A 144,179-nucleotide genomic window follows, 5' to 3' on the forward strand; every position below is an offset into this window, starting at 1 on the left:
CACAACAGCGCCTCCAACATCAGGAGGCTGAAGAGATTTGACTTGGCACCTAAAACCCTCACAAACTTTTACAGATGCACAATTGAGAGCATCCTGTCAGGCTGTATCACAGCCTGGTATGGCAACTGCACTGCTCGCAACCACATGGCTCTCCAGAGGGTGGTGTGGTCTGCCCAACGCATCACCGGGGGCAAGCTACCTGCCCTCCAGGACACCTGCAGCATCCGATGTCGCAGGAAGGCAAAAAATATCATCAAGGACAACAACCACCCGAGCCACTGCCTGTTCACCCCGCTATCATCCACAAGGCGAGGTCAGTACAGGTGCATCAAAGCTGGGATCGAAAGACTGAAAAACAACTTCTATCTCAAGGCCATCAGACTGTTAAATAGCCATCATTAGCACATTAGAGGCTGCTGCCCTAAATACATAGATTGAAATCACAGGCCACTTTAATAATGGAACACTAGTCACTTTAATAATGTTTACATATTTTGCATTACTCATCTCATATGTATATACTGTATTCTATCCTATTCTACTGTATCTTAGTCTATGCTGCTCTGACATTGCTCGTCCAAATATTTATATATTCTTAATTCCATTCCTTTACTTTAGATTGTGTGTGTTGTTTGATATTACTTGTTAGATATTACTGCATTGTTGGCGATAGAAACATAAGCATTTCGCTACACCTGCAATAACATCTGCTAAACACGTGTATGTGTGAAATAAAATTTGATTTGATTGGAAGAAGAGCCCATGACAGATCCTTACTGTAACAGGTCTACATTCTTCTAATAATATACAATATACAAAACATTAGGAACACCTGCTCTTTCCATGACATAGAGTGACCAGGTGAATCCAGGTGAACACTAGGTTCCCCTATTGATGTCACTTGTTAAATCCACTTCAATCAGTGTAGATGAAGGAGACAGGTTAAATCATATTTTTTTTACCTTGAAACAATTGAGATATGGATCGTGTATGTGTGCCATTCAGAGGGTGAATGGGCAAGACAAAATATTTAAGTCCCTTTGAACGGGTATGGTAGTAGGTGCCAGGTGTACCGGTTTGAGTCTGTCAAGAACTGCAATGTTGTTGGGTTTTTCATGTTCTACAGTTTCCCGTGTTTATCAAGAATGGTCCATCACCCAAAGGACATCCAGCCAACTTGACACAACTGTGGGAATCATTGGAGTCAACATTGGAGTCAGCAACATCCCTGTGGAACGCTTGACACATTGTAGAGTACATGCCCCGACAAGGCTGTTCTGAGGGCACAAGGGAGTGCAACTCAATATTAGGAAGATGTTCCTAATGTTTTGTACACTCAGTGTATATTACAATAGGCAATACACAAACCTGCTTACTTGCCAAAAAAAGTATTCGGACCAATGGTGGCTTTGACGAGGCAGCACCCCACCGCAGGCAGGCCAATATCCTGTGTATGTATTTATATAATATCGCTTCCCAGGCTACATAGCTATGGTGTAGTATATACAATATTCAGAGACAGTCTCTGGTTCGGCGAGATTAGTATTTGTGTGTTTCTTTGTTTCAGAGTATCCCAGCAGCAGTTGTCAGCTTTGCCATTGCCAAAAACCATCATGTTGCAGTGAGTTCACAATAAATAATCTTCACTACTCAATGAGCATGTGTATTTTTTGTGTGAATTCTGTCCATGGGCTACTGATCTAGTGCTTGTCTCCTGCTGTCCATATGTCCCCTTAATACTGTAAACAAGTCCCCTTGATTTTAGAAGCATGTCCCTGATACAGCTGCTAATATATTGTACCTTTGTGATTGACAGGTGTCAGATTTCCAGGTGGTATTTGTGTCAACCTTTGCTGTGACGACTACCTGCCTGGTGTGGTTTGGCTGTAAGCTGGTGTTGAGTCCCTCTGCTGTCAATGTGAGTCTACAGCCAATCATTTTTTTTCTCAATTGTGTGTACACTTTATGTGGTTACCGTAATGCAAAGCTTTGAGGGTCTTCAATTGTTTGTTTGCATGATATGCCACACACACACACACACACACACACACACACACACACACACACACACACACACACACACACACACACACACACACACACACACACACACACACACACACACACACACACACACACATCGTAGTATACAGATGTTAAATGCATCTCTCTCCCTGTCTCTGACCCTGCTTCCCTCCTCTGTCTCTCTCTCCCATGGCCCTATCCCCTGTTCAGATCAACTTTAACATCATCCTGCTTGTTCTGCTGGAGGTGCTGATTGCCAGTACAGTCATTCTGTCAGCACGCTCCGCAGAGGACTGCTGCAGCCACAGGAAGGTGTGTGTGTGTGTGTGTGTTTTTGTGATTGTTATTGCTACAAAGTGATTGTTATTGCTACAAACACAGTTTGTGCATTTGTTAGCTGCACAGTAATTTGTGCTGTATTGTGTGGTGTGTAAGATTGTTTGCCTGCATGCCATTTTAAGATACCGCCCTCTCTCTCTCTCTGTCTCCCTCCCGCTGCATGTTATCTCTTCCACTCTCCATTTCTCCCTCTCCCTCTCCCTCTACCCCACTTTGTCTCCCCTCCCTCTCTCCCTCAGCCAGTTACGTATGATGGTCCTCTGGTTCTGACCCCTGCCGTCTTTCCCACTTGACTTCTAAAGGCCTACTCTGTGAGCACATAGACACGGAGTTTGTGTGTGTGTGAATGAGATACATTAGACAGTCTACTATGTACTGTACTCCTAACAGCGAATGTAATGTTTGTGCATTGAAACACCACATATACTGTACAGTACACTGGCTACATGTTTGTTCTTCATTTGCACCAATAGTCACTGCTGTGTATTCCCAATAGTCACTGCTTTGTATTCCCAATAGTCACTGCCGTGTATTCCCAATAGTCACTGCCGTGTATTCCCAATAGTCACTGCTGTGTATTCCCAATAGTCACTGCTGTGTATTCCCAATAGTCACTGCCGTGTATTGCCAATAGTTACTGCCGTGTATTGCCAATAGTCACTGCCGTGTATTCCCAATAGTCACTGCCGTGTATTCCCAATAGTCACTGCCGTGTATTCCCAATAGTCACTGCCGTGTATTCCCAATAGTCACTGCCGTGTATTCCCAAAAGTCACTGCCGTGTATTCCCAATAGTCACTGCCGTGTATTCCCAATAGTTACTGCCGTGTATTCCCAATAGTCACTGCTGTGTATTCCTAATAGTTACTGCCGTGTATTCCCAAAAGTAACTGCTGTGTATTCCCAATAGTCACTGCAGTGTCTTCTCAAGTCACTACTGTGTATTCCCAATAGTCACTGCCATATATTCCCAATAGTCACTGCCATATATTCCCAATAGTAACTGCCGTGTATTCCCAATAGTTACTGCAGTGTCTTCTCAAGTCACTGCCGTGTATTCCCAATAATAACTTCTGTGTATTCCCTATAGTCACTACTGTGTATTCCCTATAGTCACTACTGTGTATTCCCAATAGTAACTGCCGTGTATTCCCAATAGTTACTGCAGTGTCTTCTCAAGTCACTGACGTGTATTCCCAATAATAACTTCTGTGTATTCCCTATAGTCACTACTGTGTATTCCCAATAGTAACTGCCGTGTATTCCCAATAGTTACTGCAGTGTCTTCTCAAGTCACTGCCGTGTATTCCCAATAATAACTTCTGTGTATTCCCTATAGTCACTACCGTGTATTCCCTATAGTCACTACCGTGTATTCCCAATAGTCACTGCTGTGTATTCCCAATAGTCACTGCCGTGTATTCCCAATAGTCACTGCTGTGTATTCCCAATAGTCACTGCCGTGTATTCCCAATAGTCACTGCCATGTATTCCCAATAGTCACTGCCGTGTATTCCCAATAGTCACTGCTGTGTATTCCCAATAGTCACTGCTGTGTATTCCCAATAGTAACTGCCGTGTATTCCCAATAGTCACTGCTGTGTATTCCCAATAGTCACTGCTGTGTATTCCCAATAGTCACTGCCGTGTATTCCCAATAGTCACTGCTGTGTATTCCCAATAGTCACTGCCGTGTATTCCCAATAGTTACTGCCGTGTATTCCCAATAGTCACTGCTGTGTATTCCCAATAGTTACTGCCGTGTATTCCCAAAAGTAACTGCTGTGTATTCCCAATAGTCACTGCAGTGTCTTCTCAAGTCACTACTGTGTATTCCCAATAGTCACTGCCATATATTCCCAATAGTCACTGCCATATATTCCCAATAGTAACTGCCGTGTATTCCCAATAGTTACTGCAGTGTCTTCTCAAGTCACTGCCGTGTATTCCCAATAATAACTTCTGTGTATTCCCTATAGTCACTACTGTGTATTCCCTATAGTCACTACTGTGTATTCCCAATAGTAACTGCCGTGTATTCCCAATAGTTACTGCAGTGTCTTCTCAAGTCACTGACGTGTATTCCCAATAATAACTTCTGTGTATTCCCTATAGTCACTACTGTGTATTCCCAATAGTAACTGCCGTGTATTCCCAATAGTTACTGCAGTGTCTTCTCAAGTCACTGCCGTGTATTCCCGATAATAACTTCTGTGTATTCCCTATAGTCACTACCGTGTATTCCCTATAGTCACTACCGTGTATTCCCAATAGTCACTGCTGTGTATTCCCAATAGTCACTGCCGTGTATTCCCAATAGTCACTGCTGTGTATTCCCAATAGTCACTGCCGTGTATTCCCAATAGTCACTGCCGTGTATTCCCAATAGTCACTGCCGTGTATTCCCAATAGTCACTGCTGTGTATTCCCAATAGTCACTGCTGTGTATTCCCAATAGTAACTGCCGTGTATTCCCAATAGTTACTGCTGTGTATTCCCAATAGTCACTGCCGTGTATTCCCAACAGGTGATTGAGGTGATAGCAGAAATCTCGGCTGTGTTTGGCGGTGTCATCGCTCTCAACATGGACGCCTTGCTCCTGGGTCCATACCTGTCTGTCACCTTCTTCTGGATCTTAGTGGCTGTAAGGCTGCGTGTGTTACAATGGGTCTACACCATTGGTTCACAAATATTTTGTACCCCACCACAGACACAAAACTGCTTCCAGACATATCCAGTCATTATTCATGATCCAATAGAGTCTGGCTGTGACTCAACAATGGGTGAAAGACTGAAACACCTCTATTTTGTTCCCTGTCTCTGCAGTATTTCCCCAGTGCCATTGCCAGCGATGTCGTAGTAGAATACCCCAACAAGTGTCTGGTGAGTTTTTAAAGGTTATGTATTCTGGACAGGTGTCATGCTCAACCATTACCTCACTGAATGATCCCCCTCTACCCCTAAGGTGGATATGTTGATTGCCATCAGCAGTGTGACCTCCCCCCTGCTCTTCTCAGCCTCAGGCTTCCTCTCCTGCAGTGTGCTTAATTTCATTGACATCTTCTTGTATGAGGTGCCTACAGCTAAGGTGAGCTGCCTAGTGTTCTGTGATAGATAGAGTCTCTGTACATGGGATGAGTTCATTAGGACTGCCTCAGGTCAGCCTCCAGCTCAAAGTCATTGTCACTTGTGAATCCAATGTTTTGAGAATCATGGTCAAGGTATAACTAACAACTCTGCAGAAATTGTACAAACATACAGAGCTTTTCATGTTTTTTTATTTTTAAATGTAACCTTTATTTAACAAGGCAAGTCAGTTAAGAACAAATTCTCATTTACAATGACGGCCTACATCGGCCAACCGCGGATGACACTGGGCCGATTGCGCGCCTCCCTATGGGACTCCCAATCACGGCTGGTTGTGATACAGCCTGGATTCGAACCAGGTTGTCTGTAGTGACGCCTCTGGCACTGAGATGCAGTGTATTAGACCGCTGCACAACTAGGGAGCCCATGTGATGGTATTAACTCAGATATTGAGTGAATCCAACGTTTTGAGAAAGGGACAATCAACATGTTCAAAATGTATATACTTAAAGACGTCCTCTAGCGATTGTTGAACTTTTACTGTTGAAAAGTGATATCCCAAGTTTGAGCAAATTAGTGTTTTTTTTAGACACAACTGCAAACTTCAAAGAGTAGGACATTCAATGAGTTAGTCTGATGGGAATTTGTGACGTCATCGGCCTCCCCTTTGTCAGAGGAAATATAGAGGAGCAATAGACTTGTGTAATGCCATGACTTACCTGGACCACCTATTGAGATGTGCCTTTTGTTATGTAAATCAGGTGTTAAGTGAGGTGAAAATGAGACTGGAGTGACACTTTAATGACTCTGTGGTTACAACTCAGATGGCGTACAAAAACAATATGTATGTGAGTCCCCTAGCAATCATATGACATCCTGCTGCTGATTCTGATGGTGTTGCTGCTGGTGCAGGCAGTTCTGACTCTGGCCACCGTGGTGCACTGTGCCTCCTACAAGAGTCAGCTCCTCATGGGGGCTCCAGAGTGGGATGACAGCCAGCAGCTCCCAGCTCTACACTTAGAGGTACATTACAAACACATTCTGTACCTACTGTTTACACAGTCATGCAGATTCACATAGACATGAACTAGGACTGCTGCACACATCAGGCTCTCTCCTCTCTCTCAAACACATGCACGTACACCACACACACACACACACACACACATGTACACACACACACACACACACACACACACACACACACACACACACACACACACACACACACACAAACATAGAGTTTTGGCAGATGTGATGTTGTGCTCTATGACTAACTGATGTAGAGTCACTGATGCTTAGATAGCTGGTACATCTCACATCAGTCTCTCTGGAAATGTCACTGACGTGTGAGGAGGACTGACACTTATGTAGCACATGAAGATGTGGGAAACTTACTCCTCAGCATTGTATCCATGTTTACGTCGCTCAAGAACTAGCTTTTGAGTGGCACGACGAGTATAGATGCTTGAGGGAGGATGGTGTTTGTAAAGCAAAGGTCCCGGGTTTGAAACAAGTACAGTGCATTTGGAAAGTATTCAGACCCATTGACTTTTTCCACATTTTGTTAAGTTACAGCCTTGTTCTAAAATTGATTGAATAAATGTTTTTCCTCATCAAATCTACATGGAATAATCCATAAAGACAAAGCGAAAACAGGTTTTTAGAAATGTTTGCAAATGTATTAAAAATAAAAACAGAAATACCTTATTTACATAAGTATTCAGGCCCTTTGCTATGAGACTTTGAGTTTGACTTTGAAACTGAGCTCAGATGCATGCTGTTTCCATTGATCATCCATGAGATGTTTCAACAACTTGATTGAAGTCTACCTGTGATAAATTCAATTGATTGAACATGATTTGGAAAGGCACACACCTGTCTATATAAGGTCCCACAATTGACAGTGCATGTCAGAGCAAAATCCAAGCCATGAGGTTGAAGGACTTGTCCATAGACTTCCGAGACAGGATTGTGTCGAGGCACAGATCTGGGAAAGGGTACCAAAAAATGTCTGCAGCATTGAAGGTCCCCAAGAACACGGTGGCCTCCATCATTCTTAAATGGAAGAAGTTTGGAACCACCAAGACTCTTCCTAGAGCTGGCCGCCTAGCCAAACTGAGCAATCAGGGGAGAAGGGCCTTCGTCAGGGAGGTGACCAAGAACCCGATGGTTACTCTGACAGAGCTCTAGAGTTCCTCTGTGGAGAAGGGAGAACCTTCCAGAAGGACAACCATCTCTGCAGCACTCCACCAATCAGGCCTTTATGGTAGAGTGGCCAGACGGAAGCCACTTCTCAGTAAAAAAGGCACATGACAGCCGTCTTGAAGTTTGTTAAAAGGCACCTAAAGGACTCAGACCATGAGAAACAAGATTCTCTGGTCTGATGAAACCAAGATTGAGCTCTTTGACCAGAATGCCATGCGTCATGTCTGGAGGAAACTTGGCACCATCTCTACAGTGAAACATGGTGGTGGCAGCATCATGCTGTGGGGATGTTTTTCAGCGGCAGGGACTGGGAAACTAGTTAGGATCGAGGGAAAGATGAATGGAACAAAGTAAAGAGAGATGATGAAATCATTGATGAAATCCTGCTCCATAGCGCTCAGGACCTCAGAAGGTAAACCTTCGCCCCAGTCTAACAGCACAACAACCCTAAGCACACAGCCAAGACAATGCTGGAGTGGCTTCGGGACAAGTCTCTAAATGTCCTTGAGTGACCTAGCCAGAGCCTGGACTTGAACCTGATCGAATATCTCTGGAGAGATCTGAAAATAGCTGTGCAGCAACGCTCCCCATCAAACCTGACAGAGCTTGAGAGGATCTGCAGAGAATGGGAGAAACTCCCCATATTCAGGTGTGCCAAGCTTGTAGTGTCATAGTCAAGAAGACTCGAGGCTGTAATTGCTACCAAAGGTGCTTCAACAAAGTACTGAATAAAGGGGTCTGAATACTTATGTATATGTAATATTTCAGTTTGTAATTTTTAATACCTTTGCAAAAATTTCTAAAAACCTATTTTTGCTTTGTCATTACAGGGTATTGTAACCGTTTAATCAATTTTAGAATAAGGCTGTAACGTAACAAAATGTGGAAAAAGTCAAGGGGTCTGAATACTTTCCGAATACACTGTATGTGCTGAATCGAGAGGAAGTGGTACTCGCTAAGCAAGCAGCGTGATGTCCTTTACACTTATGTCTAAGCCGGTCATTCATGGAGTAACAGTATGTTGTGCAGTGACGACATGCAGACTGCAGTGACAAAAGTCTCTCTATTTTCTATTCCAACCTCTCTCCTATCTATCCCCTCTTCCCTTTCCCTTCTTCCCTCCCTCCAGCTTGCTCTCTCAGCAACAAGCATCCAACAAAACACTGCGGGACTTTGACAAAGACAAGGCCTGGAAGGCGGTCGTGATCGTGACACACTGAACAGAGGAGGAGGAGAAAGGGGACAAAACAGAAAAGACAGACAGGGGAGAGGAAAGAAAAATAAATCATAAATATCAGTAGTCAGTTTCACTGCGAGATAGAAGACAAGGAGGAAAAGAGATAGTAAGATGAGAAAGTTGGAGCAAAGAGGAGGATGACAAAAGAGTGAGGAATCGAGAGGAGGGATACAGGATGAATTGTGTGATGTTATAAGCATTCAAGTCTCTCAGATATAAAATGTTTATACTTGCTAAAACAATCTGCTTACTGTGTACAATCTGTAGACCATTGGGTACTCTCATTCCTCTTTGTGTTGTATTTGCAGCTCAGTATAATTTTGGTCTTTGTCTATATGTAGTGAACTTTACGCATAGGACTTTAGGTCTAATTGATATTGACATGAAGATGTGTAGAGTGCATTCAGAAAGTATTCAGACCCCTTGACTTTTTCCACATTTTGTTAAATTATATACTTTTTCTAAAATGGATTAAAAAACAAATTCCCCCCTCATCAATCTACACACAATACACCACAATGACAAAGCAAAAACAGGTTTTTAGACATTTTTGCAACAAAAAAAATACATTTCACATTTACATAAGTATTCATACCCTTTACTCAGTAGTTTGTTGAAGGACCTTTGGCAGCAATTACAGCCTCGAGTCTTCTTGAGTATGACGCTACAAGCTTGGCACACCTGTATTTGGGGAGTTTCTCCCATTCTTCTCTGCAGATCCTCTCAAACTCTGTCAGGTTGGATGGGGAGCGTCATTGCACAGCTATTTTCAGGTCTCTCCAGAGATGTTCGATCGGGTTCATGTCTGGGCTCTGGCTGGGCCACTCAAGGACATTCTGAGAATTGTCCCGAAGCAACTCCTGTGTTGTCTTGGCTGTGTGCTTATGGTTGTTGTCCTGTTGGAAGGTGAACCTTCGCCCCAGCCTGAGGTCCTGAGCGCTCTGGAGCAGGTTTTCATCAAGGATCTGTTCATCATTCCCTCGATCCTGACTAGTCTCCCAGTCCCTGCCGCTGAAAAACATCCCCACAGCATGATGCTGCCACCACGTTTCACTCTAGAGATGGTGCCAAGTTTCCTCCAGACGTGACGCTTGGCATTCAGGCTAAAGAGTTCAAGCTTGGTTTCATCAGACCAGAGAATCTTGTTTCTTATGGTCTGAGAGTCTTGCTCAGTTTGGCCGGGCGGCCAGCTCTAGGAAGAGTCTTGGTGGTTCCAAACTTCTTCCATTTAAGAATGATGGTAGCCACTGTGTTCTTGGGGACCCTCAATGCTTCAGACATTTTTTGGTACCCTTCCCCAGGTCTCTGAGTGCTACGGACAATTCCTTCAACCTCATGGCCTGGTTTTTGCTGTCAACTGTGGGACCTTGTATAGACAGGCGTGTGCCTTTCCAAAACATGTCCAATCAATTGAATTTACCACAGGTGGACTTCAGTCAAGTTGTAGAAACATCTCAAGGATGATCAATGGAAACAGGATGCACCTGAGCTCAATTTCGAGTCTCATAGCAAAGGGTCTGAATACTTAAGTAAATAAGGTATTTCTGTTTTTCTTTTTAATACGTTTGCAAAAATTTCGAAAAACCTTTTTTCGCTTTGTCATTATGGGGTATCATGTGTAGATTGATGAGGGAAAAAAATAATTGAATACCTTTTAGAATAAGGCTGTAATGTAACAAAATGTTGAAAAAGTCAAAGGGTCTGAATACTTTCCGAATGCACACAGTACCTTCGGAAAGTATTTAGACGCCTTCGGAAAGTATTTAGACCCCTTGACAGTCAAACGGAAATACAAAAAAAAATCTGTTTGACTGTGATCCTGACTCAGTTGACATGCCAGTAAGTGAAATCAAACAGGTGATCAATCTGTCATGTGACCGAATGCTGCAGACAACACATTCATGGGTCACTATGGAGGATTTTGGTTCCTCACTCAAAGGGAATAGTGTGCCGTCTCCCTCCGAGCATTACAACTCATGGTATGCTGATTCAGTGCTGTCATCCGCAATAAAAAAACAAATATCGATTCAGGTTAGATGTGACAGCACTGTTGACCACGCCCCCTGACTTTGAGACCTCGGTGGCGACTTGCATCAAGCACACCCATCTCCTTAGCCTCACAGTAAAAGTGTATGATGGTGAGTTGAGAATAACATCAGAAATACTGTTGGAATGTTTTACAATTGACTGTAATAGCCCCAATTAAAAAAGTTAACATTGGCTGTTAATTACATCATTCTTTTTCACATGATTAGGGTCTTGAGAATTTTCAGATATCAAAATTAGGTTGTGGGCCCAAAAAAGTTTGGGAACCACTGCCTTAACTCTTTTAGCTAAACCTTCCCCTAACCTTAATCCTTTAACCTAACTCCTAACCTTAACCCTAACCCCTGGCTTAGCTAACGTTAGCCAGCTAGCTAATGTTAACGTTAGCCACCTAGCCACTTAGCTAACATTAGCAACAACAAATTTGGAATTCGTAACATATTGTACGTTTTGCAATTTATTTCGCAAATTTGTAACTTATTATACGAATCGCAATGCATAGCATATTGCACGAATTGCAATTCGTAACATATCATACGAATTGTAATTCATAATTTATCATCCGAAATGAATGATGAACATCCACAAATTAATACATTCCATACAAAACGTAATATATAAAACTAAATGGAGTGTCTCCGGTTGCAGCCACAACACATTCAATTGCTTGCTTGATCACCATTGCGATGCAGTAGTGGTGGAGAGGAAATCCTATATTTGGAAGCAGTTATGAGGAGCGGCACCTAACCGGTGAAAACCGGCTAGGAACCTGACCGGAGTCTGAAGCGCGCGCCTTGGCTTGCTTGCTCGCTTGCTATCGATCTGACCTGTACGGGAGTCTTGCCAGAAACAGCCAACCTAAACAGCCTAGCTATAGCCAATCGTGAATAACCAGAGGCACCACATCACTGAGCAAAAACACAGCTGCTGCGGGTGGCGTGATTGGGGGTGTGCGAGTTAAGACAGAGTGTTTGTTCCCTGTTTATCTGCTGGCTGTTCTCCCACTGGGACTTCATGAGTGTGTGTGTGTGTTTGAGGGAGTGGGGGGTTATAATGCCTACATCACATGGAAAGATTGATTGACTCACTGTTCCTCTCCTCCTGAAACGCAAGATAGCGACAGCTTCGTAGGCTAGCCTAGACTACATGAGGAAATCCTCAGAAGCTTGCATCAGTGTGCCCAATTTATTTTTACTGGTAATGTGAGACCTTTTATAAACTACATCCAAAGTGTCGAGTTTGTTCCTCCATCTAAAGATCACAACCCATTGTCTGGGTTTTCACAACACAGTCAAATGGACATTTACATCAGGATTTGTCATTTCAATTTGTGCAAGGAGAGAGGAAGTAATGATTTGTTGAATCCTAATGCGTTACCTATCTCATCTTTGGTTCTGGGGAGAGGAGAGAGACAAAACCGGGAAGGGAGGGTGAGGACTGAGGAGGGGTAAAGGCGGAACAAACCGGTGTGCCCGGATACACGCTGTAGCGGCTCGCCCGCACTGCAGTAACTCTTAGCACGCCGAGGATGCACAAGACCTGTGAGTACATTATATTTCCTCCTCGTGTTAAATGGGTGAATTTGAACCCACAGTGGATTCTCGGGCTTGATCTATTTTCCTTATGGATGGATCGTGAATTTTCTGTGCCTGTCACTGATATGGACAGGTGGACTGCAGCTAATACATGTAGCGTATTGAATCTCAAAGAGCTGAAAGTCTAATAAGAGTCGTTACTAAACCCGTTTTAGACTAATACACTTAGATTTTCAGCACCCCGTCTACATTTCGGGAGCTGTCCACCTGTCCAAGTGCTGAATTGGCGTGTACATTAGTTGACTTGAAGCGAGTGTTTTGTTTTGTGCACCGCTCCTGTGATGTAAGTAGCCAATAGCATGTGGATGACTAGACAACCAACAGTGCGGCATGTTTGAGAATGACTCTTGGACAATTTCACAAGATTAGTAGAGGAAACTCTATCATATCATATGATAGCCTGTATGTAGCATAACCACAATAGATTTGTTGCTTTGTTATTGTAGCATTTTGTTTAGCAATGGACTTGCATTTGGTGTAACAGTAGCCTAAAGTTATTGTTTGCACGTTTAACAGTATTTTTTAATTTTGCTTAACCTGTCATTTGTGCACTTGAAAAAGGCAGAGTGAATAGGCGTTATATCGGGGACAGTGCATTCTTCAGGTGAAATTCCACTATTTGCCATGCTCACTTTACAACAGGATTAGCTAGTTTGGAAGTTTTTGGACGGAGTCCAATCTATAAACTCATGATCACACTCGGAATGGATGCTCACTAATGAGGAGGACCGGTGAGAGTACTTGAAAGATCACACAGTTCCACTCACAATCCTTTAAACATGTAGCCTACAGTGAATTGTGTTCACCTCTTCAGCAAAAGTGAGTCTGATTACACCAAGAGTGTCTATCTGTGTAACAGGGACAGCCTTAACCAAACGTGGCATACTCTAGTACTGGCAACTGAATGTGGGCATCCCCTTTAAACACGTGTAGCAGGTCCAACTGTGGTAATCTGTTGTTGGACTGGTGCCAAGGGCTCACCACTGCCAGAAGCTGAGTTTCTGAAATGAGATATTGTCTCCTACAAGACAAAATCGATTTAAAATTGGCAACTGTAGGTTGTAAACCAGATTTTTGTAACTGTTGGACAGACAATTACAAGAATCATCAGGTCATAAATATTAGGATATTGTTTTATGTTAAAGACATTTTCATGCCCAAGTAAAACATGTTCAATAATGAAGGAACACAAATAATACATGTGCTACACAGAAGGGCCTTTCCCAGAATCAAGTAGCCTGAAATGTAAATTAATTGAACAGGCCCTTTCACCTACAGTATGTCTCAGGGCTTTCTCATTGTCTGATCCAAGGATCCCTCAAAGATCTTCAGAGTAGGAGAGGGTGTTATCGATTGCTCCAGGCGTGCTCGATGATGTGTCCCGTAGGTACAGATCTGGGACCAGCTTCCCATCCTCCAATCCTATCCTTAACCATTAGTGGGGAAAATGCAAAACTTACCCAAGAACAGCATCTAGGGGAAACTTCACCCTACACTGTTATCTATTCACATATGGTCAGTATTCACTACCTATGACTAATGTTTCACGACTGGTGGCTTGACAAGTTTATATTTTATCTCACAATGATTTATTTATTCAAGATCATTTTACTGCAGATGAACTTCAGCCTATTCTATATGTCACATCACGTTATGCTCAGATACACTCCATTTGTCATCATAAAGGAGCCTAATGCGCTCAAAAATAATATGAATGATTGGTCTTTGCCAGATGCAATTTATTGAGTAGGTCATGATGCTAACAGTTCAGTTGGTAGGCAGGATTTCCGTCCCTCTATCCATGCACAATGTAATCCACTCTACCTGCAGACAGTATGGGCCTGCTTCTGTGTGGTTCAAGGACTATGGATATTTATGCCAGATTGAGAGAGAATGAGAAGAAGCAAGAAAGAGATGGAGAGAAAAAGAGATGGAAAGAGAGGGAGAGAGAGCATAAGATGGAGAGAAAGAAAGATGGGAGGGGTGTGTGTGGTGGGGTGAGCGGGGACAATGTGATCACACTCCTCTCGAAGGACATTCACGTAACCTTCCTGGAGTGTGCATGCAGCAGCAACCCCCTCCTCACTTGCAGAGTGCAGCAGTGGCAATGAGACACACACACACACACACACACACACCATAAAGCAGCATCCCCCTGACAGGTGTCCTGGATTCTGACATTCAAAATCCCCAGGTTTGACAGTGTTCATTAAAGATAATGATGTCTCACTGCTCCATGGGAAATGGTTTCACTGTAACGCTGAATGAACAGAACATGAGCATAATGTCATATGACTAATGATTACATCACTGATATGAATCGGAATCTAATAATATCGATTGACTCAGCCAGGAATCAAATCCTTTTTTGGTACCATGTTTGGGAAAAAAAGGCATGTCCTTGTACTCAGTGGTGCATAAAAGTTTTTTAAAGGCTTTTCAAAGTCATCATTCTCATCAGAGCGGGCGACTTCGCCCTTCACAGTCCTTGTGTAATCAAAGGCAAATTTTCCCCACAGATGTGACCACACTGACACACTCACTGGAAACTGAGCCACCACTGCTAATACTGACCCAGTAAGCAAAATTACATAGAGAATATGTCTTTTAGACGTCTTTTTCTGACGTTGAAATCAGGTGCATTTTAGGTGCTGAATGAAAGGTGAAAATACGTATTTTCCGGATGTCAAAAAGATTTACAGACATTGAAAATCCGTATTTTTCAGTCATTGATTCTATGTCCAAATTTCTGCAAATACATTATTTCAAGCCTCTTAATATACTGTAGGAAAGAGGAACCAACTGAAGATTGTGACAGAATATGTATTATTGCTCCCATCTGTCACATACATTTAAGCTAGCTTTTCAAAGCATTCCAACCTACAGAATAAACCAACAGACCACTTCAACTACAATAGCATTCTTAGTAGCAGTAAAAACAAAATAAATCTTGCTTTGACTGTGATATGTTTATCTACCTTAGTTAGCTCCGTTTCTGCTGAATTACCAAAATGTAAATGTTAAAAAAACACTTGAAAAGCATGCTGGGTATTATTCTAATGAGCTCCTCTCCCAAACAAGTACATATTTGATCTGAACAAATCATAGACATCTAAGCTATGTTTTCACAAGTTTAACATCACAGTACGACACAGTTTAGTACAGTAGAGCACAGTAGAGTACAGTGCGCTACAGTACGGTATAGGATAGCGGAGTTTTTCAGTAGAGTAGACTACAGTAGAGTATGGTACAGTACAGTTTAGTTCAGTAGAGTACATTAGAGTAAAGTAGGGTATAATACAGTACACTTTACTTTTCCTTACTGTACTCTGTGCTCTACTGTATGTTTATTTACTGTGCACTGTACTCTGCTGTGCTCTATTGTACTGTACCGTGCTGTCCAAACTTGTCAAACATAGATATCTATGATTGAATCTGACCAAATCTGAACCAATTATAGACGTTTATGTTTGGGCCAAATATAGGCCGATCCGGACGTCTGTGGACATTGAAATCAAGGCCGGTCCAGACCGGACAAAATCTGAACCAAACACGGATGTCTATGTTTGGTTCAGATTTGGTCCGGTCCGGACTGCATCAAAAAAAGACAAAAAAAGACCAATCCAGACAGTACTAAAAAAAAAAAATACATCCAAAAGACATTGCCGTCTGTAAATGCTTAGCGGGGAGTGGGTACAACAGGAATTTAGCTGCATACGGTGATGCAGAACACTGCATCAAGTACCTTTTGAGATGGTGTACCTGAGTGGTGTACCTGAGTATGGTGTTGTTAGAGAGATAATTTCAACCAGATGATTTACTTGAACTAAACTGTTGGATTTATTTTCAGTGTTTACTGAGCTAGTGTTTTGTTATTGCTCTCTCTTTTAGAAGAAAAGGCCAACATTTTGCAAGTATAGATATAGTATGTTTCTTGACTAGTTCTTGACAATCCAACCTGGTCTCAGAGCATTTCGTATTATTCTTATTGTAAATCTGAGACACTCCATTTAGTATGATATGTTACATTTGGTATGGTTACATAAAACAGATGGGTAGTTAAGGCAAAAAAATGTAAGTAGTATAATTGGTTGGGGTGGATGGAAGGGTGTATAACACAAATGTCTAGCAACCTAAAGGTTGCGAGTTCAGATCTAATCACGGACAAATTAAAATGTTTTGCTAATTAGCAACTTTAACTACTTACCACTTTTTAGCTACTTTGCAACTACTTAGCATGTTAGCTAACCCTTCCCCTAACACTAACCTTAAACCTTTTAGCTAACCCTTCCCCTGACCCTAACATTAACCCTTTAACCTAACTCCTAAACTTAAGCCTAAATCCTAGCCTAGCAAACGTTAGCATGCTAGCTAATGTTAGCAACCTAGCCACCTAGCTAGAATTCATAACATAAATGTTTTGCAAATTCGTAACATATAGTACATTTTACAAATTCGTAATATATTGTACATTTTGCAAATTCATAACATTAATACGAATTGTAATTCGTAACAGATCATATGAAATGGGTGTGAATTGTAAATCACAATATCACACAAATTAATACATACCATACAAAACTTAATATTACATACTAAATGGAGTGTTTCGGATTTACATACAGAATAATACGAAATGATCTGAGACCAGGTTGGATAATCTGTCTTTTGCAGGAAGATGGAATCGGAGTAGGTATCCCTATTGATCTGGGTATACTATAAATCCATACAAACTCATCCACCGGAGACCACACTCTTTGAGAACCGAGAGAAAGATCATCTATCCTTCCTTTTACCTGACACACTGTGTGTGGACCAAAGCCAGTTAAAGGTGAGAGAGAACAAAAGCACAGAATGTACACAGCACAACTGGAACCCACAGTAAACCACTGACTGAACACAATGTCCTTCCTCGGTGAGGGAAGAGACAGTCAGAGAGCATCAATCTGTCTGACTCACCGTCAGTGAACATATCCAAGACTGTCCATCAAAACCCAGTCGTACCTGCCGCACCACATGACCAGCTCTGGCATTGAGACCGCCAGTCCTGTGTGAGTTGGTGTGTAACCGTGTGAGTGGACGTAGCTAGGAGGAGGGAGGTCCCACTTAGTCAGTGAAGATCCCAATACACCCAAGAGACTGTCCATCACATCAAGACCCAGCCATTACTGACTTTACATAACCACATAACCAGGTCTGGCCTGGAGACAGCCAGTCCTGTGTGTGTGTGTGGAAGTAGCCCAGTGTGTGTGAGTGGGTGGAGGTATCTAGGAGGAGGGGGTGGCCGTTGTCTTCTCAGGCCGGATGCAGAACATCCTCGAGCAGAACTTAGACATGGCCACGGCTCTGCTGGCGGGAGAGAAGCTGAAGGAGCTGATCCTGCCTGGCTCTTCCCAGGATGAGAAGGGAGGAATGCTGGCCGGCCTTATGGTCCAGCTTAAACTGGAGCTACCATTTGACCGCGTCGTCACCATCGGCACCGTCATCATACCCATCCTGCTCGTCACTCTTGTCTTCACAAGGAACTTTGCAGGTCAGTGGGTCAGCAAGACGGCAGACCTGGCTTTAACTATTATTTGAAATAATATACTTTATTTGTGCTTGTCTGGGGCAATTGAACCAGTAGAATAGTTGCAAAAGTGCAAACACCGCCCCTTTTGGCACTCCAGGCAGACAAGAGCAAACACTCAAAATATTGAAAATATTTTGAATAGTATTTGAATCCAGGTCTGGCAGACAGCCACTAGCGGGGCCTGTGACAGTGCCATGCTGCTGTTGTAAACACCAAACACACACAGCCGGTTGGGAAGGGAACTGTATGTCCTAACGTGTTGTTGTTAACTCACATCACATCAGCCTCTCACTTTACACTGAACCAGAACACAGATACTAGTAGACAGCTGTAGTAGCTTTATGTTATTCATACTATGGCATTGGTATATTTAAAAAACAACAACAAAGGTTTCTCTCACAGACCATGCCCCAACAACATTGGCATTCATAATGTCTAACAGTAGGAGGACATTATCCTGAAGAGTTTAGTTGTGCTCTATTGGTGCTTTTCCAGAGAGTCTTACCCCCACACCAGGTTGTCACCAGTGTTTTATGTTAATGTGAGCTCTAAAGTTATCGTGTTTCCATCAGGAGTATGACACTAAAGATTTGTGGTGAGCTGAATCAACAACCTCTGCATCATTTCATGTTGTGTTGCTGCCATGCTGTGTTGTCGTCTAAGGTCTCTCTTTATGTAGTGTTGTGGTCTCTCTCTTGTCGTGATGTGTGATGCGCGTTTTAATCCCGTCCCAGGGGCTGAAAAAAAAGACAAAACACACATCACGACAAGAGACACCACAACACTACATAAAGAGAGACCTAAGACAACATAGCATGGCAGCAACATGTGACAACACAGCATGGTAGCAACACAACATGGAGGCAGGAGGCCTTTTTGTAGGCTGTCATTGGAAATAAGAATGTATTCTTAACTGACTTGCCTAGTTAAATAAAGGTAAATAAATGTAAAAAATCATGACTGTTGGTTTGTAAGAAGGTGTTAAAGTTCACAGTTAGCCATTGTTATGTAAATTAAACCTTAAAAGTGCCTAGGGCCTTGCCTTGGCTCCAAGTCTGAGCAGGGCCGCTGGAGCCATGGCCCAGTGAGACACGGGTGCCGGCACGCGTCGATGGAAACAGAAAAGTCTGAACCTTTTGGGTAAAACACTCAGGTAAATCCTCAGACGAAATGCACCATATCATTTTTTTTATCAGAATGATAGATCTGGGAAATGTAGGGTTAAGTATGCAGTGATTTTGGTTTTTGGTGTGAGAGATCAGTTCAGAGATTAGACTGGGCTACTGTAGTGAACAGAGAGGAGAGGAGAGAAAGGAAAGCTCAATGCTGAGTCAGGCTGTCTGCATAGCAGCACCAACCAGCTGTGACTGAGCATTTCTCTTAGTACCGGCCGGGAAGTACTGGTCCGACAGAGGATGGGATTGGGTGGGAGCCCATGTCTGCATTCTCTGCACTGCTCCTCTTCAAAACATGGGTTGCCAACGTGACCCATTTGATAGGCCCCACAAACCTCAAGTGCCATGGCAACAACCGAAGACAGCAGTGCAATGTGGACTATATTTAATTTATGTACAATACTTATTGTATTGATGTCATTGGTTGCTACCCTTAAATTGAACAAATTATGTTGGATTTAAATCTCAGGCAAAGTACAATACCAAATGAAGGAGCCTACAGGCCAAATATGAACGTGTGCAAATTTGAAGAGCAATCACAAACTTTCTCAAGCCTGAAAAACAGCCCTTTCCCAGACACCGTACCCACCCCAGCCCTCAGACACCTGGCTCAGCACTTTGCAGTCAGTGTGTAATATTCTCATGCTCAGTTCAACAATCATTAAATGAAAGTCACAAATGCACCTCAGGGCCAGATGCACCCTGAACCTACCAGACCTTGTCAGTCGGCCGTCGAATGGCCTTGCTGCTACCATACTCAAGCATAACAGGGAAAGAATGGATGGAATACAAGTGTGGCTTGAAGTGCTGCCTCCTTCTCAGTCTCCTCTGCAGATGGTTTTATACCATGAATCAGCACTTCCAGAGAGTAATGAAATCTGAGAAGTCTTCTGACACAAATGGATGAAATGAATCAATGGTATTTCCCTCACATAGGAAACATCTATAAAATCAACATAATATCAAGGACTGGCTGTTAGAGGAAAGTTTGACAACTAATTTTTTATTCATTTGATTCACTTACTGTAAATAGATTACAAACATCCATTACCCTCAGTCATGTTGTAATGTCAGATTATGAGGCTAACTCTCTCCTTCTTTTCCCCTCTCAGAGGAGTCGATCTACTGCTACACGCCTCACAACTTCACCCGTGACCAGGCCCTGTACGCACGAGGCTACTGCTGGACAGAGCTGCGTGACACTGTTCCCGGGGTGGAGCCTGACCTTCGACCTTCGCTGTTTGAGCACAAGTTCCTACCCTACGCCCTGCTGGCCTTCGCCGGCATCATGTACATCCCTGCTTTGGGCTGGGAGTTCATGGCCTCCACAAGACTTACCTCCGAGCTCAACTTCCTGCTTCACGAGATAGACAACTGCTACCACCGGGCTGCCGAGGGCCGGGCCCCTAAGATCGAGAAGCAGATCCAGTCCAAAGGACCAGGCATCACGGAGAAAGAGAGACGAGAGATCATCGAGAACGCGGAGAAGGAGAAAAGCCCCGAGCAGAACCTGTTTGAGAAGTACCTGGAGAGGCGAGGCCAGAGCAACTTCCTGGCCAAGCTGTACCTTGCGCGCCACCTGGCCATCATGTGCCTCAGCTCCATCCCCATCACCTACCTGAGCGCCTACTGGCACCGCCAGCGCCAGAATGAGTTCAGCTGTGCCCTGGGGGAGCCTCCAGACTCCAGCAGCATCCCTGAGCTGAGGCTCAGCGTCAACTGCAAACTGCCAGCCGTGCAGCTGCAGCGCATTATGGCCGCCGTAGACATCGCCCTGCTGAGCACCATGAACCTTGTCATCCTGGTCAACCTACTGCACCTGTTCGTGGTGCGGAAGTCCAACTTCGTGTTCGACAAACTGCACAAGGTGGGCATCAAGACGCGGCGGCGCTGGCAGAAGTCTCAGTTCTGTGACATCAACATCTTGGCCATGTTCTGTAACGAGAACCGCGACCACATCAAGTCACTCAACCGCCTTGACTTCATCACCAATGAGAGCGACCTCATGTATGACAATGTGGTGAGGCAGCTGCTGGCCGCCCTGGCCCAGTCTAACCATGACGCTACACCCTCTGTGAGGGACTCAGGCATCCAGACCCTAGACCCCAACATGGACCCCTCTCTCTTGGGAGTGGGGGAGCTGGGAGGGGAGCCGCTGGTCATCAAACGACCACGCAAGAAGATGAAGTGGATCCCCAGCTCCAACCCCCTCCCCCAGCCTTTTAAGGTAGGTCCCCATGCATAGGCGGCCTAAATGCTGCCTGCCACAGGTTTGCCTAAACATCAGACTGTTACCATGGTTATCCCATGGATATTCAGTCTGAAAGTTGTCTGTCTAAAAAATACGCAAGTCTACAAGTCAAGATGTTGAATAAAATGACATTTCCACTTACTTTAGCGGTTGTCCGTGCTGTTGGTGCTTTTGACGGTAGGAGGTGGAGATAGGGTATCCACAGGAAAGTGTTGTTTACCTGACTTTTTGTGGTTCTGTCACTTGCATTTTCAATCTCCTGATGCATTTTGCACGATGTGCAACATGTAAACAATAGCCAAATTTACCGAACATAGTCAATCGAACCACGTTTCCTCGCAATCAGATGGAAGCGTTTGTGAAATTTGACAGCTGATTGTGTGGGACAACATTCACTCTGTGGTTCGGTTAGACTTGGCCATATTGTGCAAATGTTTGTCGCATACAAAAAAAATGATATACAGACCAGTGTACTGAAGGTCGGGTTGATAACACTTCCCTGTGGATATTTTGTCTCAGATTACCTCCGACATAGGGAAAAACTCAGCGGACAAGAGGTAAAGTAAGTTGAAATGAAGTTTGTTCAACCTTCTGACTTGTAATGGGACTGTTTGTGAATGCTGAGCCTACATGTTAGAGACGAGACTAAGTATTTCACTCTCTGATTCTAAAAGAGGGTAACCACAGGTCTGCATATTCTGGCCAATTATCATGGGCTGGAAATGCGATCTGTTTGTCTAAAGCTGAATTACACATAGTAGGCTAAGTCTATTGTTGTTATGACTAATTACCGCCAATAAAAAAAGGATATTCCTGATTTCCAACCCAAATGAACTGATATTGATTCATCTTCTCACACTAAGAAACCAACCTGTGGATTTCCTTCCGATTAATGCCTTAGGATATTCATCTAAATTAATATGCAATAAAATAGTCTTCACCCACTGTGCTGAACAACCAAAGCACCTGTCACGTGTGCTCCCTCTCCGGCCTCTAGGTCACCAGGCTGCTCGTTATGGCGTACACCTGTCACCATCGTTACTCGCACCTGCGTGTCATCAGACTCACCTGGACTCCATCACTTCCCTGATTACCTTCCCTATAAATGTCACTCCCTTTGGTTCCTTCCCCAGGTGTTATTGTTTCTGTTTCAGTTTCCTGTCTGTGTGTTCGTGTTTTGTTAATTTGTTTATTAAATTATGCACTCCCTGAACTTGCTTTCCAACTTCCAGTGCACATGTTACAGCACCACTTACTGTAGAGTGGGTTTGTTCAGTGTACTAGAACAATATCTGAGATATTCGTATCAGCATTTATTGAGAAGACTTGACATGATGTTTCCGATTGAAAAGGCCCTTAGAGAAATGAGGCCCTCACCAAGAGATGGTACCAAACTCTCTAAAGGAAGAGAACCTACTCGGTTTTAAAGGATCTGTCATGGATTCCCCCTTAGTATGTGTATATATGTGCGCTCTGTTCCCCATTGTCCTTGTTGATTATTGTTCCATGTCCGTTGGTCTTGTGAGTACCTGTGCTCTGTTGTGTCGGCTTGCATGTTACTGTGTTAATGTGCAATTGTTATTACTGGTCTCGTCCCGTGTCTTGTTATTATGGGTCTTGTCCAGTGTCTTGTTATTACGGGTCTCGTCCAGTGTATTTATTAGAGGATTACACCTCACTCTTTGTTTGGGTTACAGCCCTGTGTTATATATATACGTGTTTGTTTTGGGCTTCGTCCCCGTCATGTTCATGATGAACGCTATTTTGGGTAGAGAAATAAAAAAAAAGATTTCGTATTCCTGCGCCTGTCTCCTATCATTATACAACCTAACAGGATCGTTCACTTTTTAAGTTTGAGCTTTTTTGCAAATTATCTAGTGTTGTTTCATCCCAACTATTTTAAAGTTTGTTAAAACCAGAGGTAACCCTTAGTAAGTCGGAAAAAACCCTTGGTAAAAATAAGCTAAAACTTCACAAAAGTGAACTATCCCTTTAATAATCTAATTCTACTTGGGATAATTGTACTAACTGTCCATGTCTGTCCATGGTGAAGGAACCTCTGACAATGACACGTTTGGAGAACAGCACTAAGACTGAGAAGCCCAAACCGGTGAGGAGGAAACCAGTGGCAGAGAACTATATTGCTCCATTAAGCAAGAGCACACAGTACCCGCCCTCTGCCAAAGGTACTGTACTGAGAGCAGTGACATTACTGTAGAAATTATGGTAATAGAAAGTTACTCAGAATTTTGCTATATTTCTCTATTTTAGATATTTGACTAAAACTGCTTTTGAATAGAAAAGTGCTTCAGGAATGCCACATACTGTAAATAAAGTTGTACAACTCATGCACAATTTGATCCTGCTATTGTGTTCTATCCCCTTACCATATCTGTTGAATGCCCGACTGTAGATATGAGCGCAATGGAGAAAAAGAACAGTCGCAACTTTACCCTGGATGTCCACCCATACATGCTGACCATCCGTAAGCCCACCAAGGTAGAGGCAGTCAGCACAGAGCCTCTGCCCCCTGACCACACCCTGGACTCTGTGTTCATTGAGGGCACACACACCATCGTCCATGTCTCTGCTTCTATCACAGGTAAGGTTGCCATGCCTCATCTCAGGAGGAATCTGTCACCAAGGCAACCAAACCTTATTCTATATATTCCTGTCTCCCCTGATTCTTTTTGGCATTTTAGAGAATGGAAAGAAAGGAGAGAACTGAGAAAAAGCCAACTCTAACAGAATGCTTAACCTAATGCAATGGTGACCCAGAGTTTTGCATGACCACTTTGTCTTTATAGACGACAAGTAGGCTATAACTAGGGTCTAAAAATGTTCCTGGTTAGGTCATGTGGTCAGGAAAAATCTGTGGGCCTGTGTACAATACCATTGTTTTCTCTCTCTCCCTCTTCAGAAAAGAAAGATTGCACCCCAGAGTCCACCAACACGGTCGTCTCTACAATGACCGTCCCCACCAGCATCTATCTGAACGGTGCCACTCCCAGCCCCAACCCACCCTCCCTTGCTGACTGCCACCCTACAGATTCCCTGATCGAACAAGAGGAGCCCGAAGCCCAGCCTGCAGTCTTTACTCGGATCCCTTCCCACCAGCTTCTAAGTATGCACCAGATACTCAGTATGGAGGAAGATGGGGCTGGAGGCCAGGGGGCCAGACTGGCTGAGAGACCCGTGGGGGAACTAATCGCTGCTGGGGAGTGCTGAGGAGACACACACGTCCCCCCTCAAAATATGTCCCCAAACACAGCAACATGTACTCACCACTTCCATGCCAATCACTGTCTGCCTATAGAAAAAAAAACCTTGTCCTCCTGACCACACAGTTGTGCTGTGCTCACAACGCACCTCTTCTCTGGTGAAGGGACTGAGTGAGGGTGCCGATGGTGCTGAACCATCATTTTTTGATGAAGATTTAACAAGATGCAGCAAAAGAGAGGATACTGGTTCAATATGTGCTGATCAACCCTGTCATCTGCTGTAACTCTCTCAGCACTTGATTTGTCCAGGATGGGAAGCAAGGAGACTTTGTTGAAATGCAGACAGCATTTGTTGCTCATATCCTTGACTTGGAGAGGAAGCAGCTCATATTACAAGAGCTAGGAAAGAGAAAAGGGAAGGTGGAATGCTTTTTACACACATTTTAGTGAAGCATACCATGTAAAAGACTGCTTTACCAACAGTTAAATTCTGAAAACATGTTTATAAAAACATTACTATCAATGCTTATTGTCCCTCTATCCAAGTATACTGAAAGCCCATGCAATACGTTTAAAAATCTGCACTGCAATATATGCAAAAGAATATGCAATAATGTATACACTTTCAACTTACAAGACATTTTACATACTGTAAATCATCTATAGACTCTGTAGCCCTATGTCGGTTGTTGTGGTGTGCTTCACACATACATGGTCAATTAGTTAATCAGTGTCATTTGACCACACAGAGGACAGAGGAGGCGAACTGAGAATGCACCTACCTTACTGAAGATTGGGCTCAGAAGTTGCAATCTGTAACTTTAATTTTCCCAGTGGCACACACCTATCCAAGAAGTGAAACAAAAACAAATGGTTACATTCGTTTTAGTTCCCCTTTAGTTTACAAACAAGTGTAGGGGCAGTACTTTTGAGTGGGAATGAAAGTTACAGATGGCAACTTTAATGGGTTCCTCTCACACCACTAGTGCACTTATTATGTGAGGTTGATTGATCCATCCAATAAGGAAGTCATATAATAGATTTTCTTGTGTAAAATACATGTCAGATTCAGAAACACTTTCACTTTAATGAATATAGGCAAGAATATGCATAATAATTTTTTGCCAACATTTTGCATTGAAGTTACAACCTTCTTGCTATGAATCTACAAATGTGTTCCAACCTTGCCACCTCTCAATGTCAGTGTTTGTCCCTATATGTGCCCTAATGACTGTGATAGTTACTCTGAACTGTTGAGCTGTCAAAGTACAGTCGACTTTACACCAGCACTGCATTTCAACTGAAACCTGGACTCATTTGGGGACATTACAGTCACCCCCAGCTGGACATTGCAGTCACTCCCAGCTCTTCTTGTGAAAGTTTTGAAGAATAAGTGAAGTGATACGTAGATAAAGAAAACATTGTACACAATGAAATATACAGCATCTGAATGCTTTGCTTTTGACTGTCCTACCATTTCACCATAGCCATAGGCCTGCCTTGCCACGTGCCACCACATTGAGAGCAACAACAGCACCCCATCTCAGTAACACTTTCTCATCGTGCTGTCTCATTACTCACCAAAGACAATGAAATGAACGAATGAAAAGTACAGTACTGTAGTTAGTAGAATTGTTATCAGGATATAAAAGCACCTTTCACCAGGTATGATGCCGTAGACAAGGGGATATGTGTAGCAAACAACCACCATCAACCGTATGTCTGAGCAATTGGTAGCCAAAACTGAACAGTGATGGCAGACCAATCTACAACAAGCAGGTATTTTTCATGAACACGCTATGAGGATTCCGCTATGCTGTGAATCTGTCATCTTGGGCAATAAAACATGTATAAAAGGGCATGTAAAAAGGTGCATGTAAAAAGGATTAGAAACCCTATAATATTACTTAACCTACCAGTGAGATATAGGGTAAGTGTATGTGGCAATGTAAAGTTGACCTTCCAATTAGATTGATGGTTGTGATGTTCACAGTCTAAAATCCACTAAATGCATGGTTTGGGAAACTACCTGCCTGGGTAGGCTACCTTAGACGTATTATTCAACAGATGCAATCTGAAGGGTGCTTGTCTGGCAATTTTTTAGATGACAAAAAAGACATTAATTTCATGATCTGTGGTTGGCACACTATCCCCTTGATGTACTCAGCACACTAATGCATCCAAAGGCACTTTAAATATGACATGTAGCACAAGTTTATGAGTGTGAGCATGTTGATAGAGCAGCGCTCCTCCTCATGCTTTCTTCGGGGTTGGGGACCTCAGATTGGGGAAAGAAACAGTTTTGTTCCTGAAGGCTCTGTCAGGTAGATTGCCTACATTCCCTGCCTGGGTACAGCTCTAGGAACAGTTGATCCACCCCAAATCCTAGTCCGAGTAAAACAGAGGAAAGACAGTGTAACTTGATCCTGCTCCTTCTTAAGTGGGTGGTGTTTGGTGAAATAAGAGTTGTGGGGGGTTGTAAGATGTAGTCATGAGTAATACACTTTCAAAAAATAAAAGTTGAACATGAGTTATTTCTATACATGTTTCTGTAATTAATAGCATATGCATGAAAATATATATATAAAATACACAATAATAAGAACTACAAGCATATTTCCACCACGAACTACAAGTACCAGAAGGCAACGGCAACAGACGAGTCACAGTCTGACTGAGTACAGGTGAGAGCACACAGGTTGGCTAGCCTGTAAGTTTGCATTCCTATTTATTATATTAATGTAGCTTTAATATTGTAAACTGATATACACCTGATATACACCTGTTTACCAAGGAGCACAAGTAATAGCAAATTTCAATGGAGGCTGCTAGCTCCAAATATGCTAAATATGCTAATGTGAGCCTATATATGCCATTTATCAGATTAAAATAAATGAAGAACGAAAATAAATGAATTGCAAAGACAGGCAATCCAGCTCGTAAAGTTATACATATATAGATAGGAGCTACCAAATGTCATTTTTGGTGAGTTTGGACATTTACAAGCGAATGTAAACGATATACATTGTGCAAATGAATAATGTTTTTATGCATGCTTGTCTGAAGGAAGAACAGTACTGGCTTTGGAGCAGCATGTGTAGGATACATGGTCTGTGGAGTCTGGAGCCGCTAGGGCAACGGGCCTACATGCTCTGCTTGGAGAAGAGGGGAGAGGAGAACGGAGAGGAGAAAAAACGCAAGGAAATCAAGATAGTGGCAGCTCTACAAATAACTTATCCAATGGGCTTTGACCTTCCAAACCCGGCAGAAGGCTAACATAAAGCCCCTCCTCTCCCCTGTACCTATTCCCCAGGTCGTTGCTGTAAATGAGAATGTGTTCACAGTCAACTTACCTGGTAAAATAAGGGTAAAATAAAAATATATATTTAAAAAATGATGCTGTGCCACCTTATTAATTCAGCCACTCACTTAGATTCACTAGCAAGTTAAACTTAGGGGTTGCGGAAAAAAAGGAAAAATAGATCAAATGCATAACAAATATCTTGCTGCGTTTTGAAAAACACAGATGTAAAATACTTCTTATTGTGATTTCTGCTCGGCATCAGACTAATTTCGTGCTTCAGTTGCACTTCTCTAATCAGATGAGAATTCACAAAAGAGCATTGTATCAGCAGACCATGCTTGACTGACATGTAGCTACTTTTCTCCGGTACTTTTACAGCCTCCTTTTCTTGGAAAATGCAAGATTAACTTAAGCAAAACATTAGGAAATGTAGCTGGCTACATTCTTTCTATGGTAAACATTAGAAATATGATGGCAATGCATCGTTTTTCCAAAACATACCTTTTTCAGTGTTAGCTTATTTACTTGAGTGGTTGCCAAAAAGCTTTGCACATAAGCTATTTTCTGACTAATATGTTGCATTAATGTATACTGCTCAAAAAAATAAAGGGAACACTTAAACAACACATCCTAGATCTGAATGAAATAAATAATCTTATTAAATACTTTTTTCTTTACATAGTTGAATGTGCTGACAACAAATTCACACAAAAATAATCAATGGAAATCCAATTTATCAACCCATGGAGGTCTGGATTTGGAGTCACACTCAAAATTAAAGTGGAAAACCACACTACAGGCTGATCCAACTTTGATGTAATGTCCTTAAAACAAGTCAAAATGAGGCTCAGTAGTGTGTGTGGCCTCCACGTGCCTGTATGACCTCCCTACAACGCCTGGGCATGCTCCTGATGAGGTGGCGGATGGTCTCCTGAGGGATCTCCTCCCAGACCTGGACTAAAGCATCCGCCAACTCCTGGACAGTCTGTGGTGCAATGTGGCGTTCGTGGATGGAGCGAGACATGATGTCCCAGATGTGCTCAATTGGATTCAGGTCTGGGGAACGAGCGGGCCAGTCCATAGCATCAATGCCTTCCTCTTGCAGGAACTGCTGACACACTCCAGCCACATGAGGTCTAGCATTGTCTTGCATTAGGAGGAACCCAGGGCCAACCGCACCAGCATATGGTCTCACAAGGGGTCTGAGGATCTCATCTCGGTACCTAATGGCAGTCAGGCTACCTCTGGCGAGCACATGGAGGGCTGTGCGGCCCCCCAAAGAAATGCCACCCCACACCATGACTGACCCACCGCCAAACCGGTCATGCTGGAGGATGTTGCAGGCAGCAGAACGTTCTCCACGGCGTCTCCAGACTCTGTCACGTCTGTCACGTGCTCAGTGTGAACCTGCTTTCATCTGTGAAGAGCACAGGGCGCCGGTGGCGAATTTGCCAATCTTGGTGTTCTCTGGCAAATGCCAAACGTCCTGCACGGTGTTGGGCTGTAAGCACAACCCCCACCTGTGGACGTCGGGCCCTCATACCACCCTCATGGAGTCTGTTTCTGACCGTTTGAGCAGACACATGCACATTTGTGGCCTGCTGGAGGTCATTTTGCAGGGCTCTGGCAGTGCTCCTCCTGCTCCTCCTTGCACAAAGGCGTAGGTAACGGTCCTGCTGCTGGGTTGTTGCCCTCCTACAGCCTCCTCCACGTCTCCTGATATACTGGCCTGTCTCCTGGTAGCGCCTCCATGCTCTGGACACTACGCTGACAGACACAGCAAACATTCTTGCCACAGCTCGCATTGATGTGCCATACTGGATGAGCTGCACTACCTGAGCCACTTGTGTGGGTTGTAGACTCCGTCTCATGCTACCACTAGAGTGAAAGCACCGCCAGCATTCAAAAGTGACCAAAACATCAGCCAGGAAGCATAGGAACTGAGAAGTGGTCTGTGGTCCCCACCTGCAGAACCACTCCTTTATTGGGGGTGTCTTGCTAATTGCCTATAATTTCCACCTGTTGTCTATTCCATTTGCACAACAGCATGTGAAATTTATTGTCAATCAGTGTTGCTTCCTAAGTGGACAGTTTGATTTCACAAAAGTGTGATTGACTTGGAGATACATTGTGTTGTTTGTGTTCCCTTTATTTTTTTGAGCAGTGTATTTTCTGTGAAGGAAAACTATAGTTGCACGTCGCTGATCACTCTATTTAAGCAAAAAAAAAACACTTGACTTTCAATATAAAACTCGATCCCTGTCCATACACAGCTGCACTCACCTGCTCCTCCCACTTTCTCACGTTGCTGTTTACAAACAAACATTGTTACTGGGTCAACTGTTCTGGGGAACTACAATATGCTTCATAATGTAAAATAATGTGACAGGTGAAATGAAGAACATGGACTGCTTTATCTCCTAACTTATTGCACAAGTTGGCCGAAGGTATTTACTTAAAAAGTATCTACAAATATTAAAATATATTTTCAGACCGCAGAGTGAAGAAAAAGCAGCCAACAAGTGCTCAGCATATGTGGGAACTCCTTCAAGACTGTTGGAAAAAGCATTTCAGGTGAAGCTGGTTGAGAGAATGCCAAGAGTGTGCAAAAGGGTGGCTATTTGAAGAATCACACTTTTTTGGTTACTACATGATTCCATGTGTGTTATTTCATAGTATTGATGTCTTGACTATTATTCTACAATGTAGAAAAAAGTAAAAATAAAGAAAAACCCTTGAATGAGTAGGTGTTCTAAAGCTTTAGACCGGTAGTATATATTCGGAACGTATTCGGACCCCTTCACTTTTTCCACATTTTATTACGTTACAGCATTATTCTAAAATTGATTAAATAGTTTTTCCCCTCATCAATCTACACACAATACCCCATGATGAAAAAGCAAAAACAGTTTTTTTGAAATGTTTGCAAATGTATAAAAAATTAAATTATGAAATATGACATTTACATAAGACCATTTACTCAGCACTTTGTTGAAACACCTTTGGCAGTGATTACAGCCTCGAGTCTTCTTGGGTATGACGATACAAGCTTGGCACACCTGTATTTGGGGTGGCAGGTAGCCTAGTGGTTAGAGCGTTGGGCTAGTAACCGAAAGGTTGCTGGATTGAATCCCTGACCTGACAAGGTAAAAATCTGTTGTTCTGCCCTTGAACAAGATAGTTAACCCACTGTTCTCCGGTAGGCCGTCATTGTAAATAAGAATTTGTTCTTAACTTGCCTAGTTAAGTAAAAAATATTTTAAAAAATTGGCTAGTTCTCCCATTCTTCTCTGCAGATCCTCTCAAACTCTGTCAGGTTGGATGGGGAGCGTCGCTGCACAGCTATTTTCAGGTCTCTTCAGAGATGTTTGATTGGATTCAAGTCTGGGCTCTGGCTGGGCCACTCAAGGACATTCAGCGACTTGTCCCAAAGCCACTCCTGCGTTGTCTTGGCTGTGTGCTTAGGGTCATTGTCCTGTTGGAAGGTGAACCTTCGCCCCAGTTTGAGGTCCTGAGCGCTCTGGAGCAGGTTTTCGTCAAGGATCTCTCTGTACTTTACTTTATTCATCTTTCTCTTCGATCCTGACTAGTCTCCCAGTCCCTGCCACTGAAAAACATCCCCACAGCATGATGCTGCCACCACGATGCTTCTCCGTAGGGATTTTATTACATTTACATTTACATTTAAGTCATTTAGCAGACGCTCTTATCCAGAGCGACTTACAAATTGGTGCATTCACCTTATGATATCCAGTAGAACAACCACTTTACAATAGTGCATCTAAATCTTTTAAGGGGGGGGGGGGTGAGAAGGATTACTTTATTCTATCCTAGGTATTCCTTAAAGAGGTGGGGTTTCAGGTGTCTCCGGAAGGTGGTGATTGACTCCGCTGTCCTGGCGTCGTGAGGGAGCTTGTTCCACCATTGGGGTGCCAGAGCAGCGAACAGTTTTGACTGGGCTGAGCGGGAACTGTGCTTCCTCAGAGGTAGGGGGGCCAGCAGGCCAGAGGTGGATGAATGCAGGGCCCTTGTTTGGGTGTAGGGCCTGATCAGAGCCTGAAGGTATGGAGGTGCCGTTCCCTTCACAGCTCCGTAGGCAATCACCATGGTCTTGTAGCGGATGCGAGCTTCAACTGGAAGCCAGTGGAGAGAGCGGAGGAGCGGGGTGACGTGAGAGAACTTGGGAAGGTTGAACACCAGATGGGCTGCGGCGTTCTGGATGAGTTGTAGGGGTTTAATGGCACAGGCAGGGAGCCCAGCCAACAGCGAGTTGCAGTAATCTAGACGGGAGATGACAAGTGCCTGGATTAGGACCTGCGCCGCTTCCTGTGTGAGGCAGGGTCGTACTCTGCGAATGTTGTAGAGCATGAACCTACAGGATCGGGTCACCGCCTTGATGTTAGTGGAGAACGACAGGGTGTTGTCCAGGATCACGCCAAGGTTCTTAGCACTCGGGAGGAGGACACAAGGGAGTTGTCAACCGTGATGGCGAGATCATGGAACGGGCAGTCCTTCCCCGGGAGGAAGAGCAGCTCCGTCTTGCCGAGGTTCAGCTTGAGGTGGTGATCCGTCATCCACACTGATATGTCTGACAGACATGCAGAGATGCGATTCGCCGCCTGGTTATCAGAAGGGGGAAAGGAGAAGATTAATTGTGTGTCATCTGCATAGCAATGATAGGAGAGACCATGTGAGGATATGACAGAGCCAAGTGACTTGGTGTATAGCGAGAATAGGAGAGGGCCTAGAACAGAGCCCTGGGGGACACCAGTGGTGAGAGCGCATGGTGCGGAGACAGATTCTCGCCACGCCACCTGGTAGGAGCGACCTGTCAGGTAGGACGCAATCCAAGCGTGGGCCGCGCCTGAGATGCCCAACTCGGAGAGGGTGGAGAGGAGGATCTGATGGTTCACAGTATCAAAGGCAGCAGATAGGTCTAGAAGGATGAGAGCAGAGGAGAGAGAGTTAGCTTTAGCAGTGCGGAGAGCCTCCGTGACACAGAGAAGAGCAGTCTCAGTTGAATGCCCAGTCTTGAAACCTGACTGATTAGGATCAAGAAGGTCATTCTGAGAGAGATAGCAGGAGAGCTGGCCAAGGACGGCATGGTCAACAGTTTTGGAGAGAAAAGAAAGAAGGGATACTGGTCTGTAGTTGTTGACATCGGAGGGATCGAGTGTAGGTTTTTTCAGAAGGGGTGCAACTCTCGCTCTCTTGAAGACAGAAGGGACTTAGCCAGCGGTCAAGGATGAGTTGATGAGCGAGGTGAGGTAGGGGAGAAGGTCTCCGGAAATGGTCTGGAGAAGAGAGGAGGGGATAGGGTCAAGTGGGCAGGTTGTTGGGCGGCCGGCCGTCACAAGACGCGAGATTTCATCTGGAGAGAGAGGGGAGAAAGAGGTCAAAGCACAGGGTAGGGCAGTGTGAGCAGGACCAGCGGTGTCGTTTGACTTAGCAAACGAGGATCGGATATCGTCAACCTTCTTTTCAAAATGGTTGACGAAGTCATCCGCAGAGAGGGAGGGGGGGGGGGGGAGGATTCAGGAGGGAGGAGAAGGTAGCAAAGAGCTTCCTAGGGTTAGAGGCAGATGCTTGGAATTTAGAGTGGTAGAAAGTGGCTTTAGAAGCAGAGACAGAAGAGGAGAATGTAGAGAGGAGGGAGTGAAAGGATGCCAGGTCCGCAGGGAGGCGAGTTTTCCTCCATTTCCGCTCGGCTGCCCGGAGCCCTGTTCTGTGAGCTCGTAGTGAGTCGTCGAGCCACGGAGCAGGAGGGGAGGACCGAGCCGGCCTGGAGGATAGGGGACAGAGAAAATCAAAGGATGCAGAAAGGGAGGAGAGGAGGGTTGAGGAGGCAGAATCAGGAGATAGGTTGGAGAAGGTTTGAGCAGAGGGAAGAGATGATAGGATGGAAGAGGAGAGAGTAGCGGGAGAGAGAGAGCGAAGGTTGGGACGGCGCAATACCATCCGAGTAGGGGCAGAGTGAGAAGTGTTGGATGAGAGCAAGAGGGAAAAGGATACAAGGTAGTGGTCGGAGATTTGGAGGGGAGTTGCAATGAGATTAGTGGAAGAACAGCATCTAGTAAAGATGAGGTCAAGCGTATTGCCTGCCTTGTGAGTAGGGGGGGAAGGTGAGAGGGTGAGGTCAAAAGAGGAGAGGAGTGGAAAGAAGGAGGCAGAGAGGAATGAGTGAAAGGTAGACGTGGGGAGGTTAAAGTCACCCAGAACTGTGAGAGGTGAGCCATCCTCAGGAAAGGAACTTATCAAGGCGTCAAGCTCATTGATGAACTCTCCAAGGGAACCTGGAGGGCGATAAATGATAAGGATGTTAAGCTTGAAAGGGCTGGTAACTGTGACAGCATGGAATTCAAATGAGGAGATAGACAGATGGGTCAGGGGAGAAAGAGAGAATGTCCACTTGGGAGAGATGAGGATTCCAGTGCCACCACCCCGCTGGCTCGATGCTCTAGGGGTATGCGAGAACACGTGGGCAGACGAAGAGAGAGCAGTAGGAGTAGCAGTGTTATCTGTGGTAATCCATGTTTCCGTCAGCGCCAGAAAGTCTAGGGACTGGAGGGTAGCATAGGCTGAGATGAACTCAGCCTTGTTGGCTGCAGACCGGCAGTTCCAGAGGCTGCCGGAGACCTGGAACTCCACGTGGGTCGTGCGCGCTGGGACCACCAGGTTAGAGTGGCAGCGGCCACGCGGTGTGAAGCGTTTGTATGGCCTGTGCAGAGGGGAGAGAACAGGGATAGACAGACACATAGTTGACAAGTTACAGAAGTGTTGTTTCTTGTATTATTGTCTCTTGTGTCTTTAGAGAACTGTTTCACTTTGATATCCTTTTTCTTCTGTCCTGATTTTCTCTTTCTTTTCTTCTGTTAACTAGATATTCTTTGTTGTTCTTCGTTAGCTAGCTAGCTTCTTCCAAAAGAGTCCCTAGCAACTGCTTAGCAACTGGTAAACAATTCAGCTAGCTAAGATAACTACAATTTTATGAAAAACAGTTATTTTTCAAAAGCCTATCTTCTTTGTTTGTTGCTTGTTTTTTCTCCTATTCAGTCTTGCAGTTTTCTTTTGCTTTTTTCCGATGTACTTCACTCTAAAAACCATGTAAATTTCAATATTTGTAGGAGCTCATTTTTCAGCTGCTGCTGCTCAAATTGGAGTTCCGGAATTAGCCAGGTGATGAGCGTTGCCTGACTTACTCCAGACGTGACACTTGGCATTCAGGCCAAAGAGTTAAATCTTGGTTTCATCAGACCATAGAATCTTGTTTCTCATGGTCTGAGAGTCCTTTAGGTGCCTTTTGGCAAACCATTAGCGGGCTGTCATGTGCCTTTTAACAAGGAGTGGCTTCCGTCTGGCCACTCTACCATAAAGTTCTGATTGGTGGAGTGCTGCAGAGATGGTTGTCCTTCTGGAAGGTTCTCCAATCTCCACAGAGGAACTCTGGAGCTCTGTCAGAGTGACCATCTGGTTCTTGGTCACCTCCCTGACCAAGGCCCTTCTCCCCCGATTGCTTAGTTTGGCTGGGCGGCCAGCTCTAGGAAGTGTCTTGGTGGTTCCAAATTTCTTCGATTTAAGAATAATGGAAGCCATTGTGTTCTTGGGAACTTTCAATGCTGCAGATATTTTTTTGGTACCCTTCCCCAGATCTGTACCTCGACCCAAACCTGTCTCGGAGCTCTACGGACAATTCCTTCAACCTCATGGCTTGGTTTTTGCTCTGACATGCACTGTCAACTGTGGGACCTTATATAGACAGGTGTGTGCCTTTCCAAATCATGTCCAATCAATTGAATTTACCACAGGTGGACTCCAATCAAGTTGTTGAAACATCTCAAGGATGATCAATGGAAACAGTATGCTCCTGAGCTCAATTTAGTCTCATAGCAAAGGGTCTGAGTACTTATGTAAATAAGGCATTTCTGTTTTTCAGATTTAATACATTTGCAAACATTTCTAAAAACCTATTTTTGCATTGTCATTATGGGGTATTGTGTGTAGATTGCTGAGTTTTTAAAATTTATTTAATCCATTTTAGAATAAGACTGTAACATAACAAAATGTTGAAAAAGTGAAGGGATCTGAATACTTTCCGAATTTATGTAAGTATGCTACATGACCGAAAGTATGTGGACAGCTGCTCGTCGAACATCGCATTCCAAAATCATGGGCATGAATATTGAGTTGGTCCCCCGTTTGCTGCTATAACAACCTCCACTCTTCTGGGAAGGCTTTCCACTAGATGTTGGAACATTGCTGCTGGAACTTGCTTCCATTCAGCCACAAGAGCATTAGTGAGGTCGGGCACTGATGTTGAGCGATTAGGCCTGGCTCGCAGCATTCCAATTCATCCCAAATGTGTTCAATGGGGTTGAGGTCAGGACTTTGTGCAGGCCAGTCAAGATCTTCCACACGAATATCTACAAACCATTTCTGTATCGACCTCGCTTTGTGTATGCCTACCACTTAGCGGCTGTGCCGTTGTTGCTCCACTTCACAATAACAGCACTTACAGTTGAACGAGGCAGCTCTAGCAGGGCAGAAATTTGACAAACTGACATGTTGGAAAGGTGACATCCTATGACGGTGCCATGCTAAAAGTCATTGAGCTCCTCAGTAAGGCAATTATACAGCCAATGTTTGTCTATGGAGATTGCATGGCGGTGTGCTCAATTTTATACACCTGTCAGCAACGGGTGTGGCTGAAATAGCCGAATCAACTAATTTGAAGTTGTGTCCACATACTTTTGTATATATAGTATAGTGTATGTAACTGACTACACTTTAGTTTCCCACTGTTGTGGTAAAGTTCTCTCCCCAGCCAAGAGACGAGATTTTAGTAACTAGTTTTAGTGGCGCTATGCCTACACAGACAGTCAAGTGCCTCCTTTACTGTGTAAAAGGCTCATAGTAAGTTTGAGGACAGTAAACCCAGGGAATAGGCGATTCCAGTTGTTATAGTGACTACATCTCTCTTCTGAGCACACAATTTACTGTTCCTGGCATAAACTGATCTGTTCTGGTTGGCGTTACACACAACCAGCCATACTGGTGGATACAGACAGAACAACCTAATGCTTAGACGTGTGTTATAAATACCTGTACTGTCGAAGGCAATGCCCAGCTCAAATTTGTACTGGTATTTTAAGTGAACTCTCATAATTTAATTTTTTCAAAGAACGCTGCATGTCAGCAGGTCAGTTGTGTGTGATGTATTGGTTGGACTTGGAAGGGTAAAATACCATAACACCAACACGTATTAAATACTTCATTTAAAAGGGCTAATGTTTGATATTTTTTTCATGATGGAGATGCCGAAGCAAGCAATCCATTTTAAATGGGAACATTTTGTATATTTGATTGTACTTGCAATGAGGCACCTTCAACATCTTAAACATAACTGTGGCTTCCGGAGTGATGGGTCACACTGGACATGATGAGAAAATATGCAATTTGTACAATAAGCCATCAATGAACTCTCTTTGTACAGGAACATCTGACATCCAGATTACATTTCTCTAATCTAAAACGTACATGATTCTATAACCCTAATCCCTAGGAATTAATGGGTTAATTTTGGGGATTCTGTTGGACTGGATTGAGAGATGTGGTTTGTTCATCTCTATCTGTCCTCCATTGTTTTCCTGTCTCTGTCTGAATGTCTCTGTTCGTACATACTGCATGTATGTGTGTGCTGTATACATATCGGGTAAGACCCTCAGACAACAGGTTGTGGATTCTGTGTGTGTGAATAACATTTTGTCTCAGATGGTCTGTATGCCCACCCTCACTGTAGTACTATCACTGTAAACAAGCCAAATATTGAAGCCTGAATTATGTATTGAACTATAAAAAGTTTAAAATAAAATATATGTTTTACTTTAAAAAAAAGTGTTTTTATTCTATTTGTACTTATTCTGTCATTTTATCTAACATCTCTCATTAATTTAGACATTCAAAGATTCCATGGCCAATGCACAAGTCTTAGTTCCGTCTCGTATCGTTTCCGGTAGGACCAATAATAGAGTGGCAAACCATTTCTGACAAACATCCGTAGTGCAGACCTGTGATAGCGTCGTATCTTGGAGGTGTGAATGAGGTCTCTGCTGAGTTTAAACAGACCTACCGGCTTTAGTTGGATGACTTCTTTAAAACTTCGTCTGGCACGGTCAAATTTTCTTCGCTCTGGTATTGTCGTCGTGGTTAGATACTTCTCCGCTGTTGTTATGGACGACATGGGTCTGGCGGTCAGTCGTTCTCCGCTCGAGCGCCTCGAATTTGACAATGTCGCACTCAAGAAACTTCCACTGGATACATCAGAAGAACCTGGGCCGCGAAGGGTGACAGGAGCCTGTTTCTCTCGAGTAAAACCACAGCCAGTGGTCAAGCCCAGATTTGTGGCCGTCTCGAATGATGCTTTAGCTTTGCTTGGGCTGAACGCCATGGAGGTTCTGAACGACCCACTGGGTCCAGAGTACCTGAGCGGCTCCAAAGTAATGCCAGGGTCCGAGCCTGCAGCGCACTGCTACTGCGGTCACCAGTTCGGGTCATTCGCCGGACAGCTGGGGGACGGGGCGGCCTGCTATCTGGGTGAACTAAAAGCTCCAGCAGACCAGTGCCCCGAGCTGCTGCGAGAGAACCCCAGTGGCCGGTGGGAGATTCAGGTCAAAGGAGCTGGACTGACGCCCTACTCCAGGTTGGACAGTATTGCATAAGCATGACTAGACAGTTCTAAAAATTCTTTAGCTAGTGAATCTGTTTCCTCAGTCAAATTCATCAGTTTAAATACAGTTGACTATCATTGTAACTTAGCCTATGAAAATGTGCTAATGTTGTTGAATACATTACTATCATACTTTCTCTTCCATTCTCAGACAAGCGGATGGGCGTAAGGTGCTGCGCTCCAGCATCAGGGAGTTTCTGTGCAGCGAAGCGGTGTTTGCTCTGGGCGTGCCCACCACGAGGGCAGGGTCGCTGGTGACCTCTGACAGCATGGTGGTACGGGATGTGTATTACAGCGGGAACCCCCGCAAAGAGAGGTGCTCTGTGGTCCTCCGCATCGCACCCACCTTCATCAGGTGCATAGCCTATCACATGTTCTCAGTCTCACAGTTATGGCAAATTACTTTAAGGAACAATACTAAAACGTGTCACTCTGATCATTGTGTTTGCGTGCATGCAGGTTTGGGTCCTTTGAGATCTTCAAGGCGACTGATGAGAACACAGGCCGCCAGGGCCCCAGCTACGGCCATGATGCGATCAGAGGTCAGATGATGGATTATGTCATAGAGACCTTCTACCCAGAGATCCAGCAGAACCACACTGACAGAGTGGAGAGGAATGTGGCATTTTTCAAAGAGGTATAGTATAAACACCACTAGATTCAGTGAAGGATTCATTATGTTAAAGTGAACAGTAATGCTCTTAGGCTTTATGAACTTGAAGGATATCCTTTTATGTCCTTCATGAAAGTAAAACTAATTTGACTCAAAGCAGACTGTAGGCCTACATTTGAGCGCTCTCTATCCTTGACCTTTTTGTCATGGATCCAAGAACACTGTTATCCTCTTATCCTGTTAATCTGCTGTCGATAGAGTGGGACGCTGTCTTAGCACACACTGTGCTATTAATGAATTTTATAATGAAAAATATTATTTGACCACCACAGCACAGTATATAATCCCTAAATATGTATTGCCTAACCCAGCACCTAATAAAGAGGTACATTTAAAGTTTAAACTACTAGACCCAAGTAATCTTTTCCTTCTGTTCTGACACTGGTGCGTGTTTGTGTGCATGTCCCTGACTGGTAGGTGATGCTACGTACAGCTCGGCTGGTGGCCCAGTGGCAGTGTGTGGGTTTCTGCCATGGAGTCCTCAACACAGACAACATGAGCATTCTGGGACTCACAATAGACTATGGCCCCTATGGCTTCATGGACAGGTACATCATACAGTACTCAGCAGCAGTCCATCTCTTCCACAGCAGTAGCATTGACTAGCATGGATGGCTGACCTGCTTTATTTTATTTTTATTATGGCCATCTTCTAACTTCAACTTCACTTTTAATGTACTTGTTACTGAATCCAAACAAGAGTCTGTCTTAACACTGCCTAATTCCCCCTCTATCTTGTCTGCAGGTTTGATCCTGACTTCATCTGCAATGCCTCAGACAACTCAGGCCGCTACTCCTATCAGGCCCAACCGGCTATCTGCCGCTGGAACCTGGCTCGCCTGGCCGAAGCCCTGGACCCAGAGCTCCCCCCAGGCCGGGCAGAGGCTGTTCTGGACGAGTACCTGCCCCTCTACAACACCTTCTACCTGGGCAACATGAGGAAGAAGCTGGGCCTGCTGAGGAGGGAAGAACCGGAGGACGAGATGCTCATCACTGAGCTGCTGCAGACCATGCATAACACAGGTAGGGAGAGAGAGACATACTCACTGGACAGTTTATTAGGTACATCCATCTACACTGAACAAAAATACATTGCCTGTTTCTTGAGCTGAAACAAAATGTCCTAGAAGTGTTCCATATGCACAAAAAGCTTATTTCTCTCCAACTTTGTGCACAAATTTGTTTACATCCCTGTTGGTGAGCATTTCTCCTTTGTCAAGATAATCCATCCACCTGACAGGTGTGGCATAGGAGAAGCTGATTAAACAGTATGATCATTACACGGGTGCTCCTTGTGCTGGGGACAATAAAAGTCCACTCTAAAATGTGCAGTTTTGTCACACAGCACAATGCTACAGGTGTCTCATGTTTTGAGGGAGCATGCAATTGGCATGCTGACTGCAGGAATGTTCACCAGAGCTGTTGCCAGATAATTTAAATGTTAATTTCTCTATCATAAGCCACCTCCAACGTTGTTTAACTAGTATGGGCTATGTGGGACACTAGCGTCCCACCTGCGGGACACAGCCAGTGAAATAGCAGGGCGGCAAATTCAAAACAGCAAAAATCTCATAATTCAAATTTCTCAAACATATAACTATTTTACACCATTTTAAAGATACACGTCTCCTTAACACAACCACATTGTCCAATTTCAAAAAGGCTTTACGGCGAAAGCAAAACATTAGATTATGTTAGGACCGTGCCGAAAAAATAAAGCCACACAGCCATTTTCCAAGCAAGGACAGGCGTCACAAAAACCAGAAATACAGCTAAAATTAAGCACTAACCTTTGATGATCTTCATCAGATGGTACTCATAGGACTTCATGTTATACAATACATGTATGTTTTGCTCGATAAAGTTCATATTTATATCCAAAAAACCCATTTTACATTGGCCCGTGATGTTCAGAAATGCTTTTCCTCCGAAAACTTCCGGTGAATGAGCACATCAATTTACAGAAATACTCATCATAAACGTTGATAAAATATTAAACTGTTATTCAAAGAATTATAGATAAACATCTCCTTAATGCAACCGCTGTGACAGATTTAAAAAAAAGCTTCACGGGGAAAGCACACTTTGCAATAATCTGAGTACATCGTTCAGAAAACAACAGCAGGCAATATAGATACCCGCCATTTTGGATTCATCTTAAATCATAAATATCATTATAAATATTCACTTACCTTTGATGATCTTCATCAGAATGCGCTCCTAGGAATCCCAGGTCCACAATAAATGTTGGTTTGTTCGATAAAGTCCATTTATGTCCTTTTTGTTTGCGCGTTCAGTAAGCTACTCCACATGTAGGAAGCGCGCAGAAAATTTCACGTCAAAAAAGTTATATTTACGTTCGTAGAAACATGTCAAACGATGTATAGCATCAATCTTTAGGGCCTTTTCAACATAAAACTTCAATAATATTTCAACCGGACGATTCCAATGTCTTGAAAAACGTAATGGAACACAGCTAACTCTCACGTGAATGCGCGCCAATGAACTCATGTCCACTCCTGAGTCTACAACTTCCAACTTTCTTTGTTCGCTCTCTGTTCACCATAGAAGCCTCAAACAACTTTCTAAAGACTCTTGACATCTAGTGGAAGGCTTAGGAAGTGCAAAATGAACCCTAAGTCACTGTATACTGAATAGGCCCAATCTTGAAAAACTACAAACCACTTCCTGGTTGGATTTTTTTCTCAGGTTTTTGCCTGCCATATGAGTTCTGTTATACTCACAGACATCATTCAAACAGTTTTAGAAACTTCAGTGTTTTCTATCCAAATCTACTAATAATATGCATATCCTACGTTCTGAGCCCGAGTAGTTAGCTGTTTAATTTGGGCACGTCATTCATCCGAATTTCCGAACACTGCCCCCTGTCACTAAAAAGTTAAAGAGAATTTGTCAGTACGTCCAACCGGCCTCATATCCGCAGACCACGTTTAACCATGCCAGACCAGGACCTCCACATCCGGCTTCTTAACCTGCGTAATCGTCTGAGACCAGTCACTGGACAGGTGATGAACCTGTGGGTTTGCACAACCAAAGAATTTCTGTACGAATTGTCAGAAACCATCTCAGGGAAGCTCATCTGCGTGCTCGTCGTCCTCACTAGGGTAAATGCTCACCTTCGATGGCCACTGGCACGCTGGAGAAGTGTGCTCTTCACGGATTAATCCCGGTTTCAACTGTACTGGGCAGATGGCAGACAGCGTCATGTGGGCAAGCAGTTTGCTGATGTCAATTTTGTGAACAGTGTCCCATGGTGGTGGGGTTATGGTATGGGCAGGCATAAGCTACTGACAACAAACACAATTGCATTTTATCGATGGCAATTTGACTGCACATAAATACCGTGACGAGATCCTGAGGCCCGTTGTTGTGCCATTCATCCGCCGCCATCACCTCATGTTTCAGCATGATAATGCACGTCCCCATGTTGCGAAGATCTGTACACAATTCCTGGAAGCTGAAAATGTCCCAGTTCTTCCATGGCCTGGATACTCACCAGACATGTCACCTGTTGAGCATGTTTGGGATGCTCTGGATCTACGTGTACAGCAGTGTGTTCCGGTTCCCGCCAATATCCAGCAACTTCCCACAGCCATTGAAGAGGAGTGGAACAATATTCCACAGGCCACAATCAACTCTATGCGAAGGAGATTTCACGCTGCATGAGGCTAATGGTGATCACACCAGATACTGACTGGTTTTCTGATCCACACCCCTACTTTTTTTTTTTAAGGTATCTGTGCCCAACAGATTAATATCTTTATTCTCAGTCATGTGAAATCCACAGATGAGGGCCCAATGAATGTATTTCAATTAACTGATGTACAGTAACTCAGTAAAATCTTACAACATGTAACAATTTCTGTTTTATTATTGTTCAGTGTAGTACCAGGTCAGACCCTCCTTTGCCTCCAGAACAGTTTTTTTGTTTGTAACACCATTCTTGTTAAACCCTAGACACTTGTGCGTGAAAAGCCCAGGACGGTGGCCGTTTCTGAAATACTAGGTCTGGCGCGCTTGGCACCGACGATCGTACCACGCTCAAAGTTGCTTAGGTCACTCGTTTTGCCCATTCTAAAGCTCAATCGAACTGTAACAGAATGCCTGTCTGCCTGTTTTCTATAACAAGCCACGGCCACATGTCTGTAGGAGCGATCCATTTTCGTGAACGGGGTGGTGTACCTAATAAACTGGCTGGTGAGTGTACATAAAGCTATGGGGAATGATGAGGGACAAACAACTGAGGGGTGTGCCGCAGAACACTCAGCACTGATGCATAGAAAGATGACTCACGGTCACATCATTCACACAGAACACATGTTGCCAGTAGAAGACAGCTATGACACTGACCAAGCATGACTGATTTAATCTCTGATCCTTCTCTTCCTGGACACTAGGAGCAGACTTCACCAACACATTCCGCTGTCTGAGCCAGATCCCCTGCCCCACTGCGGGAGATGGGGAAGCAGAGGAAGGAGTCATCAAAATGGCCAAAGACCTCCTCCTGGAGCAGTGTGCCTCTCTGGAGGAGCTGAAGGCTGCCAACAAGCCCAGCATGGACCCACGGTGAGAGAATATATTGACATGAGCAATGAGAACACAGGTAATGGTTTGTTGGAGCTTCTTGTTCTTGGGTCATTGAAGCTGTAGTAGAGCTTTAGAATTTGGTCAATAATACAGTAGTGGACATAGTTCATTGGATGGACATGATCCTCTGACCCAAGTTTGTCTATTATAGTCCTTCATCTCTTTCCTCTGCCTCTCCCTTCTATTATTATATTTTTTTTTAGATCACATTTTTGACATTTTGCATTAAGATACCACTCTCCCTTCACCCTTCAGTGAGTTGGCCATGCTGCTGCAGTTGGCCCAGAGCAACCCGTCCCTGTTCCAGATGATATCAGACCGGAGGACGGTGGCCATGCAGCTGGAGAAGCTGGGCAGGCTGAAGGAGCTGCTTGAGGCTGATGAGGTAGAGGTCAAGGCCAAGCACAGGGAGGACTGGGCCACCTGGATCACCTCATACAGGCAAGTGCTTGTATTTTTAAAGCATCTCAGAAAAAGTCCTAGGAATCCTGTTAACCTGTTTTAAGACAACACAAACTCCCAGCTCAGGGTAGGTTTTAGGATCTTGCTAAGACACTGCTCAGACAAACTCTGAGCCAGGAGTAAAAATAAACTCACAAAAGTTTCTCCGCTAGTAATCGCAACAGTTTGAGGTACCGCAAAGGAAAGGTAGTGATGACACTCATTGACATTGTTACAAATGATTGGAAATAACCAATCGCGATGAGGCATGCCAGCTGTGAACGCTATAGCACGCTTCAGACAACCACTGTGAATGTGACTGTACATCAAATGTTGCCATGGTAAAATGTTTGATATAATTTTTGCCTGACATGATCACTTTGCCTACTCTTAATTGTTGCCGATGTGATTGCACTGAATCATACAGTATGATGGTTTTTAAAAGCGGAATTTTGATAATATTACTGCTATATCAACACACTCGTCACTCCCGTTCAACAACTTTAAATCGCTTTGGCACAGTAGGCATCAAGTTACTTGACAATAATGTTGCAGAAAATGTTTGAAAGGTTTAGAATTTTCACCGAACACAATCAAAGTTAAAATAGGACCTAGATGCTTTCAATTGCCCAAGTTATAGGCATTTAGGAATATATTTTTAGCAATGTGATATTGCTCTCCAAAGGGATAACTTTAAATAACATAATATAGGTTGATTTAAATCATGTATTAGTCTAGTGGTTCTAAGTATTTAGGCATATGATGTGAATTAGGCCTCATGTCAAATCATTCTCAAAAGATACTGTTGCATGTAGGCCTAGATTGTTTATAGGCTGAGCATATCGAATTATCAAAACATTATTTTAACAACTCCGAAGCAATTGCCTGTCTATGGTGCAGGAACCACTGACTCGCTGCCCTTTTCTATTATCAAAACACCTGCTGTTAACTCCTTAACAGGTTAGGATGCTTCATGAGGTCTCCTTAATATCTGTGACTAGGTGGGACTCTTATGACTAAAGAGGCTTCATGCATATCTTTTATTTTTACCCATAAGATTAGGGGTAAAATGTCTCTTCTCAATAGTTAGAACTAATTCTCTACTCTGAGATGCTTTGTGGATACAGCCCCAGGTCTTCCTGTCATAATCATTATGATCCAAAAGGCAAAACTGATCCTAGATCAGCACTCCTATTCCACGCAGTGAATACAGGCCCTGAATTGAACTTGCCTTTTTCTCCAACTCAGTGTTTGACACTATATGAAGGTAACTCTACCACCAGATATATTGCTTTAGAAATGTAGCATTGGGAGAAGGAGAGGATGAGAAGGGAAGGGAATAAAAGCTTAGAAAAAAGCAGGTTGGTCTAATGTTTGCAGTAGAGGTGGTGTTAGTCGCAGTTATTTGACTATGCCAGCCCATCCTCTCTGAACACAGTGGGGGGTTTCATTAGGCACCAAATGGAAGAAACCTGACATCGGGAGGGACTAACTGCATGCTTGTTTTTGTTCTCCGTTGCAAAGCGTTTTTCTCAGGTGTGCCCTAATGAATCTAATTCTGTGTTGTGACTGGTGCAGGGAGCGTCTGGCTAGGGAGGTTGAGGGCCAGAGTGACGTCCAGGCTCTGCAGGAGGAGAGAGTGAAGGTGATGGATGGCACCAACCCACAATACGTACTCAGGAACTACATTGCCCAGAATGCAATAGAGGCAGCAGAGAACGGAGACTTCAGTGAGGTCAGTCTCCGATCAAGCAATGATGTCACCAGAACAGTAGGATTCTCAAAAGGAAGGAAAAAACATGCTGTCTCTGCCTTTACTTGCTTCTCTGGATTTCTCTCTCATGGTTTGATCTTTCTCACATCTCTCTGTGTCATAGGTCCAGAGGGTGTTGAAGGTTCTGGAAAAGCCTTTCTCTACCCAGCTGGGTCTGGATCAGCCGAGCTGGCTGGGCCGGGGGGGGGCGGAGGGGCAGAGGAATGAGGAGGAGGAGGCACAGCAGGGGGCAGAAGCAGCATCATCCCGAATGCGTGTTCCCTATGACAGCAAGCCCCCGGTTTGGGCCAATGAAATCTGTGTCACCTGATCTTCGTAGTACCTTCCCTGACAGTCAACCCACCTAAAGTTACAAGCGAGTCACTCAGTATTTTCTTCACCTCTGTTTACCTTTACCTCTCCACTCTCTCGCTTTACTTGGGTGGGTAATGTCAAGGAAAGTACATTTATGAGTTAAGATGCTACTATGTCAATCAGTCAGTCAATAGAGGAGAGGATGTGTTAAGAGTTTTAGCAAATTTCAGAGTACAACCCCAGAAATTTGAAATCACACCTTTGATCCAAGTGATAATTACATTTATGGAAATATCACGTCTTTAGTAGAGCTATACTCTTAATACAGATACATATCCCGCTCTGTAGATCTGCGTAGCCTATTGGCTGTCTGGTTATGAATGACGGCCCAGACATCCAGTCCTACAGTGACCCGTCTGAGTCTGAGAGACTAGGAGTATCACCTTAATATACCAAATATCATGTGTGTGTAATGTGTCTGTATGCGTGTGAAAGGGAATGATTGTATATGGAGATTTACATATCCTCTGAATCGTACAGAATGGTTCACATATGTCTATGTGACTGACTGAGCCGCAAATGACTTAGCACACAAGTATAACATAATTGGCTAAATTTACACTACCGGTCCAAAGTTTAGAACACCGACTTATTCTCATTTGCATATTAAATCATAAAATATATGTGTATTTCCCATGGTTTTCTTGGTTGACAATAGCAGTTTTGAAGCTTCCTGGAAAATGTAGGCAATACATAGAATGTTATCATGACCTACAACAATGTTGTGGTGTTCTATTTGTGCAATGAAGCACTAAGTGGTCAGTGTTATGGCTGCTATGACATATATACACTACTGGTAAAATGTCTTAGAACACCTTCTCATTCAAGGGTTTTTATTTATTTTGACTTTTCTACATTGTAGAATAATAGTATAGACATCAAAACTGAAATAACACATATGGAATCGTGTAGTAACCAAATAATTCTTGAACAAATCAAAATATACTTTATATTTGAGATTCTTCAAATAGCCACCCTTTGCTTTGATGATAGCTTTGCACACTCTTGGCATTCTCTCAACCAGCTTCACCTGGAATGCTTTTCCAACAGTCTTGAAGGATTTCCCACATATGCTGAGCACTTGTTGGTCGCTTTTCCTTCACTCTGCAGTCTGACTCATCCCAAACATATCAATTTGGTTGAGGTCGGGGGATTGTGGAGGCCAGGTCATCTGACGCAGCACTCCATCACTCTCCTTCTTGGTAAGATAGTCCATACACAGCCTGGAGGTGTGTTGGGTCATTGTCCTGTTGAAAAACAAATGATAGTCCCACTAAGCCTGAACGAGATGCGATGGTGTATCGCTGCAGAATGCTGTGGTAGGCATGCTGGTTAAGTGTGCCTTGAATTCTAAATAAATCAGACAGTGTCACCAGCAAAGTACCTTCACACCATAACACCTCCATGCTGTACGGTGGGAAATGCATATGTGGAGATCATCTGTTCATTTACACCGCATCTCACAAAGACACAGCGGTTGGAACCAAAAATCTCCAATTTGGACTCCAGACCAAAGGACAAATTTGCACCAGTCTAATGTCCATTGCTTGTGTTTCTTGGCCCAAGCAAGTCTCTTCTTATTGTTGTCCTTTTAGTAGTGGTTTCTTTGCAGCATTTCAACCATGAAGGCCTGATTCACACAGTCTCTGAACAGTTGATGTTGAGATGTGTCTTTTACTTGAACTCTGTGAAGCATTTATTTGGGCTGCAATTTCTGAGGCTGGTAACTCTAATGAACTTATCCTCTGCAGCAGAGCTAACTCTGGGTCTTCAATTCCTGTGGTGGTCCTCATGAGAGCCAGTTTCATCATAGAGCTTGATGGTTTTTGCGACTGCACTTGAAGAAACTTTCAATGTTCTTGACATTTTCCGTATTGACTGACCTTCATTTCTTAAAGTAATGATGGACTGTTGTTTCTCTTTGCTTATTTGAGCTGTTCTTGCCAAAATAAGGCTATGTTCTGTATACCCCCCTTGTCACAACAACTGATTGGCTCAAACGCATTAAGAAGGAAAGAAATTCCACTATTTAACTTTTAACAAGGCACACCTGTTAATTGAAATGCATTCCAGGTGACTACCTCATGAAGCTGGTTGAGAGAATGCCAAGAGTGCAAAGCTGTCAAGGCAAAGGGTGGCTATTTGAAGAATCTCAAATATAAAGTATATTTTGATTTGTATAACACTTTTTTGGTTACTACATGATTCCATATGTGTTATTTCATAGTTTTGATGTCTTCACTATTATTCTACAATGTAGAAAATAGTAAAAATAAAAACCCTTGAATGAGAAGGTGTTCTAAGACATTTTACCAGTAGTGTATATATGTCATAGCAGCCATAACACTGACCACTTAGTGCTTCATTGCACAAATAGAACACCACAACATTGTTGTAGGTCATGATACCATTCTATGTATTGCCTACATTTTCCAGGAAGCTTCAACTGCTATTGTCAACCAAGAAAACCATGGGAAATATACATATATTTTATGATTTGATATACAAATGGGGAATTTGCTTTTGTGGCTTGTTCCTTTGTCACTTGAATTTCTTTAACTTTTGATATGTTATGGCTCAAAGTTTAGCTGTTCATAATATTGAAAAAGCCATTCCATTAAAATTATATTTTTGGAAGGTTTTACTCAGAGGTAAAAAGGAAAACTGTGTGCACTACTCAAACGGCTTGTCTTCTCTTGGGCAGGGCTCAAGTCTGTTAATATTGATCAGTTGGAGCTTTTCTCTCAAAAGAAAGGATGAAGGAAAAAAAGGAAACCGCACACTGTTCTTGATAGTATCACTGATATTTAATAAGCTTACGTATCGGCCTTCGTCAGAGCTCTGAGCCGATACGTAAGCTTATTAAATATCAGTGATACTATCAAGAACAGTGTGCGGTTTCCTTTTTTTCCTTCATCCTGTTTCAACTGTTGCCATGCACCTGCAACAAGATTGCTCAGATGTGCGAGTGCCTTTTGAATCTCTCAAAAGAAAGGAAAAAACATTGATTATAATAGAACGGACTATCCTAAAGTTATAATCCCTCACAAAACCCAATGAGATTCTTACATGATCGTTTTTATTTCTTTGTTATTAAAGTAGATATGATATTCAATATATTATCTTCTGAGAGCTTCCTCTATATGTGAATTGTAGTCAGTAAACTTCAACAAAAATATATTTTGGCTGTTGTCACTTTATGCACACCCATGCATAGGTCTACATATGCACAACAGTATAGTCTACATTGATTTATATTCCTGCTTGTCTCTTCATGTCTAGATTATTAACATTGCATGTGAAGTATTGATGTTGCTCATGTTAAACAGTAAATACTAGAGCCTGCCACACCTACCATAAAATATATTTTCTTTGTTTCTTTGCAGAAATGTTCAGAAAAGACTTGAAGCAATTTTATTTAACTGTTTCAAGATATGCTGTTTCTTTCTCCCAAACATGTTGGACAACTTTGTGCAGTGTATCCTGGTATTGTGTAACTTATGTCTGTTCCTCAGGCCTACACACAACTTTGCGAGTCTCTCCAACCAACCTTGGCACTGTGGGAGGAATGTCTGTACCCTTGTGGACTCCTCAATGCACATGTTCCAGCAAGCACTGAATACACTACACTGTAGGCTACACCTCAACATGGCCAATGCAGAAAGACATTTAAGGAGCAGCAACATCAAACAGGCCTGTAAAGATTTAACTTACACACAGTCATACTTGTATTCTATCCTGGGTTTGACTTGTATACCATTGATATTCTGATCTTCCAGGTTATATAGTTATCTAATAATAGGGTGCTTTCTTGAAACTATATTCTACTCTGCAGACATGTGAAAATGACAAACTTGTCACAGTTTATTTGTCCAAACAGAACTCATACAACATTAATCAGCAGTTATATTGTGCACACAGCAGTGGAAGTGCTGTCACTACGCTTCATAAGACGCTGGAGTGGCTGTGCTGTGGTTGACCCTACAGGCGGCGCCTAGTTGCGCGTTAGACGCGCTGCGTATACGGTGACGAGAATTTCAAGAACGCATAGGTAGGACAATGGGTGTGTAAACGAAACTGGGAAATCACCTCTTGGGACACAGTGAATTTGTTAAAAAGTGGTAAAATAAGATGTCGAGCAGGACCAGACCTGGCTACTGTCGCCAGGACGTGAACAAAACCACCTGGGAGGTACCGGAGCAGTACCGGGAACTGAAACAGGTGGGGACGGGGGCTTACGGTACAGTCTGGTAAGTGTCGTGGCAACTGGGGTCGGAAGAGATGTAACAACTATGTATGTTTTGGTGCACTTTGACATAGTTTAGGCTATTCTAAATGTTGTAGACATAAAGCGGTGTTGTTAAATTTCGCATGTGACTAGGTTTTGTTTGTTCTCAGTTCGAGAGAAAACAGCACCTCTTGAGTTTCACGCCAAAGCGAGGGGCACTTCCTTATTTGAGGGCAGATTTCTCTTCATCACCTCAAACCATTTTGACATTTCAGACTTTTTGCGTTCTAATCTCACTGGTCTTTGGAAGTGCCCATCTTGAATAGGGTACTCATTCTGATAATGTAGGCTAAACTAGAGCCTAGAATAGAATGACAATATGTATGAAACTCAAATTAAACTAAGTGTGTATTATTCCTACATCACTAAAGTTAAACGCTCAGAGACAGATCTTTCAATAATTTGCGCATTGCCATTGCACTCTAGTCACATTACCTTTGTGTGACTGGCAGCATATGTCCTTACATTGAGTACAACAGTATGAGTCATAATGCATATAAAATGTAGTTGTCAAACAGGGAAATGGTTCCAATCGTTTTTGCACCATTCATTAAAAAAAAAAAATATATGTTATACTGCTCAAAAAAATAAAGGGAACACTTAAACAACACAATTTAACTCCAAGTCAATCACACTTCTGTGAAATCAAACTGTCCAGTTAGGAAGCAACACTGACAATAAATGTCACATGCTGTTGTGCAAATGGAATAGACAACAGGTGGAAATTATAGGCAATTAGCAAGACACCCCCAATAAAGGAGTGGTTCTGCAGGTGGTAACCACAGACCACTTCTCAGTTCCTATGCTTCCTGGCTGATGTTTTGGTCACTTTTGAATGCTGGCGGTGCTTTCACTCTAGTGGTAACATGAGACGGAGTCTACAACCCACACAAGTGGCTCAGGTAGTGCAGCTCATCCAGGATGGCACATCAATGCGAGCTGTGGCAAGAAGGTTTGCTGTGTCTGTCAGCGTAGTGTCGAGAGCATGGAGGCGCTACCAGGAGACAGGCCAGTACATCAGGAGACGTGGAGGAGGCCGTAGGAGGGCAACAACCCAGCAGCAGGACCGCTACCTCCGCCTTTGTGCAAGGAGGAGCACTGCCAGAGCCCTGCAAAATGACCTCCAGCAGGCCACAAATGTGCATGTGTCTGCTCAAACGGTCAGAAACAGACTCCATGAGGGTGGTATGAGGGCCCGACGTCCACAGGTGGGGGTTGTGCTTACAGCCCAACACCGTGCAGGACGTTTGGCATTTGCCAGAGAACACCAAGATTGGCAAATTCGCCACTGGCGCCCTGTGCTCTTCACGGATGAAAGCAGGTTCACACTGAGCACGTGACAGACGTGACAGAGTCTGGAGACGCCGTGGAGAACGTTCTGCTGCCTGCAACATCCTCCAGCATGACCGGTTTGGCGGTGGGTCAGTCATGGTGTGGGGTGGCATTTCTTTGGGGGGCCACACAGCCCTCCATGTGCTCGCCAGAGGTAGCCTGACTGCCATTAGGTACCGAGATGAGATCCTCAGACCCCTTGTGAGACCATATGCTGGTGTGGTTGGCCCTGGGTTCCTCCTAATGCTAGACCTCATGTGGCTGGAGTGTGTCAGCAGTTCCTGCAAGAGGAAGGCATTGATGCTATGGACTGGCCCGCCCGTTCCCCAGACCTGAATCCAATTGAGCACATCTGGGACATCATGTCTCGCTCCATCCACCAATGCCACGTTGCACCACAGACTGTCTAGGAGTTGGCGGATGCTTTAGTCCAGGTCTGGGAGGAGATCCCTCAGGAGACCATCCGCCACCTCATCAGGAGCATGCCCAGGCGTTGTAGGGAGGTCATACAGGCACGTGGAGGCCACACACACTACTGAGCCTTATTTTGACTTGTTTTAAGGACATTACATCAAAGTTGGATCAGCCTATAGTGTGGTTTTCCACTTTAATTTTGAGTGTGACTCCAAATCCAGACCTCCATGGGTTGATAAATTGGATTTCCATTGATTATTTGTGTGATTTTGTTGTCAGCACATTCAACTATGTAAAGAAAAAAATATTTAATAAGATTATTTCTTTCATTCAGATCTAGGATGTGTTGTTTAAGTGTTCCCTTTATTTTTTTTAGCAGTATATATATAACTAGGCAAGTCAGTTAAGAACAAATTCCTATTTCCAATGACGGCCAAACCTGGACGACGCTGGGCCAGTTTGGGAGTCCCATAGGGCAGCACACGTGTGATACAGCCTAGATTCGAACCAGGGTGTCTGTAGTGACGACTCTAGCGCTGAGATGCAGTGCCTTAGACCACTACGCCACTCGGGAATTCCCATAGGGGATTTTAGAAACACTTAAAGAAAGGGCTGTGTGTTGTATAGGCTCTGTGGGCGTGTCCAGAGTTGTGGACTGGCTGAATGCCAAAATGTAACGCAAGATCAACTCAGCCTTCCAATGTGGTTCATTTGTATTTGTTGTACTACAAAGAAGCATCACTTTCTATGTTTGGCTGGGAAATGGTTTACAGGCGGTGGGAAGGGATGTTTAAAAATGGAATTAACCTGATTCTGCAATTGTATAGGACTCAAAGCTTAAATTAAAGTTTTAAATCACTTTTTGAGGACCTTCTACTTCTTTCTCTCTCCCTCCAACACCTCAACCTCATCTCCATGTCTGTCTCCAGCTCTGCGGTGAACTTCAGGACAGGGACCAAGGTGGCCATTAAGAAGCTCCACAGGCCCTTCCAGTCTGAGCTCTTTGCTAAGAGGGCCTATCGGGAGCTGAGGCTGCTCAAACACATGAAACATGAAAATGTAAGACCTGCAAGCCTATAGTCCAAAATCAACTCTTATCCTGTTTCAATGCATTACTTTAGTCCTTGAGGTTTGTAGTCCTCAAGGTGTTTCCCGCCCTGAGTGACACTAAGTAATTGCAATCAAGTAGGACAGCAGGTAGCCTAGTGTTTTAATTATTTTTTTTTACTTGCTCACCCACAGAACAGCAAAATAACATGGAAAATTATAAATATTTCATCAAGAACATAACTGTATATTAATATCAATCTCTTCCCGTTGAACCAGTTACCGAAAGGTCGCTGGTTGGAATCCCTGAGCAGGCTAGGTGAAAAATCTGTCGATGTGCCCTTGAGCAAGGCACTTATCCAGAGTGACTTACAGGAGCAATTAGGGTTAAGAACATCTGTTAAGTGACTTAATATAATATCAAATACAACCCTTAGTAAATACCTCATGAGTTGTTTCTGTTCTCTCCCTGGGACCAGGTTATTGGCCTTGTCGATGTATTCACTGCAGACCTCTCCTTGGACAGATTCCATGACTTGTGAGTACACTTGTTTTCATATTTGGGCACAATAGCTCACGAACCTCAAGTAAACTTAAACAGGAGACACAATATCCACATTCCACCTACTGGATATTTAGCAAAGTCTTTGTTCCATCTTTCCTCTTCATGGTGGTTGGTCATTGTGAAGATAAGACATTTTAGTCTCTTGCAATCTGTCCCTCGCCCTCTCTCGCTGTCTCTCAGCTATCTGGTGATGCCCTTCATGGGAACAGATCTGGGGAAGTTGATGAAGTTACAGAATCTCTCGGAGGACAAAGTACAGTTCCTGGTGTATCAGATGCTGAAGGGACTCAAGGTGTGTCTTACATAGCCACAAACAATCTCATAGATAAATACTTCTACACATACAGCTCATAAATACAATTTGATTTGACCCGACCCTACTGCTCTGTTATTGATGGAAATTGTTGTTATCTTTTATTACAGTATATCCATTCTGCTGGCATCATTCATAGGGTGAGTGAATCTCCTTTTTCCTGTGTGTATCAAATCAAAGTTTTTGTCACGTGTGCCAAATACAACAGGTGTAGACCTTATAGTGAAATGCTTACTTACAGGCTCTAACCAATAGTGAAAAAAAAGTATTAGGTGAACAATAGGTAAATAAAAACAGCAGTGGAAAATAACAGTAGCGAGGCTATATACAGTAGCGAGGCTACATACAGACACCGGTTAGTCGGGCTGATTGAGGTAGTATGTACATGTAGATATGGTGAAAGTGACTATGCATATGATAAACAGAGTTGCAGCAGCGTAAAAGAGGGGTTGGGGGGGGGGGGGGGGGGGGCACACAAAGCAAATAGTCCGGGTAGCCATTTGATTACCTGTTCAGGAGTCTTATGGCTTGGGGATAAAAACTGTTGAGAAGCCTTTCTCTCCTTGACTTGGCACTCCGGTACCGCTTTCCATGCGGTAGTAGAGAGAAGAGTCTATGGCAGGGGTCTTTGACAATTTTTAGGGCCTTCCTCTGACACTGATTGGTGTAGAGGTCCTGGATGGCAGGCAGCTTAGCCCCAGTGATGTACTGTGCCGTACGCACTACCCTCTGTGTAGTGCCTTGCGGTCAGAGGCCGTACCAGGCAGTGATGCAACCAGTCAGGATGCTCTCGACATTGCAGCTGTACAATCTTTTGAGGATCTCAGGACCCATGCCAAATCTTTTTCGTTTCCTGAGGGGGAATAGGCTTAGTCGTGCCCTCTTCACGACCGTCTTGGTGTGTTTGGACCATGACAGTTTGTCGGTGATGTGGACACCAAGGAACTTGAAGCTCTCAACCTGCTCAACTACAGCCCCGTCGATGAGAATGGGGGCGTGCTCGGTCCTCCTTTTCCTGTAGTCCACAATCATCTCCTTAGTCTTGGTTACGTTGAGGGATAGGTTGTTATTCTGGCACCACCCGGCCAGGTCTCTGACCTCCTCCCTATCGAGGCTGTCTCGTCGTTGTCGGTGATCAGGCCTACCACTGTTGTCGTCTGCAAACTTAATGATGGTGTTGGAGTCGTGCCTGGCCATGCAGTCGTGGGTGAACAGGGAGTACAGGAGGGGACTGAGCAAGCACCCCTGGGGGGTTCCAGTGTTGAGGCTCAGCGTGGCAGGTGTGTTGCTAACTACCCTCACCACCTGGGGGCGGCCCGTCAGGAAGTCCAGGATCCAGTTGCAGAGGGAGGTGTTTAGTCCCAGGATCCTTAGCTTAGTGATGAGCTTTGAGGGTACTATGGTGTTGAACGCTGAGCTGTAGTCAATGAATAGCATTCTCACATAAGTGTTCCTTTTGTCCAGGTGGGAAAGGGCAGTGTGGAGTGCATTAGAGATTACATCATCTGTGGATCTGTTTGGTGGTATGCAAATTGGAGTGGGTCTAGGGTTTCTGGGATAATGTTGGTGTGAGCCATTACCAGCCTTTTCAAAGTACTTCATGGCTACGGACGTGAGTACTACGGGTCTGTAGTCATTTAGGCAGGTTGCCTTTGTGTTCTTGGGCACTGGGACTATGGTGGTCTACTTGAAATGTTGGTATTACAGACTCAACCAGGGACATGTTGAAAATGTCAGTGAAGACACCTGCCAGTTGATCAGCACATGCCCGGAGCACACGTCCTGGTAATCCGTCTGACCCCACAGCCTTGTGTATGTTGACCTGTTTAAAGGTCTTACTCACGTCAGCTACGGAGAGCGTGATCACACAGTCGTCCGGAACAGCTGATGCTCTCATGCTTGCCTCGAAGCGAGCATAGAAGTGATTTAGCTCATCTGGTAGGCTCGTGACACTGGGCAGCTCACGGCTCTGCTTCCCTTTGTAGTCTGTAATAGTTAGCAAGCCCTGCCACATAAAACGAGCGTCGGAGCCGGTGTAGTATGATTCAATCTTAGCCCTGTATTGACGCTTTGCCTGTTTGGTTTGTCGCAGGGCATAGTAGGATTTCTTTTAAGCTTCCGGGTTAGAGTCCCGCACCTTGGAAGCGGCAGCTCTACCCTTTAGCTCAGTGTGAATGTTGCCTGTAATCCATGGCTTCTGGTTGGGTTATGTACGTACAGTCACTGTGGGGACGATGTCCTCGATGCACTTATTGATGAAGGTACTGACTGATGTGTACTCCTCAATGCCATCGGAAGAATCCCGGAACATGTTCCAGTCTGTGATAGGAAAACAGTCCTGTAGTTTAGCATCTGCTTCACCTGACCACTTTTTTATAGACCGAGTCACTGGTGCTTCCTGCTTTAATTTTTGCTTGTAAGCAGGAATCAGCAGGATCGAGTTGTGGACGGATTTACCAAATGGAGGGTGTTACGCATGCCTCTAGTAAGAGGGAACGCAACACCCTGCTACAACTCAACTCTCCGTGGTGTGAAAGAGGTATGGACTGTAGGTGTGAGTAAGGATGACAAAAAGGCAGATAATTACTGTTTACAGGGAATTTACTCCATTGCACGGTAATTTTGGGGAAAAGGGGCTGGACGGAACCAAAGCAAAGAAAGTAAATATCAAAGCCCCCTCTCCTACCTTACCTCCCTACCCACTACTTACCTAATTAGCACCACCTGGTGCACTAACCAAAATACAGGGGGTGGTCCGCCCAGGTCTTACCTAGTGTGCATAGACAGTAAACTACTACGGGTTATGTATGCCTGCGGGCCTCTTGCCTAAGCACTCCCTAGGTGCCTTCCCCTTCCCCCCTGGGAACAAATGAAACAGAATAACACAAACAATTTCAATAATCAAAACACGGCATCCTATTGACACACAACAGACACAACCAATCAGCTCCCTCAGCAACTACTAACATAGTACATACCAAATCTCTTAGTAACAACCAACATGCTATAGCCATTAGCCTCCTCTCTCAGCAATCATCTCGTTTTCTGAGTAACATAACATTGGCTTATAAAGCTTCAGAAGGAGTTGGTAATTGGAGACAGCTGTGTCCTGACGAGGGGGCGGGGTCAGTTCTCCAATCATCAATGGGGCTGACCAATCAGCTGCTTGTAGAGAATTTCAGGAATCCATTTCCTGAAATACACACATGAAAATACACAAACCACAACACAGAAACTGGGGAACGTAACAGAGGGCAAGGCGGAGCTTTGTGCGTATTGCTGTATGGAGTACAGGTGATCTAGAATTTTTGTTTCCCCTCTGGTTGCACATTTAACATGTTGATAGAAATTTGGTAGAACTGATTTAAGTTCCCCTGCATTCAAGTCTCCGGCTACTAGGAGCACCGCCTCTGGGTGAGTGGTTTCCTGTTTGCTTATTTCCTTATACAGCTGACTGAGTGCGGTCTTAGTGCCAGCATTCGTCTGTGGTGGTAAATAAACAGCCACGAAAAGTATAGCTGAAAACTCTCTAGGCAAGTAGTGTGGCCTACAATTTATCACAATATACTCTACTTCAGGCGAGCAAAATCTAGAGACTTCCATAGAATTCGTGCTCCAGCTGTTGTTTACAAATATGCACAGACCACCCCCCCCCCTCGTCTTCCTGGAGTGTGCTGTTCTATCTTGCCGGTGCAGCGTATATCCCACTAGCTGAATATCCATGTCATCATTCAGCCACGATTCCGTGAAACATAGGATATTACAGTTTTTGATGTCCCGTTGGTAGGATATTCGTGATCGTACCTCGTCTAATTTATTGTACAATGATTGCACGTTGGCGAGTAATATTGACGGTAACGGCAGCTTTCCCACTCGCCTCTTGCGGGTCCTCACGAGGCATCCTGCTCTGTGTCCTCTATACCTGCGTCTCCTCCTCTTGCAAATAACTGGGATGTTGGCCCTGTGGGGTGTTTGTAGAATGTTCTGTGCTTCCTGCTTGTTGAAGAAAAAATCTTTGTCTAATCCGAGGTGAGTGATCGCTGTCCTGATATCCAGAAGCCCCTCAAAATGACCCACTTAATGTTTGTATCTGCAGGACCTCAAACCTGGGAATCTGGCTGTTAACCAGGAATGTGAGCTCAAGGTACACTGTCACACACACAGTGCTCTGATAACCTAAATAAACATTCCACCATTGTGTCCAGCTCCACTGTCAATAACTCAGTCTGTGGCTTAACGGCCTCTGCACAGGCCAACAGACAACATTTCGCTCTGTTGTCATGGTTTGATGTTTGAGCACAGTTTTGCAGCAGTAATAACTTCCATAATAATAACTTGCATAGTATTTCGTAGTCATAAACTGTCCCATTGATGTGCAATGTATTATTAGTAGGACTGATTTTGTAGATAGCATATGATGGTGATACAGTTTTACCTTAATTGAATGAAGAGCACGTCTACTGAATGACTCAAATGTATTGTCCAGTAATAATATAAGCATGTTGTGTCTGTGTCAGATCCTGGACTTTGGCCTGGCGCGGCAGGCGGACAGTGAGATGACAGGCTACGTAGTGACTCGCTGGTACAGAGCCCCAGAGGTCATCCTCAGCTGGATGCACTACACCCAGACTGGTCAGTACACTACGCACAACTAATCTTAACTGGTCCAGGATTTGTGTTGGTAAGCCACTGATGGTTAAGGCTAATACTGGGATACATACTACTGATCCTAGATGGGATCCTCTACAAGGATGTAAAGTAATCTGAGTGGTCTACGTAGACCGTGTCTACTGAATGCATTGCATACTGTATGTAGTGTACATTGAAGCTTATGGACGATGGTAGAATGTCCATTAGGTGGTGCTCTCTTCTGTATTTTTTGCCTAGTGATAAATGCACTCAAACATGGTTTTACCAGTCATGTTATGAGGTCCTTTCTATCAAAAACGGTTTATTCATGACTGTCTTGTCAGGAAACTTAAGGAGAGAGATGCTGCTTACAAACACGGCAAGGTGACCAGGGACAATTGTATGGTTAAACAGTACAGATATGACCTACGGACGACGCAATCACCATTACACTGCCCTCACCCACCTGGACAAAAGGAATGCATATGTGAGGATGCTGTTTATTGTCTGCAGCTTGGCCATAGTGCACTCTAAGCTCACCACAAAGCTCACGGCACTGGGACTGAACTCCTCTCTATGCAATTGGGTCTTGGACTTCCTGACGGGCCATCCCCAGGTGGTGAAGGTAAGCAACATTACCTCCTCCGCACTAATCCTCAACACGAATGTGTCCTCAGTCCCCTCCTGTACTCCCGTATACCCACGACTGCATGGCCTCACTCTGTTCCAACTCAGTGGCGGCACCACAGTAGTAAGCCTGATAACCAACAACGAGACGGCCTACAGACACACTGACAGCGTGGTGCCAGGTAAACAACCTCTCCCTCAATGTCAGCAAAACAAAGGAGCTGATTGTGGACTTCAGGAGGAACCACGTTTGGTACGCCCTCATCCTCATCAACTGGGCCGCCGCGGAGACAGTCAAAGCGGAGACAGTCAAAACGGCAAGTTCCTCAGCAGTTTGAATCGGTCAAACCACACGGACACCTTGGTGCAGAAGGCACGACATCGACTCTTCATCCTCTGGAGGCTGAAGAATCCTCTACAAGGATGTGTTCTACAGGATCACCATTGAGAGCGTTACCCACCCCCCCAAATAAACATTTACCCTGCCCCTCCCCAGATGGACATTTATTGTTGTAAATATATACGTTTCATTCACTTCTCTTTTTGACCTGCACTGTTGGAGCTCAGAGTTGAATAATTTCACTGTAACCTGCAATTACATCTGCGACCCTGTTCATGTGACTAATAAACTCATCTAATGTAATCAGTTAACAGTATTCTCTCCTTTTCTTCTCTTCTTAGTGGACATCTGGTCAGTGGGCTGCATCATGGCAGAGATGCTGTCGGGAAAACCACTGTTCAAAGGCAATGACCGTATCCTGATTTGATGTGATCTGACCTGCCCCTGAGCCTTCCCATCCACTGTTTCACAATACACTTACACAATTCTATTACTGTGGTTAATGCTGTTTATTGTGGAATCATGCGTGTTTCCATTTTTACTTTTCAGTTTGCCTGACTATAACTAGATTCTACCCTTACATGGCCAGGTGGTTCTGTTTCACCTTTACTCTAGATGCAATGTGTTTTTCCATGATAATGTGTTCACTATGTAGTTTGACCTTGACCTGTGGAGCACAGACCTGGATCAGCTGACTGAGATCATGAAAATCACCGGGACGCCCACTCAGGACTTCATCACCAAACTGCAGTCTCAGGACGTGAGTCATACACATACTGTTCTTACAGGCCAAATACATACTATATGCCGACATACACATTGGCCTTGATTTAAATATGTTGACATTCTATTTCTCAGGCTAAAAACTATGTCAAAAGCCTTCCCAAAGTGCAAAAGAAAGACCTTCAGGAACTCTTTTCCAAAGTCAACCCACAGGGTAAAACTATCACCATCGCATATAATGTATAGTGAATCTGCAGAATCCCATCATCATGACTACTGTGTGCTGTCTTTATCTCTCTGTTTAGATGTATGTATTCCCTCTGTTAAGTGTATTGAGACTGTGATATACTTTTAAATGAAACTTTACTTGATTTTATTCAATATCTCCCTTCCTTTCATCTCCAGCGGTGACAGTTATAGAGTGCATGCTGCTGCTGGACCCAGAGAGTAGGGTGATGGCGGCGGAGGCCCTCGCCCTGCCATACTTCTCAGAGTTTAGAGAGCCAGAGGAGGAGACTGAGGCCCAGCCTTACGACCACTCGGTAGACAACTCTGACTTGCCCCTGGAACAGTGGAAACGTAAGGAGGAGGGGAGGGCTGTATTCATTAGGCACCAAACAGAAGAAAACGGACTGAAACAGGGAGAGATTACCTGAACTTGTACAATAGCAACGATTGTTTTTGTTTTCCATTTGCAAAACGTTTTGCTACTGTGTGCCGTAATGAATACAACCCAGGACAGAGGGGAAGACTGTCAATAGGGACTAGTTTGTTTTCATTGGTTAACATTATTACATTAAACCATTATTGAAGGTGTTTTTAAAGGATATCCAGAGGTCTTGTTTGGTGTGAAAGTCGTCACGCTGTGCAGGCCTTCCTGGAATAGGGAATTATTTTTTAGAATGTTTGTGTTGCTGATGGATTTTACAGTGAGCTTCTGCAATATGCATATTTGCAGGATTTCATTCTCTACAATGAATTTCTATGAAAATCCTATATGTAAGCACTATGTTATTTATGTCTTCTCTTCCTCCATTTGTTTGTTCACAGGTCACACGTTCACAGAGATCTTGTCTTTCCAGCCCCAAGTGGTTGAGTCCAGGGAAACTGCACTGTAAGGTGAAGCGTCGCACATGGAAACCAACCCCCACCCACCATTTGTTTTTGCAAGTGTCCTCCTCTGTTATTCCAACGTTCTCAGACTCTAATTATGGGTTTACTCCTTACATGTGTACATTTTCAGCCATTTTCACACCACTGTCTTGTTGGCTCCTGGATCAAGCGCTTATCAAGACGACGATGTTTGTCCTTTAGGATAAGGTGTTGTTTGTCCTTTGACCAGAATTCTAGGATGTTTCCATGTGCGTGTAGCTATGTAGTCTAAACATGTCTCTGACCCCTACTGATGTTTCCTTAACCTTGTAATTTCCTTTTATCACTTTAATGAACAATGGTACAGGTCCAAACATCTGAAACCATTTACTAGTGTGAGCACAGAAGCAGTTATTTACGGGACAAAGATTGCAGACACATAAAAACCATTGGTGGTCTGTAAAACATTGCACTATTTTTATATAAGCCATTTACTGTAATTTTGCTTACATTGGATATTTCATTTTTTAATTAAAACACCATTGTTTAAAGAAGTGTTTTTTTTCTTTTCTTCCATGCATACCTCTTAGATATTTATATAAAGGATAATCCGCCTGACAATAAGTCAACTCTTTTGTGAGAAATGCTTTTGTGTTTTGTGTTCCCTTTGCCATCTCTTGTTGGATACAAACCTGTATTGCTGCTTTCAAGATTGGTACAATAAGGAAGCTTCTTACCCCCCAGTTATGGTCATTTCCTATCAGATAACAGTAGAGGGCAGCACCTTCACAAAAACAGATGTTTTCCAGGACAGACGGGGCTCCCGCTATTGAAGTCCTCGACAGTTTCCTCTTCATCATTTATCAAACATAATGAGTGATGTTCTGTGTATGACATTCTGTGTTTCAATCATTTCTCAATATTATCTACAGAAAAACACCTTAATATTGAGTCGCACCCAACCTTTTTCCCTCAGAACAGCCTCAATTCAAAGTGTCAAAAGCGTTCCACAGGGATGCTGGCCCATGTTGACTCCAATGCTTCCCACAGTTGTGTCAAGTTGGCTGGATGTCCTTTGGGTGGTGGACCATTCTTGATACACACGAGAAACTGTTGAGCATGAAAACCCAGCAGCGTTGCAGTTCTTGACCCAAACCTGGCGCCTGGCACCTACTACCATACCCCGTTCAAAGGCACTTAAATCTTTTGTCTTGCCCATTCACCCTCTGAATGGCACACATACACAATCCATGTCTCAATTGTCTCGAGGCTTACATTTTTTTATTTAAGCGGTTTCATCTACACTGGATTAAAGTGAATTTAACAAGTGACATTAAGGGATCATGACTTTCACCTGGTCAGTCTGTCATGGAAAGAGCAGGTGTTCTTAATGTTTTGTACACCCAAGGGTATTACCATTCATATTGTTAAAATCTTTTGAAATCTGATTCTCAGATTCTACTGTTTCTTCAAATTTTCCACCAACTGCAGAATGTAACAAGGTGGTCTTGACTGACCCCTGATCTCCAGGATCCTAGGTCCCCTCAACCAGAGGATGTGCATCCTCTCTAAGTCCCCTCCAACCCTTCGGTGAGTGTGTATGTTGCGTTATCCATCCCTTCAAGGTGCTTGATATGGTTCAGTCAGAAGTCACCAAGTTCTTGACCTAGCTCAGACAGGAAACGTTTTGAATTTTTTTTTTGTACCCTCCTCTCTTCTACCGCCCCACCACTGACCACCGCTCCTCTCCTGCCCCACCACTGACCACCGCTCCTCTACTGCCCCACCACTGACCACCGCTCCTCTACTGCCCCACCACTGACCACTGCCCCACCACTGACCACCGCTCCTCTCCTGCCCCACCACTGACCACCGCTCCTCTACTGCCCCACCACTGACCACCGCTCCTCTACTGCCCCACCACTGACCACTGCCCCACCACTGACCACCGCTCCTCTACAGCCCCACCACTGACCACTGCTCCTCTACTGCCCCACCACTGACCACCGCTCCTCTCCCGCCCCACCACTGACCACCGCTCCTCTCCCGCCCCACCACTGACCACCGCTCCTCTCCCGCCCCACCACTGACCACCGCTCCTCTCCCGCCCCACCACTGACCACCGCTCCTCTACCGCCCCACCACTGACCACCGCTCCTCTCCCGCCCCACCACTGACCACCGCTCCTCTCCTGCCCCACCACTGACCACCGCTCCTCTCCTGCCCCACCACTGACCACCGCTCCTCTCCTGCCCCACCACTGACCACCGCTCCTCTACTGCCCCACCACTGACCACCGCTCCTCTACTGCCCCACCACTGACCACTGCCCCACCACTGACCACCGCTCCTCTACAGCCCCACCACTGACCACCGCTCCTCTACTGCCCCACCACTGACCACCGCTCCTCTACTGCCCCACCACTGACCACCGCTCCTCTACAGCCCCACCACTGACCACCGCTCCTCTACTGCCCCACCACTGACCACCGCTCCTCTCCCGCCCCACCACTGACCACCGCTCCTCTCCCGCCCCACCACTGACCACCGCTCCTCTCCCGCCCCACCACTGACCACCGCTCCTCTCCCGCCCCACCACTGACCACCGCTCCTCTCCCGCCCCACCACTGACCACCGCTCCTCTCCCGCCCCACCACTGACCACCGCTCCTCTCCCGCCCCACCACTGACCACCGCTCCTCTCCCGCCCCACCACTGACCACCGCTCCTCTCCCGCCCCACCACTGACCACCGCTCCTCTCCCGCCCCACCACTGACCACCGCTCCTCTCCCGCCCCACCACTGACCACCGCTCCTCTACCGCCCCACCACTGACCACCGCTCCTCTCCCGCCCCACCACTGACCACCGCTCCTCTCCCGCCCCACCACTGACCACCGCTCCTCTCCCGCCCCACCACTGACCACCGCTCCTCTCCCGCCCCACCACTGACCACCGCTCCTCTCCCGCCCCACCACTGACCACCGCTCCTCTCCCGCCCCACCACTGACCACCGCTCCTCTCCCGCCCCACCACTGACCACCGCTCCTCTACTGCCCCACCACTGACCACCGCTCCTCTACTGCCCCACCACTGACCACTGCCCCACCACTGACCACCGCTCCTCTACAGCCCCACCACTGACCACCGCTCCTCTACTGCCCCACCACTGACCACCGCTCCTCTACTGCCCCACCACTGACCACCGCTCATCTACTGCCCCCACCACTGACCACCGCTCCTCTACAGCCCCACCACTGACCACCGCTCCTCTACTGCCCCACCACTGACCACCGCTCCTCTCCCGCCCCACCACTGACCACCGCTCCTCTCCCGCCCCACCACTGACCACCGCTCCTCTACTGCCCCACCACTGACCACCGCTCCTCTCCCGCCCCACCACTGACCACCGCTCCTCTCCCGCCCCACCACTGACCACCGCTCCTCTCCCGCCCCACCACTGACCACCGCTCCTCTACCGCCCCACCACTGACCACCGCTCCTCTCCCGCCCCACCACTGACCACCGCTCCTCTACCGCCCCACCACTGACCACCGCTCCTCTCCCGCCCCACCACTGACCACCGCTCCTCTCCCGCCCCACCACTGACCACCGCTCCTCTCCCGCCCCACCACTGACCACCGCTCCTCTCCCGCCCCACCACCGACCACCGCTCCTCTCCTGCCTGACCACCCCTCCTCTGCTTAATCCCAGCCCCCGTCCCCGCAGGAGGCCTTTTGGTAGGCCATCATTGTAAATAAGAATTTGTTCTTAACTGACTTGCCTAGTTAAATAAAGTTTTAATTAAAAATAAATAGTCCGTGTAGCTATTTATCATTCATATTGCTTGAGGGATAGAAGCTGTTTATTTTTTATTACCTTTTATTTAACTAGGCAAGTCAGTTAAGAACAAATTCTTATTTACAATGATGGCCTATGAACAGTGGGTTAACTGCCTTGTTCAGGGGCAGAACGACAGATGTTTTTACCTTGTCAGCTCGGGGATTCGACCTTGCAACGTTTCTGTTACTAGTCCAACGCTCTAACCACTAGGCTATCTGCCGCCTCTGTGCAAGAGCCTGTTGGTGTCAGACTTGATGCACCGGTACCTCTTGGCGTGCGGCAGCTGAGAAAATAGTCTATGGCATGGGTGGTTGGAGTCTGACAATTTTCTGGGCCTTCTTTTCACATCGCCTGATTATAGAGGTCCTGGATGGCAGGGAGCTCAGCCCCAGTGATGTACTGGGCTGTCTGCACAACCCTCTGTGGAGCCATGCAATCAAGGGTGGTGCTCTTGCCATTCCAAGCAGTGATGGATCAAGTCAATATGCTCTCAGTGGTACAGCTGTAGAACCTTTTGAGGATTAGAGCGCCCATGCCAAACTTTTTCAAGCTCCTGAGGGGGAAGAGGCACTGTCTCGCCTTCTTCACAAGTGTGCTTTTTAGCTTGAAGTTGCCTACCTGCTCCACTGCCACCCCTTCAATGTGGATGGAGGCATGCTCACTCCCCCCCCCATTTCCTGTAGTTCACGATCAGCTCCTTGGTCTTGCTGGCGTTGAGGAAGGGGTTGTTGCTCTGGCACCACACTGCCAGGTCACTGACCTCCTCCCTGTAGGCTGACTCATCGTTGCCGGTGATCAGGCCTACCACTGTTGTGTCGTCAGCGAACTTGATAATGGTATTGGAGTTGTGCGTGGGTGAACAGGGAGTACAGGAGGGAACTAAGGGTCAGCGTGGCGGAGGTGGTGTTACCTACCCTCACCACCTGTGGTCGGCCCATCAGGATGTGCAGGATCCAGTTGCAGAGCGAGGTGTTCAAACACCGAGTCCCTTGGTGACGAGTTTGGAGGGGACGAGTTTGGAGGGGACAATGGTGTTGAACGCTGAGTTGTAGTCAATGAACAGCATTCTCACATAGGTAATCCTCTGATCTAGTTGAGTGAGGGCAGTGTGGAGAGCAATAGAGATTGCTTTGTCTATGGATCTGTTGTGGCGGTATGGGATGGTGGAGTTTAATGTGTGCCATAACCAGGTCCTCAAAGCACTCCATGATTACAGAACTCTGTGGTGTGACGCCTTAAGAGTTCTTAGGAACAGGAATGATTGTGGTCATCTTAAAATTACTGTGAACTGTTCTGCACATGCTCTGAGAATGCGCCCTGGAATACCGTCAGGGCCCTAGGCCTTGCAGGTGTTAACCTGATTAAAGACCCTTCTCACGTCGGCCTTGCAGAGCGAGATCACCCAATTCTCAGGGTCGGTGACAGCCCTCACACCCGGCTCGATGTTGTTGTCAATATGTTGACTGTATGACAATATTTTAGATTGAGAAGAATTTTATTACACAATTTCTGATATATCACATATGTCTTTTGTTTTATTTTCCTGCCTAAGTAAAATCAGGATTATGCCTCTACTGCCATTCATTCCAATTAGACTGGTTTGGTTCTCAATGACCAATATGGTTGCCATTTTCATCCCATTCTGGAACTTTGAGGGTTTATGACATAGCCGTCTAGTCATTTAATAGAGATCCTATGTCATAAACCCCCTACAAAACTGCTCAGACCTTGCAGGGGGCCACTGAGAGGAGCACATGGTTGGGCTCCTCTCTCTCTGGCTTCGATCCCCTGTCTTATTTTCAGACAATGTTGTATCTTGAGCTGCACATTTCTGCCCTCTCCCCTCTCCTCTTTCCACTCTCCTCGTTCCACTCTCCCCTCTCCTCTTTCCACTCTCCTCGTTCCACTCTCCCCTCTCCTCTTTCCCCTCTCCTCTTTCCACTCTCCTCGTTCCACTCTCCCCTCTCCTCGTTCCACTCTCACCTCTCCTCGTTCCACTCTCCTCGTTCCACTCTCCCCTTTCCTCTTTCCACTCTCCTCGTTCCACTCTCCCCTCTCCTCGTTCCACTCTCCCCTCTCCTCTTTCCCCTCTCCTCGTTCCACTCTCCCCTCTCCTCTTTCCCCTCTCCTTGTTCCACTCTCCTCTTTCCCCTCTCCTCGTTCCACTCTCCCCTCTCCTCGTTCCACTCTCCCCTCTCCTCTTTCCACTCTCCCCTCTCCTCTTTCCCCTCTCCCCTCTCCTCGTTCCACTCTCCCCTCTCCTCGTTCCACTCTCCCCTCTCCTCTTTCCCCTCTCCCCTCTCCTCGTTCCACTCTCCCCTCTCCTCGTTCCACTCTCCCCTCTCCTCGTTCCCCTCTCCTTGTTCCACTCTCCTCTTTCCCCTCTCCTCGTTCCACTCTCCCCTCTCCTCGTTCCACTCTCCCCTCTCATCGTTCCACTCTCCCCTCTCATCGTTCCACTCTCCCCTCTCATCGTTCCACTCTCCCCTCTCCTCTTTCCACTCTCCCCTCTCCTCTTTCACTCTCCCCTCTCCTCTTTCCCCTCTCCTCGTTCCACTCTCCCCTCTCCTCTTTCCCCTCTCCTCGCTCCTCTTTCCCCTCTCCTCTTTTCACTCTCCCCTCTCCTCTTTTCACTCTCCCCTCTCCTCTTTCCCCTCTCCTCTTTTCACTCTCCCCTCTCCTCTTTCCACTCTCCTCGTTCCACTCTCCCCTCTCCTCGTTCCACTCTCCTCGTTCCACTCTCCTCGTTCCACTCTCCCCTCTCCTCTTTTCACTCTCCTCTTTCCACTCTCCTCTTTCCACTCTCCCCTCTCCTCGTTCCACTCTCCCCTCTCCTCGTTCCACTCTCCCCTCTCCTCGTTCCACTCTCCCCTCTCCTCTTTCCCCTCTCCTCTTTTCACTCTCCCCTCTCCTCTTTTCACTCTCCCCTCTCCTCTCTCCACTCTCCTCGTTCCACTCTCCCCTCTCCTCGTTCCACTCTCCTCATTCCACTCTCCCCTCTCCTCGTTCCACTCTCCCCTCTCCTCTTTTCACTCTCCCCTCTCCTCTTTTCACTCTCCTCTTTCCACTCTCCCCTCTCCTCTTTTCACTCTCCCCTCTCCTCGTTCCACTCTCCCCTCTCCCTTTTTCACTCTCCACTCTCCTCTTTCCACTCTCCCCTCATTGGAGGATGTTGACTGTTGAGGTGGGGGGGATAGAGTACAGTATGTGAGGAATCAGAACAATGTCCAAGCACTGACACATCCCTGAGTCACTCTGGTGTCTTAAAGGAGAATGTCAGTTATCAGGGTGTTTATTCTATGTGTCTATGGGAGGTACATCAGAGGTCTAAGCCATTCCCTATAGGGCATCTCTATTCTTACTCCGATGCCTGCATGCCAATACACAATGCACTGCAGGAGGAGAGCTGGCACCATTCTACCACACCACATCTCCGCTCTTACTGCGGTAGATTGATTAAATAGGACCTCAAGTATTCACAAATGTCATCAGTGCTTTTAAAGTTGATGACACTGCTCTCAAAATAGCATGGCGTGTTGTCTTATCGCTTTAAAATAAATGTCCAGAGCTGATTAGTGTTATTAGTGGTCCACAGTTTGGATGGATGCTCGTACACTGAGCATGTCTGACTCTCTGTCTGTATATTTGTGTGTACAGTATGTAACTCTATACTGTATGTTTAATATCTCGTAGAAGCAACAAACAGCCTATTTGTGTACTTTATGTGCACCATGTGACTGTGCTTGGTTCCAGATGTTTGAGCCTATCTGGGATCCAGATTTAGACGTCAATTCAACATCTACATTTTGTTGAGTTATCAACTAACGTGAAATCAACAAAACATGTCGCCATGATATTGGATTAGGTTAAAAGTTGGGTGAAAAAAGACAATTCACTAATGTTAATGACTTTTTGCGAATCCAATAAGTTTTCCACGTTGATTCAACATCACATTACATTTTTTTGTTGAAATGACATGGAAACAATGTTGATTCAACAATTCTTTGCCCAGTGGGTATTTTACAGCAGCCTGCGTTTCCGCATAAATGACTGCATTTCGTGTACAGTGGTACTCTTATATAAAGGAAGAGAGATGTTCTGTAAGTGAAAAGAGATGTATATAAGCAGCAATGCAATGTAAAATTGAGCATTTACTGTAGTAATGCTCTGTAAATGTAGTAAATATGAAATATTATGGTTCCTATATGCTGTGATACAACTTTTCCAGAGATATCTGTCCAACAGAGCCCAGGAATGCACAATTTTCCAGTTTGAAACGTCGCTTTACCATTTCCCAGACCTGCGTGCGTGAGTTTTGAGCAATTGTTTGGGAGTGAATATGCCTGTGTTTATTGTCCGTGAGTGTTTATTTTTCCATTTGCAGTCATATTGTATGTGTGCATACTTGTGCACACACGTGTGTATGTGCGTGCATCTCTATTTGTCAAGTAGATCTCACTCTGACATTCCCCTGGTGTAATGTGGTCTCTCTCTCTCTTTCCCCCCCGACTAGCCTGCCCATACTCCGTCTGTCTCTGAAATGTACAGGGGTAAGCACACATGTCTGTGGCACCTTTTGAAGGAATCACTGCGCAAGCCAGGCAGGGAGAACAGGGGAGGAAATTCAAAAGGCTCACATGTTCCCTGTGAACCAACCCACCAGTTCGGCTCTGGGAATCCTCTCCTCCAGCTCCCCTGAACTCAGGGTGGTGTCAGGGATGGATAGAGGGGGTACATGTGGGGTAAGAAGAGGGAGAGAAGTGAAAGATGAAGTAGAGACAATAGAGAAGGGGAAATATGTGGGGAGATGAGGTAAGATGGGGATGAGCTCGAAAGAAGGGGGCAAGGGAGATGGGAAGTGTGGAGACGGACAGAAAGGGTGGTCAAAGAGGAGGCCCGGGGCCACAAGATAGGGTCTAAGTGAGGGCCTATGGTATCTCCACTCTACAGGGTGTTGTTTAATTTACATGAGCTTCTGCCAAACACTGAGTACTGTGTGCATGCCACTGTGTCTGATAGTGTTTACATGGAACTGTTACTTAGGAAGAAGCTCTATTGACATATAGCATCTGCTACATGCTGTTTATGTATGGTGTGTGTCTCCCAAATGGCACCCTATTCCTTACAGTGCCTTGCAAAAGTATTCATCCCCCTTAGCATTATTCCTATTTTGTTGCATTACAACCTGTCAATTCAATGGTTTTTATTTGGAATTCATGTAATGGACATACACAGAATTGTCCAAATTGGTGAAATGAAAAAAATTACTTGTAAAAATAAAATAAAAATTCAAACGAAAAAGTGCATATTTATTCACCCCCTTTGCTATGAAGCCCCTAAATAAGATTTGCTGCAACCAATGACCTTCAGAAGACACATAATTAGGTGGACTTTATTTAAGTGTCTCATGCTCAGTGTGTGTGTACAGGCATATATATTTATATATATGCATGCCCAAGTTTTTATTTATATATATATATGCCTGTTCTGAAAGGCCCCAGAGTCTGCAACACCACTACGCAAGGGGCACCACCAAGCAAGCGGCACCATGAAGACCAAGGAGCTCTCCAAACAGGTCAGGGACAAAGTTGTGGAGAAGTACAGATCAGGGTTGGGTTATAAAAAATATCCAAAACTTTAAACATCCCATGGAGCACCATTAAATCCATAATTACAAAATTTCAAGAATATGGCACCACAACAAACCTGCCAAGACAGGGCCGCCCATCAAAACTCACGGACCAGGCAAGGAGCGCATTAATCAGAGAGCCAACAAAGAGACCAAAGATAACCCTGAAGGAGCTGCAAAGCTCCACAGCGGAGATTGGAGTATCTGTCCATAGGACCACTTTAAGCCATACACTCCACAGAGCTGGGCTTTACAGAAGAGTGGCCAGAAAAAAAGCCATTGCTTATATAAGCAAACACGTTTGGATGTTTTTCATCGGCAGGGACTGGGAAACTGGTCAGAATTGAAGGGATGATGGATGGAGCTAAATAAAGGGAAAGTCTTGAGGGAAACCTGTTTCAGTCTTCCAGAAATTTGAGACTGGGACGGAGGTTCACCTTCCAGCAGGTCAATGACCCTAAGCATACTGCTAAAGCAACACTTGAGTGGTTTAAGGGGAAACATTTAAATGTCTTGGAATGGCCTATTCAAAGCCCATACCTCAATCCAATTGAGAATCTGTGGTATGACTTAAAGATTGCTGTACACCAGCGGAACCCATCCAACTTGAAGGAACTGGAGCAGTTTTGCCTTGAAGTATGGACAAAAATCCCAGTGACTAGATGTGCCAAGCTTATAGAGACACCCCAAGAGACTTGCAGCTGTAATTGCTGCAAAAGGTGGTTCTAACAAAGTATTGACTTTGGGAGGGTGAATATTTATGCATGCCCAAGTTTTCAGTTTTTTGTCTTATTTCTTGTTTGTTTCACAAGAAAAAATATTTTGCATCTTCAAAGTGGTAGGCATGTTGTGTAAATCAAATGATTGAACCCCCTCAAAAATCAATTTTAATTTGGCAACAAAAATAGGAAAAATGCCAAGGGGGATGAATACTTTCGCAATCCACTGTATATACTACACAACTTTTCACTAACATGTAGTGCACTACATATGGAATAGGGTGCCTTTTGGTGCACATCCATAGTTGAGGTATGTGCTGGTGAAGTGCACTAAAACCCCACCCATATGCACCCCAGAGAGCAGTTACTTCTATGGGGCCTATAGTTGATTGGAGTGGGATAAAGTTCCTCTTATAGCCAAAGGTTTGAACCGCAGATCACACTGGAAGTCAAAGTTAACACCACGTCTCATATGGGCTTAACATGGAGAAGGGCATGGGTTGGGCCTGCTTCTTTTTTTTCTGGTGTGAAGTGAGGATTTTGGACATCCGTAATCTGTTTCTCACCGAAAGTATTGAATACAACTGTCAGAAAGCGTGAAAATATTATTCTAACTTAAGCATCTGTTGCTGTTTTTCCAGCTATGTGGAGGGCCTTTCCTTTTGTTTTGCGCTCTTTGTTTTTCTGTATGATGTTATATTTTCTCAATTTCTATCATAGATCAGACTAAATGTGAGGTGTGTATTATTGAGATCTATGTTTGTGGCCCAATGATTATGGTACATGATTTGATTCAGACCTCAACGGGGCAATGCCTCCTGCCTCAGTCCATCAGTTTATGCAATAACAGATTCACCAAACACAATGGAACCCCTTGCTTAATTTGTATACTGCCAAATATCAGATGGTGTGAAGTTGGATTACAGGGTAACTTTATAAAACTTCTGTGAAATTTACACATTATGCACACCGATAGTTCAGCCTAGCTGTGCCCAATCATCTGCCATGATGAGACAGTCCCTCCTCATGTGTTCTTTTTATTTACAGCCTAACGAAGACCTTCAGGTCGAAACCGTTGCACAATAGAACTATGGGAGTAATCACCAGTGTGCAGGTATCTATTTTTTCTCATCATTTTACTTCTTGTACCCTGCACCTGCATGTTACTGGATATGCGTACACTACTTCAAAGCTGATTTAACATATTTTCTTAATTTGGGATGACATACAGGGATCACTTATGTATCAGACGTGGGTAGTATTTGGAGAATTCGTAAATCCTGATTGATTTTATGATCAAGTGGACATATGGCCCGCTGTCCACCAGAGCAGACCCCAGCATCACGTCTGTTATCCCTCACCATGGGTGATAGGGGGCCCAAGGAATCATGGGTAAGGCATTGCTAGGGGGTCAGAGGTCACAGTCTATCACTGTAGGCATCTTTCTCTTTTTGCATTGGGTTGGAAGGGAGGGAGGGAGGGGGCGGGCGGAGCGGGGACTCGTGGTCAGGTCAAGGTTGAGAGAACCGCATGTTCCCAATGGAGTAGTCTTCTAGGAGTAACTAGGACTGTTTCTGGTCAAAGACACCTTCAACAGGTTGCACGCTAGTTTGTGAAAAAACTTTAATCTCGTTCCAGCCAGGTTTATGCTCTTTTACGCAATGGAATGCTAAGACACAACACGTTAACTTCAACTTCAATTTAAATGGTACCCTGAGTGTATGCGGTTATCACATTTTTAAATAAACATCACATGGTTTATATCTGTTTTATCGCCTATTTGGAAAGATAAACTGTTCTTTCTCGCACAGCCTCTTGCTAATGAAATAAAACATATAGCCTTTTTGAAGGGTAAAAAAACAAACAGGCTTTCTCACAAAATGGCAGATAAATATATGCCCAGGTTTGAAACCCTTAAACTTAAGATACGTAAGCTTTCGCCATCTTCAAAGTCTCTCCAACTTGACACGTTTAGAGTGGATGATTGATTTAAGTCGTACAGGATTACAGTCTTACGAAGAGTGAGGAGAAAAAGAAGAGTTAGCATTTTCCCCCTACTAAAGCCGTCCCTCGTTGAATTGGGGAATAACGGAAACTGATGCAGACACACGTGGAGGAGGGAGTGCTGAGCTCTGCTGAGTTGGTGAGTTGGTTGTGAGGAATGGATGTGGTGTCAGTATCGATATTTTCTGTTTATGGCTGTTTTGTCAGGGATGCCAGGAGCTCTGTGGTTCAGACTGACTGGGCTGCAGGCCCACAGACAGGCCTCTGAGAGATTCATGGCTGCCTATGTGGTTGGGGAAACACAGTAGGCCACATAGTAGACCACATACATCCAAATATATAGAGATTTTTATGTACAATAGTAGTATTGACAAAATGTATTGTTAGATCAAATTCCTTTTCCACTTGTGTAAAAACAACTGGTCAAATTCATTACTATGCAATTATAATTAGATTCACATGCAATAATTACTATATCGATACACGACTTTAGCGCATTATAAAGAGTAACATTTTAGGATCCAGCTGAGATTTACCTTGAGATTTACCAATAGGGAATTTGGTTTATGAGTTTCAACCAATAAGAGTACTTGTTGAATTTATAGTGCCATGTCACTTCTGATACTGAAATATGATTTACTTTAGTTTAAAGTTGTTAATCTCAGTCTTTGGAAACCTCTTCCTCTGTGTACTTTTCAGCAGAATGCAGGTGTCGTTAAATGTTATTTTCAAGATAGACTGAACTGAAGGGAGGTGATGTGAGGTCCTTCTGTGGGTTGGAAGAGGCAAGGAAGGTGTGTGTGTGTGCGTGCGTGTACATTGTGTGTGTGCTGCTGGCAGATGTGCAGGGTTCTGATTTTACAGGATGTTTTTGGGGAATGCTGTCGGGGTGACCCCGGTCCCCTGTACCCACTCAATTACTGACCATGATGATGTGTTTAAATCTACATGATGCTCTTGGTAATGTGTAGCATAATGTACAGTACCAGTCAAAAGTTTGGACACACCTACTCATTCAAGGATTTTTCTTAATTTTTGTATTATTTTCTACGTTGTTACTACATGGAATAATGTAGTAACCAAAGAAGTGTTAAACAAATCAAAATATATTTTATATTTGAGATTCTTCAAAGTAGCCAGCCTTTGCCTTGAAGACAGCTTTGCACACTTTTGGCATTCTCTCAACCAGCTTCATGAGGCGCTCACCTGGAATGCATTTCAATTAACAGGTGTGCCTTGTTAAAAGTTAATTTGTGGTATTTCTTTCTTTAATGCGTTTGAGCCAATCAGTTGTGTTGTGACAATGTAGGCGTGGTATACAGAAGATAGCCCTATTTGGTAAAAGACCAAATCCATATTATGGCAAGAACAGCTCAAATAAGCAAAGTGAAATGACAGTCCATTACTTTAAGACATGAAGGTCATCGCTATGATGAAACTGGCTCTCATGAGGACCGCCACAGGAAAGGAAGACCCAGAGGTACCTCTGCTGCAGAGGATAAGGTCATGAGAGTTACCAGCCTCATAAATTGCAGCCCAAATAAATGCTTCACAGACACATCTTAACATCTACTGTTCAGAGGAGACTGCATGAATTAGGCCTTCATGGTCAAATTGCTGCAAAGAAATCACTACTAAAGGACACCATTAAGAAGAAGAGACTTGCTTGGGCCAAGAAACACACGCAATGGACATTAGACCAGTGGAAATCTGTCCTTTGGTCTGATGAGTCCAAATGTAACATTTTTGGTTCCAACCGCCGTGTCTTTGTGAGACACAGAGTAGGTGATCTCCGCATGTTTTTCCCACTGTGAAGCATGGAGTAGGAGGTGTGATGGTGTGGGGGTGCTTTGCTGGTGACACTTTCAGTGATTCATTTAGAATTTAAGGCACACTTAACCAGCATGGCTACCACAGCATTCTTAAAAAAAAAAAAAAATGTTATTTCACCTTTATTTAACCAGGTAAGCTAGTTGAGAACAAGTTGTCCTTTACAACTGCGACCTGGCCAAGATAAAGCAAAGCGGTGCGACGCAAACAACAAGGAATAGATGAGTGTACAGTCAATAACACAATAGAAAAAAAGAATCTATATACAGTGTGTGCAAATTGTGGGCTATACTCGGCCTTGTTCCGGGATGCCTTGTTGGTGGTTGGAGATATCCCTCCAGTGGTGTGGAGGCTTTGGCAAAGTGGGTGGGGTTATATCCTACCTGTTTGGCCCTGTCCGGGGGTATCATCGGATGGGGCCACAGTGTCTCCTGACCCCTCCTGTCTCAGCCTCCAGTATTTATGCTGCAGTAGTTTATGTGTCGGGGAGCTAGGGTCACATCTGGAGTATTTCTCTTGTCTTTTCCGGTGTCCTGTGTGAATTTAAATATGCTCTCTTTCTTTCTTTCTTTCTTTCTTTCTTTCTTTCTTTCTTTCTTTCTTTCTTTCTTTCTTTCTTTCTTTCTTTCTTTCTTTCTTTCTTTCTTTCTTTCTTTCTTTCTTTCTTTCTTTCTTTCTTTCTTTCTTTCTTTCTTTCTCTCTCTCTCTCTCTCTCTCTCTCTCTCTCTCTCTCTCGGAGGAGGAGGAGGAGGAGGAGGAGGAGGAGGAGGACCTGAGCCCTAGGACCATGCCTCAGGACTACCTGGCTTGATGACTCCTTGCTGTCCCCAGTTCACCTGGCCGTGCTGCTGCTCCAGTTCCAACTGTTCTGCCTGCAGCTATGGAACCCTGACCTGTTCACCGGACGTGCTACCTGTCCCAGACCTGCTGGAACCCTGCCCTGTTCACCGGACGTGCAACCTGTCCCAGACCTGCTGTTTTCAACTCTCTAGAGACAGCAGGAGCGGTAGAGATACTCTCAAAGATCGGCTATGAAAAAGCCAACTGACACTTACTCTTGTGTTACTGACTTGTTGCACCCTCGACAACTACTATGATTATTATTATTTGACCATGCTGGTCATTTATGAACATTTGAACATCTTGGCCATGTGCTGTTATAATCTCCACCCAGCACAGCCAGAAGAGGACTGGCCACCCCTCATAGCCTGGTTCCTCTCTAGGTTTCTTCCTAGGTTTTGGCCTTTCTAGGGAGTTTTTCCTAGCCACCGTGCTTCTACACCTGCATTGCTTGCTGTTTGGGGTTTTAGGCTGGGTTTCTGTACAGCAGTTTGATATATCAGCTGATGTAAGAAGGGCTATATAAATAAATACATTTGATTTAAATTTACAAATGGCGTGAGGAGGTAAGGCAATAAATAGGCCATAGTAGCGAAGTAAATACAGTTTAGCAAATTAACACGAGTGATAGATAAGCAGATGATTGATGTGCAAGTAGAAATACTGGTGTGCAAAATAGCAGAAGTAAATAAAGTAAATAAGTAAATAAAAAATATATAAAGTTGAGGTAGGTAGATTGGGTGGGGTATTTACAGATGGGCTATGTACAGCTACAGCGATCGGTTAGCTGCTCAGATAGCTGATGTTTAAAGTTAGTGAGGGAAATATAAGTCTCCAGCTTCAGCGATTTTTGCAATTCGTTCCAGTCACTGGCAGCAGAGAACTGGAAGGAAAGGCGGCCAAAGGAGGTGTTGGCTTTGGGGATGACCAGTGAGATATACCTGCTAGAGCGTGTGCTACGGGTGGGTGTTGTTATCGTGACCAGTGAGCTGAGATAAGGCGGAGCTTTACCTAGCATAGACTTATAGATGACCTGGAGCCAGTGGGTCTGGCGACGAATATGTAGCGAGGGCCAGCCGACTAGAGCATACAGGTCGCAGTGGTGGGTGGTATAAGGGGCTTTGGTGACAAAACGGATGGCACTGTGAGAGACTGCATCCAGTTTTCTGAGTAGAGTATTGGAAGCTATTTGGTAAATGACATCGCCGAAGTCGAGGATCGGTAGGATAGTCAGTTTTGCGAGGGTATTTTTGGCAGTGTGAGTGAAGGAGGCTTTGTTGCGAAATAGGAAGCCGATTCTAGATTTAATTTTGCATTGGAGATGTTTAATATGAGCCTGGAAGGAGAGTTTACAGTCTAACCAGACACCTAGGTATTTGTAGTTGTCCACATATTCTAAGTCAGAACCGTCCAGAGTAGTGATGCTAGTGGGGCGGGCGGGTGTGGGCAATGAACGGTTGAAAAGCATGCATTTGGTTTTACTAGCGTTTAAGAGCAGTTGGAGGCCATGGAAGGACTGTTGTATGGCATTGAAGCTCATTTGGAGGTTAGTTAACACAGTGTCCAAAGAAGGGCCAGATGTATACAGAATGGGGTCTGCAGCGATACGCCACACCATCCCATCTGGTTTGCTCTTAGTGGGACTATCATTTGTTTTTCAACCAGACAATGACTCAACACACCTCCAGGTTGTGTTAGGGCTACTTGACCAAGAAGGAGAGTGTTGGAGTGCTTCATCAGATGACCAGGCCTCCACAAACACCCAACTTCAACCCAATTGAGATGGTTTGGGATGAGTTGGACCGCAGAGTGAAGTAAAAGCAGCCAAAAAGTGCTCAGCATATGTGGGAACTCCTTCAAGACTGTTGGAAAAGCATTCCAGGTGAAGCTGGTAGAGAGAATGCCAAGAGTGTGCAAAGCTGTCATCAAGGCAAAGGGTAGCTACTTTGAAGAATCTCAAATATAACATATATTTTGATTTGTTAAACACTTTTTTGGTTACTACATGATTCCATATGTGTTATTTCATAGCTGTGATGTCTTCACTATTATTCTACAATGTTGAAAATAGTACAAATAAAGAAAAACCCTTGAATGAGTGGGAGTGTCCAAACTTTTGACTGGTACTGTATATGCACTGTGGGGGATACAGGGTTATTTATTCAGCCGATGATATACCGTAGTGAAATATAAAGTTGTTGTACTTTCCGTGAGGGAGAAGAAACAGTGAAAAATCATTTATTAACCTGTTTGTCTTTTTTTGCTGCAAAATTCATTTTTTTCTTTTCTTGAAAGATGTTAAATTTAATGAGCATCTTTCTGTTTTTTATTCCCTCCCAGTAAAATTGGCATATTTAAGAGTCAAAAGGCCAACAAAAAGTATTTATTTATAGCCTAAAGAGGTTGAGGTTCCTTTAACTTGAAATAACACACTATGCATATGTGCATGCATGGTGTAGTATCAGTGTTGATTCATTATTACTATGTATTATAGGCTACATTGTATTGCTTGTAACAATAACTCCAGACTGATACAGTATATGATGAACAGGCTCGTGCATGCTGAAAGCACATTTGAAGCTGGGGATATCCTTTCTTTTGCTGTTCAGAGCATCCGTGAATGAGAAGACAGATTCACTTTTGTTTGGATAGGGGGTGTCCCTCCCTCCACGCTTCATGTGACAAAAAAAAGACCGCCCCCCTTCAATTCCCATGGATCGAATAACAGACCCCCAGCTTCAAGACATCTGTTCCCCTACAAGAGAGCGTGCCCCACATTCAGAGCTGTGACCGACTGTCTGTCGTGGTACCCTACATTTGCCCGTGATTATCACCCGAAAATGAAAATAGACGTTGACCCAAACTCACCCTGCTCTTCTTTTCGCAGTTTGTAGACCGGAGGGAATCGGAACGAGGATTTTGCCTGCTCTCCATCACTCGCGTCCGAGCAGAGAGAGCAACCGCCGAGCGTCAGCCCGGTGCCATAGAGTAGAAGATTTATTTTTGTCTGCCCTCTTGCCGGGACTTTCGCATCCTCCGCGTCTGGCTTGGAGGGTGAAGGACAACGAAGAGCGAATTAAAATATCGTTATATCTGGTGTGAATATTTAGCCCTTATGGACATTTATTTTCTCGCATTCAGTCATCGTTAGAAGACGACTGTGATAATGGAGTCAGTGGAAAAGGAGTGTGGAGCGTTGGGTGGATTATTCCAAGCTATCGTCAACGACATGAAGGTACCAGAGCTCGATGAAGTCGACAGTTTTTTCCCGACCTATTGCATGGATAATCTTACTCAATTTGCTGCCTTTGTTTCTTCTCATATTCCGTACCCTCTCACTGGCTATGAGAAAGGATACATTGTGATACATATTTTTCCTTTATGTTATTTGCCAAGAGTGTGCAGATTTGTAGGGAGCTGTTCTGATGACGACCAACATGTCTTTGAATATAATCAAGCTGTTGATAGTTTATGAGTTAATATTTGTAGGTTTTAGGCTACAGAATTTGTGTTGTGCAATATTTGTTATACAATTATTCCATTGAAAATATGACTTAGCCTGTACTTTTCAAGAATTAAACATACTTTAAAAGGAAGTCAATAACTGAATATCAGAATAATGACTGAATAGAAAAGACAGTGTTCCAACTGATCCACTGCTAAATCAGTAATTGTTACAACAAACAACTGTAATTGTGGAGGTCTTATTGGATATATGGCAGCTCACTAACCTAATCATAACAAAACATGACAACTGCTGTGACACACACTGATCACATAACCCATAACATGTTTTTAGTTGTTTGTGTGTGTGTGTGTGCCTACACATTTTCCAGTGTCTAACATCAGGCCAATAATGGAGAGGGGTTAAATGATTCAATTTGGCGACCCCTTCTCATCCAGGAAAGCAGCTCTTTGACAAAGACATTATGTGTCAAATGAAATGTCCAGTTTGGCCACTAGGCCGTGGTCCCTGTTGACCATGGCCTGGCTCGCAAGATTATGGTCACAATGCAGTGTCCACCACCAAAGATTATGTCTCTCTATATAATTAGATACAGGGAGGGGAACCTATTCAGGCCAAGCAGGACAAGTTCACATAGGTCGAGCAGTGGCCTGGTTTGGTCTGTTGTACAACAGATGGAAAGTGTGAACAGGCATGGTAATATGGAGTACAAGGATAGGCCAGAAATAGGACTAGGAGTTTTTCTTGACCACACGATCTGACCAGGAACAACTCTCGGCCCCAGTTATAAACTATATAAATATAGAAAGTGTCACATGATCTGACCAGGAACAAGTCTTGGTCCTAGTTATAAACCTTATATATATAATGTGTGAGTGCATATATAGAATGATTTCTGTTCTTCCTCTCTCTAGGCTTCTCTGCCTCTATAAGAGGCTCAGGCTGGGATCCAAACCTGAAATTATAAAGTTGAATTTGAACTCAATTACTTACCAGGTTAAGTAAGGTCATGTCATCAGGTACACAGTATTATGTGTGTCTATTGATAAAACGTACGTCTCTGAGTATGTGTGCTGATCTAGGATCAGGGCCCCCCTGGTCCATTCATTATAATCTAAAAGGCAAAATATATCCTATATCAGCACTCCTACTCTGATCCCTGATATTGATCATCTACTCACAGTTGCTACCTCGCCATGGCCACTCGATAGCCTACCTTCTATTTATGGGGCGTAGTTTGTCAAGCACCTTAAGATGCTCAATGAGATCAGCACTAAATATCAGCCTTTCATACATTATTCTTTTGTCGTTGTGTCTATGGGAGAAAGACAACATTTAGAGAAAGGGACCTATTAATAATCAGCTGGAATCAATGGTCCAGATACAGAAAACCTTACTCAGCAGTCAGGTCATCTGGCTCCTATTCATTAGGGCATGCAATGGAAAACATCAAGTGTTTTGCAACGGATAATGTAAATTAGCGTTTCTTATTGAACAAGTCCAAGTAGTCCCTCCCTGTTTCAATCAGTTTTCTACCGTTTGTGCCTAATGAATACTACCCTGGTGCATAGTGCTTGACTTCCTCCCGGGCCAGTCAAGGAGAGAATTAGCCGTATGGCTGAACCTGGTGTAGGCTAGGTACACACTGTCAGTGTCGTAGCCTGTTGAGAGCTAACTCTGCCAGTGTATCACTGACTCCCCTAAATCCAACAGTGTAACATGACACAGACAAGCCGCTAGCACCTGATGCAGTTGCACCTGCTCTGCTCCCTTCAGATGAATTCATTAACTGAGGAAGGAAGGATCTGCCTGGATTTTGGGAGCTGTGTTTGTGTGTGTGCATCTTTCTTCACTGCGCTGCATGGATATCTTAACCCTGCATTCACCCTGCACCCTCAGCTGTCCTGTCTCAGCCTACTCCTGCCGTTGTCAGGAGGCGTAGGGCTGAAAAGCTAATTAGCCACCTGTTGCAGTCCAGTGAAGACAGACGGAGAATGGCGAAGCATGGGGAAAACATTTTAATAGTGAAACTTGATCACTTTGTGAGAAGTACATTTTCTCATAGAAAGATATCTTGAAAACAGGGAATGGATATGATGACGAGAGAAATAGGAGTTGAGTGAATGATCTGGGATGTTTCTTTTGCCTATTTTCCCCTTTCTCTGCAGTCTTTTCACTTCTCTGCAAGAGAAGCTGGTGAATATGTACATAGACAGCCTGTGTCCCTCTCTCTGGGCTCTATGAGGCTCAGGCTGGGCTCCGATCCTAAGCGTGTTTTGTGTTTTGGCTGCTGCTGGGGCCTGGAGGGAGGGAGGGAGGGAGGCAGGCTGCTGCTGGGGTCTGGAGGGAGGGAGGCAGGCTGCTGCTGGGGCCTGGAGGGAGGGAGGGAGGCTGCTGCTGGGGCCTGGAGGGAGGGAGGCAGGCTGCTGCTGGTGCCTGGAGGGAGGGAGGCAGGCTGCTGCTGGGGTCTGGAGGGAGGGAGGGAGGGAGGCAGGCTGCTGCTGGTGCCTGGAGGGAGGGAGGGAGGCAGGCTGCTGCTGGGGCCTGGAGGGAGGGAGGCAGGCAGGCTGCTGCTGGGGCCTGAAGGGAGGGAGGGAGGCAGGCTGCTGCTGGGGCCTGGAGGGAGGGAGGCAGACTGCTGCTGGGACCTGGAGGGAGGGAGGGAGGCAGGCTGCTGCTGGGGCCTGGAGGGAGGGAGGCAGGCTGCTGCTGGGGCCTGGAGGGAGGGAGGCAGGCTGCTGCTGGGCCCTGGAGGGAGGGAGGGAGGCAGGCTGCTGCTGGGGCCTGGAGGGAGGGAGGCAGGCTGGTGCTGGGGCCTGGAGGGAGGGAGGCAGGCTGCTGCTGGGGCCTGGAGGGAGGGAGGCACACTCTTAGAAAAAAGGGTTCCAAAAGGGTTCTTCGGTTGTCCCCATAGGAGAACCCTTTTGGGTTCCAGGTAGAACGGTTTTTGGTTCCTACAAAGGGTTATCCTATTGGGACAGCTGAAGAATCCTTTTAGGTTCTAGATAGCAAATGTTTTTCTAAGAGTGCAGGCTGCTGCTGGGGCCCAGGCCTGGAGGGAGGCAGGCTGCTGCAGGGGCTCAGGCCTGGAGGGAGGCAGGCTGCTGCTGGGGCTCAGGCCTGGAGGGAGGCAGGCTGCTGCTGGGGCTCAGGGCTGGAGGGAAGCAGGCTGCTGCTGGGGCTCAGGGCTGGAGGGAGGCAGGCTGCTGCTGGGGCTCAGGGCTGGAGGGAGGCAGGCTGCTGCTGGGGCTCAGGGCTGGAGGGAGGCAGGCTGCTGCTGGGGCTCAGGGCTGGAGGGAGGCAGGCTGCTGCTGGGGCTCAGGGCTGGAGGGAGGCAGGCTGCTGCTGGGGCTCAGGGCTGGAGGGAGGCAGGCTGCTGCTGGGTCTCAGGGCTGGAGGGAGGCAGGCTGCTGCTGGGGCTCAGGCCTGGAGGGAGGCAGGCTGCTGCTGGGGCTCAGGGCTGGAGGGAGTCAGGCTGCTGCTGGGGCTCAGGGCTGGAGGGAGGCAGGCTGCTGCTGGGGCCCAGGCCTGGAGGGAGGCAGGCTGCTGCTGGGGCCCAGGCCTGGAGGGAGGCAGGCTGCTGCTGGGGCTCAGGCCTGGAAGGAGGCAGGCTGCTGCTGGGGCTCAGGCCTGGAAGGAGGCAGGCTGCTGCTGGGGCCCAGGCCTGGAAGGAGGCAGGCTGCTGCTGGGGCTCAGGCCTGGAGGGAGGCAGGCTGCTGCTGGGGCCCAGGCCTGGAGGGAGGCAGGCTGCTGCTGGGGCCCAGGCCTGGAGGGAGGCAGGCTGCTGCTGGGGCTCAGGCCTGGAAGGAGGCAGGCTGCTGCTGGGGCTCAGGCCTGGAAGGAGGCAGGCTGCTGCTGGGGCCCAGGCCTGGAAGGAGGCAGGCTGCTGCTGGGGCTCAGGCCTGGAGGGAGGCAGGCTGCTGCTGGGGCCCAGGCCTGGAGGGAGGCAGGCTGCTGCTGGGGCCCAGGCCTGGAGGGAGGCAGGCTGCTGCTGGGGCTCAGGCCTGGAAGGAGGCAGGCTGCTGCTGGGGCTCAGGCCTGGAAGGAGGCAGGCTGCTGCTGGGGCCCAGGCCTGGAGGGAAGCAGGCTGCTGCTGGGGCTCAGGGCTGGAAGGAGGCAGGCTGTGTGTCCTCAGGGAAATCTGATCTAGCATGATTCCTTAAAGAGCAGGTACACTACCTGCCCTCCCACACACCCCAGCTTTGCCCTGCAGTGAGTCAACTGTATTTTCAGCATGGTTAGGTAAGAGAGAATATACAAGCTTGATTGGATGATGATGTATTATGTTGTTCTGAGTCATATGAATGAGTCATATGAGAAGGCTGAGCACAGAAGGTGTTCCAAAGTGCTGGTCCACTGGAACAAACGGGGGGGGGGGGGGGGGGGGGTGTGTGTGTGTGTGTGTGTGTGTGTGTGTGTGTGTGTGTGTGTGTGTGTGTGTGGTGCCAAAGGTTTTAACTAACATTTGATTCCTCTTTCATCCAGAGTTCATATCCAGTGTGGGAAGACTTCAGTGCCAAGGCCACTAAACTACACTCCCAACTCAGGTGAGACCTTGAATCTTTACTATCTACAGTATGTCTGAGACCGACTATCATGTCCTATTCCATCCCACCTTCAATAGATGCAAGTTGGCATTTATTGGGATGACATATGTACCGGAGGCAGCTCTGCAGGGTAGTCACTAGCTGGCACAGCCACAAAGTCATAACATCGGATTTTAAACCTAACCTGAACCCTAACCTGAGCCACACTGCTAACCTTATGCCTAACCCTAACCTTAAATTAACACCACTAAGCTAATTCTGTTTTCATACATATTCACAATATACTTTGCACAGGTCTGTCTCCAGGACAAGATTAATCTCAATAAATGTGAACCTGCTCAGTAGACTGGCTACTCTAACTGTCCAGTGTTGACATTCTGGTCTATTCATAGTTTCTAGTGGCTGTTGAGGTTGGATACTGACTGCTGTGTCCTCCTGTGTACTTGTAGGACTACAGTTCTGGCAATAGTGACATTTCTAGATGCCTTTCAGAAGGTGGCAGACATGGCGACCAACTCAAGAGGTAAGGAGAAAATAGCAAGATGAGGACGGGACTCTTAAACAGTAAAAAAAAATGTGGTTTCCTATCTGTCTCTTTTCGTTTGACTGCACTAATCTGAAAACACAGGAGAGGTGAGACCAAAACCAACATAATTGATTCCTATGTACTTTTGCTTTCACTTGTCTAGTTCTTTCACACTGAATTAATAAAATAAGAAGAGGGAGAAGCCACTTCAGACTATTGGGAAGCAAACTGTGTCTGATCTCTGCAGTATGTAGGCTCTTTGCTCTATGAAGTGTTCCTTCCTCCACACTGTGTCTGATCTCTGCAGTATGTAGGCTCTTTGCTCTATGAAGTGTTCCTTCCTCCACACTGTGTCTGATCTCTGCAGTATGTAGGCTCTTTGCTCTATGAAGTGTTCCTTCCTCCACACTGTGTCTGATCTCTGCAGTATGTAGGCTCTTTGCTCTATGAAGTGTTCCTTCCTCCACACTGTGTCTGATCTCTGCAGTATGTAGGCTCTTTGCTCTATGAAGTGTTCCTTCCTCCACACTGTGTCTGATCTCTGCAGTATGTAGGCTCTTTGCTCTATGAAGTGTTCCTTCCTCCCTTGCTTGAGATAATCAATCAGTGATCTATCATGACATGAATGTAGGAAGGATACATTTCAAGAGTATTTGAATAGGTCTTATATACAGAGTCCATTCTCCAACATGAAGAACCATGATGGGTGAATCTACATGGAAACAGCGCAATAAATTGATCAAGCTGAGCTTATTGTATGTAGGGCTGGTGATGGGGTTGTGTTGTGATCTGCTTGGTCACTGTATGGAGCGGCAGACAGATCCTCTGTAGAGCAATGATTAAAACAGTTTTCCACCCGGTTGATCATTGAAAGCAGTATTTAGGTGAAAAATCTATACACACACAGATGCATGCATGCCTGCATTGAATCTCTCTCTCTCTCTCTCTCTCTCTCTCTCTCTCTCTCTCTCTCTCACTCTCACACACACACACTCACACACACACACACACACACACACACACACACACACACACACACACACACACACACACACACACACACACACACACACACACACACACACACACACACACACACACACACACACACACACACCTAATGATAGTTTGCTGAGCATCTACAGATGGACTATCCAAATATAGTGTTACCATGAATAGGGATACACCAGCTAATAACCAAACATATGTCTCCATCACTGATGAGGCTGCATCACTAAACCTAAAGTGAGCTTAGGTGCTGTAACAATGGGCCGCCAGGTGTGATGAGGCTGGCCAATGGCCCACACATAAAAAGTCCCAGTATATCTGTCATCCTCACAGCAGGCGAGCTCTCAGAGGGGCTGGATCCTGGCAACCTGAACCTGTTCTCGCTAGTAATGTTCTGACTGTGTCAGGGCAACTATTCAGAGAGAGAGAGAGACGTATTACTTTAAACGCTTACAGATAGGACATGATTCAAATCTCTATCACTCATGTGCCAACTCACACTCCAATCCCTCTTCCAGTGACATTAGCTGTAGGATTAGACAGACATCATGGAATCCATGGCAGCAACATCCGAATGTGGCACATACAAACAGTATGGAGAGAGATGTTCTAAAGATTAAAGAACAATGCCAGGCACGCTCAATCAAGCCCAGATAAAATATTTGAAATGATTTCAAATAGTATTTGAACTCAGGTCTAACGGAAGACACACAGCATCCCACTGATGCCTGTGTCTTTGTAAAGTAGATGGAGGTTTTGAATGTTTGTTTCTGGATTATTAGCAATATGTCAGTGAACCAATTCCATTCCATTTGTCCTCTGGGAGCCCTTTTGTGCTCAGCGCCAGTCAGCGGACTTCACAACTGCAGCCATTCATTTGGAAGGAGGAATGTCGATATTTATTTTAACCGGCTGGTGCTGGAGAACAAAGACCCTTGAACTCTCACTGCAGGCTGGATAGTGGTTTGGGTCATTTCACCTCCCCCAGTTGATGGTACTACCGGGTTCTCAGGGTTCTTCTCTACAAGTGTTTAAATTGCTGGTTCAAGTCAGGAAGATAAAGTTATAACAGTGTTGTAGAGAGCGAGAGAGACAGAAAGAAAGTATGAGAGATAGAAAGTGTTAGCCTGTGTGTGTGTGTGTGTGTGTTTATTAGTCTGTGTGTTTGCGTGTCTGTGTGTGTGTCTGTCTAGGGGTTATTGCGCCACAGGGATCTGCTCTGTGGTATGTAGTGTTGGCCATCAGGCCTGATTCCCTCTCAGCATCAGGGGACGGACCACAGCTGCTGGCACAGCTGGAGATTTCACCACGTTCTTCTCCTCTAATCTAGCCCCGACACACTCACCCCATAACCCCTTTAACTCACTACCCATCTTACACACTTACAGTATTCTCTCACTCCATTTACTCATCCTGTCTTCTGCCTCTCATTCTGTACTCAACCAAACACCCACCTGTCACTGTTCTCCCACCCATAAGTTGAGAGAGGAGAGGGAATGAGAGGAGAGCAAAGCAAGAGGAGATGAAGTACTGCTTGGAAATGGACACTGGGTATTATTGGGAAACAGTCTATTTATATCACCATAATCACTGACAGGAAAAGTCTCCTGCATCTCCCTCTCTCCTTCTTCCTTTCTCTTTCTCCGTCTCTCTCACAATGTATCTCCAACCAGCTCTCTCTCCTTTCTGTCCCTCTATCTCTCTCTGTCTTTCTCTGTCTCTCTTTCTCTATGTATCTTCACCTAACTCTCTACTTTCTCTCCCTCTATCTCGCTCTGTCTTTCTCCGTCTCTCTCTCTATGTATCTCCACCCAACTCTCTCCTCTCCATCTATCTCTCTGTCTTTCTCTCTTCTTTCTCCATCTTGGTCTGGGTTCAAGTCTGGGCTCCCAGCCATGTGCCATGTTTTGAAACTTTATGTGCACGTTGATGACGCCACTGTCTGTGTTTGTGAAACAGATGGGGTGGTCGAACGCCGAGCACGTTGCCATGTGTCTGCCAGTGGTGTGTAAGCCTGATGTTTCTGTGTCCAAGTCCATGTCATCAGTGGGCTGAGCTAACTCAGCCTAGCATCTGCCTTCAATAAGGTCCTTAATAACCACAGAGTCTATTTGCTGAATGTATTAAAGAAGGCTGTTAATGTAAGATGTTTCCTCCCTCTTTTTGCTGTTTGACTCGGTTTATGCTTGAGGTCCTAATGTGAGTGTGTCTTCAGTGAAGGGGTTTAGTTTTGGATGGGTTGGTTAGGACTTCAGAAAAGGATGTTGAAGTGTGTGTTGGACAATGTTTCTTCATCCAGGTTTCAGAATGATCTGACATACTGCCTGATGAGTTGATAGGATATACCTCTGTGTACAGGGGTTCGTATGGGTAAGTAAAGTTAGCCTGGATTTTAGACTGGGTGAGTTAGTCCTCCATATTGTGATCAAGGTGAGCGAGGCATTCACATTTGGGAGAAAGTGAGTTACTATAGGTCCCCAATTCCCCATATTTAGATGAGAGAAGGTGAGTTCTCCATATATGGGTAAGTGAGGGAGAATGGGGAAGTTAGTGACAGACAGTGAATGAGGGTGGATGGGTTGGAATTTCCAAAGCTCTCTGGAGGGAGGGAGAGGGAGAGAGAGAGGGAGGGAGAGAGGGAGGGAGAGAGGGAGAGAGAGGGAGGGAGAGAGAGAGGGAGAGAGAGGGAGGGAGAGAGAGAGAGGGAGGGAGGGAGAGAGAGAGGGAGAGAGAGAGAGGCGTACAGTTAATCCTCTTATAGCTCCAACACACATAACAGAGTGGGTTTCCTCTCTTCAGATTAACAGAAGCAGATCCCATAGCTTTAACATACACACTACAGTCTGCTGATCACTGTCATGGGAGGTGTGTGTTCATATACACAGTACTGAAGCAGATACTCTTTTCAGATGAATTCACACACACAATTGTCTAGTCAATCAATATACGCAGATCAGCATATGCTCTCCCTCCCTTCTCTCGTTCTCTCTCTCTCTTTCCTAGTAGATCAGTGTGTCAGTGAGGCAGTAATCCTGCTTGGTCGCTGTGCTTCTCTGGGTTGGCAGATGGTACAGATATCCTTGCCCGTCATCTGCACAACCTGAAGATTACTGTCAGCTTTACCATCATAGCAGTGGAGCTATTGTTTAAAAAAACAGAGTGGGCCCTTGTGATATGGGGATATGAGTCTAGTTTTATTTGGGGAGATGGAGATGTAGGAGTGTGTACTAGCCTGGTTCCAGATCTGTTCATGCTGTCTTGTCAACCCCTATGGTCATTGTTGGCCAGACTGCACAAACAGATCTGGGACCAGGCTAGGAATGTACTGTATATAGCCTAGACACAATCTGTGTTGTGTATAGGCTATGTTATATGATGTATGTGTAGACTCGAATATATATGGGACCGGATGATTTAGATGTGGACATTGTGTGCAGGTCATTTGTTGTTGAATACATGGTTGTTGCGTGATGCTCTTCACCGTGGCATACTATTCCTACTGATGGTATTGTATTGCCTTGTATTGTATTGCTCTTGAGTCTTGAATGAACACCATCGTTACAGCAGTCTGTCCGTCCGTCCGTCGGTGTCCGCCTGCCGGTCTGTCATGGCTGTGGTGGCTCTGAGTTCCCATGTGCTTTCAGAAGCATTAACCTCAAGGCCTGTGCTAACCCGCGGTCTCCTCCTAAACCCCGAAATGAACGATTCCAATTATTATTATTACTACAGAGAACGGGAGGAACGGAGGGAAGGGGAGAATAATACTATAGAAGGAGAAGAAAAAAAGTATCTTGGCTCTGTGTAAGGAACACTCTGCAGGCGAATACCAAGCAAAGAAGACAAACATGAGAGTTGAGGAGAACACTGTGTTCAGCTTTATCCTGTAAGGACCGGGTGGAGGGGAGCAAGGGATAGCAGGAGAGGGAAAACAAAGGGAGAGAGAGAGGGACTGAGAAAAGAATGCAAACTAAGGCAATGAGGGAAGGGAGTGAGTGAAGGAATAAAGATACGGATTGGATCATGGAGTTAAGAGTGTGTTTCTCAACCAGTTTAGCAGGACTCTTTGGAGATCCCATTGGGATCCCTTAAAGGGATTCTTTGGGATTTTGACAAGAACGATTGATCTACTTCCCCAGAGTCATGGACTTGTGGATACCATTTTTATGTCTCTGCGTCCAGTATGAAGGAAGTTAGAGGTAGTTTTGCAAACTAGCGTTAGCGCAATGAAATCTATGGTAACAGCTGGCATGCTACCTGTTGCCATCAGAAGAGGCTGGTGGGAGGAGCTATAGGAGGACAGGAATGGCTGGAATGGAATTAATGGAACGGAGTCAGACATGGTTTCCATATGTTTGATACCACTTATTTAATTTCAGCCATTACAATGAGCCTGTCCTCCTATAGCTCCTCCCACCAGCCTCCACTGGTTACCATAGACTTCCAGTCATTGCGCTAATGCTTGTTAGCAATTGCGCTTAAGCTTGTTAGCATCTTCCTTAAAACTGCATGCTGAGACATAAAAATGGCATGTATCCAGGAGTTCATCTGACTGGGGAAGTAGATAAAGGGCTTCATTGCCAAAATCCCAAAGAATCATTTTAAGAGGTGGAGGCAGAAATATCTTCATGGGTGAAATCTACAGTATTACCCAATCTGCTCACAGTGAAATGGACCTTGAAAACAAGGACAGTGGAGGAAGGGCACATGGATGGAGCACAGAGAGTGAGACTGGAAGGCTACTTGTTGTTCGAGACTAGAGTGAGGAACCTTTTAATGGTCAACTAGAACGATACATAAGACAGTTTCTCAGAAACATTATGGAAAACAATGAGAGTCTACAATATTATACACACTGTGGTGGATCGCATCTGATTGTGATCCAGTGACTGTAGAATGGCGGGTCCCTCCAGCATCACTCCCTTAGGTCAGGGTGTCCCTGACGGTCAGCTCTATGGCAACGCTCCGTGCTCTGGAAAAACAGTCTGGGGAATAGGCCTATACATCTCCTCTGTCTCCCTCTCTCCTTCTGTCTCTTTCTCTCTTTTTGTCTCTTTTTCACTCTCATATTTTCTTTCTTTATTTTTCTTTCTCTCTCTCCCTTCTCTCTCTCTTTCTATCTTCCTCTGTCTCATAAAACGTGGTGTTTTTCTCCTGCGTAGCTCCCTGATGAAAAGCACATCTGGAGAAGAGAGAGACAGACAGACAGGATTATTTTTAGCAACACTTCAGTCCCAAGGCAGGAAGCTCCTTCAGCAGTAAATATCTCTACCTCTTCCTCTTCCTCCTCCTGTCCATCATCCTAATACAGTCCAGAGGGTGTTATTGACTGCATAGTCCACACCACACTGGAGGTTGTGGAATCTGTTGGTTGTGAAACTGTATAGTCTGTTAATAACTTCTGAGTCTCACACAGGCAGGCAGACAGACAGGCTGGCAGGCAGACAGACGGATAGATAGACGCACGCACACACGTGCACACATACACACACATACATTGAAAAACCTGGCATCCATGGCTGCACCTGCAGTGGACCAGTTCCGTTGTCCCCTTATCCCATCACTCGTCAGCCCATCCTCAGTCTATTGCCTCTTTTATCTTCTCCTCCTCCCCATCGCCATCTTCTTTCATCTATTCAATGGCCTCCGCTGTGTCTCTGCCAGCTTGCTATCTGAACCTCTTAAAAAAGGGGTGAGAGTGGGTAAAGGGAAGAGCTTGTGTTGAAATCAGTGTGATTATCGTCAGTGGTCAATGCTTGGCAAAGGTGCCAACATGAGGTGTAACAACGTAATCCTTTGGAGTTTGTGCTGGAAGAAACGTATCTTTAGCACTAAGATATTTCCATAGCTAACTAGCTGGATAAGATTCCTATTTCCTACATGTATTTATTTAAAAAGTTGCCAGGGGGCGGATGTTGGCCGGGGTAGGGGGTACCTAGGTGTAAAACATGGCCAGCCTTAAATCTATGATAATTTCAATAAACATTTTTCTATTGGTGGTGACAGTGTTTCCTATCCTCAGTGCAGTGGGCAGCTGGGAGGAGGTGCTTTATAGTGTCCCCAACCTTTTTGGAATTAGTGCTACAGGATGCACATTTCTGTTTGAAAAAGCTAGCCTTTGCTTTCCTAACTGACTGAGTATATTGGTTCCTGACTTCCCTGAAAAGTTGCATATCGCAGGGGCTAATTGATGCTAATGCAGAACGCCACAGGATGTTTTTGTGCTGGTCAAGGGCAGTCAAGTCTGGGGTGAACCCAGGGCTATATCTGTTCTTAGTTCTACATTTTTTTAAATGGGGCATGCGTATTTAAGATGGTGAGGAAAGCACTTTTAAAGAGCAACCAAGCATCCTCTACTGACGGGATGGAAATATCCGGATTTTTGGTGGCCTTCCTAAGCCAGGATTCAGACACGGCTAGGACATCCGGGTTGGCAGAGTGTGCTAAAGCAGTGAATAAAACAAACTTAGGGAGGAGGCTTCTAATGTTAACATGCATGAAACCAAGGCTTTTACGGTTACAGAAGTCAACAAATGAGAGTTCCTGGGGAATGGAAGTGGAGCTTGGCACTGCAGGACCTGGGTTACCCTCTACATCACCAGAGGAACAGAGGAGGAATAGGATAAGGGTATGGCCTAAGGCTAGAAGAACTGGTTGTCTAGTGCGTTCGGAACAGAGAGTAAAAGGAGCAGGTTTCTGGGCGCAGAAGAATGGATTTAAGGAATAATGTACAGACAAGGGTATGGTAGGATGTAAATACAGTAGAGGTAAACCTAGGCATTGAGTGGCGATGAGAGAGGTTCTGTCTCTAGAGACACCATTTAAACCAGGTGAGGTCACCGCATGTGTGGGAGGTGGAACAAAAGGGCTAGCTAAGTCCTATTGATCAGGGCTGGAGGCTCTAGAGTGAAATAAGACAATAATCACTAACCAAAACAGCAATGGACAAGGCATAACGACATTAGGGAGAGGCATGCGTAGCCGAGTGATCATAGGGTCCAGTGAGTAGCTAGGCCAGCTGGAGACACGGCAATTCAGACAGCTAGCGGGCTGGGGCTAGCAGAAGGGCCTTAGGGGGACATCGCGATGGAAGAGTCAAACCCCCTCGGACGGTTACGTTGGCAGACCAGTCGTGATGGATCGGTGGGGCTCCGTGTAGGCAGTAAAAGGGTCCAGGCCAATTGGCAAAATAGGTATTGTGCTTGCCTTCGGGACAGAGACGTTAGCCAGGAGTAGCCACTCGGAAAGCAGCTAGCTAGCTGCGATGATCCGGTGTAAAGGTTCAGAGCTTGCGGTAGGAATCCGGAGATGTGGTAGAGAAAAAAAAAACTGTCCGATATGCTCTAGACAGGTAGCGGGCCGCGGCTAGCAGGCTAGCAGATGGGCCTTCAGCGGACGTCGTGACGGAGGAGCCTGTTGAAACCCCCTCAGGCGGATTACGTCGGTAGACCAGTCGTGATAGATCGGTGGGGCTCCGTGTCGGCAGTTAAAGGGGTCCAGGCCAATTGGTAGCCCAAGAAGTGGCTGATGGACCTCTTCAGCTAGCCGGGAGATGGGCCTAGCACGAGGCTTCCTCCAGGCTAACTGGTGCTTGCTTCAAGGGGCGGACATTTCCGGGAGCATAATAGTGAGAAAGTTCTGTTCTTTAGCTACCGCTGAACATCCTCTATAAACATATTGATGTTTGACACAGGAAGAACATATCAGTCAGCACACTGAAAAACACTCAAGTGGTTTTAGCTAGTGGCAACTGGGCCATCCGCAACCGCAGGGCTCTCCAGAGGGTGGTGCAGTCAGCCCTACGCATAACCGGGGGCACACTACCTGCCCTCCAGGACATCTACACCACCCGGTATCACAGGAAGGCCAGGAAGATCATCAAGAATCTCAGCCACCCGAGCCACGACCTGTTCACCCCGCTACCATCTAAGGTGGAGACAGTACAGGTGCATCAAAGCTGAGACCGAGAGACTGAAAAACATCTATCTCCAGGCCACCAGACTGTTAAATAGTCACCACTGGCAGCGTCCGCCCAGTACCCTGCCATGAACCCTGCACCTTAGAGACTGTCTCGGATTCCCCCGGTACTGCTTCTCATTCTCTTCACCAGCTCCAGAGGTCTACGTCACCGGCCTTCTAGGCGTCACTGAACTGGATCATTACCACCAACCCCGGATTGTCTTGTCTCATTACACACCCCTGATTAGTATATGTATATATGTGCCCTCTGTTCCCGAATGTCCTTGTTGATTATTGTTCCATGTCCATTGTTCTTGTGAGTACCTGTGCTCTGTTGTGTCGGCTTCCATGTTAACGTGTTAGTGTGCACTTATTACTGGTCTCGTCCCGTGTATTGTTATTACGGGTCTCTATTTATGTTTTTCGTAGCTGTCTATTTACCACCACAAACTGATGCTGTCACTAAGATGGTACTCAACGAGCTGTATAAGGCCATAAGCAAACAACAAAATGCTCATCCAGAGGCGGTGCTCCTAGTGGCCAGGGACTTTAATGCAGGGAAACTTCAATCCGTTTTACATTCTACAAGCATGTTACATGTGCAACAAGTGGGAAAAAAACTCTAGATCACCTTTACTCCACATACAGAGACACGTACAAAGCTCTCCCTCGCCTTCCATTTGGCAAATCTGATCATAACTGTATCCTCCTGATTCCTGCTTACAAGCAAAAACTAAAGCAGGAAGTACCAGTGACTCGCTCAATAAGAAAGTGGTCAGATGACGCAGATGCTAAGGTACAGGACTGTTTTGCTAGCACAGACTGGAATATGTTATGTGATTCTTCCGATGGCATTGAGGTGTACACCACATCAGTCACTGGCTTCATCAATAAGTGCATCCATGACGTCGTCCCCACAGTAACCGGTCATGGCTCACATCAACACCATTATCCCAGAAATCCTAGACCCACTCCAATTTGTTTTTCGCACCAACAGATCCACAGATGATGCAATCTCTATTGCACTCCACACTGCCCTTTCCCACCTGGACAAAAGGAACACCTACGTGAGTATGCCACTAATTGACTACAGCTCAGCGTTCAACACCATAGTGCCCTCAAAGCTCATCACTAAGCTAAGGACCCTGGGTCTAAACACCTCCCTCTGCAACTGGATCCTGGACTTCCTGACGGGCTGCCCCCAGGTGGAAACCTGGCACCATCCCTACGGTGAGAGCTCAGGACCTCAGACTGGGGCGAAGGTTCACCTTCCAACAGGACAATGACCCTAGGCACACAGCCAAGAGACATCGGGACAAGTCTCTGAATGTCTGTGAGTGGCCCAGCCAGACCCCAGACTTGAACCTGATCGAACATCTCTGGAGAGACCTGAAAATAGCTGTGCAGCGACGCTCCTTATCCAACCTGATAGAGCTTGAGAGGATCTGCAGAGAAGAATGGGAGAAACTCCACAAATACAGGTGTGCCAAGCTTGTAGCGTCATACCCAAGTAGACTCGAGGCTGTAATCACTGCCAAAGGTGCTTCAACAAAGTACTGAGTAAAGGGTCTGAACACTCATGTAAATGTGATATTTCAGTTTTACATTTTTAATAAATGAGCTTTGTAATAGTGGTATTGTGTGTAGATTGATGAGGGGAAAAAAGCGATTTTCTCCATTTTAGAATAAGGCTGTAACATCAAAATGTGGAAAAAGTCAAGGGGTCTGATAATTACTGCTGTACACACCTTTTCTATTCATATACTGTCAATAAGTTCTATACATACCATTAGACACTGACATTGTTCTTTCTAATATTTCTATATTTCTTAATTCATGTTAATTTTTGGGATTTGCGTGTATTGTTTTGTACTGTTATGTATTACTGTCCTGTTGGAGCTAGGAACATAAGCATTTCACTACACCTGCAATAACATCGACAAAATATGTGTACGTGACCAAAAACATTTGATTTGACACACACACCATGTTGAAGACAGTGATGGAGGCCCCTGGCTCTAGTCCTGTAGCTCCTGGCGGGGCCAGTGCAGCCCCTATAAAGCCAGCCTTTTAAAGTAGTGCTCCTCCTCCCCTGAGGATCACTGGGGATAATCAGGACCAGAGGTCTGGGTCTGGAACCACTCACCAGTCTATGAGCCTGGTCTGCTCAACAATACTGTACACAACCACTTTTACTATGGTGGTATACAGCTATGTAGCTACCTGTGTGAGTATATGCCTATACGTTCATCCACCTCTGAGATGTGACTGCTATTTACGATGGCAGCTGTTATTTCTTACATTTTGTTATACACGGCTGGTTTGCGTAATGGTTATTTCTCACTTTGTCTGTGTTGAGGACATCCAGAATTGCAATTCCCTTCGATGTGCGTTGCATTGGATGGATCCATTTTAGACAGGCGTTAGTGAGGGGAGAGTTTGAGGCTATCCCAGTGTCTGCTCCAGCCAGGCCTGTGATGTGGGCTATTCTGGTGGCTGTGGGACTCCAAGGTGTGGAGCCTAGAGCGTGTCCGCTCAGGGCCAGGTCTCCAGTATGCAGGAAGCCTGCTGTACAGGACCCCTCCAGGATGTAGTTGTCAGCTGATCCATTCTGGGGGGGGAGGGAAGGGGAAGCTGGCAGGTGTGGATGGGAATGAGGGACGGGGTTAGGATGGAGAGGGGATGTGTGTGGTGTGTGTGTGTGTGTGTGGCTGACAGTGACATTGGGAAGGTCTGTTATAGAGATAAAAGGTCCATAACTTCCTTCCTTCCTCCATCCACCTCCTCCTTCGTTCCTCCTCCTGCCAAATCACCCTCTTTAGAGCTGATCTGCAGCTGTTGACGCGTCCTGTAGTGAAAAGACGTTGTGGAAAGAGGAACACTGAGAAAGTGTGTGTGTGTGTCCCGTGTGTGTGAGTCCCTGTGTCCCTGTGTGTGCCTGTGTCCCTCTCTGTGTGTGCATTTCCATGTGCAATACTGTAAATGTATACAAGTTTATGATTAAACTTGTACATTTTATCTGTCAGGGTTTCTTAAGCCTTTTCAGCTGAAGTCCCAAATGAGAAATTGACTGTCCTCCCGTAACCCAAATCGTTCTCCAACTACCCAAACTGTAAGAATAAATAGTGTGTGATTATAGATGATTAAATATACAGTTGAAGTCGGAAGTTTACATACACCTTAGCCAAATACATTTAAACTCCGTTTTTCACAATTCCTGACATTTAATCCTAGTAAAAATTCCCTGTTTTAGGTCAGTTAGGATCACCACTTTATTTTAAGAATGTGAAATGTCAGAATAATAGTAGAGGGGATGATTTATTTCAGCTTTTATTTCTTTCATCGCATTCCCAGTGGGTCAGAAGTTTACATACACTCAATTAGCATTTGGTAGCATTGCCTTTAAATTGTTTAACTTCGGTCAAATAGTTTCGGGTAGCCTTCCACAAGCTTCCCACAATAAGTTGGGTGAATTTTGGCCCATTCCTCCTGATAGAGCTGGTGTAACTGAGTCAGGTTTGTAGACCTCCTTGCTCACACACTTTTTCAGTTCTGCCCACAAATTCTCTATAGGATTGAGGTCAGGGCTTTGTGATGGCCACTACAATACCTTGACTTTGCTGTCCTTAAGCCATTTTGCCACAACTTTGGAAGTATGCTTGGGGTCATTGTCCATTTGGAAGAGCCATTTGCGACCCAGCTTTAACTTCCTGACTGATGTCTTGAGATGTTGCTTCAATATATCCACATAATTTTCCGTCCTCATGATTCCATCTATTTTGTGAAGTGCAGCAAAGCACCCCCACAACATGATGCTGCCAACCCCGTGCTTCACGGTTGGGATGGTATTCTTCGGCTTGCAAGCCTCCCCCCTTTTCCTCCTAACGTAACGATGGTCATTATGGCCAAATAGTTCTATTTTTGTTTCATCAGACCAGAGGACATTTCTCCAAAAAGTATGCTCTGTGTCTCCATGTGCAGTTGGAAACCGTAGTCTGGCTTTTTTTATGGCGGTTTTGGAGTAGTGGCTTCTTCCTTGCTGAGCGGCTTTTCAGGTTATGTCGATATGGGACTCGTTTTACTGTGGATGTAGATAATTTTGTACTCGTTTCCTCCAGCATCTTCACAAGGTCCTTTGCTGTTGTTCTGGAATTGATTTGCACTTTTCACACCAAAGTAGGTTCATCTCTAGGAGACAGAACGCGTCTCCTTCCTGAGCGGTATGATGGCTGCATGGTCCCATGGTGTTTATACTTGCGTACTATTGTTTGTACAGATGAACGTGGTACCTTCAGGCGTTTGGAAATTGCTCCCAAGGATGAACCAGACTTGTGGAGGTCTACAAATTTTTTTCTGCGGCCTTGGCTGATTTCTTTTGATTTTCCCATGATGTCAAGCAAAGAGGCACTGAGTTTGAAGGTAGGCCTTGAAATACATCCACAGGTACACCTTCAATTGACTCAAAGGATGTCAATTAGCCTATCAGAAGCTTCTAAAGCCATGACATCATTTTCTGGAATTTTCCAAGCTCTTTAAAGGCACAGTCAACTTAGTGTATGTAAAGTTCTGACCCACTGGAATTGTGATACAGTGAATTATAAGTGAAATAATCTGTCTGTAAACAATTTTGGGAACAATTACTTGTGTCATGCAAGTCCTAACCGACTTGCCAAAACTATAGAAATTTGTGGAATGGTTGAAAAGCGAGTTTTAATGACTCTGTTTGTAAACTTCCTACTTCAACTGTATGTGTGTGATACTGGCATATACACATTGATTTGAAGACCTAACATCCTTTAAATAATTATCAAATTCATCAAGTGTTGTAAAGCGACGAGACAGAATGGGGAGGTGAGTCCAATCCATAGTTTCACAAAAATTGGCGATATTGATGAATGCAAGTACACAGGTAGTTATGTTACAAATCAGCACCTTTTTCAGGAGAGATAAATACAGATAGGTGTTTGTAAGCGCCTCACATGGCCCCTGTTCTCTATATCAATTCCTCTGTTGTCCCAGTGGGTGAGATTCAGCTGGCTAACCTCTGACCTCTCACCTGTACCCCTTTCAGTTACCACTTCTGTCACCTGGAAAGGAAAAAGCTAAATGACAACACGACTAAACTCCCACCACATATCATCCCATCCACACATGATTGTCAGTGGATGCATCCATCGATCCCCCAAAGCCATCCAGCATCTGGCTGGAAACCCCTGATGCCTTTGGGAGATGGAGTTCTGTGAGGTGGAAGGCTTTTCATGTAGTCCCAGGAGCACTGAAGCCAATAGTTAAGGGAATGTGTTGTGAATCGTTCTTTGTCTTATGATGAGTTTGTTTCAGCAAGGATTTAGTATAATCTCTGGGTATACAAATGGAATAGATTACTCTTCATTGTATGCATCCATCTTCAGTATTCCTCAGTCAGAGAATGTTTAATTTGACCCAGTTATATCAGCAGTTGTACTTTCTCTTTTACCTCTAATAGCCTTTTCAGAACTACTGAACTGAGCCGAGCTGTAATGCTCTGGCCTGGCCTGGCTACACATCCACCATTGTTGCTGGAGCCATTACAGTTCAGGTTGGCACAGTAGTTTTAAAAGGGTTTAACTGTGTGCAGGCCCAGGGCTGTTAGGTTGATCCTTTCTCATGGACAGACAGGTTCAAGCCGGTCTCTCCTCGCTCCCCTGTAAGAATGGTGTTTAGGAAACACAGAGAGAACAGGAAAGGCAGAGCAGGCTGGGGAAGAATAGAGGGATATCCCCTTACAGGGTTCCTTCCTTTTTCCTTCAGGATAGAAGGTTGAGAAGTTGGGAAGGGGGAGGGGGTTGTTATGTAAATCACTTCACCTGTCTACACAAACAAGACTCATACAAACATATGCCTGCACATACACACATCAAACTTCATCAGAGGTAGTCCTCGTCTGGCTGATGTTTCGGTGTTTGTTTGTGTATTTGTGTGTGTGCCCGCCTGCCTACCTGGGTGGGTGTGTGTGATGATGTGAGACCCTCCCGATCATCCCTCTGTGGACCAGTGCATTAGAACAGGATCGATACTGTCAGATATTACTGCAGTACCCTGAGAAAAAACCCAGGATGCAGCCTGCAGCCGCCGGAGCCTGCAGCCGCCGGAGCCTGCAGCCGGTGGAGCCTGCAGCCGGTGGAGCCTGCAGCCGCCGGAGCCTGCAGCCGGTGGAGCCTGCAGCCGCCGGAGCCTGCAGCTTGGGGCCTGCCTGGGCTTTACACCCCATTTTAATTACACAAGAGAAGAAAAGTAGCACAGCAACTCAGACAAACTGTTATTTACTGGGTTGTGGGGTGGGGTAGACTTAATCACTGAATGCAATTCAATTGCATTGGTGTAGTTGGTGTCCAGACCAGGGTAGTAGATGCAAGATTATGTTGAGGATGAATGGGCTGCAGCCTATAGATGTTGGATTGATTACTTTTGACATTATCCTCGGAGATTTTGGTTGGAGAAAATAACTGCAAAAGCTGAGCTGACTAGGGTCCCTTGTTGTAATATGCAATACTGCCCCCCAGTGGTTATGTAAACCCATACTAATAGAACCAGTCTTCCTCCTCTCTCCAGGTGGCACCAGGGACATAGGTTCAGCTCTGACCAGGATGTGCATGAGACACCGCAGCATTGAGACTAAATTACGCCACTTCACCAAGTATGTACTCCTCGTTCAACCTTGCCTAATTGCTCTCCCTACATCTTTGTGCATTGCTAATGGTGCTACAAGTCATACAAGTCCAGTCCTTACTCTCCCTCTTCTTTCCTCTTCTCCCCAGTGCTCTTATGGAAGGCCTAGTCACTCCTCTCCAGGATAGGATAGAGGAATGGAAGAAGACAGCTTACCTGCTGGACAAAGACCACGCCAAAGGTGAGGGACAGAACAACCCCGCCGTTATGGGGTCAAAGCTTAAGAACTTTGTGACAAATGTAAGTCATAACTCCATTAAATGTCATAACTCCAGAGTGAATTGTCCCTCTCCTCCTCAGAATACAAGCGGTCTCGTCAGGAGATAAAGAGGAAGTCCTCAGACACTATGAAGCTCCAAAAGAAAGCCAGGAAAGGTAACATCTAACCGCACCCTGTGATCTGATTGGCTTCTTCTAGAAACTAATGCTACTGATTAGCGACTGTCCAAAACAGGCTGTAGACTTTAGATGGAGGATGTTGATAGTGCTGCTAGTTACCATCACCTAAATGGGAGATTGCACCACCTAGTGCCCTGGATGTGAAATTCATTGTCATGGGTTTCCAATGAGGGGTAATTCAGAAATGTGTTATTCAAAAAGTTTGGAGAGTTTTTGAGGAGTCAAAAAATATAAGGTTTATGTTTACAACAGCAGGTCCCGATTTGATCTATTTCCATGCTTATAACGATGACAGTGCCAAATCTAATATTGGGCTTTTTGTCTCTGCTCCCCCCCCTTTCCTCGTTCCACCCATGCTACCTATCTGTCTACTCCTCTGCCCCTCACTGGCCTATTCCCCTGCTGTAGAGCTTTTAGGTATGTGTGCTGTTCTCACGTTCTTATATGCATTGCATGAGGCATTTCCTGATAATGTTGTAGTTATTGTCCGGTGTGTGTCTGTGTGAATATGTGTGCATCATCACGTCATTGTGTGACCATCTTACCCATAGTGTTGTGTCTGTCTGATACTGGCGTCTCCTAATATTCCTCCCTTACTGTTATCATCCCTCCTCCTCTTCATTCCCCTCTTAGTCATCATGTCACCATGTTTCATAAGGCTGACTCATACATGGCAGCTGAATATTTCATCACAGTGTTGTATTTTCCTATGCTTGTTAATCATTTTCATTTCAGGACCTCCATCCATATCAAGTGGTTGTTGCTCATCTCATTTAGGACTCACATGGTCTCATCCAGTTGAAGTCGGAAGTCTACATACAACTTAGCCAAATGCATTTAAACTCAGTTTTTCACAATTCCTGACATTCAATCCTTGTAAAAATTCCCTGTTTTAGGTCAGTTAGGATCACCACTTTATTTTAAGAATGTGAAATGTCAGAATAATAGTAGAGAGAGTTATTTATTTCAGCTTTTATTTCTTTCATCACATTCCAAGTGGGTCAGAAGCTTCCCACAATAAGTTGGGTAAATTTTGGCCCATTCCTCCTGACAGAGCTGGTGTAACTGAGTCAGGTTTGTAGGCCTCCTTGCTCTCACACGCTTTTTCAGTTCTGCCCACAGATTTTCTATGGGATTGAGGTCAGGGCTTTGTGATGGCCACTCCAATACCTTGACTTTGTTGTCCTTAAGCCATTTTGCCACAACTTTGGAAGTATGCTTGGGGTCATTGTCCATTTGGAAGACCCATTTGTGTCCAAGTTTTAACTTCCTGATTGATGTCTTGAGATGTTGCTTCAATATATCCACATAATTTTCCGTCCTCATGAAGCCATCTATTTTGTGAAGTGCACCAGTCCCTCCTGCAGAAAAGCACCCCCACAACATGATGCTGCCACCCCGTGCTTCACGGTTGGGATGGTGTTTTTTGGCTTGCAAGCCTTCCCCTTTTTCCTCCAAACATAACGATGGTCATTATGGACAAACAGTTCTATTTTTGTTTCATCAGACCAGAGGACATTTCTCCAAAAAGTACGATCTTTGTCCTCATGTGCAGTTGCAAACCGTAGTCTGGCTTTTTTATGGCGGTTTTGGAGCAGTGGCTTCTTCCTTGCTGAGTGGCCTTTCAGGTTATGTTGATATAGGACTCGTTTTACTGTGGATATAGATACTTTTGTACCTGTTTCCTCTTGCATCTTCACAAGGTCCTTTGCTGTTGTTCTGGGATTGATTTGCACTTTTCGCACCAAAGTAGGTTCATCTCTAGGAGACAGAACGCGTCTCCTTCCTGAGCGGTATGATGGCTGCATGGTCCCATGGTGTTTATACTTGCGTACTACTGTTTGTACAGATGAACGTGGTACCTTCAGTCGTTTGGAAATTGCTCCCAAGGATGAACCAGACTTGTGGCGGTCTACATTTATTTTCTGAGGTCTTTTAAGGTAGGCCTTAAAATACATCCACAGGTACACCTCCAATTGACTCAAATGATGTCAATTAGCCTATCAGAAGCTTCTAAAACCATGACATCGTTATCTGGAATTTTTCAAGCTGTTTAAAGGCACAGTCAACTTAGTGTATGTGAACTTCTGACCCACTGGAATTGTGATACAGTGATTTATAAGTGAAATAATCTGTCTGTAAACAAGTGTATGTTAACTTCCGACTTCAACTGTATGTGCTGTAATTTCATCCTATTCTCACTGACACATTGTTTCATTTCACTGTAGTGTTGTTTTTTAATGGCAGTCAAACTTAGTAGAGTGTTATAATCACCAGTCTTTCTTTCCCCCCTCTCATTTCATCCTCATACTCTATCTATCTTACCCAATGCCCCTCATTGGCACCCTGTTCCCCCCCTTCACTCACTATTGACCCCTCCCTCTGCTGTCCCCTGACCCTCTCTCTTCTACCTCTTCTCGTCTTCCCTCCTCTATCTCCTCTTCTCTCTTTACCCCCCCTACCCCTCCTCAGGCCGGGGGAACCTGCGTCCCCAGCTGGACAGTGCCATGCAGGACGTCAATGACCTCTACCTGCTGATGGGGGAGACAGAGAAGCAGGCAGTGCGCCGGGCCCTCCTGGAGGAGAGGGGGCGCTACTGTTCCTTCATCAACCTTCTGCAGCCTGTGGTGGTGAGCATAGATCGAGGATCAGATTACCCTCCCCACATCTGAACCTTAACCAGTATGTGGAATAAACTTGCCTGACTAGATCATATGGTGATGAGAGAGGAGGGCTGCTGAGATACCAGGGGTGGGCTCTGGGGAGAAGTTGCCTTGTTTTTAGGCACAGATTTAGAATCTGTTTACCTTCCCCACATCATAACATGAACCATTATTTGGAAAAACTTGACAGAATATAGATCAGTGTCAGGGGGAACTGCATCCTATTATAGGATTGTTTAGTGGACTTAATCTGGGTAGAGCATACAGGGATGTGTTTCAGCTTTCTTGTTAGTTATTTCAGTTTGTCACAGTTATTTCAGCTAATCTATTTTGTCTTTGACTGTGTGTTGCTGAGTAGAAGGTCTTGTTGTTGATCCTCAGAATGGAGAGATAGCCATGCTGGGAGAGATCACTCACCTGCAGGCCATTGTTGATGACCTCACAGTGCTGACTGAAGACCCGCACAAACTGCCCCCGGCTAGTGAGCAGGTACGTACAGTACTCTCCAAAATACCTGAACACAAAACACACTCCTGTCCATACACATGTACCCATCATACAAGCACACATGCTCAACGAGTAGCAAACACCGATAACCAGCGCAATTAACACACATACACACAGAAACCCTGGAGTTATTCAATCAACTTGAGGTCAAATAGGTAATACGTTATTCAGACTTCAGACTTCAGATTTAACTCTGATTTTTACACAAGACTCCCATTGACACCAATGACTGATTTACACGAAAGTCCGAGTTTAGTGAACAGATCTCAGGTCTGAATACTGCACTGAGTGAATGTATTGCTTGTGCTAACTGTGTGTTGTGCTATGGTTCTCCCTCCTCTCCTCAGGTGATTGGGGACTTGAAGGGTTCAGACTACAGTTGGTCCTATCAGACCCCTCCCTCCTCTCCCAGCAGTGCTGCTTCCAGGAAGAGCAGTATGTGCAGTATCCTCCAGATGCCCAGCTCCGCTGCCCACCGCCTCAGCAGTGTCTCCTCCCACGACTCAGGGTTCATGTCTCAGGATGCCAACACCCATTCCAAGCCCCTCTCACCCATGCCCTCTGTCATCACCAGCCAGGTAGGCACACCTCTGAGTCAGGTCAGGTCCTAGACTACACTCCAGGTTCACCGGCACGTTCTTGATTAACAAGACTTGGGAGTATGGTAACACTAGAAAAAGAAAAGGAGAACCGCACACTCTAGGAGCTCAGATGCAATAATTTAATAATCTAATAACCAACGTTTCAACAGACAAGCTGTCTTCATCAGGGTATAATGACAAACACTGTGGAGTGACTAGTTTATATAGTGTCAAAGGACACACACAGGTGTCTGTAATCATGGCCGGGTGTGGCCTGATATCAATGGTTATTTCTCAGAACATACAAAAAACACGAATGGATAGCATACAATCATAGGTACAATTTGGCTACATAGGCCTACAAACATTTACAATGAATAGCAAAATCACAATAATCACAAGAATGGCTTCAGATCAAAGTCTACATTGAGACCGAAGGGAGCAAGGGTCTTTAAATTACAGATCCAGGCAGACTCTCGTTTTAACAATAAATTGTTGAGGGTGACATGTTCGTTGCCAATATAATGTAGAGATGAAATCGAGTGGTTTGCTTCCATAAAGTGGGCCACAACTGGGTAAGTCGAGTTTTTGAACCTAATGGTGCTACGATGCTCCGAGATTCGTTTCATTTGCGCTTTGTTTTACCCACATAATTTTTACCACAAGGACAAGTTATAAGATAAATAACTGCTTTAGTGGAGCACGTGATAACACCTTTGATTGGGATCTTTTTCCCTGTTTGGGGGTGTTTGAAGGATCTACATTTGTAAGTGCCATTGCATTGAGCGTAGCCATTACACTGGTAGTTTCCATCCGGTAGAGGCCTAAATAGAAGTGCAGGGGTATTTTGGAGTGGTAAATCAGAGTTTACCAATTGATCTCTGAGATTTCTGCCCCACGAGAATACGACCAAGGGAGGGTCCGAAAACACATTACAGATACTATCATCGGATCTTAGAATGTGCCAATGTTTGTGAATGATTCCCTTAATTTGTTCAGAGCGCTTTGAATAGCGGGTAGTTAGAAAGCAAGAATGCTTCTTTTTGCGAGACTTGTCCTTGAAAGAGATCATGTCTCGATTTGTTTTGAATTTTCTCTATGGCAGTATTAATCTGACCATTTTTGTACCACCTCCTTGAATTTTCTTTGCGTCTCAGCCGTATTTCTGTCGAAATCTGATTGTTTTTTGCAAATTCTTTTGATTCGACAGAATTGGATGTAGGGCAAACTGCTTTTCAAGGGAAGCGGGTGACAACTATCAGCCTTCAACAAACTATTACGATCAGTAGATTTCCTGTAAAGATCAGTGTATAGAACATCATCCTCACACAAGATTAGAAGATCAAGGAAACTGATTTGACGTGTGTCAGATTGCATAGTAAATCTCAGGTGCTCAGAACAAGTGTTAAGAAAAGCATTGAATGCCTGGAGCTGTTTTGCATCACCCCTCCATAGAACAAAAATATGATCAATGTACCATTTCCAAATAATGTTAGGCAAGAAAACATTTTTGAGAGGATTGAAAATGGACTGTTTCTCCATGTAACACACATACAACTTAGCATAGTTAGGAGCCATGGGTGATCCCATAGCAGTACCCTTCGTCTGAATAAAGAAATCATTTAGAAACATGAAAGTAGTTGTGTGTGAGTACTATTTCAGCCAATGTTATAATGCATGTACTGGAAGGTAGTTCATTAGGTTCACTTTGCAGAAGAAAATGTTCCATGGCCTCAATACTGCCCTCAAGTAGAATATTTGTGTATAACGATTCAACGTCAAAAGTAACTAACAAAGAATTGTCAGGGAGACGTTCAAGAGATTCAATAATAGAGATCACACTGCTGGTGTCCTTTACAAAGGAGGGGAGCTGTTCTGAGATCATACTGCTGGTGTCCTTTACAAAGGAGGGGAGCTGTTCTGAGATCATACTGCTGGTGTCCTTTACAAAGGAGGGGAGCTGTTCTGAGATCATACTGCTGGTGTCCTTTACAAAGGAGGGGAGCTGTTCTGAGATCATACTGCTGGTGTACTTTACAAAGGAGGGGAGCTGTTCTGAGATCATACTGCTGGTGTCCTTTACAAAGGAGGGGAGCTGTTCTGAGATCATACTGCTGGTGTCCTTTACAAAGGAGGGGAGCTGTTCTGAGATCATACTGCTGGTGTACTTTACAAAGGAGGGGAGCTGTTCTGAGATCATACTGCTGGTGTCCTTTACAAAGGAGGGGAGCTGTTCTGAGATCATACTGCTGGTGTACTTTACAAAGGAGGGGAGCTGTTCTGAGACCATACTGCTGGTGTCCTTTACAAAGGAGGGGAGCTGTTCTGGGATCATACTGCTGGTGTCCTTTACAAAGGAGGGGAGCTGTTCTGAGATCATACTGCTGGTGTCCTTTACAAAGGAGGGGAGCTGTTCTGAGATCATACTGCTGGTGTCCTTTACAAAGGAGGGGAGCTGTTCTGAGATCATACTGCTGGTGTCCTTTACAAAGGAGGGGAGCTGTTCTGAGATCATACTGCTGGTGTCCTTTACAAAGGAGGGGAGCTGTTCTGAGATCATACTGCTGGTGTCCTTTACAAAGGAGGGGAGCTGTTCTGAGATCATACTGCTGGTGTCCTTTACAAAGGAGGGGAGCTGTTCTGAGATCATACTGCTGGTGTACTTTACAAAGGAGGGGAGCTGTTCTGAGATCATACTGCTGGTGTCCTTTACAAAGGAGGGGAGCTGTTCTGAGATCATACTGCTGGTGTACTTTACAAAGGAGGGGAGCTGTTCTGAGATCATACTGCTGGTGTCCTTTACAAAGGAGGGGAGCTGTTCTGAGATCATACTGCTGGTGTACTTTACAAAGGAGGGGAGCTGTTCTGAGATCATACTGCTGGTGTCCTTTACAAAGGAGGGGAGCTGTTCTGAGATCATACTGCTGGTGTCCTTTACAAAGGAGGGGAGCTGTTTTGAGATCATATTGCTGGTGTCCTTTACAAAGGAGGGGAGCTATTCTGCGAGTGGTCTAATAAAAAAGTCAACAAAAGTCGATAAAGGGGCCGTTACTGCATCAATGGCCGCTACAAAAGGACGCCCTGGTTTTGTAACATTCTTGTGTAATTTCGGCTAAGTATAGAAAGTGGCAATTTTAGGGTGTTGAATAGCCAAAAAGCTGTGTTCTTTTTTGGTGATTTGACCAGAACTTAAATACCCATCTAGGACAGTAAAGATAGTGTTCTGAAATTGGGAAGTGGGGTCACTTCTGAGTTTCTTGTAAAAGGTGTTGTCAACCAGTTGTCAGTGACACTCATTTACATAAACTGTCCCATCAATGAGTACAACCGACTCACCCTTATCAACAGGGCGGGTAAGGACTAACGTATCGGATTGTAAACCAAGCAAAGCTTGTTTTTCATCCTTGGGTAAATTATGGAAAGATATGTACTCCTGTGTGTTCTTAATGACTTAACGCATATAATCACTAAGAGTGACTATATGAAGATGCATTCTCGTCTGGTGCTTAGATAAATTTAACAGTTCTTTCAAGAGGTCTGAATTATCTTCCGGCATGTCAAAAAGGGACTCCGATACAATTATCTTATCACGTTCCCTTTGGCTATATTCAAATGGGTGTCTTGTTTGGGTCTTTGACCAGTGTCAGGAAAATAATGATCATTCAGCATCGTTTTAGAGATTTTTGTCGGTAGTGTGCTGTTTACTGGGTAACAGATTAATCTGGAGGCGAATGAAACACACACCTGTTTAGGCGAGGTGCTGGCTAGCGGAGTAGAACACTTGAAAAAGAAAAGGAGAGCCGCACACTCTAGCTCAGATGCATCATTTAATAACCTAATAACCAACGTTTCGACAGACCCTGTCTTCATCAGGGTATAATGACAAGCACTGCGGGTCAGTAGTTTATATAGTGTCAAAGAACACTTAACTTCTTGGTGACAGGGGGCAGTATTCGGAAATTCAGATGAATAACGTGCCCAAATTAAACTGCCTGCTTCTCGGGCCTAGAAGGTAGGATATGCATATTATTAGTATATTTGGATAGAAAACTCTCTGAAGTTTCTAAAACTGTTTGAATGATGTATGTGAGTATAACAAAACTCATATGGCAGGCAAAAACCTGAGAAAAAAATCCAACCAGGAAGTGGTTTGTAGTTTTTCAACTTATTGCCTTTCCAAACTACAGTGTCTGTGGGGTCATTTTGCACTTCCTAAGGCTTCCATTAGATGTCAACAGTCTTTAGAACCTTGTTTCATGCTTCTACTGTTACTGGGAAAAGAATAAGAGCTGTCTCAAGCCTGAGACCAACGAGTTGTTTACAGCGCGGGCACACAGGCGCACAGTTCCTTCTTTTTACTCTGTAATGAATACGCTATTGTCCGGTTGGAATATTATCCAATATTTATGTTAAAAAGACCCTAAGGATTGATTGTAAACATCGTTTGACATGTTTCAATGAACGGTAATGGAACTATTTGACTTTTCGTCTCGGGTTTTGCGCTCACGCATTATGCCTTTGGATTTGTGATCTGAACGTGCAAACAAAACAGAGGTATTTGGACATAAATATGGAGTTTATCGAACAAAACTAACATTTCTTGTGGAAGTGGGAGTCCTGGGAGTGCATTCCGACGAAGATCAGCAAAGGTAAGTGAAGATTTATAATACTATTTCTGAGTTTAGTTTACTCCAGAACTTGGCGGGTAATTGTATAGCTTGCTTTGATGGCTGAGCTCTGTACTCAGAATATTGAACAATGTGCTTTCGGCGTAAAGCTATTATGAAATCTGACACAGCGGTTGCATTAACTTCTATGGGCTAGGTGGGACGTTAGCGTACCACTCTATTCAACAGCCAGTGGAATTGCGTGGCGCGAAATACAAATACCTCAAAAATGCAATAATTTCAATATTTCAAACATACGACTATTTTACACCATTTGAAAGAAAAGACTCTCGTTAATCTAACCACATTGTCTGATTTCAAAAAGGCTTTACAGCGAAAGCAAAACATTAGATTATGTTAGGAGAGTACATGGACACAAATAACCACACAGCCATTTTTCAAGCAAGCATATATGTCACAAAACCCCAAAACACAGCTAAATGCAGCACTAACCTTTGATGATCTTCATCAGATGACACTCCTAGGACATTATGTTATACAATACATGCATGTTTTGTTCAATCAAGTTCATATTTATATCAAAAAACAGCTTTTTACATTAGCATGTGATGTTCAGAACTAGCATTCCCACCCAAAACCTCCGGTGAATTTACTAACTTACTCATCATAAACGTTGACAAAATACATAACAATTATTTTAAGAATTATAGATACAGAACTCCTTTATGCAATCGCTATGTCAGATTTTAAAATATATTTTCGGCGAAAGCACATTTTGCAATATTCTGAGTACATAGCTCAGCCATCACGGCTAGCTAATTTGACACTTGCCAACTTCGGGGTCACCTAAACTCAGAATTACTATTAGAAAAATTGGATTACCTTTGCTGTTCTTCGTCAGAATGCACTCCCAGGACTGCTACTTCCACAACAAATGTTTTTTTTGTTCCAAATAATCCATAGTTATGTGCAAATACCCCGTTTTGTTCGTGCGTTCAGGTCACTATCCAAAGGGTAACGCGCGAGCGCATTTCGAGACAAAAAATGTCAAAACGTTCCATTACTGTACTTAGAAGCATGTCAAACGCTGTTTAAAATCAATTTTTATGGTATTTTTCTCGTAAAATAGCGATAATATTCCAACCGGACAATACTGTATTCATTCAAAGAGGAAAAGAAAAAATGGCGAAGTCTCGTGAATGCGCCTTTCCATTCCCTTTGTCCTCAGGCAGACCACTGACAAACTGAGTTACTATACTTTGCCCAGAGACAGGAGACGCCCCATTCCACTTTCTGGCGGCTTTAGAGAGCCAATGGAAGCCTTAGAAAGTGCAACATAACCCCACGGATACTGTAGTTTCGATAGACAAGCAAAAGGAGAACTACAAAATCGCAGACAGGCCACTTCCTACTTGGAATCTTCTCAGGTTTTTGCCTGCCATATGAGTTCTGTTATACTCACAGACACCATTCAAACAGTTTTAGAAACGTTAAGAGTGTTTTCTATCCAAATCTACTAATACTATGCATATTCCCGTTTCTGGGCAAGAGTAGTAACCAGTTTAAATCGGGTACGTTTTCTATCCGGCTGTGAAAATACCCAGACAGGTTAAGGAGAAGTGTATCTATAATTCTTTCAATAACTGTTGTAAATTTGATCAACGTTTATGATTAGTATTTTTGTAAATTGAGGTGCTTATTCACCGGAAGTTTTGGAGGCAATTCATTTTCTGAACATCATGCGCCAATGTAAAATGGGGTTTATGGATATAAATAATAACTTTATCGAACAAAACATACATGTATTGTGTAACATTGAGTCCTGGGAGTGTCATCTGATGAAGATCATCAAAGGTTAGTGATTAATCTTAGCTGTATTTCTGGTTTTTGTGACGCCTCTCCTTGCTCCTTGAAAATGGCTGTGTGGTTTTTCTTGTTTAGGCGTTGTCCTAACATAATCTAATGTCATGCTTTCGCCGTAAAGCCTTTTTGAAATCGGACAATGTTGTTGGATTAATGAGAAGTGTATCTTTAAAATGGGATATAATAGTTGTATGTTTGAGAAATTTGAATTATGAGATTTTTGTTGTTTTGAATTTGCCGCCCTGCTATTTCACTGGCTGTTGAATAGTGTGTACCGCGGGTGGGACGCTAGCGTCCCACATGTCCCAGAGAGGTTTTAAGACAAGTCAGACTGATGATGAAGACAATCCTGTTTTTGTATGGTATTTGTTTTTGCTTATACAATCAAGAATGTAAGATGATGCTAGAGTTGTTGTTAGAATTACTCTGTAAATAAAATGGACAACTATTGCAGTGTTCCATGGCAAAAGAGAAATATTCTGTGTTAGTTTGTCATGTTCTCTTATCTCACTCCTTCCATCTTCAGAAGACCACCAGCTCAGCCTCTTCTGAGGCATCAGAACCCTGCCAGTCTGTCAGCGAGTGCAACTCTCCCGCTGCGGTTAGTACACACTCACATACATACACACACGTATTGTGGCCCCCAGGGATCTTCCTAAGGTATGCGATAAACACGCTGACTCAGACATGTTTGTCCATTCCGCAGTTTGGCTCATGCTCATCCTTCGGTACCTTCCGCTCCACTCTCTCTTACACTGGCTCCGTCAGGCCTCTCTCTAGCATACTTCCTGGGTCCCCCACATTTAACCGCTCTCCTGGATCCAACACCCCCGCACCCACATCAAAAGTTCCTAGCTGGAAGGTTTGTTTTCATTTGCCGCTTTTCCTTTTTTGTCTCGCTTTCATATTTTATTTGCCTAATTGCTTTTTCCTTGTTTGTATCAACTGATTTGCATAATGCATGATGCATAGTAACTTTATGATCTCTCTATCCATTCTTTTGTCAAACTCAGCTTTCAAATATCTCATGCCAAAGATTTGCTAAAACTCATTGTAATAACATTTTCATGCTTAGGCCTCAGCATTTTAGCCTGGTCTCAGATCTATTTGTGTTGTCTTGCCAAATCCTATGGTCTTTGACATGAGTAAGCAAGACAGCACAAACAGTCTGGGACCAGGCTATCTGAGACCAGGCTAACCTCTTCATGGACCCCCATACTGCTTCCATTGTACCACAATGAAAAAGACTCCTGAACAGCTGATCGATAGACGTCCTATCCAAGGGTACATTGTTTAGTTCATTTCCTCACTGCCTCAATAATATCGCCACAGGATTGGTCCAAAACGAGTACCTATGAGCCCTTATTGGCTACCACGCTGCAGCGAAGGAGAGAGTCATTGGACAGGATGAGGGAGCAGGAGGTTCCTTCCAGTCCTAAAGGGTTCTCTGGGATGCATCCAGACACCCCAGACACTCATAGGTCCATTCTAGCCCAAGCTGCCATAGCCACAGCCAAGGTAATGATGAGCACACAGTGGATACAGCACTCAACCATCAGCATTCATTGTTGAAATGTGGATCTTAATCTTTGTCACTACTGTATGGTACAATGAGTCTCTTCTCTTTCTCTCACTCTCTTCCTTCTGTGCCTGCGTCTCTCTCTGTGGGTGTGTATGTGTGTGCCTGCGTCTCTGTGTGTGTGCAGCACAGCGGTGAGGCCATGTCCCCAGCAGCCAGTACACTAGCCATGGTGCTGATCCGGGGTCTCAGTGTAGAGCATCAAAAGAATAGCAGGGAATCTCTGCAGTACTCCAGTGGTTACAGCACCCAGACCAACACACCATCCTGTTCAGAGGACACCATCCCCTCACAGGGTAACAAACACTCTACACATATCCCTTTAAACAGTACCCTACTGTACAGTATATCTTTTTTTAAACCTTTATTTATGCAGGTTATTATCATTGAGCTAAAATATCTTACATACAGTACCTAGATAATATACCTTCTCAAAGCAACATACACTCTCAAAGTAAAATACACTCTAGTATACTAATTTCTCCTCAAGGTAAATACTGTATCATAGTAAATAAAATGTATTCATCCTTCAAATTATCACACATTATTCGATCAGAAGCTAATATAATCCATCCTCTTGGAAAATCCTGCTCTCATTTGACCAGATCAGGTTAACTACATTGTCTTTCTTTTGTTCAGGGTCGGACTATGAGTGCTACTCTCTGAACGGGGATGCTGGCACCAGCAGGGAGGCTGACTTCGACAAGTCCTCCACTATCCCCCGCCACAGCAACATCGCACAGAACTACCGCCGCATGATCCAAACCAAGAGGCCTGCTAGCACCGCTGGGCTGCCGGCCGGAGTGAGCCCTCCTGGGGGTACGCATGGAGAGACTGCAGGGGGTGATGGAGGTCGTGGCGGGGGGCATGGAGCCATCACCTCTGGAACAGCCACCATCCGCCGAACCCCCTCCTCCAAAACGGGAGTGAGACGTACCCCTTCCACCTCGGGCCCCATCTCCATCCGCCCCCCCATCGTTCCAGTCAAGACCCCCACTGTGCCAGACTCTCCAAGCTACTCCCCTGGCTACTCCCTCAGCCCCACCCAAAAGCGCATGGGCAGTGATGAGTACCTGTATGCAGATGAGACTCCACCCAGTGCCCTGGAGTACATGAAGGTCTCCCCCAAGCTAACGAGTCTGCCTGACACCAGCACCTGGGGCTCCGAAGGGGGGCTGGAACGAAGCATCTATGCCCAGCAGCCCCCTAGCATGGCTGGCCTCAGCCCAGAGGAAGACTCCCAGCTGGCCGTCAACCGCCACAGCCTGGTGGAGAAGATAGGAGAGCTGGCGGCCAGTGCCCACGCCCTTGGTGAGGGTCAGTTCCCTTTCCCCCCTCTGGACCCTCTGCCAGTGAACCCAGTCGGGACAAACTCTGTACCCCAATACCCACAACACCTACCCCCCAAGCCCCAGGAGGGAGTGGACATGCTGGTGTCCATACGGAGGGGTGTGAGGCTTCGCAAGGCGGTCTCCAATGACAGATCAGCCCCTAGGATACTCCAGGATACTGCCGCAGCCTCCAGGATACTGCCATAGTATCTCCAGAACTGTGGTGCCCTTTCTTACAATAAGCTCAACCTCTAGTTGTAAAATGAATGAACACTCATCCTATACAGGATAAGACTGTATGAAATGAAAGGGAATCAAGTGTCAATGTGTAAAGATTTAATGAATGGCCATGGGTGACCAATGGATAAATGTCATATTTTATGTTGTATTGCTATTTCCTATAGTGGTTTTGGTTGTCTATTTCCTCTGTCTCCTGATGCATCAGGCCAGACACCTCCCCGTATTCACAAAGTGTCTCAGAGTAGGTGTGCTGATCTAGGATCAGTTTAGCCTTTTAGGTCATAATGAATAAGACTATATGGACAAGGATGACCTGATCCTAGATCAGCACTCATACTCAGATGCTTTATGAATATGGGGCTAGGAGGTTACTCCATGTAGGGGTTGAATGCTCTGTGTCTTATTGTGTGTGTACTAATGCCGCATTCACGCGCTAGTCGGACCTAGGGAACTCAGAAATTCCCAAATAGCTAATTGGTTACAGTTATACACGTGACACGTTCAAACAGTAATAAGTCATACGTTTAAGAGTTTCCTAGTTCCGACTAGCACGTGAATGCAGCATAACACAGCCATCTGTCATCTGAAAGTGATGGGGTCAAGTTGCTCCATGAGCCTGTCTGTATGTTATGTATTATTATACTGATGTATATATTACTGTTTGTAAAATAAGCTGAAAACCAATTGTGTATGTCACATATCGGAGAAATGTAAAAGTCATGTAAAATAGGATGCGATATGGCAGTGTTTTTATTGGTGTACTGTACTATCAATATATTCTGCAATTAAACCAACCATTTCTATAGAACAATGTAGAACTTTATTTTGGATCTGTGAGATTTTACATGATGCACATACAATGGAGGTTTTAATGCCTTAGCCTATAGGCTAATTGAAAATCTAAGTAAGCGTAGTTCTCTTCTGGAATTATTAGATGGCTATGTTTTAGATGAAGGAGCAAAGGGTGCGAGAAGAGCACATACATAGTTATCAGGACACATACTGGAGGTGTAAGAGCCATTTTGGTAAGATGTATGTTTATTTGTATTTGTCTTGGTCTGTCACTTCTCACCACCAGAGAGCAGTCTCACCGGTGTTATTATGGGTCCGGTGGTGGTGGTGGTTCATGTGTATAAGGTCCCAGGTAAACAGGTTGTAATCATGCATGGATGAACAGGAGATATACGTTTTTTACGGCTACTCACAAGTTTACTCTACCTCAAACCTTCACCACAGGAAAACATAAGTTCATCTGTCACCTGTATCATTGGATTTATCATTGAACTTTGAAATAGCCAAAAGCTACAAAGGGGCTCTCCCTGACAGCAATCTCTGAGACGGAAGGGAGCACTTGATAATAACCAAAGTGTCTGTGATATGTTGACTGGACTGATGGTGGCGCCAAAGACCTTTCATATGCTTCGGGAAGCTTTCTACTTTCTAATATAAAACCACGAGAGGAAGTCCGACTCAACAGCAGTGGATGGTAGACTTGCCCAAACTTGTCAATCTGTGGAATTACTTTTGTGCCTTTAATATCAAGCAAACCTTTTGAATTTGAGAACAAAATTCTTAGTATTGCAAATGAAAATTAGATTAATAAAATTTTTACGCATTTTGTTTTCCTGTAATAGGGAATTATCAATGGAAATAGTGTTTTTTTCTGTAATAGGGAATTATCAATGGAAATAGTGTTTTTTTCTGTAATAGGGAATTATCAATAAAAATAGTTGGTTTTCAGTTCAACATCTGCTAGGAATGACAGTCCTAAACTTATAGCTACGTGTGGCACATTCTCATTGGTCCAACCTGAAATAGTATACTTGTTATTTGGCTGTTGGCTTAGTTTTATTGCAAGGAATTCTAATTGGTCAACCACAGGCTAGGGCTGGGTTATAAAACCACATGCTGTCCCTTTGTTCTGTGGAGAGAGTCTCAGGAGAGCATCACTGAGGACAGGGGAGAATGATCATCTACTTCCAAGCATGATTTGTCCTATTTGAATAAACCTATTTTCCTCCGCCTGATTTGCTTTGGGTCTGTGTTATTGAAGAATAACATCAACTGCTAACACTTGGTGCCGTGACCCGGATGAATTGGTCTGAACAACAAGAAAAACGTATCAACTGTGTTGATCCAGAGGAAAGAGAGAAGGCTGCGCGCAACCCACTTTGGGGAGTCAACTCTTAATCTCCTGATTGATGGCATAGTTGCTGGGTGAGTGTAGACCAATAGCATTTTAAAAGAAAGAAATCAGGTTAAAATTACTGCATGCAATGAGTGATACGTATCTGTGATGTATAAGGTTCAAGTACTTTGTTCTCTATTAAAAGGTTAGAGTCCTTTCTATATTAAAACACACGTACATATATACACTGCTCAAAAAAATAAAGGGAACACTTAAACAACACATCCTAGATCTGAATGAAAGACAAAATCTTATTAAATACTTTTTTCTTTACATAGTTGAATGTGCTGGCAACAAAATCACACAAAAATAATCAATGGAAATCCAATTTATCAACCCATGGAGGTCTGGATTTGGAGTCACACTCAAAATTAAAGTGGAAACCCACACTATAGGCTGATCCAACTTTGATGTAATGTCCTTAAAACAAGTCAAAATGAGGCTCAGTAGTGTGTGTGGCCTCCACGTGCCTGTATGACCTCCCTACAACGCCTGGGCATGCTCCTGATGAGGTGGCGGATGGTCTCCTGAGGGATCTCCTCCCAAACCTGGACTAAAGCATCCGCCAACTCCTGGACAGTCTGTGGTGCAACGTGGCGTTGGTGGTTGGAGCGAGACATGATGTCCCAGATGTGCTCAATTGGATTCAGGTCTGGGGAACGGGCGGGCCTTTCCATAGCATCAATGCCTTCCTCTTGCAGGAACTGCTGACACACTCCAGCCGCATGACGTCTAGCATTGTCTTGCATTAGGAGGAACCCAGGGCCAACCGCACCAGCATATGGTCTCACAAGGGGTCTGAGGATCTCATCTCGGTACCTAATGGCAGTCAGGCTACCTCTGGCGAGCACATGGAGGGCTGTGCGGCCCCTCAAAGAAATGCCACCCCACACCAAGACTGACCCACCGCCAAACCGGTCATGCTGGAGGATGTTGCAGGCAGCAGAACGTTCTCCATGGCATCTCCAGACTCTGTCACGTCTGTCACGTGCTCAGTGTGAACCTCCTTTCATCTGTGAAGTGCACAGGGCGCCAGTGGCGAATTTGCCAATCTTGGTGTTCTCTGGCAAATGCCAAACGTCCTGCACGGTGTTGGGCTGTAAGCACAACCCCCACCTGTGGACGTCGGGCCCTCATACCACCCTCATGGAGTCTGTTTCTGACCGTTTGAGCAGACACATGCACATTTGTGGCCTGCTGGAGGTCATTTTGCAGGGCTCTGGCAGTGCTCCTCCTGCTCCTCCTTGCACAAAGGCGGAGGTAGCGGTCCTGCTGCTGGGTTGTTGCCCTCCTACGGCCTCCTCCACGTCTCCTGATGTACTGGCCTGTCTCCTGGTAGCGCCTCCATGCTCTGGACACTACGCTGACAGACACAGCAAACCTTCTTGCCACAGCTCGCATTGATGTGCCATCCTGGATGAGCTGCACTACCTGAGCCACTTGTGTGGTTTGTAGACTCCGTCTCATGCTACCACTAGAGTGAAAGCACCGCCGGCATTCAAAAGTGACCAAAACATCAGCCAGGAAGCACAGGAACTGAGAAGTGGTCTGTGGTCCCCACCTGCAGAAACACTCCTTTATTGGGGGTGTCTTGCTAATTGCCTATAATTTCCACCTGTTGTCTATTCCAACAGCATGTTACATTTATTGTCAATCAGTGTTGCTTCCTAAGTGGACAGTTTGATTTCACAGAAGTGTGATTGACTTGGAGTTACATTGTGTTGTTTAAGTGTTCCCTTTATTTTTTTGAGCAGTGTATATATATATATTATTTTTTTTGTGAGGGGGGTAAATAAATATATAAACATAGAGATATATATTATACAACTTTTGAAGTTAATGTTATGTCATTGTTAATTGAGAAAACCACTCTGGAAAAGGGCGGAACAGCTCCTTCGGATGTGAGCATGAAAAATATTTGAAATTCACTGTCTAGTGATATGAAGAACCATTTCAAAGCAGAGAAGTGCAGGCAAGAGATAATAAATAAATATTTCGTCATAGTTGACAAAGATGGAATATGGAATCTGTCTGATATCCAAAAAGCTTTGAAAAATACTGAGAATGTTTAATTCCTTGACCAAGACAAGATAGTCTTTAACTGTATTAGCCGAAGTAAGAAAACGAGATGAGAAATTCTTTCTGGAGAATCATGATAAGACAATGCAGAGAGATAAAGAAAGTTTGAAAGCTCTTGGAGGACAGATCAAAACCTTGAAAGAAGAAATTCAACAATTACAGGCAAGGGTCGTAAAAACAGACTTGGCTCCAACATGTGGGGACCCTTTGTTCCTTCAATCCACCCTCAGGCTGAGTTGCGCGAGGATAATCGGGTTTCAAGCATCTGGTCAGCACTGCCTGGCTTTGAGTCAACAGATACTGACAGCTGTGATGAACAATGTCTTAGGCCAACCAGAACACAGGCTGTAAAATGTGGTAAAGACAAACCCCTGGTGACAGTAATCACACATAAATCAGCATCTCCAGAAGAGTTGGATGAATGGTCAAAAACTTTGAAATATCCCAGAGAAGTGGGTATGAAAACGCGGGACCGTTTGAAGCGTTATAAGAAACTCTACCATCTACCTCTCAGCATAACATCTATGATTTATCCTCTTTGAAAAAACCTATTTTCCTCCCCCTGATTCGCTTTGGGGTCTGTGTTATTGATGAGTAACATCGACTGCTAACAGACCCTTTAGTCAGTACTTTGTTGAAGCACCTTTGGCAGCGATTACAGCCTCGAGTCTTGGGCTCTCTGTACTTTGCTCCGTTCATCTTTGCCTCGATTTGGACTAGTCTCCCAGTCCCTGCCGCTGAATAACATCCCCACAGCATGAGGCTGCCACCACCATGCTTCACCGTAGGGATGGTGCTAGGTTTCCTCCAGACGTGGCGTTTGGCATACAGGCCAAAGAGTTCAATCTTGGTTTCATCAGACCAGAGAATCTTGTTCTTCATGGTCTGAGAGGTGCCTTTAGGTGCCTTTTGGCAAACTCCAAGAAGGCTGTCTTGTGCCTTTTATTGAGGAGTGGCTTCCGTCTGGCCACTCTACCATAAAGGCCTGATTGGTGGAGTGCTGCAGAGATGGTTGTCCTTCTGGAAGGTTCTCCCATCTCCAGAGGAACTCTGGAGCTCTGTCAGTGACCATCGCCCTTCTCCCCCGATTTCTCAGTTTGGCCGGGCAGCCAGCTCTAGGAAGAATCTTGGTGGTTCCAAACTTCTTCCATTTAAGAATGATGGAGGCCACTGTGTTCTTGGGGACCTTCAATGCTGCAGAAATGTTTTGATACCCTTCCCCAGATCTGTGCCTCGACACAATCCTGTCTCGGAGCTCTACGGACATTTCCTTCGACCTCATGGCTTGGTTTTTGCTCTGACATGCAGTCAACTGTGGGACCTTATATAGACAGTTGTGGGCCTTTCCAAATCATGTCCAATCAATTGAATTTACCACAGGTGGACTCCAATCAAGTTGTTGAAACATCTCAAGGATGATCAATGGAAACAAGATGCACCTGAGTTAAATTTCAAGTCTCATAGCAAAGGATCTAAATACTTATGTAAATAAAGCATGTCAGTTTTTTTATTTGTGTGTTTCCTCATCAATCTACACACAGTAACCCATAATGACAAAGCAAAAACAGTTTCTTTGGATAAAAGTTTAAAAAAAACTTAAATACCTTATACCTTTGCTATAGACACATTTTCGAATAAGGCTGTAACGTAACAAAACGTGGAAAAAGTCAAGGGGTCTGAATACTTTCTGAATGCACTGTATGTTGAAGTTTGAACAGGTCTGATAATGAGAGATGAGGCTGGCGTCTGGCAAAAGCATCTACAGTAATCTTAATCTGTAAAAATAGGCTGAGTTAAGGCAGAGTTATTTTTTTATTTTTTGACTTTTATTTAATCAGAGGAGCCCAGGGTATCATTTTAAATGGTGCCCTGAGAACTTAAAATAAAAGATAAAACTACAAGATACAAGATATAATAACAAGTACGTTAGAACATCACAAATATCACAGGCTTCAGACAAATGATTAAAGTCAATCAATCAAAACAATTGCACACCTCGGTGAACTCACCATTAGGGTTTTAAACTGCCTTAGTGGAACCAGGGAATCCAAATGTAATGAATTTTGTAAATGATTACAAAAATGTGGAGCATTAAAACTAAAAGTAAATTTACCTAGTTCGGTGGAGACCCGAGGAATCTCAAGGGTTAACCAACCCCGTGAGCAGGTATGGTAACTCATGTTTTTATACTTAACTTACATCTAGATGTTCAGCTAGCGGAACACCGCTCCAATATCCAATGATAGGGCGTGGCGCGAATTACAAACTCCTCAAAAATCCCAAAACTTCCATTTTTCAAACATATGACTATTTTACACCATTTTAAAGACAAGACTCTCCTTTATCTAACCACATTGTCCGATTTCAAAAAGGCTTTACAACAAAAGCAAAACATTAGATTATGTCAGGAGAGTACCCAGCCAGAAATAATCACACACCCATTTTTCAAACTAGCATATAATGTCACAGAAACCAAAACCACAGCTAAATGCAGCCCTAACCTTTGATGATCTTCATCAGATGACACTCCTAGGACATTATGTTTTACAATACATGCATGTTTTGTTCAATCAAGTTCATATTCAAAAACCAGCTTTTTACATTAGCATGTGACGTTCAGAACTAGCATACCCACCGAAACTTCCGGTGAATTTACTAAATTACTCACGATAAACGTTCACAAAAAACATAAGAATTATTTTAAGAATTATAGATACAGAACTCCTTTATGCAATCGCTATGTCCGATTTTAAAATAGCTTTTCGGTGAAAGCACATTTTGCAATATTCTGAGTAGATAGCCCGGCCATCATGGCTAGCTATTTTGACACCCACCAAGTTTGGCACTCACCAAACTCAGATTTACTATAAGAAAAATTGGATTACCTTTGCTGTTCTTCATCAGAATGCACTCCCAGGACTTCTAGTTTACACCCAATGTTGTTTTGGTTCCAAATAATCCATAGTTAGCGGCGTTTTGTTCTTGCGTTCAAGACACTATCCGAAGGGTGACGCGCCGGCGCGTATCGTGACAAAAAATTGCAAAATATTCCATTACCGTACTTCGAAGCATGTCAAACGCTGTTTAAAATAAAATTTTATGCGATTTTTCTCGTAAAATAGCGATAATATTCCGACCGGGAGACGTCGTTTTCGTTCAAAGACTGAAAATGTAAAATGGACTCTTCACGTGCACGCGCGCACCCGTTTCATTGTTCTCAGATCGACCACTATCCAAATGCGCTACTGTTTTTCATCCAGGGACTGCAGAGTCATCATTCCCCGTTCTGGCGCCTTCTGAGAGCCTATGGGAGCCTTAGAAAATGTCACGTTACAGCAGAGAGCCTCTGTTTTCGATAAAGAGGCTATAGAAGGCCAAGAAATGGTCAGAGAGGGCACTTCCTGTTTAGAATCTTCTCAGGTTTTGGGCTGCCATATGAGTTCTGTTATACTCACAGACACCATTCAAACAGTTTTAGAAACTTTAGGGTGTTTTCTATCCAAATCAAACAATTGTATGCATATTCCAGTTTCTGGGCAGGAGTAATAACCAGATTAAATCGGGTACGTTTTTTATCCGGCCATGAAAATACTGCCCCCTATCCTAAACAGGTTAAACAACAAAGTTAGGTAAGTCGGAAGCTTGCATAGTAGAGCTTTGTAAACAAAAAGGGAGTAATTGAGTAATATACAAAAATGTAATGAGGACCAGCCTACTTTTTGATACAGGATGCAGTGATGAGTATTAAAACTATCACCTGTGATAAAGCAAAGGGTGTTATGGTAGACGGCATCCAAAGGTTTAAGAGTAATGGCTGCTGCATTCTGATAAATGGTGTCACTGTAGTCAAGAACTGATAGAAAAGTTAACTGTACAATCTGCCTCCTGCTGTTCAGGGAGAGGCATGATCTACTTCCATAAAATACATTTATCAGTGACACATGGAATGAAAATACTGAACATACTGTATTATTAGTAATCACCTTCAGTCCCACATGGGGGATGTGTTGAGTGCCAGGTCTCTCCATTCAGAGACGTCAGTATCAAGCCTGTCTGTTGGTCAGGACTCCATTACATCATCTTGCAAGTCTCCAAGTGCTGGCTCCATAGAAGTATCTGTGAACAAATACAGTCACTGTTCTATTAGCAATGGTAGTAAAGATAAGTGATATCTGACAAACAAACATACTATGTTAAAGTTTGAACAGGTCAGATTAAACCTACCTAATTCTGGACTCCCCATCGACGACAGATGGTGAGCAGACAAGAGGTAAGGCTGGTGGTAAGGTCTTTGCCAGTGCCCCATTGATGGGAAGGGAAGCATAGATCAGCTCCTGGCCCCTCGTCAAAGATACTGGTCGGTCACACCCAAACACACACACAGAGCATTGATTACTGCATTCACCTTTCAATTTCACTTCAGATATCATTGTCACGACTTCCGCCGAAGTTTGTTCCTCTCCTTGTTCGGGAGGCGTTCGGCGGTCGGCGTCACCGGTCTTTTAGCCATCATCGATCCACTTTTCATTTTCCATTTGTCTTGTCTTCCCACACACCGGGTCAAATTCCATCATTACATGTTGTGTATTTAACCCTCTGTTCCACCCATGTCCTTGTCCGGAATTGTTTATTGTAAGTGCTTGTGCACCTCATGTCTGGTGTGCGACGGGTTTTGTACCCATTTATTGATTGTTCTGTTTTCCGCTGTTTTTTATTATTAAACTGCGCCGTTGTAACACAGTTTTTGCTCTCCTGCGCCTGACTTCTCTGCCGCCAGTACGCACCCCTTACAATCATGATATGTGAAGTGGAATAGAATGGTCAACGCAGCAATCAGGCTGGTTCCACCAGGCTCGTTTATGAAGGTGAATTGGGACAAAACTCAAAACTGTTTTGACCTTTGATCAGGTCAAAGTCACCAAACTGATTCAAGTGTCCTCCCTGTTCCATTTATAGGAATGATCACAGCGAGGGCATGTCTGCGTGATGCTGAGGATCCCCTTCTTGGTCTTCTCTATGTTGCATGTTTGCTGCAAACTGGACATCTCTCAAACAACTGCAGAAGGGAATCCTTATAAACAACGTACTTCCTCATCTTATGAGGTGGTGACGACTGGGAGGGCCTGTGACAGGGTGATACAATAGACAGCCAAGTGGTAAATTGCATTTTGGACAAAGCTTTTTGACAATTCACTTCACATCCAAAATTACTACTTGTAGCTTCTTGAGTGTGTAATTAACCCACTAGTTTATCAAATCCAGTATTTTTTCATAAAAACTTTTTACATAAAACACATTACCATTGTTAATGAAGTGGTCTGTGTCATCAGGGCAGTAACTCGGGTCAAGCTAATTTTAGGTCATCTCTAGTTACCTCAACCACAAAGTCATAAAGTCTGCCTATTTCTACAATCTATCTTCTTAAAATGTGATTTTAAACCTAACCTTAACCACACCGCTAACCTTATGCCTAACCTTAATAAAGATAAAAAGAAAATAAATAAAAAAGTATCATTAATTTTTTATGATATAGACAATTTTGGCTTTGTGCCTGTAACTAGTGGAAACACTAATTCTATGCTTTACAGATGTAGACTGACCGAAGCTCCAGATTGGATTAGATTCAGGCTGGGTGACGCCGTTTGCTCCTAGTTCACTGTGTTAGTCAGATTCAGACATGAGTTAGCTACCACCATAGCTGCATCCATTATTTCGTTTTACCTTGCCTGTCCTATTCCCAAACTGGGGTATGCCAAATTAAAATGGAATGAAACCTTCACTCTTGCGGCAGACGAGATGAAACATGTCAATTTGAAAAATAAGCCACAGGAGTTTTTTGAGTTCGAGTAGTAAGACATGTATAAAAGCAACAGATACCATTAATAAGAAGGGGCTAGAAGCATCTTATATGGTGAGCTACCGAGTGGCTAGGACAGGCAAGCCCCATACTATTGTGGAGGACATAATTCTTCCTGCTGCCACGGATATGGCTGGGACAATGCTGGGGGAAAAGGCACAAAACTATACAGACAATGCCATCAAACAACACTGTTTCACAACGCATCAGTGACATGGCAGGAGATGTTCTGAAACAATTAGTGCTTCACATACAAGCCAGTGAATTCTATGCATTACAGCTGGATGAGTCAACAGACGTGGCCTGGCACGGCTCCTGGTATATGTCTGTTACGTTTATGGGGGGTCAATTAAGCAAGACATCCTCTTCTGCATTCCACTGGAAACCAGGACAACAGGAGAGGATATTTTTAAAGTACTGGACAGCTTTGTGACATCAAATGGACTTTGGTGGTCAAGATGTGTTGGTATCCGTGCTGATGGCGCAAAAGCCATGACAGGGAGACATAGTGGAGTGGTAACACACATGCAGGAAGTTAAAAAAATTGAACTGAGAAACAAGCTTAAAGTTTTCTTTACTGACCATCATTTTCACTTGTCTGACTACTTGCATGATGACGAGTTTCTCACACGACTGGCCTGGGTGATTGTTTTTCTCACCTGAATGATCTGTATCTAGGATTACAGGGACTCTCCGCAACTATATTCAATGTGCGGGACAAAATTGAGGCTGATTAAGAAGTTGGAGCTCTTCTCTGTCTGCATTAACAAGGACAACACACAGGTCTTTCCATCATTGTAGAATTTTTTTGTGTGCAAATGAACTCAAGCTTACGGACAATGTCAAATGTGATATAGCGAAGCACCTGAGTGAGCTGGGTGTGCAATTACGCAGGTACTTTCCCGAAACGGACGACACAAACAACTGGATTCGTTATCCTTGTCATGCCCTGCCTCCAGTCCACTTACCGATATCTGAACAAGAGAGCCTCATCGAAATTGCAACTAAATACAGGCACAGCCTGTGTGTGGAAAATTATTTAAGACTGAGACTCTCTCCAATACAACCCAACATTGCAGAGTTATGTGCATCCTTTCAATCACTTCTCATTAACCTGTGGTGAGTTATTCACAATTTCTGATGAACAAATAAGGTTTTTATATGTAAGATGGCTAAATAAAGAGCAAAATTATTATTATTATATTATTATTTGTGCCCTGGTCCTATAAGAGCTCTTTGTCACTTCCCACGAGCCGGGTTGTGACAACTCACACTCATTCTTATGTTTAATAAATGTATTGTAACGACCCTGGGTTTATAAGCGATTTATAAGCGATATCGACTCTGCCGCTCAAGCATGTTTTTGCGGCACTGTCGATAGCGCGCTGGACTTCGGGCTAGAAGTTTGAGGGTTCTAGACCTGCTCCCTGCCTGTTTCATTACATTGGTGTCAGAAGTAAAACCGTTGATAAAAGTTAGCCAGCTAGCTAGCTGACTTCTGTGGCTAGCTACCGTAGGTGAGAACGGGGGTTGAAAATGCTTCGAGGGAATCCGAAAGTGAAGGTGGAGGTAGGGGACGATTATGGCCAAGGAGGTGCGTGTGCATGGATGTCGGAGGAACTGGCTGAGGAGATCACCAGGGCGACGGAGCCCAGAGGATGCTTGAGGGAGGACGTTAGAGTGATGGCGGCTGAAGCGGGCATGAGTGCTTCGTCGACTGTGCTTCGCACTGATTCTGGTGGGCGGACTGAAGGGGTGACATCGATGCGGTGGGACGAGGAATCTGGGGCTCAGGATGTAAACAAACATGGTGGCGCCCAGTTCCCGGTTGCGTCCGTATCTGTTAAGACCTCGAAGTATTCCGGTAAAGCGGATTGGGAAGCTTTTCATGCTCAGTTTGAAATGTTAGCTCATTTTAGGTGGTGGTCGAATGAAGATAGGGCACTGCAGTTGGCTTTGTGCCTCACGGATGATGCTCTGGCATGTTTGATATTGATTAGCCCCGATGACAGACGTGATTATGATGCTTTAGTGGGAGCACTGAGGAGGCGCTATGGACAGTGTGTACAGCCCGGGCTGCTGCGCTCCGAACTGAGTAATAGACGCAGGCAGCCTGGAGAGCCTCTACAGGTGCTAGCTAATGACATTGAGAGCCTCTCTCGGCGGGCATATGCTCACATGCCCCCCTCCGTGCAGAGCGAGCTAGCACAGGACCAGTTCATACAGGCGCTCTCTCCTACGGAGCTGCGCATACAGATACAGCTGGCTCATCGTGAGTCATTGCAGATAGCCTTGGAGATGGCTTTGGAGAGGGAGCTGGTGTGCTGGTGTGGGCTTCAGCTAGGGCTTTGGTGGGGGTGCAGGGAGACAGACCCTCTGTGCGGGCTGGGGGGCAGAGCAGCCCAGAGCTGGAAAAGCCTGCACGGGTGGCTGAAATGACTGAACTCATTCGTGCTGTGTCGCTACAGGCAGCACGAAACACACATCCTGGTCCAAGGGTCTGCTGGGGTTGTGGCCAGCCAGGCTATTTGCTCCGGGATTGCCCCATGTCCCCCAGAGCTCAGGGAAACGGCTCGAGGTCCGCATAGACCGGGTAGTGCGGACCCCTGGCTTTCTTTCCCAACCACCATCATCTTCAGGAGGAGCCCACCGGCACAGACGGGGAAGCAAGGCTCTACTTCCCCCAGAAGCAGACGAGGGCAAGCGGATGGAGCCTGTTGTTGTGGTGGGCCGAACCTGTGTTGGGGAATTTTTCATGTCCCTGTCACTGTGGAGGGGGTGCCCTGCTCTTCCCTGGTGGACACTGGGTCCACAGTAACCCTGGTGAGGCCGAATATTGTGCCAGGTTGGACTCATTGTGAGCCCACAACTGTGCAGCTCCGCACAGTCACAGGTGAGCTGGCACCCATGAAAGGGAATAATGACTCTGACAGTAGGGGGCAGGTCTGTGCGTCATCCCATGTGGGTGGTGGCTGTGCAGGACACTTGTATCCTGGGGTTGGAATTAGACCTAAATGGGGGCACACTGAGCTTCCAGGGAGGGCCGGCAGTCACCATGGCCCCCCCTAATGTCACATTCAACTCAACCCAACAAACCCTTTACTCCAACAGTTAAAGCAGCAGAGACTCATGGCTGCCCCCCCTCCCCCACATATGTGTGTGACTTTTCCCCAGCCTCCCTGTCACCTACGGCTGTGTGTTACATTCCCCCAGCTACCTCCATGACACATCCCTCCGTGAGCCCGGGTGGGAGAGGAGAGGACACTGTCTGCAGTGAGGGAGATATGGGGGAGGAACTGTGTTGGTCTTGACCCCGAGCAGCAGGAACGGTTGTGGCTGCTGTTTGAATTCAGAGACAGCTTTGCGCTGAGTGAGGAAGAGGTGGGTCAGACTCATCTGGTGCAGAATGAGATCGACACAGGTGATGCTCGACACATCAAGATGCGGCCCCGCCGTATCCTGCTGGCACGCCAGGAGGCGGCAGACGAGGCTATGTTGGAGATGCAGCGGGCAGACTTCATTGAGCCCTCAGACAGCCCCCGGGCGGCGCCAGTCATGGTTCCTAAGAAGGGGGGCAAGCTGAGGTTCTGTGCGGACTACAGGTGGCTGAATGAGGTAACCAGGAAGGACTCATACCCCATACCACGTATCGATGAGTCGCTGGACCTGGTTAGGGGGTCCTCCTGGTTCTCCGCAGTGGCTACTGGCAGGTGCCCCTCTCCCCAGATGCCAGAGCCAGAACTGCATTCTCCACTAACAGAGGACACTGGCAGTTCAAGGTCCTGTGCTTCGGCCTGTGCAATGCTCCAGCTACTTTTGAGCGTTTGATGGACAGGGTGCTGGATGGCATCCCCCGACAGCAGTGTCTGGTATACCTCAATGACATCCTGGCCCATAGCAGCTCCTTCCAGTCAGCCCTGGTGGCGCTATGGCGTGTGCCGGAGTGGGTGTCTGCCACATGTTTGAAGCTCCACCCCGAGAAGTGCCACTTCATGAGGAGAGAAGTGTCCTTCTTGGGCCACCGAGTGGGCAAGGAGGGGATCAGCACCATGGAGGACAAGGTGGGGGCTGTCCGAGACTGGCCCACCCCCACCGACCAGTGTCAGCTGAAGAGCTTCCTGGGCCTTGTACTACAGGAGGTTTGTACGGGGCTTCTCAAGCGTTGCTGCTCCCCTGAATTGCCTGCTGCCGAAGGACAAGGCCTTCACTTGGACAGTGGAGTGTGAGGAGGCCTTCAACACCCTCAAACGTGTGCTGATCGAGGCCCCCGTGCTCGCCCTCCCTGACCTCACCTTGTCCTTTATCCTGGACACAGATGCGAGCAATGTGGGCATGGGTGGGGAGCTGGCCCAGGTGCCTGTACTGCAGATGGCTGCCGCCACTGTGAGCAGAGAGAGGGACGTGAGGCCACCATGGGAAGAGGTGACAGCTCTCTCACTCGTGACCAAAGGCTTGTGGTCAAAGTTTGAGAGACTGCGGCTGGCTAATGGTGTGCTACAGCGGGCATGGCAGGAGTCAGCTACGGGAGAAGAGAGGTGGCAGGTGGTGGTCCCAAAAGCATTGCGGGAGGCTGTGCTCCAGAGTACTCATGGGGGGGTGGGAACTGGACACTTTGGGGTCACAAAAACACTCCGCCGCCTCCGTCAGGGCTTTTACTGCTGCTGTGACAGCTGCACAGCGATAAAGGGCCCCCCAAGCCACTCTCATGCTCAGCTCCAACAGTTCCCAGTGGGGGCTCCCATGGAGAGGGTAGGAGTTGATGTAGTTGGGCCGTTCCCCACCACAGACAGTGGAAACCACTGGGTGCTCACGGCCATGGACTATTTCACAAAATGGCCCGAGGCCTATGTTCTGCCTGACCAGGAGGCAGAGATCATCGTCGACACCCTGACAGTGGGGATGTTCAGCAGGTTTGGAGCTACGGAGTCCATCCACAGCGACCAAGGCAAAAACTTAGAGTTCCGTGTGTTCGCCATCATGTGTGAGAGGCTGGGTATGCACAAGACCCGCACTACTCCTCTCTATCCTCAAAGTGATGGCCTTGTGAAGCGCTTCAACAAAACGCTTGGACAGCAGCTGGCAATTGTCTCTGCCAAACACCAGCGTGACAGGGACAAGAGCCCCGAGAGCATCTGGTCAGCGGGGTGGTGGCACTGGAATCCTCATCTCTCCCAAGTGGACATTCTCTCTTTCTCCCCTGACCCATCTGTCTATCTCCTCCTTTGAATTCCATGCTGTCACAATCACTAGCCCATTCAAGCTTAACATCCTTACCATTTATCGCCCTCCAGGTTCCCTTGGAGAGTTCATCAATGAGCTTGACGCCTTGATAAGTTCCTTTCCTGAGGATGGCTCACCCCTCACAGTTCTGGGTGACTTTAACCTCCCTACGTCTACCTTTGACTCATTTCTCTCTGCCTCCTTCTTTCCATTCCTCTCATCTTTTGACCTCACCCTCTCACCGTCCCCCCCTACTCACAAGGCAGGCAATACGCTTGACCTCATCTTCACTAGATGCTGTTCTTCTACTAATCTCACTGCAACTCCCCTCCAAGTCTCCGATCACTACCTTGTATCCTTTTCCCTCTCGCTCTCCTCCAACACTACTCACTCTGCCCCTACTCAGATGGTATTGCGCCGTCGCAACCTTCGCTCTCTCTCTCCTGCTACTCTCTCCTCTTCCATCCTATCATCTCTTCCCTCTGCTCAATCCTTCTCCAACCAATCTCCTGATTCTGCCTCCTCAACCCTCCTCTCCTCCCTTTCTGCATCCTTTGACTCTCTATGTCCCCTATCCTCCTGACCGGCTCGGTCCTCCCCTCCTGCTCTGTGGCTTGACGACTCATTGCGAGCTCACAGAACAGGGCTCCGGGCAGCCGAGCGGAAATGGAGGAAAACTAGCCTCCCTGCGGACCTGGCATCTTTTCACTCCCTCCTCTCTACATTTTCCTCCTCTGTTTCTGCTGCTAAAGCCACTTTCTACCACTCTAACTTCCAAGCATCTGCCTCTAACCCTAGGAAGCTCTTTGCCACCTTCTCCTCCCTCTTGAATCCTCTTCCCCCTCCCACCCTCCTCCCTCTCTGCGGATGACTTCGTCAACCATTTTGAAAAGAAGGTCGACGACATCTGATCCTCGTTTGTTAAGTCAAACGACACCACTGGTCCTGCTCACACTGCCCTACCCTATGCTTTGACCTCTTTCTCCCCTCTCTCTCCAGATGAAATCTTGCGTCTTGTGACGGCCGGCCGCCCAACAACCTGCCCGCTTGACCCTATCCCCTCCTCTCTTCTCCAGACCATTTCCGGAGACCTTCTCCCTTACCTCACCTCGCTCATCAACTCATCCTTGACCGCTGGCTACGTCCCTTCCGTCTTCAAGAGAGCGAGAGTTGCACCCCTTCTCAAAAAACCTACACTCGATCCCTCCGATGTCAACAACTACAGACCAGTATCCCTTCTTTCTTTTCTCTCCAAAACTCTTGAACGTGCCGTCCTTGGCCAGCTCTCCTGCGATCTCTCTCAGAATGACCTTCTCGATCCAAATCAGTCAGGTTTCAAGGCTGGTCATTCAACTGAGACTGCTCTTCTCTGTGTCACGGAGGCTCTCCGCACTGCTAAAGCTAACTCTCTCTCCTCTGCTCTCATCCTTCTAGACCTATCTGCGGCCTTTGATACTGTGAACCATCAGATCCTCCTCTCCACCCTCTCCGAGTTGGGTATCTCCGGCGCGGCTCACTCTTGGATTGCGTCCTACCTGACAGGTCGCTCCTACCAGGTGGCGTGGCGAGAATCCGTCTCCGCACCATGTGCTCTCACCACTGGTGTCCCCCAGGGCTCAGTTCTAGGCCCTCTCCTATTCTCGCTATACACCAAGTCACTTGGCTCTGTCATATCCTCACATGGTCTCTCCTATCATTGCTATGCAGACGACACACAATTAACCTCTCTAGGGTAGGGGCAGTATTTGCACGGCGGGATAGTAATAACCGATTTAATCTGGTTATTACTACTGCCCAGAAACTAGAATATGCATATAATTAATGGCCTTGGATAGAAAACACCCTAAAGTTTCTAAAACTGTTTGAATGGTGTCTGTGAGTATAACAGAACTCATTATGGCAGGCAAAAACCTGAGAAGATTCTGTACAGGAAGTGCCCTCTCTGACCATTTCTTGGGCTTCTACACTCTCTTTATTGAAAACTGAGGAACTCTGCTGTAACGTGAAACTTCCTACGGCTCCCATAGGCTCTCAGAAGGCGGCAAAACGTTGAATGATGCCTTTGCAGGCCCTGGCTGATAAACAGTAGCGCATTTGGATAGTGGTCGATCAGAGAACAATGAGACTGGGGGCGCGTGCATGAAGCGACACCATGTTTTTATTTTTTCGTCTTTGAACGAAAACAGGGTTTCCCGGTCGGAATCTTATCGCTTTTTTACGAGAAAAATCGCATAAAAATTTATTTTAAACAGCGGTTGACATGCTTCGAAGTACGGTAATGGAATATTTAGAATTTTTTTGTCACGAAACGCGTCGGGCGCGTAACCCTTCGTCACCCTTCGGATAGTGTCTTGAACACACGAACAAAACAGAGGATATTTGAACATAACTATGGATTATTTTGAACCAAACCAACATTTGTTATTGAAGTAGAAGTCCTGGGAGTGCATTCTGACAAAGAACAGGAAAGGTAATCCAATTTTTCTTATAGTAAATCGGAGTTTGGTGAGGGCCAAACTTGGTGGGTGTCAAAATAGCTAGCCCGTGATGGCTGGGCTATCTACTCAGAATATTGCAAAATGTGCTTTTGCCGAAAAGCTATTTTAAAATCGGACATAGCGATTGCATAAAGGAGTTCTGTATCTATAATTCTTAAAATAATTGTTATGTTTTTTGTGAATGTTTATCGTGAGTAATTTAGTAAATTCACCAGAAGTTTGCGGTGGGTATGCTAGTTCTGAACGTCACATGCTAATGTAAAAAGCTGGTTTTTGATATAAATATGAACTTGATTGAACAAAACATGCATGTATTGTATAACATAATGTCCTAGGAGTGTCATCTGATGAAGATCATCAAAGGTTAGTGCTGCATTTAGCTGTGGTTTGGGTTTATGTGACATTATATGTTAGCTTGAAAAATGGGTGTCTGATTATTTCTGGCTGGGTACTCTGCTGAAATAATCTAATGTTTTGCTTTCATTGTAAAGCCTTTTGGAAATCGGACAGTGTGGTTAGATTAACGAGAGTCTTGTCTTTAAAATGGTGTAAAATAGTCATATGTTTGAGAAATTGAAGTAATAGCATTTCTAAGGTATTTGAATATCGCGCCACGGGATTCCACTGGCTGTTGAGTCCCACATACCCTAGAGAGGTTAATCTTCTCCTTTCCCCCTTCTGATAACCAGGTGGCGAATCGCATCTCTGCATGTCTGGCAGACATATCAGTGTGGATGACGGATCACCACCTCAAGCTGAACCTCGACAAGACGGAGCTGCTCTTCCTCCCGGGGAAGGACTGCCCTTTCCATGATCTCGCCATCACGGTGGACAACTCCATTGTGTCCTCCTCCCAGAGTGCTAAGAGCCTCGGCGTGACCCTGGACAACACCCTGTCGTTCTCCGCTAACATCAAGACGGTGACCCGATCCTGTAGGTTCATGCTATACAACATTCGCAGAGTACGACCCTGCCTTACACAGGAAGCGGCGCAGGTCCTAATCCAGGCACTTGTCATCTACCGTCTGGATTACTGCAACTCCCTGTTGGCGAGGCTCCCTGCCTGTGCCATTAAACCCCTACAACTCATCCAGAACGCCGCAGCCCGTCTGGTGTTCAACCTTCCCAAGTTCTCCCACGTCACCCCGCTCCTCCGCACACTCCACTGGCTTCCAGTTGAAGCTCGCATCTGCTACAAGACCATGGTGCTTGCCTACGGAGCTGTGAGGGGAACGGCACCTCCATACCTTCAGGCTCTGATCAGGCCCTACACCCAAACAAGGGCACTGCGTTCATCCACCTCTGGCCTGCTGGCCCCCCTACCTCTGCGGAAGCACAGTTCCCGCTCAGCCCAGTCAAAACTGTTCGCTGCTCTGGCACCCCAATGGAGGAACAAGCTCCCTCACGACTTCAGGACAGCGGAGTCAATCACCACCTTCCGTAGACACCTGAAACCCCACCTCTTTAAGGAATACCTGGGATAGGATATAGTAATCCCTCTAACCCCCCCCCCCCAAAAGAAAAGATATAGATGTACTATTGTAAAGTGGTTGTTCCACTGGATATCTTAAGGTGAATGCACCAATTTGTAAGTCGCTCTGGATAAGAGCGTCTGCTAAATGACGTAAATGTAAATGACAAGCACCTGCCTATGGTCCTCATGGCATGCCGCTCCGCTGTCCAAGACTCAACCTCCTGCATGCCTGCTCTCCTCATGCTGGGAAGAGAGATCCGCACCCCTGCGGAGATGGCATTTGGTCGGCCCCTGGATAGCCCCCCTGGTCCCCCGGGGCCGTAGTATGCCTGGAGACTCCAGGACCGCCTGGAGACAGCCCACACCTTCGCCAGAGAGCAGCTGGTGAATGCAGGTGTGAAGCAGAGGAACTATGACGTGCACACCAGGGGAAGGCACTTTGTGGCTGGGGAGCTGGTCTGGTCTCCAGCCCCCTAAGAGAAAAAGGCAGATGCCCCAAGTTGGACAGTCACTGGGTGGGACCCTGCAGCGTCCTGGAGAGGGTAGGGGAGGTTGTTTACCAGGTGCAGCTTCATCCCAGGGGGAGAAAGGTGGCACTGCACCGGGACAGGTTAGCCCCAAACAGAGGGGCCACCTCTCCCCAAACCCCAGGGACCCCCACAATTCCCCTCTCTGGCAATGACATTCTCCAGGCACCCACCCCCAGGTGCCGCAGACAAGGCTCAAGACAGCCCACTCCCCCTGTCTCCCTCCCTGTGTCACCGCGTGGTTCCCCAGAGCCATGGGCTGTATTCCCCGTTCCCGCTTCCTGGTCCCCCATATCCCTGCCTTCATCCCCTGGGTCCCAGAGGGGCAGCCCCTTGCCACGGAAGGAGCCTCCTGTTTCATATCTGGACACTTTGCAACCATCACGGCCACGCAGGCAAAGGGGACCTCCGGGTCCCTTCAGAGACTTTGTTTGTTCCCTTGGGGACGTGGGACTTTGTGGTGGGGGGGCAGTGTAGCGACCTGCACAGACAGCTGTGTGTTATGTGTTAGGCTATTAGTTGGTTGTGTTGTACTTACCAGTACCCAGTGTTCGCGGGGTCCGACATGCCAATCAACCTGCTATCTGCCAATCACTGGAATGCCTGGAATGTTCTGATGCCGTGGAGTGGAGTGGAGTGGAGTGGAGTGGAGGAGGGTTGGGCAGGGGGATGGAGAATTGGAAGTTAAGACCAGGTTTAGCCATTGTTCTTTCTCTTACGTCTGGGTTTCACAACAGAAGGTCACGGTTGGTTTGTGGGGTATCCTTCATTTATTTGGCGTGGGCTATGGCCAAACAGTAGCCTGTGTGAAGTTGGGTTAATAAACTGTCAATTCATAAACTCAAATCAAATCAAATTTATTTTTATATAGCCCTTCGTACATCAGCTGATATTCTCAAAGTGCTGTACAGAAACCCAGCCTAAAACCCCAAACAGCAAGCAAAGCATGTGAAAGAAGCACGGTGGCTAGGAAAAACTCCCTAGGAAAAACTCCCTAGAAAGGCCAAAAACCTAGGAAGAAACCTAGAGAGGAACCAGGCTATGAGGGGTGGCCTGTCCTCTTCTGGCTGTGCAGGGTGGATATTATAACAGAACATGGTCAAAATGTTAAAATGTTAAAATGTTCATAAATGACCAGCATGGTCAAATAATAATAATCATAGTAGTTGTCGAGGGTGCAACAAGCACGTCCGGTGAACAGGTCAGGGTTGCATAGCCGCAGGCAGAACAGTTGAAACTGGAGCAGCAGCACGGCCAGGTGGACTGGGGACAGCAAGGAGTCATCATACCAGGTAGTCCTGAGGCATGGTCCTAGGGCTCAGGTCCTCCGAGAGAAAGACAGAAAGAGAGAAAGAGAGAATTAGAGAGAGCATATTTAAATACACACAGGACACCGGATAAGACAAGAGAAATACTCCAGATGTAACAGACTGACCCTAGCCCCCCGACACATAAACTACTGCAGCATAAAGAGAGAAAGAGAGAATTAGAGAGAGCATATTTAAATACACACAGGACACCGGATAAGACAAGAGAAATACTCCAGATGTAACAGACTGACCCTAGCCCCCCGACACATAAACTACTGCAGCATAAATACTGGAGGCTGAGACAGGAGGGATCAGAAGACACTGTGGCCCCATCCGATGATACCCCCGGACAGGGCCAAACAGGCAGGATATAACCCCACCCACTTTGCCAAAGTACAGCCCCCACACCACTAGAGGGATGTCTCCAACCACCAACTTACCGTCCTAAGACAAGGCCGAGTATAGCCCACAACGATCTCCGCCATGGCACAACCCAAGGGGGGGGCGCCAACCCAGACAGGAAGACCACGTCAGTGACTCAACCCACTCAAGTGACGCACCCCTCCCATGGACGGCATGGAAGAACACCAGTAGGCCAGTGACTCAGCCCCTGTAAAAGGGTTAGAGGCAGAGAATCCCAGTGGAAAGAGGGGAACCGGCAAGGCAGAGACAGCAAGGGCGGTTCGTTGCTCCAGCCTTTCCGTTCACCTTCACACTCCTGGGCCAGACTATACTTAATCATAGGACCTACTGAAGAGATAAGTCTTCAGTAAAGACTTAAAGGTTGAGACTGAGTCTGCGTCTCTCACATTGGTAGGCAGACCATTCCATAAAAATGGAGCTCTATAGGAGAAAGCCCTACCTCCAGCCGTTTGCTTAGAAATTCTAGGGACAATTAGGAGGCCTGCGTCTTGTGACCGTAGCGTACGTGTAGGTATGTATGGCAGGACCAAATCGGAAAGATAGGTAGGAGCAAGCCCATGTAATGCTTTGTAGGTTAGCAGTAAAACCTTGAAATCAGCCCTTGCCTTAATAGGAAGCCAGTGTAGGGAGGCTAGCACTGGGGTAATATGATCAAATTTTTTGGTTCTAGTCAGGATTCTAGCAGCCGTATTTAGCACTAACTGAAGTTTATTTAGTGCTTTATCCGGGTAGCCGGAAAGTAGAGCATTGCAGTAGTCCAGCCTAGAAGTAACAAAAGCATGGATTAATTTTTCTGCGTCATTTTTGGACAGAAAATTTCTGATTTTTGCAATGTTACGTAGATGGAAAAAAGCTGTCCTTGAAACAGTCTTGATATGTTCTTCAAAAGAGAGATCAGGGTCCAGAGTAACGCCGAGGTCCTTCACAGTTTTATTTGAGACGACTGTACAACCATCCAGATTAATTGTCAGATTCAACAGAAGATCTCTTTGTTTCTTGGGACCTAGAACAAGCATCTCTGTTTTGTCCGAGTTTAAAAGTAGAAAGTTTGCAGCCATCCACTTCTTTATGTCTGAAACACAGGCTTCTAGCGAGGGCAATTTTGGGGCTTCACCATGTTTCATTGAAATGTACAGCTGTGTGTCGTCCGCATAGCAGTGAAATTTAACATTATCTTTTCGAATGACATCCCCAAGAGGTAAAATATATAGTGAAAACAATAGTGGTCCTAAAACGGAACCTTGAGGAACACCGAAATTTACAATTGATTTGTCAGAGGACAAACCATTCACAGAGACAAACTGATATCTTTCCGACAGATAAGATCTAAACCAGGCCAGAACTTGTCCATGTAGACCAATTTGGGTTTCCAATCTCTCCAAAAGAATGTGGTGATCGATGGTATCAAAAGTGGCACTAAGATCTAGGAGCACGAGGACAGATGCAGAGCCTCGGTCTGACGTCATTAAAAGGTCATTTACCACCTTCACAAGTGCAGTCTCAGTGCTATGATGGGGTCTAAAACCAGACTGAAGCGTTTTGTATACATTGTTTGTCTTCAGGAAGGCAGTGAGTTGCTGTGCAACAGCTTTTTCTAAAATTTTTGAGAGGAATGGAAGATTCGATATAGGCCGATAGTTTTTTATAATTTCTGGATCAAGATTCGGCTTTTTCAAGAGAGGCTTTATTACTGCCACTTTTAGTGAGCTTGGTACACATCCGGTGGATAGAGAGCCGTTTATTATGTTCAACATAGGAGGGCCAAGCACAGGAAGCAGCTCTTTCAGTAGTTTAGTTGGAATAGGGTCCAGTATGCAGCTTGAGGGTTTGGAGGCCATGATTATTTTCATCATTGCGTCAAGAGATATAGTACTAAAACACTTTAGTATCTCCCTTGATCCTAGGTCCTGGCAGAGTTGTGTAGACTCAGGACAATGGAGCTTTGGAGGAATACCCAGATTTAAAGAGGAGTCTGTAATTTGCTTTCTAATGATCATGATCTTTTCCTCAAAGAAGTTCATAAATTTATTACTGCTGAAGTGAAAGCCATCCTCCATTTGCGAAGGCTGCTTTTTAGTTAGCTTTGCGACAGTATCAAAAAGAAATTTCGGATTGTTCCTATTTTCCTCAATTAAGTTGGAAAAATAGGATGATCGAGCAGCAGTGAGGGCTCTTCGATACTGCACGGTACTGTCTTTCCAAGCTAGTCGGAAGACTTCCAGTTTGGTGTGGCGCCATTTCCGTTCCAATTTTCTGGAAGCTTGCTTCAGAGCTCGTGTATTTTCTGTATACCAGGGAGCTAGTTTCTTATGACAGATGTTTTTAGTTTTTAGGGGTGCAACTGCATCTAGGGTATTGCGCAAGGTTAAATTGAGTTCCTCGGTTAGGTGGTTAACTGATTTTTGTCCTCTGAGTCCTTGGGTAGGCAGAGGCAGTCTGGAAGGGCATCAAGGAATCTTTGGGTTGTCTGAGAATTTATAGCACGACTTTTAATGCTCCTTGGTTGGGGTCTGAGCAGATTATCTGTTGCAATTGCAAACGTAATAAAATGGTGGTCCGATAGTCCAGGATTATGAGGAAAAACATTTAGATCCACAACATTTATTCCATGGGACAAAACTAGGTCCAGAGTATGACTGTGGCAGTGAGTAGGTCCAGAGACATGTTGGACAAAACCCACTGAGTCGATGATGGCTCCGAAAGCCTTTTGGAGTGGGTCTGTGGACTTTTCCATGTGAATGTTAAAGTCACCAAAAATTCGAATATTATCTGCTATGACTACAAGATCCGATAGGAATTCAGGGAACTCAGTGAGGAACACTGCATATGGCCCAGGAGGCCTGTAAACAGTAGCTATAAAAAGTGAGTGAGTAGGCTGCATAGATTTCATGACTAGAAGCTCAAAAGACGAAAACGTCATTGTTTTTTTTTTTGTAAATTGAAATTTGCTATCGTAAATGTTAGCAACACCTCCGCCTTTGCCGGATGCACGGGGGGTATGGTCACTAGTGTAACCAGGGGGTGAGGCCTCATTTAACACAGTAAATTCATCAGGCTTAAGCCATGTTTCAGTCAGGCCAATCACATCAAGATTATTATCAGTGATTAGTTCATTGACTATAACTGCCTTGGAAGTGAGGGATCTAACATTAAGTAACCCAATTTTGAGATGTGAGGTATCACAATCTCTTTCAATAATGGCAGGAATGGAGGAGGTCTTTATACTAGTGAGATTGCTAAAGCGAACACCGCCATTTTTAATTTTGCCCAACCTAGATCGAGGCACAGACACGGTCTCAATGGGGAAAGCTGAGCTGACTACGCTGACTGTGCTAGTGGCAGACTCCACTAAGCTGGCAGGCTGGCTAACAGCCTGCTGCCTGGCCTGCACCCTATTTCATTGTGGAGCTAGAGGAGTTAGAGACCTGTCTATGTTCGTAGATAAGATGGGAGCACCCCTCCAGCTAGGATGGAGTCCGTCACTCCTCAACAGGCCAGGCTTGGTCCTGTTTGTGGGTGAGTCCCAGAAAGAGGGCCAATTATCTACAAATTCTATCTTTTGGGAGGGGCAGAAACTGGATCGTAAAATGACAGCAGTTCATTGATACTGAGAAAATCTCCACTGTTGGCCTGACCCAGCTTTTCACAGTGCCCGCCAAATTACACGATGCAAGTGTGAGAGTTACATTAACTATGTGCTCCAACACCTGTCGCCAGAAATGTCCTGCGTTACGCACGCCTCTCTCAATTTCTGCGTCAATAGTATCATTGAGCTTCCATTGCTCATATACCAAACAGGGACCCATGTGAACCTCATGACATGCTATTTTGGATGTTAGATGGTGCCAATCTCGAAACCCCATTCACCCACGCATCAGAGAAGAAAGGTGCACTTCGATCTCCGAACAGCGAGCAAGGCTCACAATATGCGCAATCTAGCTTGGCCGAATAACATAGCCATCTATGTACGTGGTAATTTGATTCCAGCCTTGGTTGTAGTGGTGTAATACGACTCTGAAAAACACTGCCTTTTGTCATATCTTGGGAATGGGCCAGTAGGCTTACACGAGCCTAATGCAATAACGTGCTGTTTAACTTTCAAATGGTACCAAGAATATGCATATCCTTACCTCAGGGCCTGAGCTACAGGCAGTTAGATTTGGGTATGTCACTTTAGACAAAAATGTTAAAAAAGGGGCCGATCCTTAAGAGGGGTTTAAAGAAAGATTTACTCATCAAATCGTAGAAGTGACGGACCCACGTCAACAATTAATACTTGGTCATGGTGGGGCAGTATTCTAATTACATAGGGGGCCCGCTACGTACATGGACCCGGAGACGGGCCCGGAGCCACTTCCCCCTATGTAATTTGAATACCGTGCCCTGTTGCGGCTGTACCAGCCGAAGCTACGCCACTGAGTCTGTTGATTGATATCCTCCACAACCTTCTAAGGGAGAAGCATTTTTCTGAGACATCATGTGTTTTTTCATTCATTTCAGATGGCTTTATATCCTGTCTTTCCGTTTATAATCTAATGCTAAATTGCAGGTTTTGCAGAATATTATATTGTCTGCAAAGAGCGTCACAGCGGGGTATTGGAGCATTCTTTTTTCAAGCAATATTGTGAGTTGAATTTGATGTATTTTTTGTACCGAGGTAAAAACAGTTTCAGGTTGGATATTCAACGGATATTCGAGCTTTCAAACCTCAAACCTTTGAAACAACTTGAGCCACAGACTCCAAATAAGTGTCATGATGTTGGAAAATTGCACACAACATTGCACAGGTCTTATTTTCAGAATTTGGACATTCATTCGCTTTGCAAAGCTAATAAACATGTGGAAATGTGAGCAGCATTTTGTATTCCTAGTTGAATTAGTAAACTTTTTTTACATTCGAAATTCAATAGCTCCTTGGTCATGTGACCTACTGACCTCAAACAGGGTTCAGAATGTACACTCAGTGGGCCTTTACATTGCACACCCTTTAGTTTGACCCTTTTCATCTCACGCGATTTTACATTAAATGTTCACTTTCTAATTTCAATAGCTCCTTGGTAATGTGACCTACTGGACTCAAACAAGGTGCAGATTGTCCACTGACTACCCTTCTATATTGCACACCCTTTAATTTGTCCCTTTTCATCTCAAACGATTTTACATTCATTTTTCAAAATGAAAAATGTCAATAGCTCCTTGGTCATGTGACCTACTGACTTCAAACAAGGTTCAGAATGTACACTCAGTGGGCCTTTATATTTCACACCCTTTAGTTTGTCCATTTTCATCTCACACCTTTTTACATTAATGTTTCAAACTTTCTAATTTCAATAGCTCCTTGGTCATGTGACTTACTGGACTCAAACAAGGTTCAAAATGTCCACTGACTACCCTTGTATATTGCACACCCTTTAGTTTGCCCATTTTCATCTCAAACGTTTTTACATTAATTTTTCAAACTTTAAAATTTCAATAGCTCCTTGGTCATGTGACCTACTGACTTCAAACAAGGTTCAGAATGTACAATCGGTAGGCCTACACATTGCACACTCCTTTGAATTTCATCAAGTTGATATTCAGTGATCCGTGCCCAGTGAGAACCTAGGCTTCTTCTGTCCGTTTTATGGTTCCCTCAGCAAATCAATGGGCGTGGATGGTACCACCCACATAAGATGTAGGCCTCCCTCCCCAGACAAGCTGGAGATTCCTCTCCCCACTTCGTAGGGCATGAGCCAGATCCAGGCAATGCCCTATCACTGTGGGGCCAATGGGTTTAGTTTCTGCCTCATGTCTGGTGGCGTAGAGGAGACCTCCCCACCTACAATGTGTGGGGCCGGCGAGCACCATAGCTGGAAAGATCCGCGAGAAGGGACAGGCACATGTTCAGAGTTGCCACCGCCATCTGCCGGACCCAAACCCCCACCGGTCCGCCTTCAGTCCGCCAACGGACACCACCCCGACGAACCCCCGCATGCAGCCCCTTGCGAGACCATGCACGAGAGACAGCGAGATGTGCCACACAACGAACTTCCAGTAGTCGCGAGAGGAGGGCGACGGAGCGACTGCTCCCCCAGCCGTGGCTCGAGCCCAGCTCCGCTTCGCACCCCAGCCCGACCGACCCAGCCCGACCGACCCAGCCCTTAGAGCCAATCCTTATCCCGAAGTTACAGATCTTTTTTGCCAACTTCCCTTAACTACATTGTTACAACATGCCAGAGGCTGTTCACCTTGGAGACCTGCTGAAGACATGGGTACGGCCCGGCGTGAGATTTACACCCTCTCCTCCGGATTTTCAAGGGCCAGGGAAAGCTCACCGGACGCCCCCGAAACTGCATTCCAGGTCTTGGGCCCCTCTCTCGGGGCCGACCCATTCCAGGGCACCCTGCCCCTCACAAAGAAAAGAGAACTCTCCCCGGGGCTCCCGCCAGCTTCTCCGGGATCGGTCGCGTTACCTCACTGGATGCCTCGCAACGCCCGTCTCCGCCGGTCAATTGACCAAGGACCTATTGAAATTAGAATCATTGAAAATTAATGTAAAATTGAGTGATATGAAAATGGACAAACTAAAGGGTGTGCAATTGGTAGGCCCGCTGAGTGTACAGTCTGAACCTTGTTTGAAGTCAGTAGGTCACATGACCGAGGAGCTATTTAAATATAAAATTTAAAATAAATCATAAAAAATAGTGTAAGATGTAAATCGACAAAAAAAAGTGCCATCGGGTTAGCTAGAACCAGTTTTGAAAGTTTTAGGAGTAATGGTTAAAGACCTATTGAAATTTGAAAAATTGTAGTTGTCACTATGTTGATGTTCCCTAACTGCTGTTGGTGGACTTAAGGAAAACTACAGGCGTCTTTTTTGTTTGGATTCATAGTCTCTCCCTTTAAATGTCCTAATTGCCCAGTTTTTACAACTTCCAAGGATCAGGGATTGTTGGAGAGGATCAGCTTAGGAAAAAAGAGTGTTCCCTACCAAATAAGTAGGTGATGCGTAATTAACATTTATATGCTACGCCTCCCCTGGTTAAGGCGACCCCCCCCCCCCCAACAAAACACTCACACAAAACCAGACATTGAATGATTGATTGGAGACAAAGATTATGGATATACTGCCAAGATAGGGTACTTTGTAATTTTCACAAAAAACACAAGATGTCACAATTTTTTTTCAACAGTTCCTCTGGCTGCCATTAGTCTTGATCAACTACACATTTCCTCTGCTACATCAACATTTTTTAAGTAATTTCATCAAAACGATTTTGAGGTAAATTGATATTTTTTGGGGGTCATTTAGAAAGAGTTATATATATAATCCAATGGTTGATCATTTTCTAGCTATAATTTAGGCACTGGCAAGCCCAGTTAACTAACTAGCAACTTCACTGACAGAAAGTCTGAGGTGAAAGAAATCCCAGCCCGCTAGTTAGCATAAGCTAACGACTTTTACATAGCTAGCAAGCCCCCAATTAGCTAGCTAGCAACCTCACTAGCAGAAAGTTTGAGGTGATGTACAGTGCCTTCGGAAAGTATTCAGACCCCTTGACTTTTTCCACATTTTGTTACGTTACAGCATTATTCTAAAATTGATAAAATAAAAAAAAATCCTCAGCAATCTACATACAATACCCCATAATCACATAGTGAAAACAGGTTTTTAGAAATGTTTGCAAATGTATTCAAAATAAAAACAGAAATACATTATTTACATAAGTATTCAGACCCTTTGCTATGAGACTCGA

The 144,179-nt window shown here is 45.2% G+C and overlaps 5 protein-coding genes across 6 annotated transcripts; all 5 read left to right on the forward strand.

The window, feature by feature from the left end:
* The first annotated feature begins 1,400 nt into the window (after positions 1–1,400).
* Positions 1,401–11,116, forward strand: LOC123724508 (membrane protein MLC1). Its single transcript, XM_082956630.1, has 9 exons — positions 1,401–1,451; positions 1,544–1,621; positions 1,817–1,918; positions 2,236–2,337; positions 4,892–5,008; positions 5,191–5,247; positions 5,330–5,452; positions 6,313–6,474; positions 8,789–11,116. The coding sequence occupies exons 1-9, from the start codon at positions 1,401–1,403 to the stop codon at positions 8,834–8,836; spliced, it is 840 nt and encodes a 279-aa protein (XP_082812756.1). The 3' UTR covers positions 8,837–11,116.
* Positions 11,117–11,937: 821 nt separating this feature from the next.
* LOC106561405 (pannexin-2) lies at positions 11,938–27,296 on the forward strand. The gene is made up of 6 exons (XM_014125349.3): positions 11,938–12,483; positions 17,212–18,070; positions 20,397–21,511; positions 23,589–23,721; positions 23,949–24,137; positions 24,456–27,296. The coding sequence occupies exons 2-6, from the start codon at positions 17,842–17,844 to the stop codon at positions 24,761–24,763; spliced, it is 1,974 nt and encodes a 657-aa protein (XP_013980824.2). The 5' UTR covers positions 11,938–12,483; positions 17,212–17,841; the 3' UTR covers positions 24,764–27,296.
* Positions 27,297–38,074: 10,778 nt separating this feature from the next.
* selenoo1 (selenoprotein O1) lies at positions 38,075–47,256 on the forward strand. The gene is made up of 9 exons (XM_082957312.1): positions 38,075–38,756; positions 38,935–39,138; positions 39,243–39,420; positions 39,874–40,004; positions 40,202–40,479; positions 43,875–44,043; positions 44,320–44,509; positions 46,088–46,240; positions 46,383–47,256. The coding sequence occupies exons 1-9, from the start codon at positions 38,155–38,157 to the stop codon at positions 46,596–46,598; spliced, it is 2,121 nt and encodes a 706-aa protein (XP_082813438.1). The 5' UTR covers positions 38,075–38,154; the 3' UTR covers positions 46,599–47,256.
* Positions 47,257–50,213: 2,957 nt separating this feature from the next.
* Positions 50,214–62,557, forward strand: LOC106561402 (mitogen-activated protein kinase 12). Its single transcript, XM_014125347.3, has 12 exons — positions 50,214–50,883; positions 53,597–53,726; positions 54,194–54,252; positions 54,460–54,571; positions 54,703–54,732; positions 58,689–58,736; positions 59,110–59,224; positions 60,530–60,601; positions 60,869–60,948; positions 61,047–61,125; positions 61,317–61,490; positions 61,962–62,557. The coding sequence occupies exons 1-12, from the start codon at positions 50,765–50,767 to the stop codon at positions 62,027–62,029; spliced, it is 1,086 nt and encodes a 361-aa protein (XP_013980822.1). The 5' UTR covers positions 50,214–50,764; the 3' UTR covers positions 62,030–62,557.
* A 17,029-nt stretch (positions 62,558–79,586) lies between these two features.
* LOC106561401 (protein MTSS 2) lies at positions 79,587–116,894 on the forward strand. 2 transcript variants are annotated; one of them, XM_014125343.3, is made up of 14 exons: positions 79,588–80,100; positions 84,817–84,878; positions 85,328–85,401; positions 100,960–101,044; positions 101,166–101,257; positions 101,377–101,451; positions 103,948–104,105; positions 104,520–104,627; positions 104,993–105,223; positions 112,244–112,318; positions 112,424–112,579; positions 113,050–113,235; positions 113,424–113,592; positions 113,936–116,894. In XM_014125343.3, exons 1-14 carry the CDS (start codon positions 80,032–80,034, stop codon positions 114,832–114,834), a joined length of 2,439 nt encoding a protein of 812 aa, XP_013980818.2. In that variant the 5' UTR covers positions 79,588–80,031; the 3' UTR covers positions 114,835–116,894. The 2 variants fall into 2 exon arrangements, with proteins under 2 accessions (XP_013980821.2, XP_013980818.2); XM_014125346.3 differs by lacking the exon at positions 112,424–112,579 and having other exon boundaries at positions 79,587–80,100.
* The last annotated feature ends 27,285 nt before the right edge of the window (positions 116,895–144,179 follow it).

This window comes from Salmo salar, chromosome 10, assembly GCF_965601325.2.
Source record: "Salmo salar chromosome 10, fSalSal1, whole genome shotgun sequence".
NCBI classification, from domain to species: Eukaryota; Metazoa; Chordata; class Actinopteri; order Salmoniformes; family Salmonidae; genus Salmo; species Salmo salar.

What these genes read in the sequence shown, in the direction of transcription:
- LOC123724508 (XM_082956630.1), top strand. Translation starts at nt 1,401, where the DNA reads ATGGTGGCTTTGACGAGGCAGCACCCCACCGCAGGCAGGCCAATATCC. An exon ending in CCAAAAACCATCATGTTGCA is followed by an intron (nt 1,622 to 1,816) that starts GTGAGTTCACAA and finishes TGTGATTGACAG; the next exon opens with GTGTCAGATTTCCAGGTGGT. An exon ending in ACTGCTGCAGCCACAGGAAG is followed by an intron (nt 2,338 to 4,891) that starts GTGTGTGTGTGT and finishes TATTCCCAACAG; the next exon opens with GTGATTGAGGTGATAGCAGA.
- LOC106561405 (XM_014125349.3), top strand. Translation starts at nt 17,842, where the DNA reads ATGCAGAACATCCTCGAGCAGAACTTAGACATGGCCACGGCTCTGCTG. An exon ending in CCCTCCCCCAGCCTTTTAAG is followed by an intron (nt 21,512 to 23,588) that starts GTAGGTCCCCAT and finishes TCCATGGTGAAG; the next exon opens with GAACCTCTGACAATGACACG. An exon ending in GTACCCGCCCTCTGCCAAAG is followed by an intron (nt 23,722 to 23,948) that starts GTACTGTACTGA and finishes GCCCGACTGTAG; the next exon opens with ATATGAGCGCAATGGAGAAA.
- LOC106561402 (XM_014125347.3), top strand. Translation starts at nt 50,765, where the DNA reads ATGTCGAGCAGGACCAGACCTGGCTACTGTCGCCAGGACGTGAACAAA. An exon ending in CTGCTGGCATCATTCATAGG is followed by an intron (nt 54,733 to 58,688) that starts GTGAGTGAATCT and finishes TTGTATCTGCAG; the next exon opens with GACCTCAAACCTGGGAATCT. An exon ending in ACTGTTCAAAGGCAATGACC is followed by an intron (nt 60,602 to 60,868) that starts GTATCCTGATTT and finishes TGTGGAGCACAG; the next exon opens with ACCTGGATCAGCTGACTGAG.
- LOC106561401 (XM_014125343.3), top strand. Translation starts at nt 80,032, where the DNA reads ATGGAGTCAGTGGAAAAGGAGTGTGGAGCGTTGGGTGGATTATTCCAA. An exon ending in CCTCTGTCATCACCAGCCAG is followed by an intron (nt 105,224 to 112,243) that starts GTAGGCACACCT and finishes TTCCATCTTCAG; the next exon opens with AAGACCACCAGCTCAGCCTC. An exon ending in AGTGCAACTCTCCCGCTGCG is followed by an intron (nt 112,319 to 112,423) that starts GTTAGTACACAC and finishes TCCATTCCGCAG; the next exon opens with TTTGGCTCATGCTCATCCTT.